The sequence below is a fragment of the Saccopteryx bilineata genome, chromosome 2, assembly GCF_036850765.1.
Source record: "Saccopteryx bilineata isolate mSacBil1 chromosome 2, mSacBil1_pri_phased_curated, whole genome shotgun sequence".
Lineage (NCBI taxonomy): Eukaryota > Metazoa > Chordata > Mammalia > Chiroptera > Emballonuridae > Saccopteryx > Saccopteryx bilineata.
In genome coordinates this window covers 173,767,494-173,911,672 of record NC_089491.1, presented here as the reverse complement: position 1 = coordinate 173,911,672, position 144,179 = coordinate 173,767,494, and the positions used below count along the sequence as shown (strand labels likewise).

Sequence of the window (144,179 nt, the reverse complement as noted above, 5' to 3'; positions counted from 1 at the left end):
CACACAAATTAAAAATAGAAAAGGGGGATATGTTGTGGACTGTAAATGGCAAAAAGCCTTTGTAGACTCGAGGCTTAGCAAAAGGCTGAGTTCTCCCCCCTCCACCTCCATATTGGCTATGATGCTGAGTATTTGCACCCACTTCACTTGCTTCCTTGGCTGGAAGCAATTTACATGCCCTTCCTCTGACTCTTTGTTTTCAGATGTTGGTAGATTTCACTAATGAATACTGTTTTATGCCTTGGGAGAGTTCCTGCTTTAACCTCAGATGTGTAACTTTGTATCAAGGACTTCCTTGATTTGCATATGGCTATATAATAAAGCAAACTGGGGCTATGGGGCACTCAGATATTGCCATCAGCATTTGAAGAGTCCTACTGGTCCCATTTTTTCTTAATAAGTGTGTTTCCTTAATTCCACACCATTATTAGGAGCTGTGGTGGTCCGCGGCAGGATCCAAACCCCACACGAGGCCTTCCAGCCTAAGCTTTTAGTGTCAGATAGAGAAGTCTTCATAACTTCTGGCTGTAAAAACCAGCAGAAATAGTGGCTAAGTGTTCGAGGCAGTTCATCTTAAAGGCCCCACACATGGACTTATTCAGACTCACTCTCTCTGAGCTCCAGTGCTGAGGCAGCAGCTCCAAAGGAATCAAGGACATACAGGGAAAAACTGAATGGTCTTGCATCAGAGCAAGTGCTGGGGGGCAGCTTTCTGCCAGACAAATGTACTGGCAGAGGCCCTTGTTCCTTTTCTGAGACACTCCCCCCAGAGAGCTGACAGGTGGGCACCCTGAGTCTCCATCCACCTGGCTCACATGTCCACTCCACCCTGGTGATTCCGTGAGGCCTTGCTCCGCCCCACTTGCAGACCCACCCAAGCAGTTTCCAGTGGCTTTCCCATGGAAATAGCCTGTCTGGGCTCATGCTTCAGGCTTTCCTAAAATCTCTTAAACAAGCAGTACCCCATACTTTTTGCTAAGTGGCCCTATAACCATGCAGAAGCTTTATTTTCTTTAACCTGGACTTTTTCCCCCTTCTGATTCAAGCAGGCATCACCTTGCCTCCCTCTCCCTTGCTGAATCAGTAAATCCTCAGGACAATGAGGTTCTGGTCAGGATCCAGTAATCTTAGAAACAAGGTCCTGTGTCTATTGACTATTGAGACAAAGTTTTCAATCAAATGAAATATAATTTCTTGGCCTCAGCTGTGTTTTAGCTCCAGATCCAAGAAATCAGGGTAATCCCACAGAACAAGTCCTTGAGAAACAGGACAGAGCAACTCCATGGCTGACATCAGGACCAAATGCAATGATCCATTACCTCCTACCTAGCACCAGCCAATCAGTAGTGACCATGACCCACACTCTATTAGTCACTGTGATTAATAATTTTTTTCTATATATAATCCATTTCCTGGAAGCCATCAAGGAACCAGGTCTTTAAGTGGCTCTGGGTGTGATGTCATCTCTTTAATAAATCCTTACTTTCTTGGCTGCAAACTTTTATTTGTGTCTTATTGGGATTTGATGGACAGAGGCAAACAGACTCCTTCAGTCCAGTAACAGCTCCAGACCTGGCACTAGTGACAGCCAGTCTTGGTTCACAGCTTGGCCTCTCCCGGGCACCTTCAAGCCCAGCACAAGTAGCAGCCATCTGCAGATCACTTAGTACCTTATGCCACATGGCCCCAGGAAGAACACAAGCAACATCTGACCTTAGCCTGCACCTCCCCTGAGGCTGCAGAGCTAGTGCATCCTGTGGATAGCTTCAGATCACATCAAAGCACCACCTAATCACCTCCACAAGAGACACAATTGAGAGGTGTACTCAGCAGGCATCAGAGTCCCACTGAAGTAAATCTTGCTCCATGGGGTGGACTCCTACCCTGCTGATCCTCCATGGGGGGTTTCAACTAGTCCTTGCAGTCAATTGCTGTAAGGGTAAATCCCTCCCATTGTCATGCCAACAACAATCAAGGCTCTACCACAGCAGAAGGGTATACATAGCCCACACTGGATGAGTGGCAAGGGTAGGGAAAGCACACCTAGAGTGCCCAGCTCAGGTGAACAGGGAGACTGTGCCACTGGATCCTGCAAGACATTATATCAGGCCACTCTACCAAGTCCAGGTGGTGTAGCAGCTCTATTTAGTTCAGAGAAACAAAGAAACAAACACGGGGAGGCTGCCAAAATGAGGAGAAACGCAAACATGTTCCAAATGAAAGAACAAAACAAAACTCCAGAAAAAGAACTAAACAAAATGGATACAAGCCATCTACTAGATGCAAAGGTCATTGGTTTTAAGGATACTCAATAAACTTAGGGGAAGAGTAAATAAACTTAGCGAGAACTTCAATAGCATAAAAAAGAACATGGAAACCATAACAAACTTTCTTTCAGTAAAGGATACACTAACTGAAAGAAAAATAATTTACAAGGAATCAACAATAAATGAAGTTGAGAAGCAAATCAACAATTAGAAATATAAGGGAGCAAGAAACACCTAATCAGAATAACAAAAGAAAAAATAATCCAAAATAATTAGGATGGTACAAAGCAGGGGTAGTCAACCTTTTTTTTTTTTTTTTTTTTCATTTTTCTGAAGCTGGAAACGGGGAGGCAGTCAGACAGACTCCCGCATGCGCCCGACCAGGATCCAACCGGCATGCCCACCAGGGGGCAATGCTTTGCCCCTCTGGGGCGTCGCTCTGTTGCATCCAGAGCCATTCTAGCACCTGAGGCAGAGGCCACAGAGCCATCCCCAGCGCCCAGGCCATCTTTGCCTCGCTGCGGGAGGGAAAGAGAGAGACAGAGAGGAAGGAGAAGGGGAGGGGTGGAGAAGCAAATGGGCGCCTCTCCTGTGTGCCCTGGCCAGGAATCGAACCCGGGACTCCTGCACACCAGGCCGACGCTCTACCACTGAGCTAACCGGCCAGGGCTAGTCAACCTTTTTACACCGACCACCCACTTTTGCATCTCTGTTAGTAGTAAAAGTTTCTAACCACCCACCGGTTCCACAGTAATGGTGATTTATAAAGTAGGGAAGTAACTTTACTTTATAAAATTTATAAAGCAGAGTTACAGCAAGTTAAAGCATATAATAATAATTACTTACCAAGTACTTTATGTTGATTTTTGCTAAGTTTGGCAGAATAAATTTTTATAAAACAACTTACTATAGTTAAATCTATCTTTTTATTTATACTTTGGTTGCTCCACTACCACCCACCATGAAAGCTGGAATGCCCACTAGTGGGCAGTAGGGACCCGGTTGACTACCACTGGTTTAAAGACACTCTGGGAAAACTTCAAGCTTACCAACATTTGCATCATAAGGCTGCCAGAAGAAAAAAGAGAGCAAAAGATTTAAAACCTATTTAAAAAAAATAATGACAGGCCTGACCAGGTGGTACCGCAGTGAATAGAGAACCAGACAGGGATGCAGAGAACCCAGTTTTGAAACCTCAAGGTAGCCAGCTTGAGCAAGGGGTCACTCGCTCTGCTGTAGCCCATCCCCCCAGTCAAGGCACATATAAGAAAGCAATCATTGAACAACTAAGGTGCCACAACGAAGAATTCATGCTTCTCATCTCACTCTCTTACTGTCTGTCTGTCACAATTTGTCCCTCTCTCTGACTCTCTGTCAAAAAGAAAAAAATGACAAAAAAAATTTCTAACATGGTGAGGAAAATAGACATACAAAACCAGTAAGTGCAGAGAGTCCCAAACAAGGTGAACTCAAAGAGGCCCACACCAAGATACTTCATGATTAAACTGCAAAATGTTAAAGACAGGAGGTCCTGGGTTCAATTCCCAGCCAGGGCACACAAGAGAAGCACCCATCTGCTTCTACACCCTTCCCCTTTTCCTTTCTCTCTATCTCTCTCCTCCTCTCCTGCAGCCAAGGCTCCATTGGAGCAAAGTTGGCCCAGGCGCTGAGGATGGCTCCATGGCCTCTGCCTCAGGTGCTAGAATAGCTCCAGTTGCAAAGGAGCAATGCACCAGATGGCCAGAGCATCGCCCCCTGGTGGGCTTGCCTGGTGGATCCCGGCCAGGCGCATGCAAGAGTCTGTCTCTCTGCCTACTCACTTCAGGGAGAAAAAAAAGTTAAAGACAGAGAGAATCTTAAGAGCAGCGAGAAAAAAACAATTAATTACCTACAAGGGAGTTACCATAGGACTGTCAACTGATTTCTCATCAGAAACTTTGTAGGCCAGAAGGGATTGGTAAGAAATATTACAATGATAAAAAGCAAAGACCTACAACCAAGATTACTCCATGTAGCAAAGCTATCATTTAGAATCGAAAGACATCTGAAGAGCTTTTCAGACAAGAAAAAGCTAAAGAAGTTCATCACCACCAAATCAGCATTACATGAAATGTTAAAGGATCTTCTTTAAGAAAAAGAAGGGAAAAAAGATTAAAAAATATGAACAAAATGGCAATACATACATATTTATCAACAATTGAATCTAAAAGACAAAATAAAAAAGGAAGCAGAACAGAAACAGACTCATGGATACAGAGAACATTCTGATGGTTGTCAGATGGAAGGGGGATTGGGGAAATAAATGAAAAACAGTGAAGGAATTAAGAACCACAAACTGGTTGTTACAGAATAGTTATGGGGATGTAAAATACAGCATAGGAAATATAGTCAATAATATTCTAAAAGCTATGTATGATGTCAGATGGGTAAGAGATTTATCTGGATGATTACTTAGTAAGTTATGTCTAATCACTGAGTTATATACCTGAACCTAATGTAATATTGTACATCAACTGTAATTGAAAAAAAATTTTTTAAAAAGGATATGAACAATTTGGAGTGTGTTCAGAAGAGAACTACCAGTAGGGACAAGGAACTCAGAACACATAGAAATAGACTTGATGAGATTGGGAGATTGGGAGATTGGCGGGAAGGGATTGGCCAAAGGGCAGTTATAATTACCCCAAATTACAGCAGTCTTATAAAAGTTTAGCCCAAGTGAAGAAAGTTAATGAACTGTAGAAAAACAAAGCCATTACAGTTGTCTTTTTCAATCTAACTTGAATAGGAAAGTATGGATAGAATGAATTTTGTTAAGGTTAGGGTTAGCTTATTTCTCAAGCAGTTCAGTCCTAATCCGATGCAGCATATCACTCAAACTGACTGTGACTGGCAGTCAGACTCTAAGGTAGCTCCCATGATCCCTGCCTCTTGGTACTCACATCCTCTGTGACCTCCTCCTCTTGAGCATGAGCAGAACCTGTAATATACTTCTTACCAATAGAACATAGCAAAGGTGACAGGATGTATGTGATTATGTGTACATAATTATGTCATATAAGACTATAACATCTGTCTTGCTGGAAGACTCCCTTGCTGGCTTGGAGGAAATAAGTAGCCATGTTGGAAAAGTGCATAAGCCGAGGAACTGAGGATGGCCCCTGGCTGACAGCCAGCAAAAAACTGAGGCCCTTAGTTTGATGACCCAAAAGGAACTAAATGCTAAAATCACCACTTGAGCTTGCAAGAGATTTTTTCCTAGCCAAGCTTCAAATGAAACTGAAACCTTGATTACACTACCTTGATTACAGCCTTGTGAGATCCTGAAGCAGAGAGTTCACCAAAGTTGTGCCTTGACTCCTAGCCCACAGAAACTTTGAGGTAATAAATGTGTGTTATTTTAAGCTAATAAATTTGTGGTATTGTTGTTACACAGCAATAGATACCTGATGCGTTGAATATATTGAATGTGGACGTCACGGAAATGGCGCCGTGAGAAGCGCGTCCGACAGCTCTCCCCTAAATCACAACAAATTTATCAACTAGAAACAGAAAAATTTATACTCGGAGCATTCCGGAGTTCCACACAAACTGAAAGCAAAAGGACTGTTATCACTTGAATCTGAGAGACGAGGGTGTGGAGGAAGCTACCGCAGCGACGCTCATTCAAGCCGCGAGGGAGTGCGCCTGCATGCTATCAGTAAGACCACCCTCAGATGCCTATAAGAAAGAGGAAATCGAATATTATGGATACAAAAGAAAGAGAGGTAACACAAATAGATGTGGAAAAATCTATGGAGAAAAGACTTAACATATTGAAAGCCTTGGAGCTAAATGACAGAGAATTTAAAATAGAAATCTTAAAAATACTCAGAGATATACAAGAAAACACAGAAAGGCAATATAGGGAGCTCAGAAAACAACTCAATGAACACAAAGAATATATTACCAAGGAAATTGAAACTATAAAAACAAATCAAACAGAAATGAAAAACTCAATTCATGAGCTGAAAAACGAGGTAACAAGCTTAGCTAACAGAACAGCCCAGATTGAAGATAGGATTAGTGAAATAGAAGACAAACAACTTGAGGCACAACAGAGAGAAGAAGAAAGAGACTCAAAAATAATAAAAAATGAGAAAGCCCTACAGGAATTGTCTGACTCCATCAGAAAGAATAACATAAGAATAATAGGTATATCAGAGGGAGAAGAGAAAGAAAATGGAATGGAGAATATACTCAAACAAATAATAGACGAGAACTTCCCAAGCCTGTGGAAGGAACTAAAGCCTCAAATTCAAGAAGCAAACAAAACACCAAGTTTTCTTAACCCCAACAAACCCACTCCAAGGCACATCATAATAAAGATGACACAAACCAATGACAAAGAAAAAATTCTCAAGGCAGCCAGGGAAAAGAAGAGTACAACATATAAAGGAAGGCCTATTAGATTATCATCAGATTTCTCAGCAGAAACTCTACAAGCTAGAAGAGAGTGGACCCCAATATTTAAAGCCCTGAAAGAGAGGAACTTTCAGCCAAGAATACTATACCCATCAAAGCTATCCTTCAAGTATGAAGGAGATATAAAAACATTCACAAATACAGAAAAGATGAGAGAATTTATCAACAGAAAGCCCCCACTCCAGGAAATACTAAGGGGGGTTTTCCAACCAGATTCAAAGAACAAAAGAAAACAACACCACAAGTAACAGCTCCACCAAGAACACAATAAAACCAAACTTAAACTGTGACAACAAAGGAAAAAAAGGGGGGAGAGGATGGAGATTAACAGTAGCAAAGGATGATGAAGTGCAGAAATACTTATAAGATAGGGTACTACAATGAATATGGTAGGTACCCTTTTCATTACTTAATGGTAACCACCCTTAAAAAAACCACCACAAAAACACTTGACTTAAAAAAGGTAGCAACAGAGGAAAGAAGTATGGAACACAAACAAACAAAAACAAATGATAGAAAAACAAAAGAGAAGAATCAAACTAGATACAAAACTAACAGAAAGCAATTTATAAAATGGCAGTAGGGAACCCACAAATGTCAATAATTACACTAAATGTAAATGGATTAAACTTACCAATAAAAAGACACAGAGTAGCAGAATGGATTAAAAAAGAAAATCCAACTATATGCTGCCTACAAGAAACACATCTAAGCAACAAGGATAAAAACAAATTCAAAGTGAAAGGCTGGAAAACAATACTCCAAGCAAACAACACCCAAAAAAAAGCAGGTGTAGCAATACTCATATCTAATAATGCTGACTACAAGACAGAAAAAGTACTCAGAGACAAAAATGGTCATTTCATAATGATTAAGGGGAAGCTGAATCAAGAAGACATAACAATCCTTAATATATATGCACCAAACCAAGGAGCACCAAAATATATAAGACAGCTACTTATTGACCTTAAAACAAAAACTAACAAAAATACAATCATACTTGGAGACCTCAATACACCGCTGACGGCTCTAGATCGGTCATCCAAACAGAGAATCAATAAAGATATAGTGGCCTTAAACGAAATACTAGAACACCTGGATATGATAGACATCTACAGGACACTTCATCCCAAAGCGACAGAGTATACATTTTTCTCTAGTGTACATGGAACATTCTCAAGAATTGACCATATGTTGGGCCACAAAGACAATATCAGCAAATTTAGAAAAATTGAAATTGTACCAAGCATATTTTCTGATCATAAAGCCTTGAAACTAGAATTCAACTGCAAAAAAGAGGGGGAAAAACCCACAAAAATGTGGAAACTAAACAACATACTTCTAAAAAATGAATGGGTCAAAGAAGAAATAAGCGCAGAAATCAAAAGATATATACAGACAAATGAAAATGAAAATACGACATATCAGAATCTCTGGGATGCAGCAAAAGCAGTAATAAGAGGAAAGTTCATATCACTTCAGGCATATATGAACAAACAAGAGAGAGCCGAAGTAAACCACTTAACTTCACACCTTAAGGAACTAGAAAAAGAAGAACAAAGACAACCCAAAACCAGCCGAAGAAAGGAGATAATAAAAATCAGAGCAGAAATAAATGAAATAGAGAACAGAAAAACTATAGAAAAAATCAATAAAACAAGGAGCTGGTTCTTTGAAAAGATCAACAAAATTGACAAACCCTTGGCAAGACTCACCAAAGAAAAAAGACACAGGATTCAAATAAATAAAATCCAAAATGAAAGAGGAGAGATCACCACAGACATCATAGAAATACAAAGAATTATTGTAGAATACTATGAAAAATTATATGCCACCAAATACAACAATCTAGAAGAAATGGATAAATTCCTAGAACAATACAACCTTCCTAGACTGAGTCATGAAGAAGCAGAAAGCCTAAACAAACCAATCAGCAGGGAGGAAATAGAAAAAACTATTAAAAATCTCCCCAAAAATAAAAGTCCAGGCCCAGACGGTTATACTAGTGAATTCTATCAAACATTCAAAGAAGACTTGGTTCCTATTCTACTCAAAGTCTTCCAAAAAATTGAAGAAGAAGCAATACTTCCAAACACATTTTATGAGGCCAACATAACCCTCATACCAAAACCTGGCAAGGATGGCACAAAGAAAGAAAACTACAGACCAATATCTCTAATGAATACAGATGCTAAAATACTAAACAAAATACTGGCAAACCGAATACAACAACATATTAAAAAAATAATACATCATGATCAAGTGGGATTCATCCCAGAATCTCAAGGATGGTTCAACATACGTAAAACGGTTAACATAATACACCATATCAACAAAACAAAGAACAAAAACCACATGATCTTATCAATAGATGCAGAAAAGGCTTTTGATAAAATACAACACAATTTTATGTTTAAGACTCTCAACAAAATGGGTATAGAAGGAAAATATCTCAACTTGATAAAGGCCATATATGATAAACCATCAGCCAACATCCTATTAAACGGCATAAAACTGAGGACTTTCTACCTTAAATCAGGAACAAGACAGGGTTGTCCACTCTCTCCACTCTTATTCAACGTGGTGCTAGAAGTTCTGGCCAGAGCAATCAGACAAGACAAAGAAATAAAAGGCATCCATATCGGAAAAGAAGAAGTAAAGCTATCACTTTTTGCTGATGATATGATCCTATACATCGAAAACCCGAAGGACTCCACAAAAAGATTATTAGAAACAATAAACCAATACAGTAAGGTCGTAGGATACAAAATTAACATACAAAAGTCCATAGCCTTTCTATATGCCAACAATGAAATATTAGAAAACGAACTCAAAAAAATAATCCCCTTCACGATTGCAACAAAAAAAATAAAATACCTAGGAATAAACATAACAAAGAACGTAAAGGACCTATATAATGAAAATTACAAAGCATTGTTAAGGGAAATCGAAAAAGATACAATGAGATGGAAAAATATTCCTTGTTCTTGGATAGGAAGAATAAATATAATCAAAATGGCCATATTACCCAAAGCAATATACAAATTTAATGCAATTCCCATCAAAATCCCTATGAGATTTTTTAAAGAAATGGAACAAAAAATCATCAGATTTATATGGAACTATAAAAAACCCCGAATAGCCAAAACAATCCTAAGGAAAAAGAATGAAGCTGGGGGCATTACAATACCTGACTTTAAACTATATTATAGGGCCACGATAATCAAAACAGCATGGTATTGGCAGAAAAATAGACACTCAGACCAATGGAACAGAATAGAAAGCCCAGAAATAAAACCACATATATATGGTCAAATAATCTTTGATAAAGGGGCCAACAACACACAATGGAGAAAAGAAAGCCTCTTCAACAAATGGTGTTGGGAAAACTGGAAAGCCACATGCAAAAGAATGAAACTCGACTACAGCCTGTCCCCGTGTACTAAAATTAATTCAAAATGGATCAAAGACCTAAATATAAGACCTGAAACAATAAAGTACATAGAAGAAGACATAGGTACTAAAATCATGGACCTGGGTTTTAAAGAACATTTTATGAACTTGACTCCAATGGCAAGAGAAGTGAAGGCAAAGATAAATGAATGGGACTACATCAGAATTAAAAGTTTTTGCTCAGCAAGAGAAACTGATATCAAAATAAACAGACAGCCAACTATATGGGAACTGATATTTTCAAACGACAGCTCAGATAAGGGCCTAATATCCAAAATTTACAAAGAACTCATAAAACTCAACAACAAACAAACAAGCAATCCAATAAAAAAATGGGAAGAGGACATGAACAGACACTTCTCCCAGGAAGAAATACAAATGGCCAACAGATATATGAAAAGATGCTCAGCTTCATTAGTTATTAGAGAAATGCAAATCAAAACTACAATGAGATACCACCTCACTCCTGTTAGATTAGCTATTATCAACAAGATGGGTAATAGCAAATGTTGGAGAGGCTGTGGAGAAAAAGGAACCCTCATTCACTGTTGGTGGGACTGTAAAGTAGTACAACCATTATGGAGGAAAGTATGGTGGTTCCTCAAAAAACTGCAAATAGAACTACCTTATGACCCAGCAATCCCTCTACTGGGTATATACCCCAAAACCTCAGAAACATTGATACGTGAAGACACATGCAGCCCCATGTTCATTGCAGCACTGTTCACAGTGGCCAAGACATGGAAACAACCAAAAAGCCCTTCAATAGAAGACTGGATAAAGAAGATGTGGCACATATACACTATGGAATACTACTCAGCCATAAGAAATGATGACATCAGATCATTTACAGCAAAATGGTGGGATCTTGATAACATTATAAGGAGTGAAATAAGTAAATCAGAAAAAAACAAGAACTACATGATTCCATACATTGGTGGAACATAAAAATGAGACTAAGAGACATGGACAAGAGTGTGGTGGTTACCAAGGGTGGGGGGGGAGGGAGGACATGGGAGGGAGGGAGGGAGAGAGTTAGGGGGAGGGGGAGGGGCACAGAGAACTAGATAGAGGGTGACGGAGGACAATCTGACTTTGGGCGAGGGGTTTGCAACATGGTTTGATGACAAAATAACCTAGACATGTTTTCTTTGAATATATGTACCCTGATTTATTAATGTCATCCCATTACCATTAATAAAAATTTATTTAAAAAAAAGAATATATTGAATGTATACACATATGTAAAGTTGTACTTGCATATTAGAGGTTTTGGAATGACTATTTTTACACATGCATAGAAATGCAAGGCAGATGCTCAAATATTTAGAAGAGGGAAAGAACATGCTGTAAGAAACTTAGAAAATGTAGTCAAGAAATGAATAATCTAGAAAAACTTGGAATTTCTCACAACAATCAATTCAAGATGGAACAAAGACTTATAACTATAGCCTTGGCCGGTTGGCTCAGTGGTAGAGCATTGGCCTGGCGTGCAAAAGTCCCGGGTTTGATTCCCGGCCAGGGCATACAGGAGAGGTGTCCATCTGCTTCTCCACCCCTCCCCCTCTCCTTCCTCTCTGTCTCTCTCTTCCCCTCCTGCAGCCAGCCAAGGCTCCATTGGAGCGAAGATGGCCCGGGCACTGGGAATGGCTCCTTGGCCTCTACCCCAGGCGCTAGAGTGGCTCTGGTCGCAACAGAGCGACGCCCCAGAGGGGTGGAGCATTGCCCCCTGATGGGCAGAGCGTTGCCCCTGGTGGGCATGCCGAGTGGATCCCGGTTGGGCGCATGCGGGAGTCTGTCTGACTGTCTCTCCCCATTTCCAGCTTAAGGGAAAAAAAAAAAAAAGATTATAACTATAAAAGTATTGAGCAAAACTGTGAGGTATTTTTATTTTCTTTTTTTTTTAAGTTATTAATTTGTTGGGTTTTTTTAATTTTTATTGTATTTATTCATTTTTTTAGAGAGGAGAGAGAGAGACAGAGAGAGAGAGAAGGGGGGAGGAGTTGGAAGCATCAACTCCCATATGTGCCTTGACCAGGCAAGCCCAGGGTTTTGAACCGGCGACCTCAGCATTTCCAGGTCGTTTTATCCACTGCACCACCACAGGTCAGGCGGTATTTTTATTTTCTTATATAAGAAAAGGTCATTCTAAGCATGTCAGAAAAATCAGGGTTATAAAATTAAAAAGGTTAAGTTTATATCATAAAATTTAATAGTTTCTGTAAAGGAAAAAATATAAATAAGGTTAAAAGGCTAACAAAGTGGTCAAAAATTTGCAGCAACACAAGACAAAGCAATAATGTCTTCAATGTACATAGCTCTTAAAAATCAAGATTCTACTTAATTTGAAACTATATAGCCACTAAAATGATAAATCTACAGTTATTGCCTTACATAAAATGTTTTCATTCAAAAAAGCAAGATAGAAAGAAGTACATAGAGTGTGACCTCATTTATGTACATATTTGTATATATGCATCCATAAATATACAGATAGTTATCCAATAGGAAATTTGGTTAAATCTTAACAGCGGTCAATTTTTTTGGTGGAGGATTTTATTTCTTCTTTTTAATACTTTTAAACCAATGTGAATGTACTATTTAAAAAACAAAACAAAACATAAAATATCTTTCTCCCCAAAAGTTTTTTAAATATTAGTGCATTTATAAAGCAAAAACCTATTTTTGGCAGAGAAGTCAGACAGCAAAATCTAGTGAAGAAAACTTCAATGTGAAAAGACTTTATAAAAATGACTTTACAGATGGGGTCAACACCAATATGTTGCAAGCATTTCTGGAGACATTATCTCTGAAGAACACTCCAGAGATAACTTCCATTGATGATCATTTACAAGCCAAAGGGAAGAAAGCAGACTAAAAATGTTTGGGAATACAGACACATACTAAAAGGTATAAAGGAAAAATAATAAAATGGTCTATTAAACATATATTCAACACATTTTTTTTTTATATAATTTTATTTTTTTAATGGGGTGACATCAATAAATCAGGATACATATATTCAAAGATAACAAGTCCAGGTTATCTTGTCGTTCAATTATGTTGCATACCCACCACCCAAAGTCAGATTGTCCTCTGTCACCTTCTATCTTGTTTTCTTTGTGCCCCTCCCACCCCCTATCCCTCTCCCATTCCCCCCTCCCCCCCCGTAACCACCACACTCTTATCAATGTCTCTTAGTTTCACTATTATGTCCCACCTACGTATGGAATAATACAGTTCCTGTTTTTTTCTGATTTACTTATTTCGCTTCGTATCATGTTATCAAGATCCCACCATTTTGCTGTAAATGTTCCGATGTCATCATTTCTTATGGCTGAGTAGTATTCCATAGTGTATATGTGCCACATCCTCTTTATCCAGTCATCTATTGATGGGCTTTTTGGTTGTTTCCATGTCCTGGCCACTGTCAACACATTTTTTTAGCTTTGAAGCTACAATTCTAAAGGTGGAACTGTATGTCTATATAGTCACCCCAACAAGATGGAGTTCACAATGAATATGACTAACATTTCGTTTGTACAGTTGGAGACGTACTGTGGAAACAAAGTGTGGTCCAAAGCTCCGTACAAGCCCTGGCCACGTAGCTCAGTTGGTTAGAGGGCGGGCCCAATAAGCCAAGGTTGCAGGTTCAATCCCTGGTCTGGGTACATACAAGAATCAACCAATGAGTGTATAAATTAGGGGAACAACAAATCAATGTTTCTCTCTCGCTCTCAAAAAAATAAATAAATAAATAAAAGAGCCACATTTTCTATCTCAAAGAACCTTGTCTTAGTAACATGAAAGTATTTTTGTAAGTGATTTCATATACATCTGAATTAATGGCTCTCATCACTGGTGGCTCCTTAGAATCATCTGGAAAGCTTTGATAAACCATTTCTGCCACTCTTGCCCCAGACTAATCGAATCAGAGTATCTCAGAGTGGAGCCCAAGCACCACCTACACCAGTACCATTCTATGTATAACCATCATTAGTATGACGAGATAATTAATTTTGGAATAACAATGGAATTTAATAGGCTATTCTATTATGTTCGCTTTATACATTTTAGTATGTGTCTCAACCTGGTTCATTATTAAAATCACTTGTAAACATTTTTAAAAATCTTCATATTTGGGCCTAGAAAAGGCAAATCTATATTCATGGCTGTTTAGGATTAAGATTGGAAACAGGGAATGACTATGAATGAGTATAAAATTTCTTTTTGGGGTAATGGAAACATCCTAAAGTTAGAAATGATGATGGTAACACAATTCTGTAAATTTACTAAAAATCATTGACTCCTACATTAAAAAGCATGAATTTCATGGTATTATACCTCAGTACAGCTGTTAAAAAGAAATGCTGTTGCTTGGGCTCCACTCTGAGATACTCTGATTCAATTAGTCTGGGGCAGCAGTGGCAAGGATGGTTTTTCAAAGCTTTCCAGATGATTCTAATGAGTCACCAGTGATGAGAACCATCAATTCAGGTATATGAAATCACTTACAAAAATATTTTCATGTTACTAAGACAAGGAAGGTTCTTTCAGATAGAAAATGCGGCTTATTTATTTATTTATTTATTGAGAGTGAGAGAAACATTGATTTGTTGTTCCCCTAATTTATACACTCATTGGTTGATTCTTGTATGTACCCAGACCAGGGATTGAACCTGCAACCTTGGCTTATTGGGCCCGCCCTCTAACCAACTGAGCTACGTGGCCAGGGCTTGTACGGAGCTTTGGACCACACTTTGTTTCCACAGTACGTCTCCAACTGTACAAACGAAATGTTAGTCATATTCATTGTGAACTCCATCTTGTTGGGGTGACTATATAGACATACAGTTCCACCTTTAGAATTGTAGCTTCAAAGCTAAAAGGATGTCCTGAATATATGTTTAAGATAGATATTAAGTTGAAGTTTGTTCAGATAAATTTGATGAGTTTGAGTTTGAAGTTACTCAAAGACATAGCACATGAAAAAGAATATTAAACCAGAAGATTGAAGATGAGTGGTAGGGAGGTAGAAATAATGGTTATGATCAAATATTGAAAATACTTGCAAATGGAAGCAGCTAAACTAATTTTTTATATTTATTTTTTAAGTGAGAAGCAGGGACACAGAGACAGACTCCCATATGCACCCCGACCAGGATCCACACAGCAAGCCTGCTATAGGGCAACACTCTGCCCATCTGAGGCCACTGCTCTATTGCTCGGCAACCAAGCTATTTTAGCACCCGAGGCAAGGCCAAAGAGCCATCCTTAGCATCTGGGCCTGGGGCCAACTTGCTCAAACCCTTTGAGCCATGGCTGTGGGAGAAGACAGAAAGAGTAGAGGGGAGGGAGAGAGGAAGGGAGGGAGGGAGGGAGGGAGGGAGAGAGAGAGAGAGAGAGAGAGAGAGAGAGAATGGGAGGGGTGAAGAACCAGATGGCTGCTTCTCCTGTGTGCCCTGATTATTGGGAATCGAACCCAGGACTTCCACACATTGGCTGAGGCTCTACTGCTGAGTCAACCAGCCAGGGCCCAGTTGAACTAATTTTTCATATCCCTGAAAGAATCAGGATTGGTGTGTGAGGCTACAGAAAGATGGGTTTCAGTTCTTTGTAAAGTTAGATCTTTATAATAACCTTGTTTAGGCATTGTGCTAGATCTGGAAATATAAATGTAGTGACTATAATACAGTCTAGTGGTTTTCACACTTGAGCATGCATCATAGTCACCTGGAGGGCTTGTTAAAATACAGGTTGTTGGCTCCACCCCAGAGATTCTGATTTAGGACATCTGGAGTAGGACCCAAGAATTTTCATTTCTAGCAAATTCTTAGGTGCTCCTGATGCTGCTAGTCCAGAGACTGTGCTTTGAGAACCATTGTACAATCTAACTTATATCAGAGCTCCATGCAAAGGCATATAAATCAAATTCTGAGTAATATAAAAGTTTGGGGGGAGAGTTTTGGGGTCAGCTGAATTTTGAATAATGAGGAGGTAGTAAGGAAAAAGTGGCCCTGGCCGGCTGGCCCAGTGGGTACAGTGCTCACCCAGTGTCTGGAAGTCCTGGATTCAATTCCCAGTCAGGGCACACAAGAGAAGTGGCCATCTGCTTCTCCAGTCCTCCCTTTCCCCTTCACTTTCTCTTTCTTCCCCTCCCACTATGGCTCAATTGGTTCGAGCAAGTTGGCCACCAGAGCTGAGGATGGCTTCGCGGCCTTCACTTTAGGTGCTAAAAAAATGGCTGGGTTACTGAGCAACCCAGCAATGGCCCCAGATGGGCAGAGCATGGCTCCCTAGTGGACTTGCCGGGTGGATTCTGGTTGGGGTGCATGTGGGAGTCTGTCTGTCTGCCTCCCTCTTCTCACTAAAATTAAAAAAAAAAGAAAAAGAAAAAGAAAGTAATGGCATGACAAGCCAAACATAGAGAATAATAAATTGAGAGGGACAACATATAGGAAAGAACAAAAGCATGGAACTTCAAGTTAGTTATTAAATGTTTACAGTATAGAGGGTATTGTCCTAGTTGCTGAGTATAGAGTTAAAAGAAACAAAGCCCCTGCCCTCATAGAACTTATAAACAAATATATCACATATTTAGTTTGTTTATTTGTTTTTAATTTTTCTGAAGTTGGAAACAGGGAGGCAGTCAGACAGACTCCCGCATGCGCCTGACCAGGATCCACCTGGCATGCCCACCAGGGGGCAATGCTCTGCCCATCTGGGGCGTTGCTCTGTTGCAACCAGAGCCATTCTAGTGCCTGAGGCAAAGGCCATAGAGCCAACCCCAGTGCCCGGGCCAACTTTGCTCCAATGGAGCCTTGGCTGCAGGAGGGGAAGAGAGAGACAGAGAGGAAGGAGAGGGGGAGGGGTGGAGAAGCAGATGGGTGCTTCTCCTGTATGCCCTGGCCAGGAATCGAACCCGGGACTCCTGCACGCCAGGCCGATGCTCTACCACTGAGCCAACCTGCCAGGGCCTATATCACATATTTAAAAGTCCCATAAGGAATAGAACAAACTATTGTGAAAGAGAACAAGAGGGATTCTAAAGAGATAGCTGATATCTCAAGAATGAGAGAGCTGGGAGAACATTCCAGAGAGAAGAGCCTAATATGTGTTAAGGAAACAAAAGTCTTATGTGTTTGCAGCACGGTGACTGATGGTGTGAGTGGAAGCAGATGAGCCTAGAAAAGTAAACGGGGCAAATACCACAGGAAAATGCAATGAACAGAGTGGCTCTTGAACTAATACACCCCAACTGGAGTAAATGAGGTAGAGATAAGAGAGATAAATCTAAAAGGATTTTGAGACACAGGAAGTGAGCAGTCAGAAAGAATATAGGATGGTTCCCAGAATTTTGGCTTGACAAGTAGCTATTCTTTTGGATAGGGAATAAAGACAGAGAAGCTGGTTTGGGGATGGAAAGGAGGAACATCTGGTTTTTGACACGAGTTTGGAATGATGAAAACAAATACAAGTGGAAATGTTTAGCAGACAGTTATTAAAGGGCAAAGAAAGCAAGCATGGGCAGGTGATATTGACTTGGGAAACATCTGAAAAGTGGCAACTGGAAGTGGACTAGGGCATCCAAGGAGGGTATACAGAAAAGAGTCCCTGATGACACCATTTTAAGGGGTAAACAGAAAAGGAGACTGATTAAAGGGCACCTAGAGAGAAGAAAATTTAAAGAAAAGTAATGGCCAAGAAGCCAATGGAGGAGTTTTTAATAGGGAGAGAACAATAGTATCAAATGCTGAAGAGTGAAGTAAGAACTGAAGTTTTCATTGAATTTAGCAGTATGTAGGCAGCTAATTAGTAAGAGTAATTTCAGTAGAATGTTGAGGACAGAATCAAGATTACAATAGACTAAAGAGTGATATGAAAGTTAAGTAGAGAGAAAAAAAAGGGGGCTGGAGTACCAGGGAAATTAGAAAGAGAGCAGGAGAGGAAAGACAGGTTCAAGGGAGAATGTTAATACAGGAGACTAGAGTATTATTTGTATGCTAAATGAGGAAGAAGGAGAAACTGAAGATAAAGAAGAGAGGGACTAACTGATGGAACAGGTTTCTAAGGACTCAAAATGAGATGAGATTCACTGACTTATTCATTCATCTATACAGTCATAGTGTTGCTCAGAGGATAGACACCCGTTCAGAGACAGATGAGGATACTGATGGTAGAAGTGACTAGGGAAGCTTAGAACTCTCCTGTCAGCTTCAATTTCCTCAGTGTTAGGAGGGGAGGCCTCTGCTGAGGGAAGAGAGGTGGTAGAATGGGGACTTGACAAGAGATGAAAGCCTGAAATAGCCTTTAAGAATAGAAGAAGTTGTTGGAGCATTGGGGCTGCTAAACTGCTTTGAGAGCCTGCCTACTTGAATCAACTTGTGATGCTACCTATCAATGGTGTGAACTCAGTAGTATCAGCAGCCCGGGAGAGCAAAGAAGGCAGGTGGCTAAAATGATCCAGGGACAAGGTTCTGCAGGAGCGGGGAAACAACAGACCATGAGTGTGTCTATGCCAAATGGAGAAGAAAAAAGGTGAAACCAGAGTGAATTGACAGATTGGAAGAAAAAGTGATTAAAGAAGTGGAGATTTCTTGAGGTCAGAGTAAATAAACTGAGAGGAAGAGATCAAAGGACATTAAAAACCAGAATAGTATGAACAAAATCTTAAAATTTAACTTTTGAGAAATAAGTTTTGACAGAGTCCAAGGTATGACCTTGAAATTGGTTGGCTAACTGGTGTGAAAATGATTGTCGAAAGTGGTGGTCCAGAAACTGTAAGGTCATTTGTGACCAATGATATGGTCCAGCATGATGGAAGACCTAGGGGTAGATATGCTCATGAACCATCAAAGTCCTCAATGAATGTAATGAGATGACAGAGTTGAGGATACATAGTACAGCTTAATAGTAGAGACCTTAAAGTGTGGCAGTAGAAATCAGAAATATAATTCACCCATTCAAACCTTGCAATAGTTAAGTGAGAAAGTGAGCACATGCCACTTGAAATAATCCTTAGGAAAATGTGGCTTAGAGCAGATTTTAGTTAACAAAAAGGTAGGAAAGTTTATTTTATAAAGCAATAAGGAAGTAAGGTCTTTAGAATGCAAAGAATTGGCAAGGAGGGCAGCAATGGGAAAGTAAATTGAAGATAGCAGGTAACAATATTGGAATATGAGGAGGCAGAAGTGATCACTGGACAGGCTTCTGTTTTAGATGGCAGCAATGAATTACAGGGTTGAGAAGCAAAGCAAATTAAACTATTCTCAGAATTCCTACTGGAACTCTGGAGTGAATTTCTATTACAAAATAAACAGAAGCACTGAGTTTTAATCAAGGCTAGATACTCAAATTGCTGTTCTAGGTTCCAAAGAGAATATTAGTGATAATCTGTTTTGGGTCTCAACAAAGTTTAATCCTAAGAGAGGATAGCAAGGTTAGTCCAGAAAGAAGACTAAAGTTGCCAGTGTCCAGGTGGCCTACCTGGCTCAGCAGGATGCATCCTAGTATGGAGAAGAAATGGGCCTATGCTCTGAGTGGGGGAAAAAGATTATGAAAGCTGAGTCAAATAAGGAGGAGGGAATGTCATAGTTTAGTTCTGTGAAAATATCTGATACTCTCACCTTACCCCCACAGAGTTCAGCACTGAATAAAATGGCAAGATGCTAGTCTTGGGGCATGTGTAAAAGTGCTTCATGAACTGCACAATTCAGACCCAAGTGAAGGCAAGCTCTCATATGAATGTTAATGACCAATACTTAAGTTATCTAAAAAGAGACATGATATTCAATATAAACTTTATGTTCCCTCCTCAGGAGTACTGAATAGATTTTTCTATCATTAAATGGGGATTTGGACTACATGTTAAAAAATCTGTTTCTCACTCTTTAAATTCTATAAAAGTTTTAATAAGAAACATCCTTAAAATTCATCATCTGTATGTTACCCTCTCACAAGGAGAATGGCTGTAACTTAAATGCCTTTGTGTACATATAAACTAACCCACAAATGGTAGCAAAATGAGACTCAAAGAAGCTAAGTAACAAACATAACATTATACAAAGAACTATATAATCCACATTACTTGATTCCTAAATCCAGGGTTCTTTACGTGACATCCTCATCTGGGCTTTTGCAGTTTTTGTTGGTTGGGTTTTTTTGTTTTAACTACAGAAAATTCTGACTTTATCCCTATGCCCCTTACAGCTCATCAGGTTCCTTAATACAAACTTCATCAACCAGCATCACTAAGCCATTCTTTTTTCCCCAGCAAGTAAAGGAAGAATTATTGGCTGTGCAGGAAGAAAGTCAGAGGAAAGGAAACCTTGGAGACAGATTCAGGGGGTTAGTCGGGGGTCAGTTGCTGCTGCCTATTGCTCCCCTGGTTGCTCCCCTGGTTAGAGCTTTGGAGAAACAGAGAGGTAAATAAAATGCCCCGAGGGGGAAGGAAAGGGGCAGAAGAAAGGAGACGGTGCAGGCATGCTCCTGGAAGGGAGAGCACAAACCAAGCCATTCTTAAAGCTTCCGTAGTGCTATTTTTCCACTGACAATATATATGACTTAGCTCCAAGGACAAGGTTAGAGAAAATCCTTGCCTAGTAATTTCACGGGACTTTACTCTATGGAAATATTAAATTCTAAAATCACTCTAAGTTTATTCACATAATATAGTATTTGACTGTATCCATTCTATTGTTCTTTAATTGTATCATATGTGACTTCCCAATTAATGGCTAACCTTTCCATAAAGAGACTCTGACTCTTCAATTTATTGATAACAACTATAGTGCCAAGGCTGCAAGAAATGCTTGATCTAAACTGGGAGGATCTCCCACAATATTTATTTATTTAGCAAGAGGAGGGTAGGCAGAGAGAAACTCCTGCATGTGCCCCCAACTGGGATCTTACCCAGTAAGCCCACTAGGGGGCGATGCTCTGCCCATATTTTTTTTCAAATTACACTTTTGGTTTTCTTCAAACATATTCCCTGAAGTGGAATTGCTGGGTCATAAGACTGTTCTATTTTTAATATTTTGAGGTAACTCCATACTGTTTTCCATAGTGGTTGTGCCAATCTGCATTCCCACCAACAGTGCATGAGGGTTTCTTTTTCTCCACATCCTTGCCAGCACTTGTTGTTTGTTGATTTTTAAAATTTATCATTTATTTATTTTTGCGGCTCATAAGAAGTTTATTGTGTCTTCAAGACACTACTTTCAATTATTTATAAAAAGTTTAACATACTTACTAAGAAAGTTACAATACACAAAAGTGTTGACTGACTTTCTGCACTATATGTAACCTTGAGTTTCTTTTAATTACTCAAATTTCCATTGTTCAGTTATTCAAATTGATTATTCCCTAGAAATACATGGCTGGTTATTTAAGCACGAGTTACATATGACAAGGATAAATGCAGATGATTGTACCACTCAACCAAGCGTTCATGAAGAAAATGATCAAAACTGTTCACATTGACCAGGACACATCAAAATCCTCTTCTCCTTGGACAAGAGCTATTTAAGAATACTGTATGAATTACTTCTTAATTAAAATGTGAGTACCTTTCTTCCTTTTCTATTTTATTTGAAACTCATATATGTATTAACTACTGTGATAGCCACTCATGTACCAAGAGATTAACATATTTCCCAAAGCATCAACACTATCAAGAGAATCTGGACATCTGGGAGCTGGTGGGAGAATTATTGGTGGTTCAAAAGGAAAAAGAGGCAGCCAGCATCATAGGAAGTCTGGCGGTGGTGGCATTAAATTTTAGACCTGGGTTTCCTGGTCCTGATCTTGGCATGGGGGGTGGTAGAAAGATAAAATAGTTCTATGGAACAGCTTTTGACTTGCTGTTATTGGCTTATTTCCAGGAGACCTGGAGTAGTTTTCACTTTCATGTTAATACACTGCTCACAAAAATTAGGGGACCAGAGAATGTGCAGATACTCCAACACTTTCAGCCCTTTTTTTGTATAGTACATTTTCACCAATGAAATAAATTTGGTTTTGCATCTCATTTCCATAATCAAACAACTTTCTTTGACTTGTCATTTGCTTTTCTGATATTCTTGTTTAATAAAAAAAAATCAAATGCTTCTATTTTTTATCACTTCATGTTCATTTTGAAATATCCCCTAATTTTTGTGAGCAGCATATTTGACTTCCATTTTCATTCTCCTGAGCATTCTGTTCTATATTATTAGCTACTTCAGATGCTGGGGAAGTAGATCAGACAGATTTTGTTCCTTTCTATGCAGTTTTATCTCTTAAAATCAATTGAAGCAATAGTACCTGGGTAAATACAGCCATCTTCTGACCAAATGATAGAACATTTGTCACCAACTTTCTACTGTTTCAAGGGAGTTGTGGTATTCTTTTTTTAGCTTTCATTCGTCTTAGCAGAATTTATTTTAGGTGTGCCTTTTTATTTGAAAATTCAGAAATGTTACTATTTTTTAGAACATGCTTAAGTGAGACCACAGCTTTATCATAAGTTTTTATCAGTGCTGTACCACCCCAACTGTCAGAATCACCACTCTGGCCTGTGCTGTGCTGGAACAGCACCAACTCCTGCTCCTGGATACCTCCACACCTCCTTTAAGCCATTGCCATGGGGAGCTGTTTGTTGTTCATTTATTGATGATAGTCATTCTGACAGGTGTGAGGTGATACCTCATTGTGGTTTTAACTTGCATTTCTATGATGATTAGTGACATTGAGCATCTTTTCATATGTCTATCGGCCATTTGTATGTCCTCTTTGAAGAAGTGTCAATTTGGCTCCTTAGCCCATTTTAAAGTGGATTGTTCATTTTTTTAGTGTTGAGTTTTCTAAGTTCTTTTTTTTTTATTGGTGTTTATTCTTCCCATACATGTCTTTTTTTTTTAATTAAATTTAATGCAGTGACATTGATAAATCAGGGTACATATGTTGAGAGAAAACATCTCCAGATTATTTTGACATTTGATTGTGCTGTATACCCCTCACCCAAAGTCAAATTGTCTTCTGTCACCTTCTATCTGGTTTTATTTGTGCCTTTCCCCTCCCACACCACCTCTCTCCTTCCTCGCCCCATACCCCCTCCCCCCAACCCCGTCCCCGTTGCCATCACATTCTTGTTTATGTCTCTGAGTCTCATTTTTATGTCCCATCTATATATGGATTCAAGTAGTTCTTAGTTTTTTCTGATTTACTTATTTCACTCCATATAATGTTATCAAGGTCCATCCATGTTATTGTAAATGATCTGATGTCATCGTTTCTTATGGCTGAGTAGTATTCCACAGTATATATGTACCAAAGCTTTTTAATCCACTCGTCCTCTGACGGACACTTGGGCTGTTTCCAGATCTTCGCTATTGTGAACAATGCCGCCACAAACATGGGGGTGCATTTCTCCTTTTGGAGCCATTCTGTGGTGTTCTTGGGGTATATTCCTAAAAGTGGGATAGCTGGGTCAAAAGGCAGTTCGATTTTCAGTTTTTTGAGGAATCTCCATACTGTTTTCCACAGTGGCTGCACCAGTCTGCATTCCCACCAGCAGTGCAGGAGGGTTCCCTTTTCTCCACATCCTCGCCAGCACTTATTCTGTGTTGTTTTGTTGATGAGCGTCATTCTGACTGGTATGAGATATCTCATTGTGGTTTTAATTTGCATTTGTCTAATGATTAGTGATGTTGAGCATTTTTTCATATGCCTATTGGCCATATGTATGTCCTCTTTGGAGAAGTGTCTATTCATTTCTTTTTCCCATTTTTGGATTGGATTGTTTGTCTTCCTGATGTTGAGATTTACAAGTTCTTTATAAATTTTGGTTATTAACCCCTTATCAGACGTATTGTCAAATACGTTCTCCCATTGTGTAGTTTATCTTTTTATTCTGTTCTTATTGTCTTTAGCTGTGCAAAAGCTTTTTAGTTTGATAAAGTCCCATTTGTTTATCCTGTCTTTTATTTCACTTGCGTGTGGAGACAAATAGGCAAATATATTGCTGCAAGAGATGTTAGAGAGCTTACTGCCTATGTTTTCTTCTAAGATGCTTATGGTTTTACGGCTTACATTTAAGTCTTTTATCCATTTTGAGTTTATTTTTGTGAGTGGTGTAAGCTGGTGATCTAGTTTCATTTTTTTTGCAGGTAGCTGTCCAATTTTCCAAACACCATTTGTTAAAGAGGCTGTCTTTACTCCATTGTATTTCCTTACCTCCTTTGTCAAATATCAGTTGTCTATAGAGCTGTGGGTTTATTTCTGGGTCCTCTGTTCTGTTCCATTGATCTATATGCCTGTTCTTATGCCAGTACCAGGCTGTTTTGAGTACAATGGCCTTGTAGTATAACTTGATATCAGGAAGTGTGATACCTCCCACTTTATTCTTCTTTTTTAAGATTGCTGAGGCTATTAGTGTTCTTTTTTGGTTCCATATAAATTTTTGTAATATGTGATCTATATCTGTAAAGTATGTCATTGGTATTTTAATTGGTATTGCGTTGAATTTATAGATTGCTTTGGGTAATATAGACATTTTAATGATGTTTATTCTTCCTAACCATGAGCACGGTATATGCTTCCACTTGTTTGTATCTTCCTTGATTTCTTTTATCAATGCTCTGTAATTTTCCGAGTACAAGTCTTTAGTCTCCTTGGTTAAGTTTACTCGTAGGTACTTTATTTTTTTGGTTGTAATAGTGAAGGGAATTGTTTCCTTAATTTCTCTTTCTGACTGTTCATTGTTGGTGTATAAAAATGCCTCTGATTTCTGAGTATTGATTTTATATCCTGCCACTTTGCTAAATTCATTTATCAGGTCCAGTAGTTTTTTGACTGAGACTTTAGGGTTTTCTATATACAATATCATATCATCTGCAAATAATGATAGTTTTACTTCTTCTTTTCCAACTTGAATGCCTTTTATTTCTTCTTCTTATCTGATTGCTGTGGCTAGGACTTCCAGGACTATGTTAAATAAGAGTGGTGAAAGGGGCACCCCTGCCTTATTCCTGATCTTAAGGGGATTGCTTTTAATTTTTGCCCATTGAGTATGATGTTGGCTGTGGGTTTCTCATAAATGGCTTTTATCATGTTGAGGTATGTTCCCTGTATTCCCACTTTGTTGAATTTTGATCATGAATGTGTGCTGGATTTTATCAAATGCTTTTTCTGCATCTATTGAAATTATTATATGGTTTTTCTCCTTCATTTTATTTATGTGATGAATCACATTGATTGATTTACAAATATTGTACCAGCCTTGCCTCCCCAGAATAAATCCCACTTGATCATGGTATATGATTTTTTCCATATATTGTTGGATCCGGTTTGCTAATATTTTGTTGAGGATTTTAGCATCAATATTCATCAGAGATATTGGCCTATAATTTTCTTTCTTTGTGTTGTCTTTGCCTGGTTTTGGAATCAGAATTATGCTTGCCTCATAAAAGGAGCTTGGAAGTCTTCCTTCCTCTTGAATTTTTTGAAATAGATTGAGAAGGATAGGAGTTAGTTCTTCTTTGAATATTTGGTAGAATTCACTTGTGAAGCCATCAGGCCCTGGACTTTTCTTTGTTGGGAGTTTTTTGATAACTGTTTCAATCTCATTTGGTGTAATCAGTCTGTTTAGGTTTTCTGATTCTTCCAGATTAATTTTTGGAAGATTGTATGTTTCAAAGAATTTGTCCATTTCATTTAGGTTGTCTAGTTTTTTGGCATACAGTTCTTCATAGTATTTTCTTACAATATTTTGTATTTCTGTTGTGTCAGTTGTAATTTCTCCACTCTCATTTCTAATTTTATTTGAGTCCTCTCTCTCTTTTTCTTGGTGATTCTAGTTAAAAGTTCATCAATCTTGTTTACCTTTTCTTTTTTTTTTTTTTTTCATTTTTCTGAAGCTGGAAACAGGGAGAGACAGTCAGACAGACTCCCGCATGCGCCCGACCGGGATCCACCCGGCACACCCACCATGGGGCGACGCTCTGCCCACCAGGGGGCGATGCTCTGCCCATCCTGGGCGTCGCCTTGTTGCGACCAGAGCCACTCTAGCGCCTGGGGCAGAGGCCACAGAGCCATCCCCAGCGCCCGGGCCATCTTTGCTCCAATGGAGCCTTGGCTGCGGGAGGGGAAGAGAGAGACAGAGAGGAAAGCGCGGTGGAGGGGTGGAGAAGCAAATGGGCGCTTCTCCTGTGTGCCCTGGCCAGGAATCGAACCCGGGTCCTCCGCACGCTAGGCCGACGCTCTACCGCTGAGCCAACCGGCCAGGGCTTGTTTACCTTTTCAAAGAACCAGCTCCTAGTTTCATTGATCCTCTGTATTGTTTCTTTAGCCTCTATGTCATTTATTTCTGCTTTGATCTTTATTATTTCCTTCCTTCTACTACATTTGGGCTTTACTTGCTGTTCTTTTTCTAGTTCTGTTAGATGCAGGGTTAGGTTGTTTATTTGAGATTTTTCTAGCTTCTGAAAGTGTGCCTGTAGTGCTATGAACTTCCCTCTCAGCACTGCATTTGCTGTGCCCCATAAATTTTGAGTTGTTGTATGCTCATTGTCATTCATTTCTAAGAATTTTTTTATTTCTTCTTTTATCTCATTCTTAATCCATTCGTTATTTAACAACCTGCTATTTAGTTTCCATGTGTTTGAGAATTTCTGAGCTTTTCTGTTGTGGTTCATTTCTAGTTTCATGCCGTTGTAATTGGAGAAAGTACTTGATAAGATTTCAATCTTCTTAGATTTGTTGAAAGCACTTTTGTGCCCTAATATGTGGTCTATCCTAGAGAATGTACCATGAGCACTTGAAAAGAATGTATATTCTGCTGCTTTAGGGTGAAAGGTTCTGAAGATTAAATCGAGTTGATCTAGTGTGTCCAATAAGTCTGCTGTTTCTTTGTTAATTTTCTTTCTTGAGGATCTACCTAGTGATGTTAGTGGGGTATTGAAATCTCCTACTATTATAGTATTGCTGTTGATTTTGCCCTTTAAATCCATCAAAGTCTGCTTTATATATTTAGGTGCTCCTATATTAGGTGCAGAGATATTTATAATTATTATATCTTCCTGTTGGATTACTCCTTTTATCATTATGTAGTGGCCTTCTTTATCTCTTACTATATCCTTTGTTTTAAAGTCCAATTTGTCTGATATAAGTATTGCTACCCCAGCTTTTTTTTCATTTCCATTTGCATGAAATATTTTCTTCCATCCTTTTATCTTAAATCTATGTGTACTTTTGTTTTAAGGTGTGTCTCTTGTAGACAGCATATGTACGGGTCCTGTTTTCTTATTCACACAGCTACCCTATGTCTTTTGATTGGGTCATTTAATCCATTTATATTTAAGGTTATTATTGATATGTAGTTGTTTATTGCCATTTTATTCTTTAAAGGTGTATTCCTTTTTTGCTATATTTTTTCCCCCTTTGATCTGTTTACAACAGGCCCCTTAACATTTCCTGCAGCATTGGTTTGGTTGTAATGAATTCCTTGAGTTGTTTTTTGTCTGGGAAGCTTTTTATTTCTCCTTTGATTTTAAACAATAGCCTTGCTGGATAAAGTAGTCTTGGTTGTAGGTTCTTGTTCTGCATTACTTTGAATATTTCTTGCCATTCCCTTCTGGCCTCAAGTGTTTCTGTTGAGAAGTCGGAAGTCATCCTTATGGGGGCTCCTTTGTAGGTGATTGCCTTTTTTTCTCTTACAGCTTTTTTTTTTTTTGTATTTTTGTATTTTTCTGAAGCTGGAAACGGGGAGAGACAGTCAGACAGACTCCCGCATGCGCCCGACCGGGATCCACCTGGCACGCCCACCAGGGGGCGACGCTCTGCCCACCAGGGGGCGATGCTCTGCCCCTCCGGGGCATCGCTCTGCCGCAACCAGAGCCACTCTAGCGCCTGGGGCAGAGGCCAAGGAGCCATCCCCAGTGCCCGGGCCATCTTTGCTCCAACGGAGCCTCCACTGTGGGAGGGGAAGAGAGAGACAGAGAGGAAGGAGGGGGGGTGGAGAAGCAAATGGGCGCTTCTCCTATGTGCCCTGGCCGGGAGTCAAACCTGGGTCCCCCGCACGCCAGGCCAACACTCTACCACTGAGCCAACCGGCCAGGGCTCTCTTGCAGCTTTTAATATTTTCTCTTTATCGCTTAGCTTTGGTATTTTAATTATGATGTGTCTTGGTGTAGGTTTCTTTGGGTTTCTCTTTAATGGAGTCCTCTGTGCTTGGACTTGTGAGAGTTTCTCCTGAATTAATTTAGGGAAGTTTTCAGCTATGATATGATTGAACAAAGTCTCTATCCCTTGTTCTTTTTATTCTTCTTCAGGAACCCCTATGATGCGGATGTTATTTCTCTTCATGTTGTCACAGAGCTCTCTAAGAGTTTCCTCAGACTTTTTGAGTCTCTTTTCTTTTTTCTTCTCTGCTTTCATGCCTTCATTCCAGTTGTCCTCCAACTCACTGATTCGATCCTCAGCTCTATCTATCCTGTTTTTAATTCCTTCCATTGTGGTCTTTATTTCTGATATTGTATTTGTCATTTCCGACTGATTCTTTTTTATACTTGCTATTTCTTTATTTAGGTGTTCATAATGACCATCCATTGTTGTTCAAAGATCCCTAAGCATCCTTACAATCATTATTTTGAACTCCGCATCTGGAAGTTTGATTATTTCCATATCACTCAGTTCATATCCTGAAGGTTTCATTTGGATTGCACTTTTTTGTCTTCTCATTATCTGTGTTTTGTTTGTAGAGTTGGTTGAGTCTAGGCTTGGTATTGTCTGCCTCCAGTTTTCAGTTGTGTTATTTCTAGGTTTTCTTTTGTTGGTATCAGCTATTATTTGTAATACACTTTCGGATTTGGGCAGCTTTGAAGTCTTGATTTGTTTGTTTTCTTAACAGGTGGTAGTCTTGTTTACTGATCTCAGCAGGGGGCTTCCTTGAAACTGTATCCAGGAATGCAGTGGGTGTAACCTGAGACTCTGAAGGCCTCTTCCACCAACTAATCTCTCTGGGGGCAGGGTGTTTTCTCAGCTTCAGTAGGGGGAGGTGTATCTCAGATCTCCCCTCCTCCCCACTTCTTGTTTTCAGCTGTGTCTTGTTGCACTGATTGGAGCTGGAGAGATATCTGGAGATCTCTGATCCGGAAGCAATTCAGTACTGTTTTGTGAGGAAGGATCAGGGTCTCCCCCAGCTATGGCCGCCTCCAGCACAGATGAGTCAGCTTTTTGTAGATCGTCTCCTGCATTCCTTAGCCCCTCACAGTCTGTCCCTCTCTCTTTCTTTTCCACTTGGGAGATAAGCTGGTCTTTTCAACACACCTCGCTCCCTGGTTGCCAGGCAAGTGGCTGTGAGTAGTATTTTCTGCTCTTTTCCCTGGGGTGAGATCCCCTCTGGGCTCTCAGCCTCACCCCCCACTCCGTTCCTATAAGCAAGGGAGATTCAGGCACTCTCTACCAGGTTTGTTGTGGCTTCTTCTTTGCTCCTTGGTTTTTGAGAGCTGTTCTTGTAGTCCAGAGTTGGTTGTTCACGCTGATTTTTCCTAAATTGATTTGTATTCCAGTTTGGTGGTGAGAGCTGGGTGTCTGTGCATCTGCCTACTCCACTGCCATCTTCAGGTCTCCCTGAGTTTTCTAAGTTCTTTATAAGGTTTGGATATTAACCCCTTATCAGATGTATCACTGGCATATGTTCTTTCATTCAGTGAATTGTCTTTTCATTTTCTTGATGGTTTCTTTTTTTTTTTTTTTTTGTATTTTTCTGAAGCTGGAAACGGGAGATAGTCAGACAGACTCCCGCATGTGCCCGACCGGGATCCACCCAGCACACCCACCGGGGCGACGCTCTGCCCACCAGGGGGCGATGCTCTGCCCCTCTGGGGCGTCGCTCTGCCGCCACCAGAGCCACTCTAGCGCCTGGGGCAGAGGCCAAGGAGCCATCCCCAGCGCCCGGGCCATCTTTTGCTCCAATGGAGCCTTGGCTGTGGGAGGGGAAGAGACAGACAGAGAGGAAGGGGGGGGAGTGAAGAAGCAAATGGGCGCTTCTCCTATGTGCCCTGGCCGGGAATCGAACCCGGGTCCCCCGCACGCCAGGCCAATGCTCTACCACTGAGCCAACCGGCCAGGGCCTTGATGGTTTCTTTTGTTGTGCAAAAACTTTTCAGTTTGATGTAGTCCCGTTTTTCTTTTGTTTCTCTTGCCCAAGGAGATATATCAGAAAAAATATTGCTATGAGAAATGTCCAAGATTTTACTGCCTAAATTTTCTTCTAATATTTTTATAGTTTTGATTTTGACATTTAAGTCTCTAATCCATTTGACTTTATTTTGTGCATAGTATAAGGTGGTCTAGTCTTTTTGGGGATTTTTTTTGCTTATATTTGTCCAATTTTTTCAGCACAATTTATTGAATAGACTATCTTTACCCTACTGTATGTTTTTGCCTCCTTTCTCAAATATTAATTGGTTATAAAGGCATAAGTTTATTTCTGTGTTTTAATCTGTTACATTGATCTATACAGTGTGTCCGTAAAGTCATGGTGCACTTTTGACTGTCACAGGAAAGCAACAAAAAACGATAGAAATGTGAAATCTGCACCAAATAAAAGGAAAACCCTTCCAGTTTCTGTAGGATGATGTGGCAGCATGTGTGCATGCACAGATAATGATGTAACACCGTGTATACAGCGGAGCAGCCCACGGCCATGCCAGTCGAGATGTGGACGGTACAGAGGAAAGTTCAGTGTGTTCTGTGGCTTGCTAAATTTGAATCCGTGATCAAAGTGCAACGTGAATATCGGCGTGTTTATAACGAAGTGCCACCACATAGGAATAGCATTACTCGGTGGGATAAACAGTTGAAGGAAAGCGGCAGTTTGGTGGAGAAACCCCATTCTGGTAGGCCATCAGTCAGGGATGAGTCTGTAGAGGCTACACGGGATAGCTACCTAAGGAGCCCTAAAAAATCTGTGCATGAGCCCACATCAAACTGCACTGAATAGGTATGAAACTGGGAGAGTTTTCCTTTTATTTGGTGCAAACTTCACATTTCTGTCATCTTTTGTTGCTTTCCTGTGACCGGTCAAAAGTGCACCATGACTTTACGGACACACTGTATATATGTTTTTATGCCAGCACCATGTTATTTTGATTACTGTGCCCTTGTTTGATATCAGGTTGTGTGAGTCCTCCAACTTTGTTCTTCTTTCTCAAGATTGTTGAGGCTATTTGGGGTCTTTTGTGGTTTCATATAAATTTTTGGAATACTTGATCTAGTTCTGTGAAATACGCCATTGCTATCTTGATAGCAATTGTATTGAATCAATAGGTTGCTTTGGGTAGTATGGACATTTTAATGATGCTAATTCTTCATATCCATGAACACAGTATATGCTCCCACTTATTTGTATCTTCTTTAATTTCTTTCTTCAGTGTCTTATGATTTTACAAGTACAGGTCTTTTACATCCTTAAATTTATTCCCAGGTGTTTGTTTTTGTTTTGTTTTAAGAGAGAGAGAGATAAAGAAAGAGAGACAGGAAGGGAGAGAAATAAGAAGCATCAACTCAAAGTGGTGGCACTTTATTTGTTCATTGATTGCTTCTCAGACTTGCCTTGACCAGGGGCTCCAGCTGAGCTAGTCAAACTTGAGTTCAAGCCAGTGACCTACAGCTTCAAGCTAGCAACCTTTAGGCTCAAACTAGCAATCATGGGATCCTGTCAATGATCCTGTGCTCAAGCCAGGGACTTTGCACTCGAGCTGGTGAGCCTGCGCTCAAGATAGATGAATCCATGCTCAAGCTGCAACCTTGGATATTGAGCCTGGGACCTCAGTGTCACAGACAACGCTCTATCCACTGCATCACCACTGGTCAGGATATTCCCAGGAATTTTACTTTTTTGAAGCAATTGTGAATAAGATTGTTTTCTTAGTTTCCCTAATAGCTCATTATTGGTATTAAAAATGTGACTGATGTCTGAGTATATATTTTGTATCCTGTTATTTTACTGAATTCATTGATCAGTTGTAGTTTTTCGGTGGAATTTTTAGGGTTCTCTATATAGAGTATTATGTCATCTGCAAATGACAGTTTTCTTTTTTTCTTCCCAATTTGGATGCCTTTTATTATTTCTTCTAGTCTGATTGCGGTGGCTAGGACTTCCAGGACCATGTTAAATAAGAGTGGTGAAGACAGACATCCATGCCTAGTTCCTGATCTTAAGGGAAATGCTTGTAGTTTTTGCCTATTGAGTATGATGTTCACTGGGGCCTTGTCATATATGGCCTTTATTATGTTTAGGTATGTTCCCTCTATTCCCACTTTGCTGAGAGTTTTTATCATAAATGGGTGCTGGATTTTATTGGATGCTTTTTCCACGTCTACTAATATGATCATGTGTTTTTATCCTTCCTTTTGTTTATGTAGTGTAACATGTTTACTGATTTGAAGAACTGTAGCAATTTCGCATCCCTAGAATAAATCCCACTTGATCATGGTGTATGCTCCTTTTAATGTATTGCTGGATCTGATTTGCTAATACTTGTTAAGGATTTTAGCATCTGTTTATCAGAGATATTGGCCTATAATTTTCTTTCTTTGTAGTGTCTTTATCTGGTTTTAGATACTGCAGGCCTCATAAAATAAGGGTGGGATTCTTCCCTTCTCTTGAATTTTTTTGGAAGTGTTTCAGAAAGACAAGTGTTAGTTCTTCGAATATTTGGTAAAATTCACCTGTGAAGTCATCTGGTCCAGGACTTTTATTGAGTTTATTGATTACTGTTTCAATTTCACTAGTTGTAAACTGTCTCTTCAGATTCTCTGATTCTTCCTTCTTCGGTTTTGGAAGATTGTATGTTTCTAGGAATTTATCCATTTCTTCCAGATTGTCCAATTTGTTGGCATATAGTTGTAATATTTTCTTACAATACTTTGTATTTCTTTGGTGCAAGGTGTTACTTCTCTTCCATTTCAGATTTTATTTATTTGGGTCTTCTTTTTTGTTTGATGAGCCTGGTTAAAAGCTTGTCAGTCTTATTTATCTTTTCAAAAAAACCCAGCTCTTAATTTCAGTGATCTATTGTATTTTTTAGACTCTATTTTATTTCTGCTCTGATGTTTATTATTTTCTTTCTTCTACTCATTGAGCTTTGTTTGTTGTTCTTTTCCAAGTTCCTTTAAGTGTAAAATTGTTTGAGATTTTTCTTGTTTCTTGAGATAGGCCTGTAATGCTATGAACTTCCCTTTTAGGACTACTTTTGCTGTGTCCCAAAGGTTTTGGGTTGTTGTGTTCTCAGTTTTGTTTCAAGGAATATTTTGATTTCTTCCTTAATCTCATTGGTAATGCATTCATCATTTAGTAATATGTAATTTAGCCTCTATGTCTGTTTTTCAGTTTTCTTGTGATTGATTTCTAGTTTTATACCATTACAGTCAGAGAAGATGCTTGATATAATTTTGATCTTTTTAAATGTCAGGGGTTTTTTTTCCCTTTGAAGTGAGAAACAGGGAGAGAGATGAGAAGCATCAATTGGTAGTTGTGGCACTTTAGTTGTTTATTGATTGCTTCTCATATGTCCCTTGACCAGGGGGCGCCAGCTGAGGTATGGCCCCTTGCTCAAGCCAGAAACCTTCAGTTCATGTATATGGTCCTATGCTCAAGCCAGCAAGCCCACACTCAAGATGGCAAGCCTGCACTTAAGCCATCAACTCCAGGGTTTCAAACCTTGAACTTCAGCATCCCAGGTTGAGGTTCTACCCACTGTGCAACCACTGGTCAGGCTTAAATTTGAATCTTGTTTTGTGTCCTAATATGTGGTATATCCTAGAAAATCTTCCATGTGCATTTGAAAAGAATGTATACTCTGCTGCTTTGGAGTAAAATGCCCTGAAGATACATAATTTTCCATCCATTCTACCTTTCCTTGTTGATTTTCTGTCTGGAAGATCTATCCATTGATGTCAATGGGGTGTTAAAATAAAACACTATGACTGTACTACTGTTGAGCTCTCCCTTTATGTCCATCAAGGCTTGCTTTACAGATTTAGGTGCTCTTATTTTGGGTGCATGTTTAAAAGGGTTATAACCTATTGTTTGACCCCTTTATCATTATGTAGTGTCCTTTGTCTGTTATGTTATAGACTGTTTTAAAGTCTATTTTGTCAGATAAAAGTATTCCCCAGCTTTTTTTTTTCCTTTCCATTTGCATGAAATATCTTTCTCCATCTTTTTCATTCTGAGGTGGGTCTTTTAGATAGCATTTTATAGGTCTTGTTTTCTTATCCATTCAGCTACCTTGTTCCTTTTCATTGGAGTATTGAAGCCAACTACATTAAAAGTGATTGTTAGATATGTATTTATTGCCACTTTATTCTTTTAATTATGCTCCGTTATTTTCTTCTTCTTCCTCTTCTTTTAGCAGATCTTTAAATTTCTTGTAATGCTAGTTTGGTGGTAATGAACTCCTTTAGATTTTCCTTGTCTGAGAAGCTCTTTCTTTTTCAATTTTAAATGATAGCCTTACTGAGTGAAGTAGTCTTGGTTGTAGGTCCTTGCTTTAAATTACTTTGAATATTTCATGGCAATCCCTTCTGGCCTGAAATGTTTCTGTTGTGAAATCAGCTAAGTCTTATGGGAGCTCCCTAGTCTAGGTAACTATCTTTCTCTTGTGGCTTTTAGGATTGTCTTTAACCTTTGCCATTTTAATTGATGTGTCTTGGTGTGGCTCTCTTTAGGTCCATCTTGTTTGAGACTCTATGTTTCCTGGACTTGTGCTTTTCCTTCACCACGTTTGGAAAAGTCAGTCATTATTTCTTTAAATAGGTCCTTGATCCCTTGCTCTCTCTCTCTTCTACTTCTGGTACCACTATGATGTAGATATATATATATATATATATGTATTTTTCTCTACCTTGTCTTACAAATCGCTGATTCAATCCTCTGCTTCATCCAACCCAATTATTCCTTCCAGTGTGCTTTTCATGTATTGTATTCTTCATTTCTGACTGGTCCTATTTATTTATTTATTTTTGTATTTTTCTGAAGTTGGAAACAGGGAGGCAGTCAGACAGACTCTTGCATGTGCCTGACCGGGATCCACCTGGCATGCCCACCAGGGGGCGATGTTCTGCCCATCTGGGGCGTTGCTCTGTTGCAACCAGAGCCATTTTAGCTCCTGAGGCAGAGGCCACAGAGCCATCCTCAGCGCCCGGGCCAACTTTGCTCCAATGGAGCCTTGGCTGCAGGAGGGGAAGAAAGAGAGAGGAAGGAGAGGGGGAGGGGTGGAGAAGCAGATAGGCACCTCTCCTGTGTGCCCTGGCCGGGAATCAAACGTGGGACTCCTGCACGCCAGGCCGACGCTCTACCACTGAGCCAACTGGCTAGGGGCTGCCTGGTCCTTTTTTATGGTTTCTGTGTTCTTTTCATGCTGTTGAGCATCCTTATAACCAATATTTTGCATCTATATTTGACAAATTGCTTGCCTCCCTTTCATTTAGCTTTTTTTTTCCTGTATATTTGTTTTTTCATTTGGGGCATATTTGTCTCCCCATTTTGGCTACCTCTTTGTTTCTATTAGATTTCTGATTCCCAGTCTTTGTAGCATGTGGCACAATGTAGTGGATGTCTTATGAGCTTCAGTTTCCTTGATCACCTGAGCTGGGTGCTCCAGGAATATCCCTGTGTGGGTTACGTGGGCCCTCCTGTTATAATTGAAACTTAGCCTGTTCATCCCTGGTACCAACCCTCAGGCTGGCCGTAAGACTCAACTTTGACCAGTGTGCAAGCTGTTGTGCAGGTATTGCCACAGGAAGCAGAATTTACCACAGCAGGTTTTGGTGCCTGCCAAGATCTTCCTTTTGATGTGCCACTTGTGAAACTTGGATCCCGCTCTGACGTTGGAAGCTGGCCACTGTGCTTTTTATGGATCTCTTGGGAGGGACTCTGGTGCAGGCCAATGTCAGATGCTGCCTACGACTGGCCCTAGGCAACCTGTTTGTAGCTACAAGGAATCCAGAACTTGTGCCTACCTCTGCAGCACCTGGGTGTTTGCAGGAAGGACCAAACTGCACACCAAAGCCAGCTTTTACCAGCACCATACCTAGGTTAGCAAAAGTCCCAAGGCACCCCAAGATCTGCCTCTACCTTCCTCCACCTGCCAGCTGCCTGTTAGGCTCAGTCACTGAAAGAGCTTCTGGCCTAACCAGGCAGTGGCACAGTGGACAGAGCGTCAGACGGGACACAGAAGACCCAGGTTTGAAACCCCAAAGTCACCAGTTTGAGCATGGGGTTGCTGGCTTGAGCGGGGGATCATAGACATGACCCCATGGTTGTTGGCTTGAGCCAGGGGTCACTGGCTTGGCTGGAGCCCCTCCCCCCCCTAGCTAAGGCATATATGAGAAACTAAGGTGCCACACAAGGAATTGATGCTTCTCATCTCTCCCTTCCTGTCTGTCCCTATCTCTCTTTCTAACACACACATGCCTCTGGCAAGCCTTGAGTTGGATAAGACAGGTTTGCAGTGAGTCACAAGGTAGGGGCAAGTGGTTGTCCTGTCAGGGAGGTGCTAATCAGGCTTCAGGAAAGTATGGCTGTGACCCTCACTTCAGAGTCACACTACTCAGTCTGTCCCAGATTTTGTCCCAAACTCCAGCAGGGTGGAGCCACTAGGAGTCAGATGGGTGGGGCCTCCAGGGCCTGGAGGGTGGTTCTAGATCTCCTGTGAGAAGAAAACACCAGTCCTATTCACAGGAAAGTGGGGGAAATAACCCCCACTCCAAAGCCTCACCAGTCATTGAACCCCAAGTCAGCCCAATCCTTGACACGGGCCAAGGGAGTTGACTCCTTAACAGGGCATTAAGCTCCACAAAGTGAGGCTAAAGGGAGCCCAAAGTGTGGAACTATGGCCTTCCAGGGGAGTGCTCCACCCGAGAGATGGCATCTGCAGTATTGGAGAATGACTAAACAAAGGAATCCTGGAAGCTGTCCCTTCAGCTGTCTCCATAGAACCACAAGCCCGATTCTCTGCATGCAACTGTAGTCCCCTCTGCTCTCTCTCTGCCAGAGCCCAGGGTGAATGGCTGCAAATAAAACTTTGTGTTGGTCCTTTAAGAGGGCAACTGTGTTGCTAGTGGACTCTTGTTTCTCCCTGACAGAAACCCCACTGCTTTTTACAGCCAGAGGTTATATGGTATGTGGGCACCCTTCCTGACTTGGGTGCTCTTGGCTGGGAAACCAAGCTTAGGGTATAGACCCACTTCTCAGGAGAACCCCCTGCAGCTGAGAAATCCCCCAGAACCTCAGCTATCAACTGTGGGAACAGGGTTAACCCTTTTCACATCTTCACCCTTCCTACCAGTCTCAATGTGGTTTCTGTAAATCCTTTATTGTAAGATTTCTGAATAACCAGCTAAGCTTCCGCTGGTTATTCAGGATGACTGTTCTATAATTTAGTTGTAATTCCAGTTTGGTCCTGGGAGGACATGAGTGTAAGCTTCCACCTGATCTGCCACTACCTTGGACTTCCCCACATAAAACTTGACTTCCCCCAAACTTTACCAATGGCTTGCTGCTGACTAAAAGCCTTATTGATAACATCAAGTTGATTAACACACTGTATTATAGGTATTATACACAGCATTCTTATAATAAAGCAAGCTAGAGAAAAGAAACTTACTGAGAATATAAAGAAAATACATTCACCATAATTAATGAAAAAAAAACCTCTATAAGTGGACCTGTAGAGTTCAAAGTTGTGTTGTTCAATGGTCAACTACTGCAAAGGAATAAACTGTTCAAAAATCAAAAGTGGGCAAATGTCTGTTGGTCATCACTGGATTCTTGCTGAAAATGGAGAGGTGAAATCTTCAGGAATCACTCCTCCCAACTTCACACTGAGAATACTATTCTCAGTAATGTAGTAGGTTTGTCACACTACTGGTCAAATTATTTGAGGCCAGTTCTTTATTTTATAGAGCAAGTACAATATAAGAAACTGCTTTGGCACAGGTTAAAAGTGGCTCTCATATACTTGTTAATTTTCCTCAGGATCACTATTAAAATATACCTTTAGCCTGACCTGCAGTGGCGCAATGGGTAAAAGCATTGACCTGGAACACTGAGGTTGCCAGTTCAAAACCTCAAGCTTTCCTGGTCATGGCACATATGGGAGTTGACGCTTTCTGCTCCTCCCTCCCTTCTCTCTCTCTCTCTCTCTCTCTCTCTCTCTCTCTCTCTCCTCTCTCTAAAATGAATAAATAAAATCTAAAAATAAATAAATAAGTAAAAATAATTTAAAATATACTTTTACTCAGTTACCATTTAGAGTTGCTACCAATGTAAATGACAAAGTAGGGAGGGGCCTGAGCACAAAGAAAAATGTTCTTTATTTTTTAGATGTAATGCAAATAACCATACCTAATATTCTTCCAGGAAAAAAAAGCAAAACATGCTAAAAAAAAAAAAAAACACCCCAAGAAATCAGGTTATACTTTTTATAAGGCACCACCAAAATTCCTGGCAAATTAGAATCCATATTTAAGTGTCTCACTAGCAGATAAAAAATATGTAAGAGAATGATCAACACAGGGTCTTTAGGTTGACAAAAGACATCCCTGTTTAAATATCTTAGAGTATTGCCAAATAAATCTTCAGAACCCCATCCTAACCTCTTCCAGTGCACATCATTCATTGCATAGTAATGACTGGATATGACCCAAGCCAAGAGAAGGCTAAAATTACAAACTATATTAACATCCATTCTTTCCTTCTCATGCTGTTAAGTACCAGCTGGCACATCCATATCCAAAAAGTAATGATACAATTTTAAAAAAGTAAAAAAAAAAAAAGTTGATCAGCAAATCAATTGACTGCTTTTTAGAATTTATACTTATGGATCTATTGCAAAAGCAACTTACTACACACTCATTCATATCTGAACCTTTATTGAGCCCGGTTATGTGGGACTCAAACAGCTTAATTTTCCCACAATTAACAATTTTAAATCCCACTCCGAATTGTCACTTTCTCTTTTAAAAAATGGCTAATCTCACCCTTTAAAAGGGTTTTCGCAATTTTTCCTTTTATCCTTCCTATTTTAAGTACTGCCTGATGTTTACATTACGACTACAGATTCAAAACACTGACAAGCAGGAAGTTTCTTCATGGGCACTGAGCTGCAACCAGAATCTAAAAATTAAGAAAATAATTTCTTAGACACTTGCTAAAGATAAAAGCAAAGAAGAACAGTAAGTAATGCACAGGGAGAAGAAAAAAAAACTATTCTAGTGTTACAAGTCTGTTAGCCTTTGCTAGGGTTTTGATTATAAAAGTATATTGTAGGGAATCAGATTTAATATTTACCTTTTCAATTATTTAAGTTGTAATATACTGTAATTTTATTGAGGCACAAATTTGAATCATGCAATGCAAAGCTGATTTGCAACTCAGTAAGGGAGCCTAGCATCTGTATATCTCAACATGACTTTTTTGGAGTAACAATCAAAGTGAAATACACATTTGTGAGAGGAAAATGCCTCTTCTTCCTCCAATAAAAAGCTTCCAACTACCAATGCTTCTAATGACCCACCCTTTGAGACTATCAAAGGCCTACCTTTTTTCCCCCCATTTTTTGTTCTATAACTTTTGCCAAAATAGTTTATAATCAAGGTAGTAAAAAATATCTTTGAAAGAATTAACATAAAAGTTAAAATAACAATGGTGAAGAATTACAACTTTGAGGAGATAGGAAGGGTAAAGAAACATTTTAAATCAAGTTTTAATATAAAATGCTACAATACTAAAGAATAGACTAAGTTATAAATAGTACCTTCCTTTAACTAAAGATGTTGTTAGAGCATCAGCATTTCTTTAAATAGATGAATCTTGGTCCATTAATTCCAAAACTGATTTGTATATGTTTTCTTTCTCTCTCTTAAAAAAAAAGGAATTTCACCTGTTCTTCTCAGTCTTGGTCTATGGTCAAGAATCAGACCAAATCCTCTGTGACTTTCAAATAACTACAGAAAACTCCACAGTTATCTATTAAATGATCTATGTAAGTTCCAAAAATGTCAGAAGAAAAGCAGGAAGCTCATGCCTGGAGATTGCCCTGCATTTTTCTCTTAAGTCTCTAGTAGGCAAATGGCACATTACAAACAAAAGGCATTCCTTATATGGACACCTACATCCGTCTACCATACTCCCAAGAAGCAAAGCACCTTAGCCATCTTTGCTCCTCCACTGATGGTTGAGTAGTTAATGGGTAATTAGGAAGGAAAAATAGAATATTTTTAATGAATTACAGACAGCCATCACTTAAAATTGCATTCAATTTTTAACCCACAAATACTTAAATATTTTTACAGAGAAGACCAAAAGACAAAAAATATTGTGCTTTCTCTACAATGTAAACCAAATAAAATTCTTATTAATCTTTATATAGTTTGGCAAAATGAAAATTTATAAAATTGGTTAGTTATCTTGCAATAGCCACTGAAATCTTAAATTACACATACACTTGAGAATCTCGAGACACATGCATAGCAACACTTATGAACCTCTTAAAAACACTCAAAATGATATATATTAAGGGAAGAATGACTGAAAAATAGGTAGTTTGTACCCTAGAGAAACCATTTACAAAAACTGGATTTTTATAGAAAAACTTTTTTTTTTAATTAAGATGCCTTTTGAGTTTAATCTCATACCCACTCAAACTGTGACTAGACAGTACATTTCACTTCTAGTTACTAGAAGACATTTCCTTCAAACAAACTGGGGCAAAATAGGAAGGAGATTAGAAGCTATTCTTTTAGGTCCACCCTGCTCCTGCCCCCTTTAAAAATAAAAACTGATGAATTTAAATCAAACAACAGATTTTTAAACCAAATTAAAGGGAAATAGGATAGCCTGACCTGTGGTGGCATAGTGGTTAAAGCGTTGAGCTGGAACACTGAGGTCGCCGGTTTGAAACCCTGGGCTTGCCCAGTCAAGGCACATGTGGGATTTGATGATTCCTGCTCCTCCCCCCTTCTCTCTCTCTCTCTTCTCTAAAATAAATAAATAAAATCTTAAAAAATAAAAACTTTAAAGGGACACAAGATAGTAAAGACAAAACACTAGTTTTAAAATGTTCTTTTTTTCTTTAAAAAAAAAAATTAGTCCCCCTCTAATAAGAGTTTCCATACAGTTTACCTGACACCTTAACAAGAATAGAGAACACAACAGGAGGGAAGAGGACACAGCATCATAGTTTCAAACATTCACATACAAAAACCCCCCAAAACACAGCCATCATAGATATTGTTAAGACCAAGTTTCCCAACAGACAGGGACAAGACCCAACAGACAAAAGAAATATAATCATTTATTTGAACAAAAACAAGATGGAAGATCTGGTTAGAGTTGGATGGAGAAGGAAGTGCTAACTCCTTGTGTTACAAGGAGGAATGGGATTTATTAAAATGCAAAAAAGATTAAGCAAGCCCCCAAATGGAGTTCTGATGCTGAAACTGTCATATGCTGCTGGTAACAGTAAATATATATATATATTATATGTATATAATATACATATATATTTTATATATATTTCTATATGTATATTAAAAAAGGAAAAATAATCTATTTATAGAACAGTCAGTAGTCAGAGACATTTAGAAAAAAGTAAAAACAAGTCCTTTTTTCTTTTTAAAAAAATGGATTTACTAAAACAACATCACCCAGAGGTCCTACAATCCCACCTCCTCTGATGAAGCCATGGTGTTATTCAATAGCATCTGCTGTGCTACTAGAAATGCCTGTATTGGAAACAGCAGACATTGGCATCAGGGCTGCAAGGCAAAAAGCTGTTACTTGCTGGTTTTGCTCATGGCCATGCCTTAGCCTAGTGGTATCTAGTATACTTGTGAATGAAGGTTTTCCCAAAAGGCATGCATCTCTGTGGCTCAGTAAAACATTAACTTTTCTTTTGCAGGAGCCTGGATGGATCCATGTACTTGCTTTTCTAAAATGTAGATCTAAGACAGAAAGACTTCTTCAAGCCAAAAAAAGCTCCTTGCCTTGAAAAAAGAAATCTCTTCTTTCCAGAATACAATCTAGTCAGATTTCTTAACTACAAAACATTGTCCTCCTTAGGAAGATAAGGTAGTCTGCCACTCATTTGAGGTTTTCTTCTTGGTACAAACATGTACAAGTAGCGGAGGTCTAGACTGTGCTACTGTCTCCTAACAGGAGTTAACTTTGGCCCTGTTACTCTACTACTTGTTATTTGCAGGGCATTCAATGCCAGACAATAGTAGGGGGAAGTGGTACACTGACTCCTCTGCAACTATCCTAAGGAGATCAAAGAAATCAGCACCTCCAGATGGTGGTGCCTCTAGGTGGCAAACCTCTAATTAATATCAACTGACCATAAGAGACAATCCTACATCCCACCCGACCACCTTGCAGCTCAATCAAAAGTCTGGCCTTAATGTAACAAACCACATTCAAAGGAGACATGAACTGAAATACTGGCTGCTATACCAAAGAAGACACCCTCTGCACAGATGTGTTGATAGAGAATGTAGATCACACAGTCCATGCAAACAGGAAGTCAGCTATGAGGACTTTTCTGAAGGTCATTCGTCTTTGGAAGCAACATTATGAGTGGATCCAAACCACTCAACTTTATGACTAATGTCTTAATGTGGTCCATTTTCCCCAAGTCTCAAACTAACTCAGCATCTGCTAACTGGTCTCCTTAAGATCCTCCATTGGTAGTTTGTAGCTCATTATGAAAGAAGGAGCCGGTGCTTGACCTGGGCTATCTGGCCCCTGCTTCTTTGCACAGTTTACACAGATGTAATCTTCATTTTCAGCCATTTCTGGAGATACACCCACACAAACTTGATGAAACCACTCATCACAGCCACCATCACACTGTACCCAGTCTACCTGTAGGAGACAAGACAGGGAAATGTTTAGGATACATAATCATCATTAAGCCTAAAATAAAAGCATACCAAAGAGCTTTCTTGGTTTAAATGATAGTAACAATTGAGATATCCAAAGATAGACAAGACTTCTTATGGGGTTCTTTTTTAAAGAAAAGAAGTTGGGAAGCTAATACCCCAAAATTATATTTTACCATTGTATGTCCACACAAGTACTCTTAGGTACTCCATTACCTTATAAATGCCTGGGACTCCTTGTGAGGCAAAAACATGCTTGAGAAAAACAACAAAAAAGGAATTTCTAATACAGCAGCCAAGTAGCTAATATTAACAATTTCTAGGCAATGCAATTATCAATCAAGAAAGGAAGAGTACAACAATGTAAAGGCAATCCTGTGTATTAGCTTTATTTCAAAGAGATAAGCCAAAGTACTAAGAGCATTAAATACCTTTTTAGAAAAGCAGTCACATAGGCCACTTTTAAAACTAATATTTTTTATTCTTCTCTTCTTCCGTTACAAATACAACTCCCTATAAAAAGTTAGCAAATATCAGAGGTCAAATCTTAAATATTAACCAATTAAAACAGTCAAAAGACACAGGTCAATAGATCACTCTGAGGTTTAAATTAAAGTCTAGATTACTGCTAGGTCAATGGCAGATGCCAGGCAAACTTTGACCCTTCAAAGAATACTGTAATTATAGGAGGCTAGAAAGGCACTGTTCATTTGGTGGACTTTAAGCATTGGGCCTAGAGTTAAAAATAAGGTGATTTTGGCTTTTATATTTGAAGGGTTATTGTGGCAGTTTTTATAGCTGATATCATGGCAGATGCAGTCCACACTACAAAAGTTGATCATTTTACTGGCATTGTAGGAAGCCACTTAATACAATGAGCTTTGTCAAATGTCAGAGCAAAGTAAGGAGTACGAAGGGATTAAATAAGTATCTCAGTAGAGCTAATGAGAAAGAACAGAGGAAGGAGGGTTTTGGCTAGGTAAATGTGTTTCAAGGAAAGTGAGTAGTTTTCAAAATTAGTTTCCATGTACTATAAAAAATGATCAAAAAATGATCATGTTAGTAGTTTTAGGGTTGTAATAAAGGGTGGGAGAAATCATTTGTCAAAATAATCTTTCTGCTTTCATTGTTTCTATTCTAGAGCTCTAGAGATTAAGAAACAATGTTGTATAGTATAAAGATTTATACTAAATTCAGGCAGGAAGTTTCTGAGTTCTGATGCGTTTTGTTTGAGGCAAGTCATTTAATCTCATTAAAGCTCAATTTCCTCATCTGTAAAATGGAGATATCTTCTTTACTAACAGATTTAGAGGATTAAATGAAATAATATATGGCAAAACACCTGTTACTGCTTGGGATACTGAAGAGGCACAATGAATAAAAAGAGAGGGAGAGGGAGAGGGAGAGGGAGAGGGAGAGGGAGAGGGAGAGGGAGAGGGAGAGGGAGAGGGAGAGGGAGAGGGAGAGGGAGAGGGAGAGGGAGAGGGAGAGGGAGAGGGAGAGGGAGAGGGAGAGGGAGAGGGAGAGGGAGAGGGAGAGGGAGAGGGAGAGGGAGAGGGAGAGGGAGAGGGAGAGGGAGAGGGAGAGGGAGAGGGAGAGGGAGAGGGAGAGGGAGAGGGAGAGGGAGAGGGAGAGGGAGAGGGAGAGGGAAGGGGGGAGGGGCAGGAAGCATCAACTCCCATATGTGCCTTGACCAGGCAAGCCCAGGGTTTCAAACCGGTGACCTCAGTGGTTCAGGTTGACACTTTATCCACTGTGTCACCACAGGTCAGGCCAAAAGGCACTTTTTAACATTACAGTTTCATGGCTCTACTCATTATCCTACCTTTCACAAAATGTTTGCGACTTGAAATAATTGCCTGCAGCAACACCTCTTCTCAAAAGGTGTAGACCATGTGCATGGGAATCACTTGCTGTGTTTGTTAAAAGTGTAGCTAAGACCCATCTCAAACCTACAGACTAGGAATATCTTGGGGGTATAAATCGGTTTTAATCAGTCCCCAGGTAATTCTTACATATTCTAAATGTGATCATCATAGCACTTTGTGATACTGCTTTCTATAAATTAGAGCAACTTAGTAATTTCTTTTTAAAATAAACCCTGAGTTTTCCCCCCTATAATTATCTGTATAATATTTAACTTCTGAAGTCTACAATAAAGTAATTAATCAAAATGGTCCTATTATAGTGAACTATATTAGAGAAAGAAAAGGGAGGTAATGACTTCTGTGCAACAAAATAAAAATAAGGGCCCTGAAAGCAGGTAAAAGTTTATAAAGTGCTATTTGGTAGCAGGTGAACTAAGAGTAAGTGTTTTGGCTATTAGGAACTGGTAACGAGATCTGGGAAGATAAGCTGTTTCTTTGGGTGGCCCACATTTGAGACATTATCCTGTCTATGATGCCACCCTTGAATCAATACATATCTCTGCTCCTACTTCTAATCCTCTAATCCAGTCCATTCCCACTGAGGATAATTCGTATGATAAGAAAGTTACCAATTTATCTGTATTTGCTAAGAAAAGTGGTTTCATTCAAGTCTTTTAAAAACTAGTGGCCCTGGCCGGTTGGCTCAGTGGTAGAGCGTTGGCCTGGCGTGCAGGAGTCCCGGGTTCGATTCCCGGCCAGGGCACACAGGAGAAGAGCCCATCTGCTTCTCCACCCCTCCCCCTCCTTCCTCTCTGTCTCTCTCTTCCCCTCCCACAACCAAGGCTCCACTGGAGCAAAGTTGGCCAGGCACTGAGGATATCTCTATGGCCTCTGCCTCAGGCGCTAGAATGGTTCTGGTTGTAACAGAGCAATGCCCCAAATGGGCAGAGCATCGCCCCCTGGTGGGCGTGCCGGGTGGATCCCAGTCGGGCACATGCAGGAGTCTGTCTGACTGCCTCCCTGTTTCCAACTTCAGAAAAAAAAAAACACCACAAAAAAATAAAAACTAGTTCTGCACTATAGAAACTCCCTGGCGTCCAGTTTCCCAAAATTAAGTCTATCACTGTCAAATACGTTAGACATTTTCTTTTTTGTGATTTTTGGCTAGAGGTCCCTTCTTAGACCTAGCTCTCCTACTAGATTACAAAACGATATATAACTTTTCTTAAGATATTCATTGGTGGCCCTGGGCAGCTGGCTCAGTGGGAGAGCATCGGCCTGGCATGTGAAAGTCCCAGGCTCAATTCCATGCCAGGGCACACAGGAGAAGCGCCCATCTGCTTATCATTTTGTTCTGAAGATGTGTGCCATATATGAATTTGGTCTTTTACAGAAACACATCTCTTTTCTCTCTTCCCCTCCCACAGCCAAGGCTCCACTGGAGCAAAGTTGGCCCAGGCACTGAGGATGGCTCCATGGCGTCTGCCTCAGGTGCTAGAATGGCTCTGGTTGCAACAGAGCAATGCCCCAGATGGGCAGAGCATCATTCCCTAGTGGGTTTGCTGGGTGGAACTGGTTGGGTGCATGCGGGAGTCTGTTTCTCTGCCTCCCTGCTTCTCACTTTAGAAAAATACAAAAACAAAAAACAAAAAAGAGAGAGAGAGAGAGATATTCATTGGTACATAGATTCTATCCCAGACTACAGGTTGTATGTAACAAGTTACCCTGCTAATCTAACAGGGTAAAAGGGTCCTTCTCTTACTAATATTTTACCATGTTTATCTACTAACAATCAAATTCCAGTTGTCTGAAAAGAGTCAGACATCAAACTAAAGTTTGGAATGTCAACTGAATCCACAGAAGATTTTGAAACACAGGCAACAGACTAGTAGCCTGAAAACTCAAGAACAAAGAATTTATTTAACTGCATATTAATTTCTAATAGTTATTTCCCCTTTCATTACTTCTGGGAGATGTACTTATCAAATAATATAAATAACTATTAAAACACTACGTAACTATGAGCTGTTTAAATATTAACTAATAAAGATTTAACATTTTAGAACAAATAGGTACTGGCTTTGGATTTGGGGAAAATGTATGTTTAAAAGAGAAATATATTAAATAGAGGAAATAATGTAAGTTTGACATTTCATGTTTTGCTATATGGTTTCATAGTTACTCTTAAGAAAACATATTTGGCATATTATACATATTTTGTTCACTTCTTAAAACATATTACTACAAAGGGAAACATAAAAAAGCCTGGTGGTTTAATGATATTCTTGGCTCAGTTACCCAAACAAGCTTTTGTCATTTTGGCATTTAATCTCTTTTGTACCTCTTTGCATGAGTCAGATTTGAAAATATTTAATTCACATTTTAGTAAAGTACAACATATGTTCAAAACTCTTGTATATACTTTCTGAGTGTTCTCAGCATTAAGTGACTGGGTCCTCTCATTCTGCTCAAGACTGGTGGGTTTCCCAAGATACAGAATTTTAGTGCTAAAACCAGGAAAATTTCAGGCAAATTAGAACATGATGGGAGAGACAAAGTTTTAAAAAATCTATTCTGACAATATTTTCCCTTTCTCTTAAAACATCTTGAAATAGAGGCTAGGTAACATTTAAGTAATCCTTGAAAATTTTTTCAATCTGCACATTTGGGAAGAAAAGTAATAATTACTGGTTAGAAATATGATAAATGTACATTTACCTAAATATGAGCATACCTTAAGTTATGTTTTGCTGCATATTTGAAAATAGACAGATTTCCCTAAAAATCATTCTTTTCCTATTATCATTTTGTTCTGAAGATGTGTGCCATATATGAATTTGGTCTTTTACAGAAACACAACACTTCAAATTGAGAAAGTTGTAAATTCTTTACAAAGCTTGTAAAGAATTACACCTTTTATGTAGTAAAACTGGTGTCAGGAACAAACTTGAATAACTACAAAAATCGCAAAACAGCAATGATGGGCAAAGTGTTTAAAATCTTAAATAATTTGTTTTATAAAGAAATACAATATATACTATGTTTCTTTTTATGTAACATAATGACAGGTTAAGGCACACACTGCTCATCTTTGATGTGTTGTAACAGTTTAAAACAGACATTTTTCTCTGAATGCTAAATTCTCCTTTTGCTCCATGACAATGTAGATAACTTTCTAGATTTTTTAAAAAAAATAACCTATCATGTTAGGAGCCAATCTTAGGACTCATGTTATAATAATGATCACATCTTAACACTTCACTGCATTTTTAGTTAACAAGTACCTATTCTCATAATTCTGAAAATAAGCAAGTTATTTTAAAAATTTTATAAAAGATGAGAAAAAAATTGTGTGAAATGTTTATATGCTATAGGAACATAATAGGGATAATAATAGATAAACTAAGCCATATTTAAAATGCTGAGCAGAGAGGGAAGAGATCATTAAGTGAAAAGGAGAAGAAAGAGAAGGTAAAGGTTCATGATGTATATAAACACTGTAAGGATAATAAGAAAGCTTAAAAGAGAAACATCATATTTTGTTGACAGTTCCAAAACTGCCATAAAATTAGTAAAAGGAGAAAAAAAGAGGTTCTGCCAACACTGAGCTGCTAATACCCAAAAAATAACAGTTAACCTTTCATCAGCCTCTTTAACAAACTCAGATGAGAATTCAAAATGAAACATAAAAAACAACAAACACATATACTCTATTAAAATGCTTTAAAATGTTTACAGTATATAAAAATGCTTATGAAATTAATAGATACAAAAGTGAATAGGCAGTATGGCATAACATAAACTATATGAAATACACAAAAATATTTATAGCTATTGTCATTGGAAGGTCAGATTATGGGATATATATTTTGCTATATATTCATTTTCCAAAAATGAGTGGAAAAACATTAAGTTCTGAAATGTGTTTTTATACTTACATCTCAATTAATGGTGGGGTGAGGCTATTAGCAGAGAGCCTGAGCTGTGGGGCCAGGTGACCAGGGCTCTCTCTTTTTGCTTTTGCCACTAATTAGTTCTGATTTTGGTCACATCATTTATCTTCACCGAGTCCAGGTTTCATCATTTATAAAGTGAAGAACCCTGGACAAGGTGGCCTCTTGAAGCTCTAACAATATTTGACTGAGAAGGGAAGTAAAGGAATAATGAGGCAGCTGTATTTATTCTGTTCATATATTCAAACTGAGGAGCTATTAAAATCTAAATAGCAAGTGGTATAGTGAGCATAATAAAATTAAAACTATGAATTTATTAATACTCTTGATGGGAACCATAAGAAATGCCTCCAGTGATTTTATGAACTGAGATTTTTCATTAAGTCCATTCATCTTTCTCAGAAAATCAATAACTAAAGAATGGTCATTATATATAATTATTATACTTAAAACTTAGGACTAAAATTTTTTAAACATTACCTTTAAAGGTCTTAATTATTTTTTACAAGATACTTTAAAAAGTCACATTCCACTTAGGAGAGTGCACACAGGCCTAAGTGTGGATAAGATACAGACCAAAAAGGGAAGACTTAACCCCTTAGTTTTAGGTTGTTAAAACAAACCTTAATGCAATTTACCAGAGCTCTTAGAATACTAGCCTAGGATGTTTTCAGGCCACCGTGGCTAACAAGGTGTCTCAAAGTCACCCTCTGGGGAAGGCATAAGACTATTTTGAAACTTATTATGCCACTTGCCTATGAAACACACGCCAGGGTATCTATCACATAGCTCCTCTCTGCTCTTGCCTCATTATGTTCATTAAATATGAGTTTTAAAACAAAATATTTCTTCTACTAAGCACACTGACCTAAGAGCTTCATAGAAAATATATTATGTACACTGGAAGCCCAAGTTCTGCAATCAAAAACAGACTATCATTACGTCAAACGTACGTCCCAGCCTGCTGCTCCTGGTCCTCTCCCACCTGTCTGCACCTCATTAGAACTCACCTTGTCCTTGCAGGGCCTTTGGCAGTTCTGTGCTGCACACACAGCATTCTCGTCATCAGACTCCTCTGCCCCTGACCAGTCATACTTTGAGGGGATGTCTAGCACTTTTTTTTCTCTCCTCTTCTCAGTATTCTCTTTCACAAGTTCGACTTTGGCTGCAGCAGCCTTCTCCTTCTTTTTCTTTCTCTCTTCTTCTTTTGCAAGTTTCTTGGCCAGTTTGTTTAGCTCCTTTGATTTTTCTGCACTTAATTTTAATTTCTTCTTTTTAGGTTTATCCATTTTCTTTAACTCCTTGGACTTCTGTTTTCCTTCTCCAAAAAGCTGTTCTCCTTTCTCTAGCTTCCGTTTCCGTTTCTTTTCTGAAGAGTCCTTCCCTTTTATTTTTAATGGTTTTTCTTCCACGCTGTCATCCTTCAAAAAATAAAATTAGAAACAACTTTCAAGCAAGACATTTAAGACAGCTAAGAGATTATGTGAGATATCTTGAAGAGTCAAATACATGAACATAAAGAGTGGGGGGAAAAATGGGATTTATTGTTTACTGGGTACAGAGTTCCTATTTGGTATCTTTAAAAAGTTCTGGAAATTGCTTGACCAGTGGTGAAGCACAGGGGATAGAGCATTGACCTGGAAAGCTGAGGGTGCTAGTTCGAAAACTCGAGGTTGCTGACTTGAATGCAGGCAAGATCCCAACGTAGCCTTAGGCTTGAAGCCCAAGGACACTGGCTTGAGAAAGGGGTAGCTGGCTCAGCTTGAGCCCCCTGTTCAAGGTATGTACAAGAAGCAATCAATACATAACTAAAGTGAAGCGATTACAAACTGATGCCTCTCCCTCCCCCTTCCTCTCATTAAAAATTAAAAAAAAAAAAAAAAGTTCTGGAAACAGGTGATCATTGCACAACACAGTGATGTAATTAATATAACTGAATTGTATACTTAAAAAGAATTAAAATGGTAAATTTTGTGTTGTGTACACTATATATATACCACAATAAATATTCTAAATATTATTTAGAAGACATTTTTAAGAAGAAAATATTCAATGAAGAAAATCAATAGCAGAAAATAATGGCAAGCCCTAAATATTTTTATTTATTTTATTTTATTTTTTTTCATAGAGAATCAGAGAGAGGGATAGACAGGGACAGATACACAGGAATGGAGAGAGATGAGAAGCATCAATCGTCAGTTTTTTGTGGCGACATCTTAGTTGTTCATTGATTGCTTTCTCATATGTGCCTTCACCATAGGCCTTCAGCAGACCCAGTAACCCCTTGCTCGAGCCAGCGACCTTGGGTCAGAGCTGGTGAGCTTTGCTCAAAGCAGATGAGCCCACGCTCAAGCTAGCGATCTTGGGGTCTCGAACCTGGGTCTTCCGCATCCCAGTCCGACACTCTATCCACTGCGCCACTGCCTGGTCAGGCAAGCCCTAAATATTTTATTTTTAGCTTGCTAGGGAAAAGGGCAAAAGAATTCATTGTAAGCATATATTAATATAATCTATAGCTTCTGTTTTAGATGAAAACATACACAGAAAGCTAAATGTACTAAATGCATATTAAATCATGTAATAACTTTTTGGTCTTTAATTACCACTATTATATATAGTTCTTTATTAATTCTTGGTGGTTAAGAAATCATTAGAAATGTTATCAAAACAATAAAAGTGTATCATGATCTCATTACAAAGGGTATGTAATAACTTTGGCAAGAGCTAAAAAATTGTTGATATGACAAAGCAAAAAAAAAGTTATTTTTCTTTTCAACTAGAATATTGTTGCTATTATGTGCCAATAATGTAATAAATATTAAAATTTTAATCGTAAAGGTATGTCTAGTAACAGAAAGAACAAGGGAGCAGGTAGAAAAAGAAATACTGAAGCCCTGGCTGGTTGGTTCAGTGAATACAGCATCAGCCTGGTAACACGGATGTCTAGGATCAATTCCCAGTCAGGGCACACACAGGAGAAGTGATGGACCTGCTTCTCTCCTCCTCCCTCTCCCCCTTCTCGCCCTCGCCTCCTCCCATAGGCAATGGCTTGACTGGTTCAAGCATCAAGTCAACCCTGGGCGCTGAGGATAGCTCGGTTGGGGTTGGTTGGAGAGCACTAACTAGCCTTAGGCGCTAAAAACAGATCAGTTGATTTGAGCATTTGCCCCAGATAAGGGTTGCCAGATGGATACTGGTCAGGGCACATGTGTGAATCTGTATATTTCCCCTTCTCTCACTTAAAAAAAAAAGAAACTGAAAAAAGTTTGATAATTATACACTTAGGAATTAACACTTGAGAACTTTTCCGCAAATTTATGACAGAAAAATCTTTGACAGGAACCTAAAAATCTGCATAATCCAAATAAAAACACTGAATTATACAAGTTTAAGTCTATCACATCTTGAACAAGGTATTTAACCTCTGGATACTTTATTTCCTTATATGTAAAATAAAAGGATCAGATGAGATATGAATGTGAAGAAAATGCCTGTAGACTAGAAAACATTATTTGTATTAGGCTACACCTTGGATCTGACTTCCAAACCACAAATAAAGTATAGTATTCTAAGTATATCAACTATTGGTAACATGCTACTATTCCATTACGTGGAAACAATGAAAAGAATACTAGGAATCAATGCCAGAGTTAGAAACCAGGTCTCTCTGTTTTTACTAGTGAGTGATCAGGCAAGTTTCCACCTCTCATGCAGAAGTGCTAAATACGTGCCCTATCATTTCCCCTCTCCACCCTTCAGGAATATGATAAGAATCAAATGAGATTATAAATATTACAAATTGCTATGCAAGTATAATAGACAAATGTAGACTTCCCCTCTCCACTTCTATATAACCATTTCCATAGGAAGCTTCTTTTTAAAATATTGTTTTATTCTTAGATAATTTTTTACTTTTCAATTACAGTTCATGTACAAACAATATTATATTAGTTTCAGATGTACAACCCAGCAACTTACAAAGTGATCACCCTGATAAATCTAGCACACACCTGACAACATACATAGTTATTATAATATTGACTATATTTTCTATGCTGTACTTTACATCCCCATGACTTTCCTGTAACTACCAATCTAAACTTAATCCCTTCACTATTTTCACCCCCAACTCCTCTACCATCTGGCAACTGTCAAGATGTTCTCTGTCTCTTTAAGTCTGTTTCTGTTCAGCTTGTTTATTTAATTTTTTTTAGATTACACATCAGTGGTGGGGTTCAAATAATTTAACAACCGGTTCTCTGCCCTAATGACCATTTAATTATTAAAAAACAATACACCAAAAGGCAGTTTATTATTTCATGCACTTAATTCTTAAATAAGAACAGTAAAAGAGGTATACAAAGCTAGATTATAAGAAAGTTTTAAAGTATTAATGAAATATTAATCCCTGACAAAAAACAATAAAATGTTATATTTCCATATTGCTTTTTTTGTGTGTCAGAGACAGAGAGAGTCAGAGAGAGGGACAGATAGGGACAGAGAGGAAGGGAGAGATGAGAAACATTAATTCTTCATTGTGGTTCCTTAGTTGTTCATTGATTGATTTCTCATATGTGCCTTGACCAGGGGGCTACAGCAGACAGAGTGATCCCTTGCTTGAGCCAGCGACCTTGGGTCCAAGATGGTGAGCTTTGCTCAAACCAGATGAGCCCGCACTCAAGCTGGTGACCTTGGGGTCTTGAACTTGGGTCCTCCACATTTCAGTCCGACACTCTATCCACTGTGCCACCGCCTGGTCAGGCTCCATATTGCTTCTTGATTGGCATTCTCACTTGCAATTTTTTTCATCTATGGATGGAATGAACATTACTATGGTTGCTTAGAATACGCTGTTGTGCAGATGAATGTTAAAAAAGAGTAAGGGGGAAAAAAAAGAGTAAGGAATGTAAATTTGTGGTTTCTACATTGGACAGCTGCCCAGGCTCACAGTTTAGGGAGAAGCTTGATTACAAGTGCCATTTTAACAACTGGTTTGCCCAACTCAACAAAAAACTAGGTATCAGTTCTGCCAAACCAGTGCGAACCAGCTGAATCCGACCACTGTTCCACATATAAGTGAAATCATTTGGCATTTGTCTTTTCATTTTTAAACTGTTTTTTTTTTAATTTCACATCATGAAAATAATATATTTTTCTGAAAACTGGGTGAAACTGTCCTGCTGAACATAGTTTTACACTAAGACAAAAGAATATTCAAATAGAAACATCAAAAGATTTACAGAAAAATACAACACAAAACTACTAGCTTTTAGAGCAGAGGTCACATTGTTAACCTCAGGAAAAACCTTAGAATTCAAGGTATAAGGCAAAAGTCACAATGATTATCAGGATTAGGAGTTTGGAAGTGCATATCACGTCTTGTTTGCTGGGTGCTCCCAAGTCTTTCTCTGGATTTCCATGGGCTGCAGTGCTCTTTTCTATATTATCTCCCACTTCACCGTGATCAATATGCTTGTTAGATAATGGCCCATCAAAAATTAAGAGGCCCTGGCCGGTTGGCTCAGCGGTAGAGCGTCAGCCTGGCGAGCGGGGGACCCGGGTTTGATTCCCGGCCAGGGCACATAGGAGAAGCGCCCATTTGCTTCTCCACCCCCCCCTTCCTCTCTGTCTCTCTCTTCCCCTCCCGCAGCCAAGGCTCCATTAGAGCAAAGATGGCCCGGGCGCTAGGAATGGCTCCTTGGCCTCTGCCCCACGCGCTAGAGTGGCTCTGGTCGCGGCAGAGCGATGCCCCAGAGGGGCAGAGCATCGCCCCTGGTAGGCGTGCCGGGTGGATCCCGGTCAGGTGCATGTGGGAGTCTGTCTGACTGTCTCTCCCCGTTTCCAGCTTCAGAAAAAAAAAAAAAAATTAAGGACAAGTTGCCTAACCTACCTCAGCCTGACATTTCCTCCATGTTTCTAGGCGTCACTTTCCCAAGTGGCATAGTACCTCCCCACTCTGCACAGGGGACCTGGTCCCCTCCTTTGTATTCCTATTGGGTATTTTCCATGTTATTTTTTTTTTTTTACTGCTTGTTCCTGAACCTATACTTGTTGTCTGCTCTTCCTTCTGATTCTTCTTGTGAATGTGCCACCACGACACTTGGACCTAAAGACCTGCTCCCTCTCTAGCTCTTACCCTTGGGAATCCCCTGGCTACTAGGAGCAGGAACCGAGAAGAGTGCAAGCAATTGCCGGGTGTTCAAATGGCATTTGTCTTTGTCTGACTTATTCCACTCGACACAGCACTCTCTTGGTCCATCTTTGTTGTAGCAGATGGCAAGACATCGTTCATTTCTATGGCTGAGTTATTTTCCATTGTATATATGCACCACTTCTTTATCCGTTCATCTGTTGACAGGTTGCTTCCATATCTTGGCTACTGATAATGCAGCAATTGACATACAGATGACCATGTCTTCGATTTAGTACTTTGAAGTTTTTTGAAAACCCAGAAGAGAAATGGCTGGGTCATTCTTTGTCTCATTATAACCTTTGTTTTAAAGTCTTTTTGTCTGATATAAGTATTAATTACTACCCCAGCTTTTTTCTTTGTTTCCATTTTCATGAAATCTTCTTCTATCCCTTTATTTTCCGTCTGTGTGTGTCTTTGATTTGAAGTTAGTCTCTTATAAACAGCACATATAACAGTCTTGTTTTATTATCCATTCAGCCACTCTTTGATTGGAGCATTTAATCTATTTGCATTTAAAATAATTGTTGATAAGCATTCATTGCCATTTTATTCATATTTTTTATCTTTCTCCTCCTTCTTCCTCCTCCTCTACTTTCCACCTCCCTCCCATTCTCCTCCTCTCCCCCTCTTCCTTTCCTCATTTTTCTTTTTCTTCTTCAAGAAGGCCCTTTGACATTTCATGTAATACTGGGTTTGGTGGTAATGAACTCCTTTAGCTTTTTTTTTTTCTGAGAAGCTCTTTATCTGTCCTTCAATTCTAAATGGTAGCTTTGTTGAGCAGAATAATCTCAGTTGTAGGTCTTTGCTTTTCATCACGGGAATATTTCTTGCCAATCCCTTCTGGCCTACAAAAATTCTGTTAAGAAATCAGCTGACAGGCCCTGGCCAGTTGGCTCAGTGGTAGAGCGTTGGCCTGGCGTGCAGGAGTCCCGGGTTCGATTCCCGGCCAGGGCACACAGGAGAAGCACCAATCTGCTTCTCCACCCCTCCCCTCTCCTTCCTCTCCCACAACCAAGGCTCCATTGGAGCAAAGTTGGCCCAGGTGCTAAGGATGGCTCCATGGCCTCTGCCTCAGGCGCTAGAATGGCTCTGGTGGCAACAGAGCAACGCCCAAGATGGGTAGAGCATTACCCCCTGGTGGGCATGCCAGGTGGATCCCGGTCAGGCGCATGCGGGAGTCTGTCTGACTGCCTCCCCGTTTCCAACTTCAGAAAAAAAAAAAAAAAAAAAAAAAAGAAATCAGCTGACAGTCTTATGGAAACTCCTAGTAAGTAACTAACTGCTTTTCCCTTGCTTTTTTATGATTCTCTGTCTTTAACCTTTTCCATTTTAGTTATGATGTGTCTTGGTGTGGGCCTCTTGGGTTCATCTTGTTTGGAACTCTCTGTGCTTCCTGGACTTGTACATCTATTTCATACACCAGGTTGAAGAAGTTCCCTGTTATTACTTTTTCACATAGGTTTTTTTGTTTGTTTGTTTTTTGTGGGAGAGACAGAGTCAGAGAGAGGGACAGATAGGATCAGACAGACAGGAAGGGAGAGAGATGAGAAACATCAATTTTTCATTGCAATTCTTTAGTTGTTCACTGATTGATTTCTCATATGTGCCTTGACTGAGGGGCTACAGTAGACTGAGTGACCCCTTGCTTGAGCCAGCGACCTTGGGCTCAAGCTGGTGAGCCTTGCTCAAACCAGATGAGCTCGTGCTCAAGCTGGCAACCTTGGGGTTTCGAACCTGGGTCCTCAGCATCGCAGTCTGATGCTCTATCCACTGTGCCACCACCTGGTCAGGCCTTTTTCACATAGGTTTTTAATTCCTTGCTCTCTCTTTTCCTTCTGGCAGCCTCATGATATGAATGTTGCTATGCTTGAAGCTGTCCAAGAGGCTCCCTTTTTTTTCCCCAGAGGCTCCTTAAACTATTCTCATTTTGGGGGGAATTCTTTTACCTTTTTGCTGTTTTGCTTGGGTGTTTTCTGCTTCCTTATCTTCCAATCACTACTCTACTGTGGGCTGTGTGCACCCTCCTGTTGTAGTTGAGTCTTTACTGCTGTTGGCACATCAATGGGAGCAATTTTCCCCCAAGCCAATCAGCTGTGAGGACTTTCTACAACCGCCACGGAGGACATGCTGTGCTGGGGACAGCCCTATGGAGCAGGACTCACTTAAGCAGGGCTCTGAGTCTGCCCCTTGAGAGTGTCACTTGTGGAAGTGATTAAGTGGTACTTTGGCGTGGTCGAATTATCTACTGGCTTTGGGGCCTCACAGAAGGTATAGGCCAAGGCCAACAGCTGTCTTTGCCCTGCCTGAGGCCACCTGGCATAAGCTACAAAGCAATCTGCCCAAGATAGGCCAAGCTCCAAACCACAGCTGGCTGATGCTAGTGCTGGGCCTGGGGCTACTTACCAAGAGATAGGGGGCACACTGAGGCCAGATATTTCTTGTTTGAGAGGTTTTAGGAAAGCTAGTAGCATGGGCCAAGACTTGAGAAGTTTCTTTTTTAACCACTGTATTTTACCCTAACTTTTGGGTCTTTGAATAATGGGGGTTTGGGCAAAGGAAGCTGGTTTTTTGTTTTGTTTTGTTTTTTACAGAGACAGAGAGAGAGTCAGAGAGAGGGCTAGATAAGGACAAACAGACAGGAATGAAGAGAGATGAGAAGCATCAATCATCAGTTTATCGTTGCGACACATTAGTTGTTCATTGATTGCTTTCTCATATGTGCCTTGACCGCGGGCCTTCAGCAGACCGAGTAACCCCTTGCTTGAGCCAGCGACCTTGGGACCAAGCTGGTAAGCTTTGCTCAAACCAGATGAGCCCGCACTCAAGCTGGCAACCTCGGGGTCTCGAACCTGGGTCCTCCGCATCCCAGTCCGACGCTCCATCCACTGCACCACTGCCTGGCCAGGTGAAGCTGTTTTTTGTTGTTGTTGTTTTTTTAAAGGTGAGAAGATGGAAGATAGTAAAGCAGACTCCTACATGCCCCCAGACCAAGATCCACCCAGCAATCCCATCTGGGGCCAATACTTGCAACCGAGCTATTTTTAGTGCTTGAGGCTGATGCTCAGACCAACCGAGCTGTCCTCTGTGCTGGGGCTGACCTTAAACCAGTTGAGCCACTGGCTATAGGAGGGGAAGAGGGAGAGAAGGGGGAGGAGAAGAGGGAGAGAAGCAGATAGTTATTTCTCCTGTGTGTCCTGACTGAGAATTAAACCTGGGATGTCCATATAAGCCAGTCCGACACTCTATCCACTGAGCCACTGGCCAGGGCCAAAGGAAGCTGTTCTAAATTAGTAATTTTCAGTACCCACTTTATTTTTAGCAGAAGTGACCTATATTTTTTCCTCCAAATTATGTATTGCATAAAATCTCAATAAAGAAAACCATAAAGTAGAACTACTTTGGCTTAATCACTATCCACTCAGCCATCGCCCTTTGCCAGCATTTATGGTATCTCCAAGGAACTTGGGCATTCTAAATAGTTTTACAATCACTGTTTAAGCTTTAAATCCTACCTCCATTATATGCATGAATCTGTCTTCAGAGGGTGGGTGTGTGGCCTGCAAAATCCGCCATATGTGTTGAGTCTCATCCAGAGATACTTCTAGGAGATCTCCAACCATCATCAGTTCTTCCAGCTGGGCTTTAGCTCCAGGTGACAACTCCAACACTGGAGGTTCCAAACTTCGGGGCACCAAAGGGCTCTTTCGAGGTTGTTTCCTTGGAGTACTAGAACCTTTCCAAAAATATAAGACAAAACAAAAATTAAAATTATGGAAGCCTGACCAGTGGTGGCACAGTGGATAAAGTGTCACCCCAGAATGCTGAGGTTGCTGGCTCTGAGCAGAGGCTCATCAGTGTGGGGTCACTGGCTTGAGTGGAGACACTGACACACGGTCCCAAATCTCGCCAGCCTGAGCCCAAAAATCGCTGGTATGAAAAGCCCAAGGTCACAGGCTTGAGCAAGGGGACACTGACATGCCCCAGTTGAGGTATATACAAGAAGCTCAATATACTCAAGTGACATAACTACGAGTTGATGCTTCTCATCTCTCTCCCTTCCTGTCTCTCTCTAAAGAAAAAAAAGAAAGAAGATTATCTAAGATATGCAATGTTTCTGAAGTAAGTATTTAGGAAAATGGTTCTTCCTCCCCCAATACTTTAGCCATCTAGGTTGACTACATCAGTATGAGAGTAAAAATAAAATTGAAAACAAATACCAAACAAAAAGATCTAGAATTCTAATGCTCACTCTAAAAAGCTGGTTTAGAGTAAAAAACTGACCCCTTATTATTTCTTTATCCTGTGACGGAAAGGGAAGAGGAGGAACAGGAAGGACTCCCTTAACCCACGTTCTCTCAGAGGATAGCAATAGATTAAGCATAGATGTGCTCTATGTAAGTAAGTGTTTACTTTTCTAATGAACAGACAACACAGTTGACCCTTGAACAGGCAGGCTTGAACTGCATGGGTCAATGTTCACTCATACATGAACGTGTGATTTTTAAAATCCACATATATGTGAACCCATGCAGTTCAAATCTGGGTCATTCAAGGGTCAACTGTATTTTTGATCCAAAACTGGAAATCTGTGTATACAAAGGGCCTACCTAAGATATGTCCTAATTTTAGAGTGCGTGGTGACTAAGTGCCCCTAACCCCTGCATTGTCCAAAGGTCAACTGAAATACGTTATCCAGTAAAATTCTGAATTTTACTATGATGACATGAACACCCTCCATTTTTCAGAGGTGTGACCTAAAAAAACTGACTCACTTTCACTGGGAAAAAAAGAGAGGGAACATAAAAATTATGTACCATGGAAAAAAAGAACTTTCTAACTATTAAAGCGTCCCAAAACTAGAATGAATATTCTTTAAAAGCAGGAAGTTCCTCAACAACTGGTAATAAACAAACAAAGGCTAAATAATTCCTTATCAGGCATTTTATCAAAATGAGAGATGAGACTAGATGGTCTCCAAAGTTCTTCTAATTAGGATTCAATGTTACGTGAATTTTCAGATTATTACCTAATGACAGAAAATGCAACTAGGGCCTGGCTTCTCCTAACCACAACTGCATTCTCAGGGTACAGCAGCACTTCATGGCAAAGATACATATATATTTTAGAGGAATTCAGCCTGGGGCCTGTGGTGGGTACAGTGTCAACCTGGAATGCTGGGGCCATGGGTTTGAAACCCTGGACTTGCCCAGTCAAGCCACATACAACAAGCAACTACTGCGAGTTGATGCTTCCTATTCCTCCTTCCCCCACTCCTCTAAAATAAATATATTTTATATATATATATATATATATATATATATATATATATATATATATATTCTCCCCCCCCCATTAAGAGGAGGGAAGATAATGAGACAGACTCACACATGTGCCCTGAGCAGTATCCACCCAGCAGCCCCCATTCTTGGGGCCCATGCTTGAATAATCAAGCATGTTATTTTTAACTCCTGAGGCTGACACTCTCGGAGCAACCGAGCTGTCCTCAGCACTGGGGTCAATGCTCAAACCAACTGAGCCACTGGCTGCAGGAGCGGAAGAAGGAGAGAGGAAGGAGAGGGAGTGGATGAGAAACAGATGGTTGCTTCTCCTGTGCCTTGACCAGGAATCGAACCCGGGACGTCCATACACCGGGCTAATGCTTTCTCCATTGAGCCACCAGCCAGGGCCAATAAATAAAATCTTAAAAAAAAAGTAAGAGGGATTCCTAGTATTAATTAATACAATGGGTTTTTTCTCACTGGTTTCAGGCTTATCCTCTCCATACTGTTTTAAAGGATAATACCTTGAGAACAACTCTTAGAAGCAGAAGAATAAGCATGTTCTGCACAGAATGAAGGTGCTGTCCACATGTGAGTGACCACTTCCTCAGATTTGATGGGAATCTCTTCATCACAAAAAAGATTGGGTTCCAGACTACTGGAGGACTTCACACTGGCTGTGTCCTATAGAAGGAACAAAGGAAGGGTATTCAGAATTAGAACTACAGTCGTCCCTCGCCATATCATGGTTCACTTTTTGCAGTCCCACTATATCGCAGGTTTTAAAATTGTATATATTTAATTTTGTACCGTTGGTTTTTTGCTATATTCAGGATTTTACAGTATATAGTAGGTATTTTTATATATTTATTATTTTAATTATTTTTATGATAAAATAAGCATTTTCTAGCCTAAAAAATTGAAAAGGTTTATAAGAGTGTGGAGAGGGTTTATAAAGCCTTAAAATATTTATAAGTAATAAAATAAATATAAGGTCGCTACTTCATGGAATTTCGCCTATTGCAGGGGGTTCTGGAACCTAACCTCGTGATAGACAAGGGACCTCTATCCTTAACTTATCCCATAACAAGGATCTAAATGCAGGCTTTCAGATTAAAACTTTTAACACAACAAACTAAAACTATGACTTTAAAATTAAATATATATTAAATAAGAAAATGTCCATTAAGGGGAAAAAAAGGAATGAGCCCAATTTTAAGCCAAAAGGGAAAGAGTAAAGCTAAAAAATAATCCACAAATATAATAAAGCTACAAAAATTTTACTATTACACATTTTATCTTCTAAAGTTTATAACTCATAAAAACCCCTATACCCACAAGAAGTTAAGGAACTTCAACCCTTTGGAAAAAATAAAAAGGACTTAGGAGAATGTGACATCTTAAGGACACAAATCATTTGATCTTCTCTAAAGGTTTTCAAACCTAGAAGCTTACTCAGTGCTCTTAATATAATGAAGAGCCTGATGGACAATATTCAAATTATATAATTCCGACAGCTCTGATCAGGTCTCAGATGATTCTCCCTGTGGTTAATTTCCATAAACTAACATGTACAGCTTTAATGGTCAGAGTGGAATCAAAAAGATAGAAATCATATGTATTTCAACAACGAGAATTTTTTTTAAGTGGGAAGCGGGGAGGCAGAGAGACAGACTTCTGTAAATGGTCAGACCACGATCCACCCAGCAAGCCCCCTACTGGGCGATGCTCTGCCCATCTGGGGCCATTGCTCCATTGCTCAGCAACCAAGCTATTTTAGCACCTGAGCCATCCTCAGCATCGAGGGCCAACTTGCTCCAATTGAGCCATGGCTGTAGGAGAGGAAGAGAGAAAAAGAGAAAGAAGGGGAGGGGTAGAGAAGCAGATAGTTGCTTCTCTTGTTTGCCCTGACTGGCAACTGAACCCAGGACTTTCACACGCCGGGCTGACACTCTACCACTGAGCCAACCAGCCAAGCCCTCAACAAGGAGAATTTAATAGAATGAATTGGTTAAATGTACAGGGTGGGGCAAAAGTAGGTTTACAGTTATTTGTATAAAAATAATATAATAATTAATAAATAATAATACAAGAATAAATTGTTCTGTGTACTCACAACTGTAAACTTACTTTTGCTGCACCTGTACATTAAAGGCTTGAAAAGCAAAAGAGTAACACCAAGATAACTGCAAAAAAGAGCTGTCATCCCTAGGGCTTGAGGTAACAAAGAAGTGGGGTTATTAGAACCTAAAAACTCAGAGGAGCAGCCCTGTAGAGTCAGGATCCAGATCTCTGAGGAAGAAGCATGGGCCAGTTAGTTCTGCTATCTCTAATGGAACACGATATGGTTGGTTTCTGGGATGTGAAAAAAAACAAGAAACTGGAAACAACTGCTGTTGCTAGGGTGAAATATAAAAAAGCATACAGTTTAGATGACAGGAATAGAAAATAAAATGGAAAAGATCAAGTCCTTTCTTACTGTTCAAACCATTTAATTTTCTCAAATGTCCTCTACTGGCAGAAGAGCGACAGCAGGAAAGAGACAAATGTGTAGAGCAGAAGTTAGCACATTACAACCTGTAGACCAGATCCAGCTATCAGGCTGTATTTTGTATAAAGTGTAAACTAAGAATTGTTTTCACATTTTTTTTTTTTTTTGTATTTTTCCGAAGCTGGAAACGGGGAGGCAGTCAGACAGACTCCCGCATGCGCCCTACCGGGATCCACCCGGCATGCCCACCAGGGGGCGATGCTCTGCCCATCTTGGGGCGTCGCTCTGCCGCAATCAGAGCCATTCCAGAGCCTGAGGCAGAGGCCACAGAGCCATCCCCAGCGCCTGGGCCATCTTTGCTCCAATGGAGCCTCGGCTGCGGGAGGGGAAGAGAGAGACAGAGAGGAAGGAGAGGGGGAGGAGTAGAGAAGCAGATGGGTGCTTCTCCTGTGTGCCCTGGCCGGGAATCGAACCCGGGACTCCCGCACGCCAGGCCGACGCTCTACCACTGAGCCAACCAGCCAGGGCTGTTTTCACATTTTTAAAGAGTTGTTAAAAGGGGGAGTTGGGGTGGAATATGCAATAGAAACCATATGTGGCTCTCAAAGCCTAAAATATTTACTACATGATTATTACTATATAGTAATATATATACATCATAATATATATTTATTACTTTACAGAAAAAGTCTGCAAACCGCTGGTGTAGAGTCCCACCTCCAGTAACACAGAGATTATAAAAGAATGAGTTAGGAAAAGGGAGACAAAAGCTTAATGAATAATGCAACACCTGATTCTCCCTGTAGAATGCATGAAAAGAAAACCTATTATCATGAGATTACCCTTAATTACACAGGATTCTAGAAAGCAATTTTAGGAATTAGCTCACTGAAAAATTAGGAATAGCAATTCATTGTCTCCTTCTCTATTCAAGAATTTAAGCTCCCACTTGGTATTGCCTTTTCTGACCTTGATTTTACTCATTTCATTGTAACTCAACCAGGAAGCTTTGTTCGGCTTTCAAAGGGGAAAGGATAGTGATCAGAAAATAATGAAGAAAAGCAGTAAGTAAAAAATAATAATAATAAAAAATAAATAATTGGCCCTGGTTGTCTGAGCAGTAGAGCGTTGCCCTGGCATGTGGAAGTCCTGGGTTCGATTACTGGTCAGGGCACACAGAAGTGACCATCCACTTCTCCATCCCTTCCCCTTTTCTCTCTCTCTCTCTTCTCCCGTCCCGTAGCCATGGCTCAAATGGTTGGAGCAAATGGCCCTGGGCGCTGAGGATGGCTCCATGGCATCAACTCAGGCACTGAAATGGTTCCATTCCAAGCAACTGAACAAGGGCCCCAGATGGGCAGAGCATCGTCCTCGAGTGGGCTTGCTGGGTTGATTCCAGTTGGGGCGCACGAGGGAATCTGTCTCTCTGCCTCCCTGCTTCTCATTTAATAAAAAAAAAAAAAAATTACTTCTCCAAGTGCAGTATGAAATTGGTAAGGATGCATTGTTAGCCCTAGTGGAATCACTGAGAAACAATAAAAATAAAAAGATACAATATAAAGCTAATAAAAAAATAAAGCATTTTTAAAAATGTCAACCCAAAAGAAGGCCAGAAAAGGGCAACAGAGGAACAAAAAAGCAAAAGGACTTAATAAAAAATAAATGGCAAGATGGTCAACTTAAACCTAATCATGTCAACAATTACACTAAAATGTAATGGACCAAACACTCTAATTAAAAGACAGATCATATTACTTTAAAAAAAAAAAACAAGATTCAACTATATAATATGCAGAATAGAGACAAGGATCCTACTATATGTTATCTCAAGAGACACATTTTAAATATAAAGACATAGATAGGTTGAAAGTAAAAGGCTGATAAACAGCAAGCTTAAACAAATTACTCTTCCTAAGGAGGAAAATTATAGTTCAGTCTCACTAATGGCAAATATGCAGGAAAGATGGAATGGCCTGTCCAGTGACAAATGAGTTTTACATACAGATCTATTGCTCCATCTTATCAGGTATTAGGTCGAACTAAAGTCTAAGCATAAATCTACCCTATTTTCATAAAAGCTGAAGCCAGCCATGTATTAATAAAGGTGAGAAAGAAGAAAATAAAAAAAATCTAGGTGATTAGCATGGCTTTCTCTAAAATAAGCAATTACTGGGACACAGAATTTCCTGGGAAATTACTCCTGTTTTATAACCTCCTTACTGATGTGTATTTCTGCACATATATACACTTACAAAATATAAACTATAACAGGAATGGACTATTTCAGTAAACAATATGCCTTAGAATAAACACGAATTATCTGAAAGAAGGTTATTCCAAACATAATCTCAAAAGATCTGACAGACTGCTTCATTAAATATGTATTTTCCTAAGTAATAATAATTTTCTTGAACTGCTGCTATTTTAGTGATCACAGAATATTATGTACAAAATGAAATAATGCAAAGCACAAACCATCTGTTTTAAACATTTGAATGCTACAATACCTAAGATCAAACGAATGGTTTTATTTATTTATAAGAGTAATACTGCATATATACATACTCTTCTTCCTAAACCAGTAGGGGGCTCTTCCTCAAGCAAAGACATTAAATTCAAACTATCTTAAGGATGAATTAATTCATGGTTACAATCAGGGGATATCATACAAAGGGAAAAATCACCAAACCAATTGCAAGTAAATTGCAATAAAATTCTCATTACAATTAGTGCTTGCTCTATGGGAAAATACTCAAGTATAATTTTTTAAATACAAAGATATTTACATCGAGGTAAATTTTACTTTGAATTACTGTAAGTCTTGCCAACATTCTTCTATTCTTCTAAGTTGTCAAATACATGCTAACACCATAAAACCCATAATTTTATTTTCTACACTGTCATACCCCCAACCAAAGAAACTATAGGATTAGACTCCATATAAATTTTACAAAAAAGGATACTCCATACAACCAAACCAAACCATGGTTTTGATCCCTAGCCCTAAAATCATGTAATATTTGTGATGTTTTCTATTTACAGATTACCAATTATTAATGGGCTAGAAAGATAACCGAAGTATGGGAGACCTCTAAGCTATGGCAAACAGGCATTCTAGGATTAGCTAACTAACTTATAGGTGGCATGGGCTGCACTTCCTTTCAGCTGCTCCTGTTCATCCCACACAACTTTACAAAGATGGTCATTAACTTCAAGGTAAACAAGGTGCTTAGAACCTTATTTTAACAGAGTAGTTCCAGTTTCAACTTTTCTCAAGTCTTGAATTCATTTAATTAAAAATTCCCTTGTGCCTGACCAGGCAGTGGCGCAGTGGATAGAGCGTCAGACTGGGATGCAGAGAACCCAGGTTCGAGACCCCGAGGTCACCAGATTGAGTGCGGGCTCATCTGGTTTGAGCAAAGCTCACCAGCTTGGACCCAAGGTCGCTGGCGCGAGCAAGGGGTTACTCAGTCTGCTGAAGGCCCGCGGTCAAGGCACATATGAGAAAGCAATCAATGAACAACTAAGGTGTCGCAACGAAAAACTGATAATTGATGCTTCTCATCTCTCTCCATTCTTCTGTCCCTCTCTCTGACTGTCTCTATAAAAAAAAAAAATTCCCTTGTTAAAACATCTCCTTGATCCATTTTATCTTGAGGAAAATATTTTCCAGCAGGTAATTTACTAGCATCAATAATTAATGGTTTTAATTTTATATCCTGGGAATTTAATGCTGATGATATTCCTACTCTAAGAATAAGATTCCCTACCCAATTCGCATGCTGAAAAAACAAAGAAAAGATAGTTAAGGAGTATGGATAAGATTGCACCCTAGTTATTTCATACATAAAAGCACAAACTCTCTGGTTACAGCTGCAGAGTCTAAACAGATCAAAAAATACTGCTACTAGGTAAAAGACAACGACTTAAGCCTGACATGAAATAACAATAAAAAGCCAATAAAATATCACATGAAACAAACGTTAAAACTTTCGCTTCATCACCAGTGTGGTGTCATTATCAAAATAATCATATCAAGGTCAAGTAATATATTCTAACTCAATTGTAACTGCAAATTCAAATAACAGGGCCAAGTATGATCCATCTCTGACTAGACATTCAATCTAGAACCATCTAGATGAGAGACCAAAAACAAAGGACTCAAACCACAGCTACAATAGAATTCTTAAAGCCTAACTATTAAAGATGTTAACTAAAAAAAAAAATTGATATTATTAGCCATGAAAGCTTTCAGTAAATGCATAACTTTGCTAGTTTCTCTAAGCCATAAGAATTGACAAGGAAAATAAATACAGTTTAAAAATTCTACCCTTTAAAAAAATTATTTCATCAATCTATATTTTTTGGAGCTTTCAAAAAATGCTATCACCATAAACTCAACAGATTACTAGATTTTGCTTCTACTCTCTGGACTCGATCAACAGTATTAAAACCTTTTGCACAAACCCGGGGATCAAGTATGAACCCACATACTTGGCGATGTAATTACCTTCATGTCATACCCATATGTCTCCCGAATGTCTTCATCGGAATCTGTTTCTTCATCATAATCCACTGTTTGTCGAGGGGAAGAAGAGACGCTGCTAACCACCCGGTTAAAAGCAGACTGCTGGAAACTAGGTAAGTGCCCCTAAACATCAAACAATAGCAGAATGAACAGAGAGGCTCTAAATACACATAGGCAATATGTGATTATGACTAGCAAAATGTAAAGAACCTGCAAAGGGGCTGAGTTCACCAGTTAATACAGATCATATATTTGCCTGTGATACCCAGGACCACCTGGATATTTCCCAGTAATTTTTCACTAAAATGACGTAGGCATTTTTCCAAAGAAAATCCTATGAATATATGTCTACAGAAGACATTATGGACAATATAGTTGCTGGCAACTTAACTGCTGTCTTTCTGCTCAATTGATAAGATAGATGTGATTTACTATTTACACACTGACAAATATTATCTCATGCAACAGAAAAAGAAAGAAAATCCTAAACTTGCCTGTAAGTCTGGATTGGCAGCTGCTTTTTGGAGTTCTGCACTGATGATCTTTTCAGTTTTTTCTCGAGCTGCCTGCTCCACCATACGCTGGCTTAACACAGACAGTTTGGCCAGGGCAGAAGACAGTTCATCTGTGGCTAGGGCCTGCCGGGCTCTATCCTGCCAACTCATAGCACGTTCAGTCAAACACTGCAGGGCCTCTCCTTCAGGCAACCGCACAGGCAACTTCTGAAGGGATACTAGGAGTGACAGAATAGTCTCTAGCCTTGGCCTTCGAGACCTCATACATAGAGGGCAAAGGAATTTTACTTCTTTAGCCTGCCAGCTAGACCCTTTTTTCTGGGAACTTGATTTAGGCAGGGGAACACAGCTGTTATGGAACCAGTCTTTGCAGAGTTCACACTGCAGCATAAACCCGCTGGCTGTCTTCCGACAAATGCAAAATTTTACTTCTTCTATGCGGTCCACCATTGTCATCTTGGCTAAATTGGCTGCTCTGAGGGAATGCATGGCTTCAATCTCCTTTTGCTCTCGTTCTTTGAAAACCGCCACCTGTATACAACATACATTTAATAGAAAGAAATCACTGCAAAATACTCCAAAAATACCCAATCTTCAAGGCTAAGGGATCATCTCCAAGTTGTGGCTTTATGGTGACAATGCACTGTCCTTTTAAAAAAATCAGCTCTTAAAATGTGGGGCAGGGCCTGACCTGTGGTGGCGCAGTGGATAAAGCATCGACCTGGAAATGCTGAGGTCGCCGGTTCGAAACCCTGGGCTTGCCTGGTCAAGGCACATATGGGAGTTGATGCTTCCAGCTTCTCCCCCCTTCTCTCTCTCTGTCTCTCCTCTCTCTCTCTCTCTCTCTCTCTCTCTCTCCCCCTCCGCTCTAAAATGAATAAATAAATAAATAAATAAAAATGTGGGGCAGACTGACAGTTTCCATGAAAGTATTCTTTGTGAAATGTACAAAGTACTATTATATGATAATTGCATCAGTAAATAAAGTACTCTGAATTCTTCTGTAGGGTGCAGTAGACAGTAAGTCTTCAAGTCAAGCAACCTGAATGTGAAGCATGGCTCTTATATTTATATATTGTTGATCTCGGGGCAAGTTTCCTAAATCTCAATTTTCAGAAAAAATGAAAATAACACATCAGAATGTCTAACTTGGTGCCTGGCACAAGGCAACAATAAATACTAGTTCCCCATCTCTTTGTAATTAATTCATTCCCAGGACAGGGGAATGGAGTTCTATACAAATTAATTTTTATTTCTTTCTAGAAGACCTCTCCAACTTATACAGAAGCAGAATAACAAAGCCTAATGACCAATTGTAACGATTTTATGCAGCTCATTTCAAAAAAGTAAATAAAAGTAAACAAAATTTAATTATCAGAAATACTCTTTTATTTATTAACTTTTAGAGAGAGGAGAGAGGGGAGAAAGAGAGAGAGAGGAGGGAGGAGCAGGAAGCATCAACTCATTAGAGTTGCTTCCTATATGTGCCTTGACCAGGCAAGCCCAGGGTTTCAAACCAGCAACCTCAGTGTTCCAGATCGACGTTTTATCCACTGCACCACCACAGGTCAGGCGCATGAATACTTTCAGTGGATTTTGTTTATAAACTTTTGTAACTTTGAATCAATTTTGAAATAATTTCCTGTTCTACTTGTCTGGCAAGAATGACCTGTTAGGCCCAACCAGTGGTGACACAGTGGATAGAGCGTTGGACTGGGATGCAGAGGACCCAGGTTCGAGACCCCGGAGGTCGCCAGCTTGAGCGCAGGTTCATCTGGTTTGAGCAAAGCTCACTGGCTTGGAGCCAAGGCCACTAGCTCCAGCAAGGGGTTACTCGGTCTGCTGAAGGCCCACGGTCAAGACACATATGAGAAAGCAGTCAATGAACAACTAATGTGTCGCAACAAAAAACTGATGATTGTTGCTTCTCATCTCTCTCCCTTCCTGTCTGTCTGTCCCTATCTATCCCTCTCTCTGACTCTCTCTCTGTCCCTGTAAAAAAAAAAAAAAAAAAAATGACCTATTAGGTACGCTCCCTAATGAGAAAACATTTCCACTGGCATCAAAACAGGATCATTTGTCAACAATATTGTAATAACCGTGTATGATGCTAGGTGGGTACCTGAAATATAGGGGGGGATGCTTTGTAATTAGACAATTTTATAACCATTGTATACCTGTAACTAGTATAAAATAATGTTGAATGCAGGATGTGATTGGAAAAAAAAATTTTTTTTAAAGGATCATTTGTAGACAGAAACAGCCAAAAGCAACTCCTTACTATTATTACCTATTGCTCAAACTAATTTTTACTTTCTTTTTTCTCAGGCTTCTAGTAATCTTAACACATTCCTCGTATTCTCCAATAAACCCCCATAATTCTAATTAGCCCCAAATATTTTACTAATCACTGACTATACTGATGAATGCTACTAAGAGAAGGGAGCAGTTGCTATCAGAAAGCTGATATGATTTCTTTGAAAAGCATAGTATTAAACATCACAAAATGCTATTAAATTCTAATCTGGTTATACCATTCCAGAGTCAAGTGTAGAAAAATAACTTGAAAAAAGGAAAAGGCTATACAAGGAAGTTTACTTTATTAGTATCCAGAATAGTTAGCACTTAGTAACACCCAAATGTTCAGTATCAAAAAAATGTCCAGCATTTTAAAGACACTTTGATAGAGTATTAGACAACTATTAAAATAACAATAAAGAACAGATATAGAAAAGAATTATAGGAAGAGAACAGAAAAGTAAAATTTTCATATACTTTAATTTTAAATATTTAAAAATACAAAGCCAAATGAAGTATACAAAATCAGTTAACATAAAAACAGTGAATGTGCTAATATCACCACAGAACACTGTATTCACCCTGCAAAGTTAAGATGCATAACATAATTTCTTACCACCATGGCTGTGTCTCTGGTTTCCTCCAGTCCTTCCTCTAGGTCACTCAAAGGTTCAAGGTCCAGATCCTTTTCTTTTTCCTTTTCTATCAGTTCTTTTACTTTTTTCCTTCTGTTTTTACCACTCCCATATATACCAATGTCAGTTCGGGGACTTAGTACCTACAAAAATAAAACAAAATACTGAACTGTGGTTTAAAAAAGAAAAACCTTAAAACTGAAAATAATAAAAGGAACCATTTACTGACTATTTCTCAAGTCCTAGGTACTTTTTAAAGGACTTTACATAAATTATCTAATTCAATTCTCCTAACAACCCTCTGAAGTAGGCAGTATTATCTATATTTTACAAACAAGGAAAACTGAAATTCAGAAAGGAAACAACGTGCCCAAAGACACAGGGTTGGTAATGTGAGCGCAAGTCCTCAAACATAAAACTATCTTATTCCAAAGCCTATCCACTAACTACTATGTTTGAATGTTCAAGACAAAAAGGGTAATGAGTATTTAAACTTGTGCTTCTGAGAAATAAGCTCTTTTAGTGACAGTCCATTGACAATAGTGACAAGATCCAGGCTGACTGTTTTCTCTGGACATAGCATAGGATGAATCAGAAGTAAGTCTGCCATAGGCTCTAGATTTCTGGTCAGCATTTGATATTACCTAATAAGAATCACTAGTATAACCATGACCAGATAAAATAAAAAGAACCTTCACCAATAATACTGCTACCTACAGGTGTTAAATTATCAACTTCAGATGAGCATGTTGAAGTATATACACATAAAGTACACTTCTCTTTACCTGCAACAATGTATGGCTAGAATTCTTCTTAAGAAAGGTCCTTCCAGTCCGTTCTCTCCATGCACGCGCTGCTGCTACCTGTGATTCTACTTGGGGCAATGCATCAAGACGCACAGGGATGGGGCGCCCTTTAGCAGATAAGCTCTCCAGCTGCTCCAAGTAAGCATAGTTGCTGCCACTCTGAAAAAGAGAAGTATATTCTCACAAAATTTACATTCACTTACGGAGTCTGGCAATATATTGTCAGAAGTTACAAAGAGTTTAAAGTAAATTATTTTTATTTACTATTATTTTTAAAACTAAATATATCTTTTGACTTATAGAGCTACCAATGTTCTTTATAAAAAGTGTGCAAATGGCCCTGGCCGGTTGGCTCAGTGGTAGAGCGTTGGCCTGATGTGCAGAGGTCCCGGGTTCGATTCCCGGCCAGGGCACACAGGGGAAGCACCCATCTGCTTCTCCACCCCTCCCCCCTCTCCTTCCTCTCGGTCTCTCTCTTCCCCTCCCGCAGCAGAGGCTCCATTGGAGCAAAGATGGCCCAGGCACTGGGGATGGCTCCTTAGCCTCTGCCCCAGGCGCTGGAGTGGCTCTGGTCGTGGCAGAGTGACGCCCCAGAGGGGCAGAGCATCGCGCCCTGGTGGGCGTGCCGGGTGGATCCCGGTCGGGGCGCATGCGGGAGTCTGTCTGACTGTCTCTCCCCGTTTCTGGCTTCAGAAAAATACAAAAAAAAAAAAAAGTGTGCAAATACAATATACAGTTGATGTACAGAATTGTACTCTTGAAAATGATATTAACCAATGTCACCCCAACATATTTAAAAGTTTGTATAAATTCATGTTAAAAATTTTCAATTTTATTAATTAATGAGGGGACCAGTAAAGTGTAAAAACCAGTTCAAAGAACAATAAAAAGAATAGACATATATATATGCAATTAGAAATGAAGAAAGGAATTTGCTAATGGATGAAAACAGATGTTTAATACAATACAGGACAATGGAATTATCTTTTCTTCAGTGTAAAAATCAATTGTTCCAAATCCAAGGACAAATGTAATTGCTTTTCTTTTTCTTTTTTTTATTATTAAATGAGAGGTGGGGAGGCAGAGACAGACTCCCGCATGCGCCCAGACCAGCATCCACCCGACAAGCCCAGTAGGGGGTGATGCTCTACCCTTCTGGGGTGTTGCTCCATTGCTCAGCAACTGAGCTCTTCTTAGTGCCTGAGGCAGAGGCTATGAAGCCATCCTCAGCACCTGGCACCAACTTTGCTTGAACTATTCAAGCCATGGCTGCAGGAGGGAAAGAGAGAAAGGTAGGGAGGTAGTGGAGAAACAGATGGTCACCTCTCCTGTGTGCCCTCACTGGGAACTGAACCCAGGACTTCCCTGTGCCAGGACAACACTCTACTGCTGAGCAGGCCAAGGCCTGCAATTGCTTTTCTATGAACATAATTCATTTGCATCACTATCATTTTTAAATAATTCAGAGTTGTTAAATAGCTTTTTCAAAGAAAATCTAAGACATACAGTCCTAGAATTCAGTAATCGTGGAGAGTTCATTAGACAGCATCCAGTATTTCACTGGAAGAACATCCAAGTAGTCTCTTTTGCCTGTTTCAAAGTCTTTCACAATGAGTCCAACAACTACAAAGCAGTGTTTTTATCTGATAACCAACTCCGTTTTATGTTATACAAGCAGATGACAATGAGTATTTCACTTCTAAGTCAGAATGTTTCAGCATTCCTATATAATGATGTCACTGTTTTTAATAACTTATATACTACTTTAAATTCACTAAATAAATAAGTCATTACAGCAGCTTAGAGGGTTAACAAGTAATCCATTTCAGGGTCTTGACAAGAACACCTCAGGTGGGTTGGCAGCCTGTAGATACTAATTCAGAGTGGTATCTTAGATTGGATGAATCTCTCAGCAGACAAACACATTAGCATTCCTGTAAGAAACTATATATCCCCGTAACATTCACTGTTATTCAGAAGCTACAAAAGAAAGTATTATGTGCTAAATATTAACATTCCATTAAAAGTTTATTGCCAATGTATTAACTAATTTGCCTACAAGTTCATATTGAAAATTATACTGAAACGTGTTAAACAGGCAAGAAACTTTTAAAAAGAATAATAAGGTTCTTTCTAGTCCTAAGATACAATAATAGCATGATTAAATCACTATGGTATTAGAATAAAAATAGCAAATTGAAAGAAATAAGAAAGCTCAGATACATACAGGGTCAAGAAATACCATACTTACTACTAATCCTTCTTGTTCCCAACTATAGCCATTTGACTACAGAGAACCTGGCTGAGCTTAGATAGAGCCTGCTCTCAGGCTGTCAATCCTAAAGAAAAGTCTGCTTGTCAACAGAAGTTGTCCACTTAAGAGTCTACAAGTTAGTCCTCCCACTGAAAGGAAGGGCTTGGAGGAGGAAAAGTCCTTTAAAATTAGAGGAAACACAACACAGGTACCTGTATTTGCTGTCTAAGTCCTTCAATCATAAATAAAGAGCCAAACAAGGAGTATCGGACATTCAAGGACAACCAATTGCCTGAAACAAATCAAAGATGAAACAGAGGAGCTGTCCTGATTTTAAAAAAAGATAGTTTTAAAAACAGCCTAGAAAGAGAGGTCTCAGAAAAAAGACAACTAAAACGAAAGTAAAAAAGAAGTCATTCTTGGTGTAGCCATCAGTAGAAGAGTTGGTTCCCTTTTTCTTTTGGGTATAGCTCTATAATAAAGAGCATTTATATCCTGAGTACTAAAAATGCTGCTAATGGTTTTTATAACTCAGAAGAAAAAAGAAATTCTATGTATTCAAGCATACTTCCATCTCTGTCTAGCCCTTATTTCATTGTCATATTTTACAGCAAGAGTCAATAAAAACAAATAATGTTTGCATAGGTAATATTTTGAATTATAAAACTGGATAAAACAACAAGTGAACTTTAAGTACTGTAATTATTTTATTATGGTTATTCTATTCTAAAAAATTAAATGCTTAAGTGATTCATCTATGAAACGCATAAATATGGTAAGAGAATTCAAATGGCTCCTTACCTGAATAGCTTCCACTTTAGTTGTCCATTCTCGAGCCTTCTGTAAGGCTTCTTTCAAGGACAGCACATTGGGTAGAAAGGCTGGAATGTTCTTAGCTTCATTTACAATGCTTTCTAAACTTGCCACACTGTGCCGTGGTCTAAAAAACACAAAACAGGGCAGATGCATAAGGAAAAATTAAACAGCTACCAACATTTACATAACACTTTAGAACATGTAGAGAATTTTCATATACGTGATATCATTTAATTCTTACACAATCCAAAAGGGAGGCAAAATGCTATGATCATTATTTCCATCTTACAGAAAATTTAAGAATTATTTTTCCCAAAGTCATTTAATGTAGTAAATAGCATACCTGAAATACTGATATCTCAGATCCCATGCTCTTTTCTCTACATTTAGTTCCTCTATTGAGTTCTCCACAATATTTGAAATTGTTGGAGATGCCTATTAGATAGCAATGTAGAAAGCAACAGTCTAGAAACCCACTAATGTTGATCAAATATTTAATCAATTTAATTCAACTACATTCATTAACACCCAGTTACACAAAGATGAATAAAACAGAACTGTATCCTCAACTAATTAGGATTCAAGATAAGCATGTACTAGGAACTGAGAACAAATTACTACAGGAGGTATGACTAATTCTGCATAGGGAGTGAGAAAGGCTTTGAACTAGGCCTTATAAACCTGTGATTTCTGTCAAGTTAAAGATTAAAGAAAAAAAAGCTGGACCATAATGAAGAAAGGCAAAGAGATACATTTAAAAATGAGCTGGTAGTCTGGTTTAGTCATCAGGGATGATGTGAAGATTGGGGGTGGAGTAAGAGTAAGAGCAGGAAGTTGGGGATTTGACAGGAAAAAAGATGTAAACAGATTAAGAGATCTTGAGTGCCATGGATTTCACTAGATAGCAATGGGAAGTCACTGAGAATGGGAAGTTTTGTCATTATCCATGAATGCTACTATGTGCTAGGCACTGTGCTAGGGCCTGAACATCATTAACTTGCAAGAGTGACAGTGTCCCTGCCTGACCTGTGGTGGTGCAGCAGATAAAGCACCGACCTGTCATGTTGAGGTCACCAGTTTGAAACCCTGGGCTTGCCTGGTCGAGGCATATACAAGAAGCAACTATATATTATGAGTTGTTGCTTCTCGCTCCCCCCACCTAAAATCAATAAAATCTTTAAAAATAAAAGTGACAGAATCCTTGCCTTATGAAACTTTTTAACCTTGGGGAGGCAGGGATTATTAACAAGGAGTTAGCTGCACTATAAGTGCAATGATAGAGGAAAACAAAGATACTATCAGGACATATATACTAGGAGGACCTACCTGACTCGGCAGGTGAAGAAAGAATTCCTAGAAGTGAACGATAAGCTTTTATATCCTTTTTGAATAGGAGTAAGTCAGAAAAGCGGGGGCCAAAGGGAGGATAGGGGTGGTGGAGGTGAACCACAAGGATGAGCAGAGAGGATGACTTCCATAACAGAACAAAAGGTGCAAAGGTCCAGAGATAAGAAAGAACATGGCATGGGCAGCTGGGACAATCACTATGTTAGAATGCAAAAGGAAGAATGGCAAGAGATGAGGTGAGATATGCAAGCAAGGGACTAGATTTCAGCTGGCTTTATAAATCAGGTTATGGAATCTGAACTTCATTCCAAGGGGAATGAGAAATGGTGAAGGGCTTTAAGCAAGGAAGTCAAATAGTCACACCTGTATTTTAGGGAAATACTAGTTGCAATGTCAAGAATGGATTAGAAAGGAGTGAGCTCAGAAACAGGACCTGTTGTTATGATCCAGATCAGCTACGATAGCGGCCCAAAGAAAAAGAATGACACTGAGAAACTGAGAAAATAGAATCAGCATAACTTGGAAGTTAAGTGCATTTCATGGTAAGAAAACAGAAGGCAGGGGTCAGAGTTAATTTATAAAGTACTGCCTTGTTCGTATGAGTGAAAGATGGTGTAATTCAAAGAATAAATGAACAAAGGGAGAGATTATAAGAATTAAATGGTCCAATTTAGGGTATGAAAATTTGAGGGACAGCCAATGAAATGATCTAAGACAGACTGTATCTATGAAAAAAAAAATCTGTGATACATGAGAATTTGGAATTAAAATAAAGATTGTATATGGAGCCAAGAAGTTAGAATAGATTTCCAAGGAGATGTACAAAGTGAGAAAAGAAGCAGTCTAGGTCAGAATATTGAGGAAAACCATTATTCAAGAGGCAGAAAGAAAAACCCAAACTCAAAGAAAAAGAGTATCGCCTGACCAGGCGGTGGCACAGTGGATAGAGCATCAGAAGGGGATGTAGAGGACCCAGGTTCAAGACCCCGAGGTCGCCGGCTTGAGCGCGGGCTCATCTGGTTTGAGCAAAAGCTCACCGGCTTGGACCCAAGGTCACTGGCTCGAGCAAGGGGTTACTCGGTCTGCTGAAGGCCCGCGGTCAAGGCACATATGAGAAAGCAATCAATGAACAACTAAGGTGTTACAACGTGCAATGAAAAACTAATGATTGATGCTTCTCATCTCTCCGTTCCTGTCTGTCCCTGTCTATCCCTCTCTCTGACTCTGTCTCTGTAATTAAAAAAAAAAGAGTATCAAGAAAAAATGGTCAGTAGTTAACCAATACTAAGAAAGAACATGAAGAATGTATTTCAGAAAGACAACTTTGACAGGAGTTAGAAAAAAAGAGAAGACTACTTCCTACCAACCTTACTCCCCCCACTTCTTTACCAATTTTATTTTCTTCATGACACTAAATATCTGAAATACATTCATTCCTTCACTATTAAACTGTCTCTCCCCACTAGAATGCTGGCTCTATTTTAGAGCAGAGATCTCATGGGTCTTTTTCCTCCCTATCTCCAAAGCACTTAAAATTAGTGCCTGCAGGTAGTAGGTAATCTGTAAACACTGAATTGTGAAGATCAAGGAAATATACACTGCTCACAGAAATTAGGGGATCAGGGAACTTGCATATACTCCAGTACTTTCAGCCTTTTGTATATAGTACATTTTCACCAATGAAATAAAAGTTGGTTCTGCATCTCATTTGCATAATCAAAAAACTTTCTTTGACTTGTCATTTGCTTTTCTGTTCTTGTCTAATAAAAAAAAAAAATCAGAAGACAAGATGGCACTGGAGTAGACAGATGTTCCAACATCCACCTCCAAGAACCAAAGTGGATTACAAACTAATTTTAAGAACTATCATCTGGAAAAACCAACTTTGGACTAAATTAAGAGGACTCTTCAACCAAGGAACACTGAAGAAACCACACCAAGACTGGTAGGAAAAGCGGAAACGCAGAGAGGGCTGCCCAGCTCCCCAGAGCAAATGGCAGCCGGGAGAGACTCACGTGGCGGGAAGTGAGTTTAGCAGAGAGGGGAGGGTCCTGAGACCCAGGAAGAAAGCCCCAGCCTGCAGCCCCAGAGCCTAGAAGAGCCTTATGGACAGTATTTATCTGGAAAGAAGACAGGATACTGTTTGTGAGAAAGAGACTGATTTCTCAGACCCAGGATTCTTCTTAAAGGGACCGCACAGAACACCTCTCTCACAACCACTCACCCAGGGCTCTGAGGGATGGGGAGAGAGAAGAGTACCAGAGTACCAGGAAGAGTGTGTAATCTAGGAGGCACAGGAAGAAACATTTTGGGAGACAGCCACCCTAACCCCTGGGATGAGTCACTCCCCAAATCTGAAGTGAATTATTTCCCCTGGAAACAGCAATACCAGCAAAGGGAAGCAGGATACCAGCCAAACAACCTCTCCCACGGCACTCAGGGCAGAGTCGCTTAGAAGGAGGGAGCTTTTGGGACTACAGTAGTGAGTCTTAGGGTCTGAGCTGTAGCACCCCCACCTACACGGCTGAGGGATCGCGGGAGGGCGGGCGGCGGTGGGATGCGGAAGCACGGTTCTGTCGGCAAGGGCGGAAGCTGGCTGGCCACCACTGGGCCCGGGTGTGAGCTCAGTCTTCCTCCGCTGGGGAGGAGGGGGCGTGCAAAAGTGGTCAAGCCCAGATGTGGGCAGCCTGCAATCCAGCCTGTGGAAGAAGGGCAGGAATCTCGAAAGGGGTGGAGAGCAGGAGCAGGAGCACAGCCTTGTCCCACCTGTGGAACTGAGGCTTGTGGCCTGACTTGGGAGCCGGCTCCTCCAGCGGGGATGGAGCCAAAAACCTAGAACTGGCAGAGTCCCGCTCCTGAGCATGGGCACACAGTCCCACCTGGCCTGTGGAGCCAAGGCTTGCAGCCGTCCCACGAGCAGGCTCCTCCTGCAAGGGTGGGGCGAAAGCCCGGAAGCTGGTGGGGACCAGCAGCTGAGCAAAGGTGCTTGCCACTGCCATCAGGGCCGAGCATAACGCCACCCACAGGAGTGGGTCAAAGGCCAAGGCCACCAAGGCTTGTACACCCGAGCACGTGATCACAGCCACTTCCGTTAAGGAGAAGTGGAAACCTCAGCAACAGCCCCGGTGAACAGGCACTGGCAATGCCAATACCCAAATGCCCTACACAGCAACAGCAGAGGGGGTGGCGGGCCTGCAGACAGACCATTCCTAGGAAACAGAGGCCACATCTAGTGGACTCCAGTGGCCAAAACCTTCCTTTACACAGAAAAAATGAGAAGGCAGAGAAATGCAACACAAATGAATCAAGAGAAATCCCCAGAAAAGGACCTGAATGAGTCAGATATAACCAAATTACCAGATGCAGAGTTTAAAATAACGACTGTTAGGATGCTCAAAGACATTAGTACAACAATACATGGTCATTACGAACACCTAAATAAAGAGATAGCAAATATAAAAAAGGACATTGAAATAATAAAAAAGAATCAGTCAGAAGTGACAAATTCAATATTTGAAATAAAGAACACAATGGAAGGAATTAAAAGCAGGATGGATGAAGCTGATAATTGAATCAGCGAGTTAGAGGACAAGATAAAGGCACGAAAGCAGAGCAGAAAAAAGAAGAGACTCAAAAAGTCTGAGGAAACTCTAAGAGAGCTCTGTGACAACATGAAGAGAAATAACAGCCACATCATAGGGGTTCCTGAAGAAGAAGAGAAAGAACAAGGGATAGAGACTTTGTTCAAACATATCATAGCTGAAAACTTCCCTCAATTAAGGCAGGAAAACATCTCACAAGTTCAAGAAGCACAGAGAACTCCATTAAAGAGAAACCCAAGCCCTGGCCGGTTGGCTCAGCGGTAGAGCGTCGGCCTAGCGTGCGGAGGACCCGGGTTTGATTCTCGGCCAGGGCACACAGGAGAAGCGCCCATTTGCTTCTCCACCCCTCCGCCGCGCTTTCCTCTCTGTCTCTCTCTTCCCCTCCCGCAGCCAAGGCTCCATTGGAGCAAAGATGGCCCGGGCACTGGGGATGGCTCCTTGGCCGCTGCCCCAGGTGCTACAGTGGCTCTGGTCGCAACATGGCGACGCCCAGGATGGGCAGAGCATCGCCCCCTGGTGGGCAGAGCGTCGCCCCATGGTGGGCGTGCCGGGTGGATCCCGGTCGGGAGCATGCGGGAGTCTGTCTGACTGTCTCTCCCTGTTTCCAGCTTCAGAAAAATGAAAAAAAAAAAAAAAGAGAAACCCAAAGAAATCAACACCAAGACAAATCATAATTAAAATACCAAACCTAAGTGATAAAGAGAAAATATTAAAAGCTGTTAGAGAAAAAAAGACTATAACTACAAAGGAGCCCCCATAAGGATGACTTCCGACTTTTCAACAGAAACACTTGAGGCCAGAAGGGAATGGCAGGAAATATTCAAAGTAATACAAAACAAGAACCTACAACCAAGACTACTTTATCCAGCAAGGCTACCGTTTAAAATTGAAGGAGAAATAAAAAGCTTTCCAGACAAAAAAAACTCAAGGAATTCACTATAACCAAACCAAGGCTGCAAGAAATGCTAACGGGCCTGTTGTAAACAGACCAAAGGAGAAAAAGAATATAGCAAAAGAGGAATATAGTTTTAAAGAATAAAATGGCAATAAACAATTACATATCAATAATAACCTTAAATGTAAATGGATTAAATGATCCGATCAAAAGACATAGGGTAGCTGTGTGGATAAGAAAACAGGACCCATACATATGCTGTCTACAAGAGACACACCTTAAAAAAAAAGATGCACACAGACTGAAGATAAAAGGATGGAAAAAAATATTTCACGCAAATGGAAATGAAAAGAAAGCTGAGGTAGCAATACTTATACCAGACAAAATGGACTTTAAAACAAAGACTAGCCCTGGCCGGTTGGCTCAGCGGTAGAGCGTCGGCCTAGCGTGCGGAGGACCCGGGTTCGATTCCCGGCCAGGGCACACAGGAGAAGCGCCCATTTGCTTCTCCACCCCTCCGCTGCGCTTTCCTCTCTGTCTCTCTCTTCCCCTCCCGCAGCCAAGGCTCCATTGGAGCAAAGATGGCCCGGGCGCTGGGGATGGCTCTGTGGCCTCTGCCTCAGGCGCTAGAGTGGCTCTGGTCGCCAACATGGCGACGCCCTGGAGGGGCAGAGCATCGCCCCCTGGTGGGCAGAGCGTCGCCCCATGGTGGGCGTGCCGGGTGGATCCCGGTCGGGCGCATGCGGGAGTCTGTCTGACTGTCTCTCCCTGTTTCCAGCTTCAGAAAAATGAAAAAAACAAACAAAAAAAAAAAAAAAAAAAAACAAAGACTATAGTTAGAGATAAAGAAGGTCACTACATAATGATAAAGGGAGCAATCCAACAGGAAGATATAACCGTTATAAATATCTATGCACCTAATATAGGAGCACCTAAATATATAAAGCAGACTTTGATGGATTTAAAGGTGAGATCAACAGCAATACTATAATAGCAGGGGATTTCAATACCCTACTAACATCACTAGATAGATCCTGAAGAAAGAAAATTAACAAAGAAACAGAAGACTTAAAGGACATACTAGATCAACTCAATTTAATAGATATCTTCAGAACCTTTCACCCTAAAACAGCAGAATATACATTCTTTTCAAGTGCTTATGGTACATTCTCTAGAATAGACCACATGTTAGGGCACAAAAGCAGTCTCAATGAATTTAAGAAAATTGAAATCATATCGAGCACTTTCTCTGATCACAATGGCATAAAACTAGAAATCAACCACAACAGAAAAACTGAAAAATACTCAAACACTTGGAAACTAAATAGCATGTTATTAAATAACGAATGGGTAAACAATGAGATCAAAGAAGAAATTACAAAATTCCTAGAAACGAACAATAATGAGCATACATCAACTCAAAATTTATGGTACACAGCAAAAGCAGTCCTGAGAGGAAAGTTTATAGCATTACGGGCATACCTCAAGAAAATAGAAAAGGCTCAAATAAACAACTTGACCCTACATCTAAAAGAACTAGAAAAAGAACAGCAAGTAAAGCCCAGAGCTGGTAGAAGAAAGGAAATAATAAAGATCAGAGTAGAAATAAATGACATAGAGGCTAAAGAAACAATATAGAAGATCAATGAAACCAGGAGCTGGTTCTTTGAAAATGTAAACAAGATCGATGAACCTTTAACTAGACTCACCAAGAAAAAAAGAGAGAGGACTCAAATAAAATCAGAAACGAGAGTGGAAAAATTACAACTGACACAACAGAAATACAAAATATTGTAAGAAAATAGTATGAAGAACTGTATGCCAAAAAACTAGACAACCTAGATGAAATGGACAAATTCCTTGAAACATAATCTTCCAAAAATTAATCTGGAAGAATCAGAAAACCTAAACCGAACAATTACAACAAATGAGATCAAAACAGTTATCAAAAAACTCCCAAGGCCCTGGCCGGTTGACTCAGTGGTAGAGTGTCGGCCTGGCGTGCAGACACCCCGGGTTCGATTCCCGGCCAGGGCACACAGGAGAGGCGCCCATCTGCTTCTCCACCCCTCCCCCTCTCCTTTCTCTCTGTCTCTCTCTTCCCCTCCTGCAGTCGAGGCTCCACTGGAGCAGAGATGGCCCGGGTGCTGAGGATGGCTCCTCGGCCTCTGCCCCAGGCGCTAGAGTGGCTCTGGTCGCAACAGAGCGACGCCCCGGAGGGGCAGAGCATCGCCCCCTGGTGGGCAGAGCGTCGCCCCCTGGTGGGCGTGCTGGGTGGATCCCGGTCGGGCACATGCGGGAGTCTGTCTAACCGTCTCTCCCCGTTTCTGGCTTCAGAAAAATACAGAAAAAAAAAAACAAACAAAACTCCCAAAAAAGAAAAGTCCTGGGCCTGATGGCTTCACAAGTGAATTCTACCAAATATTCAAAGAAGAACTAACTCCTATCCTTCTCAAGCCATTTCAAAAAATTCAAGAGGAAGGAAGACTTCCAGGCTCCTTTTATGAGGTGAGCATAATTCTGATTCCAAAACCAGGCAAAGACAACACAAAGAAAGAAAATTATAGGCCAATATCCCTGATGAATTTAGATGCTAAAATACTCAACAAAATATTAGCAAACCAGATCCAGCAATGTATGAAAAAAAATCATACATATGATCAAGTGGGATTTATTCTTGGGAGGCACAGCTGGTACAATATTTGCAAATTAATCAATGTGATTCATCACATAAACAAAAGGAGAAAAACCACATGATAATTTCAATAGATGCATAAAAAGCATTTGATAAAATCCAGTACCCATTCATGATCAAAACTCTTAGCAAAGTGGGAATACAGGGAACATACCTCAACATGATAAAGGTTATCTATGACAACCTATGTATCTATGTGGGTATAGCTAACATCATACTCAATGGGCAAAAATTAAAAGCAATCCCCTTAAGATCAGGAACAAGGCAGAGGTGCCCCCATTCACCACTCTTATTCAACATAGTTCTGGAAGTCCTAGCCACAGCAATCAGACAAGAAAAAGAAATAAAAGGCATCCAAATTGGAAAAGAAGTAAAACTATCATTATTTGCAGATGATATGATACTGTACTTAAAAAACCCTAAAGTCGCAGTAAAAAAACTACTAGACCTGATAAATGAATTAAGCAAGGTGGCAGGATATAAAATCAGTACTCAGAAATCAGAGGCATTTTTATACACTAACAATGAACTGTCAGAAAGAGAAATTAAGGAATCAATCCCCTTTACCATTGCAACCAAAAAAATAAAGTACCTAGGAATAAATTTAACCAGGGAGATTAAAGACTTGTACTTGAAAAATTATAAAACCTTGATTAAAGAAATCAGGGAAGATACAAACAAATGGAAGCATATACCGTGCTCATGGTTAGAAAGAATAAACATCATTAAAATGTCTATATTACCCAAAGCAATTTATAAATTCAATGCAATACCAATTAAAATACCAATGACTTACTTCAAAGATATAGAACACATATTCCAAAAATTTATATGGAACCAAAAGAGAACACGAATAACCTCAGCAATCTTGAAAAGGAAGAATAAAGTGGAAGGTATCACACTTCCGGATATCAAGTTATATTATAAGGTCACTGTACTCAAAACAGCCTGGTACTGGCATAAGAACAGGCATATAGATCAATGGAACAGAACTGAGAACCCAGAAATAAACCCACACTTTTATGGACAACTGATATTTGACAAAGGAGGTAAGAGCATACATTGGAGTAAAGACAGCCTCTACAACAAATGGTATTGAGAAAATGGACAGCTACCTGCAAAAAAATGAAACTAGACCACCATCTTACACCATTCACAAAAATAAACTCAAAATGGATAAAAGACTTAAATGTAAGTTGTAAAACCATAAGCATCTTAGAAGAAAACATAGGCAATAAACTCTCTGACATCTCTCGTAGCAATATATTTGCCGATTTGTCTCCACACACAAGTGAAATAAAAGACAGGATAAACAAATGAGACTTTATCAAACTAAAAAGCTTCTGCACAACTAAAGACAATAAGAACAGAATAAAAAGACAAATTACACAATGGGAGAATATATTTGACAATGCGTCTGATAAGGGGTTAATAACCAAAATTTATAAAGAACTTGTAAATCTCAACATCAGGAAGACAAACAATCCAATCCAAAAATGGGCAAAAGAAATGAATAGACACTTCTCCAAACAGGACATACAGATGGCCAATAGGCATATGAAAAAATGCTCAACATCACTAATCATTAGAGAAATGCAAATTAAAACCACAATGAGATATCTCATACCAGTCAGAATAGCGCTCATCAACAAAACAACAGAGAATAAGTACTGGCAAGCATGTGGAAAAAAGGGAACCCTCCTGCACTGCTGGTGGGAATGCAGACTGGTGCAGCCACTGTGGAAAACAGTACGGAGATTCCTCAAGAAATTAAAAATCGATTTGCCTTTTGACCCAGCTATACCACTGTTAGGAATGTATCCCAAGAACACCATAGCACTGTTTGAAAAGAAGAAATGCACCCCCATGTTTATGGCAGCATTGTTCACAATAGCAAAGATCGGGAAGCAGCCCAAGTGTCCGTCAGTGGACGAGTGGATTAAAAAGCTTTGGTACATATATACTATGGAATACTACTCAGCCATAAGAAATGATGACATCGAATCATTTACAACAACATGGATGGACCTTGATAACATTATACTGAGTGAAATAAGTAAATCAGAAAAAACTAAGAACTGTATGATTCCATACATAGGTGGGACATAAAAATGAGACTCAGAGACATGGACAAGAGTGTGGGGGTTACAGGGTGGGGGGGAGGAGAGGGAGGGGGTTGGGGGAGGGGAAGGGCACAAAGAAAACCAGTTAGAAAGTGACGGAAGACAATTGGACTTTGGGTGATGGGAATGCAGCATAATCAAATGTCAAAATAACCTAGAGATGTTTTCTCTGAACATATGTACCCTGATTTATCAATGCCACCCCATTAAAATTTAAAAAAAAAATCAAATGCTTTTATCACTTCATATGCATTTTGAAATATCCCCTAATTTTTGTGAGCAGTATATAAGAGTACTATATCTAAGTCAGTGACAATGGAGTTGAAAGAGAAAGATATGGAAGACATTTTGAGGCAAAATCACCAAAACTTGGTAACTAATTAAATGTAAGAAAATTGGACAAAGAAAGTTTTCAAACACTACTACCAACAAATTTAGATTATGACCAGCTGCATGAGATATACCAAATCATAGATCTGCACTCCAAAGTTATTCAGTTTTTCCCATTTAATATGCTCCCAACTCCTGGAAGTGTCATGAATCTGAAGGCACAGAGTAACCTGAATGTTTTGGATAGGAAAAGCCATAAACAAATATAATCTGTATTCTCCACAGTATCTGGAAAGCAAAATATCCAATAAACATGGAGCTTTTTTTGGCTGAGCAGAACTATGGTAATTAAATCATCTAAGACTTTTCCTAATAAATCCATTCAAAATAAGTGGCCAGCAAAGTTGTTACGTAGACTTTAGAATGACATGGAAAAGGCTTTAAATTTGAGCTGTATTATTTAAAAATAATGTGATCTCCCTAAGTACGCCAGTTTTCTCATCCTCACAATAGAAATAATATAAATATTAATCTCTGCTGCTGAAAAAAGACTTTCGTAAGAACATTACAGTCAAATTAATTTATATGCAATCAAGTATGCTTTTCTTATCTTTCACATATCCACTGGCATGCCAACGCTAATGCAAACACTTGACATCTTCATGCCTGAGTTTTCTTTTACTACCTTCCTGCATAAATCCTCCAGTCAAAAAAAAGCTCACTTAATTTCTATCACACGAACACTCCCTATCAACTTTAAACTTAGCTGATGACATCTCTCTTGCCACCTTTTCCACTTCAATTCTACTCATTTTTCAAGGCTCTACCTAAGTTCTTACACTTCTCTCAGGATTCTCTTCTGACCATCCACATTAACAATGATCTCTCCTCTTCTGAATTCCTATAGTACTTTTCTGCACTCCTCAGTTAACAAATACTGCAATGAGCTTTATATGTTTTAATCCTAACTATAATATCAGTAATGCAAGGCTCTACACAAAATGCTACTTTGTATCATCTAAAGTACCTAACAAAGTACTCTGCATACAGTATACACACAATATTTCAAACTGTCTATATGTAGACTCTTTTGATAACTTGGTGACTGGTCAGGTAAGACACAAAACATTTAATTAAATATTTAACGAAAAAGACCCTTAATTTCTCCTCTCCTTCTACTATCTGACTTTTATGAAAGAGACAACAGTCACCAATATATGTGTTCACCTTGCCTGCAGGCAGACCTTAGCCTTTTCTTCCCATCGCTCAGAGACTGTAAGGAGCTCCTGTAGTTCAGCCATTGCTTTTTCCACAGCATGGTGGGGAGCCAACCCCACCCCAGAGTCTATCAATTTCTTCATGACATCCAAAGTGACTTGTTGTGGATCTGATAGAGTCAGTCTTACTTCATCCAACCATCGAGCCTGCTGTAGCTCTTGCTTTAGTCGGGCTAATTCAGGTAGCTCCACATAGAGACTAGAGCCTAGGTCTAGCAACATCTGGAGTTTAGAAGAATCTGGAGTTTCATCCAGCATGGCCTCTTGAGCACGTTCATGAAACTCTTCCACATCATCCAGCAGATTCTGAAAATGTCAAAAGAATAAAGATAAAAAATAAGTTTAAAAGATAAAAAATGAGTATGTAATACACATATTTGGTAGTCAACAGAACAGTTTTGATAGGCAAAATTATCAAATTCTAGACCTTCAAATAATCTCACCATCATAGAACCAAATAGAATAGTTAAGATAACAAATATGCTTCTCTAATTACTTATAAAGTCATACTTTTTAAAACATTACTAATTAAAAAATATGTAATAACTTCTGACTTAGAGGCAGGCACGGTTCTCAGTACACAGCATTCAACAAAACATACAAAGTCCTTGTCTTCAAAGGACATACATTTCAATATAAGTGGCTAGTCACCGAATATATGAATAAAATGTTAGAGTGTTTTTAAGTGCTATGGAAATAAAATAGAACATAATAAAGAATGAATGGAAGGGTGGCATATTACTTTGCAATGGTCGTCTGGAAGACAGATAAAAACAAAAACAAGAAGGTAGACGGAACATTGTGAAAAGCTGAAAAAAAGAACACTTCAGGCAAGACAAATAATAACTGCAAAAGGTCTTAAACAGAAATGTCTTGCTTCAAAGTGGACGATGGGGAGCAAAAGTGATGAAGAGTAAGTGTAGTTGAATAAACAGAGGTCAGATTACATAGTGTCTTATAGATTATGATTTGAATTTCTATCTAATGGCTTTGGGAAACTGCTAGAGGATTTTTTTTAACCATGGCAAAGTAATGTGATTTGATTTATATTTTAAATGCTCACTCTGGATACTAAATGAAAAATAAACCATCAGGGACCAGAGTAGAAGGGAGATCAATTAAAAGATTATGCAGCCTGCCCAGGCGGTGGCGCAGTGGGTAGAGCGTCAGACTGGGATGCCAAGAACCCAGGTTCGAGACCCTGAGGTCGCCAGTTTGAGCGTGGGCTCATCTGGCTTGAGCGAAAGCTCACCAGCTTGGACTGGAGGTCTCTGGCTCAAGCAAGGGGTTACTCGGTCTGCTGAAGGCCCACGGTCAAGGCACATATGAGAAAGCAATCAATGAACAACTAAGGTGTTGCAAAGAACAACTAATGATTGATACTTCTCATCTCTCTCCATTCCTGTCTGTCCCTATCTACCCCTCTCTCTGACTGTAAAAAAAAAAAGAGAGAGAGAGAGATTGTGCAGTTACCTAAAGGACAGATGCTAGTGGTTTAGAGCTTACTTTAAGCAATGGAGCTGATGTTAAATGGTTTACTTTGGGATACATTTAGGAGAAAACAGCAGCAATTGTTTAGAGATTGGATGTGGGAAGTAAAGGAATCAAGTATTTTAATTCATTAAAAGGCTTTTAAGATGCCTTTTTAGTCTTCCAAAGGGAAATGTAGAGTATCCAACTGGATATTCAAGTCTGTATAAAAGAATGGCAGTTAGAGCTGGAATTTTGGGAATCAATAGGATATTAGGTAATATTTAATGTCACTGGACAAATAAGAAGATATAAGGACCAAGAGACACCTAATATACTCCACAATTAGAAGTCAAACCAAGGAGAAAACAATCAACAAAAAGAAGAAAGAAAAGGAATTGTGAATGAGCTAAGAAAACCAGAGAATACAGTTTCACAGATGTTGACAGAAGAAAATCTCTCAGGAAGCAAAGTATGTTCAACTATCAAAATGCTCTTACAATCATTTTTTTTGTTAAAACAAAAACAATTGATTTCACAAGTTGATAACCTTTATAAAAACCATTTTAGATACCCTACCCATAGGTAAATCACAAAAACAAACCACAGACTATCAAAAGATTTCAAATTATGCAGACTGATATACTACTATATTTGATATACACTAATATATTTGATTTTACATATTCATTAAACCATCAGGGCCCTGGTAATGTCAGAGCTCTGTATTTTTAAAAGCTCATAAACTAATAATAACTCACTGATACATTCAGATTTTTCTAACTGATTTCTTGCATTTTAATTATATCTAAGTTAAATGGGGCTTCTGACCTAAAATTAATATAGAAAAAAAATTCTAAATGAACCTTAACTCCAAAACTTTAAAGAGGGAATTACAGGCTATGAATGAAACCAAATTTTCTTATTACCTACAAAAAAACCTTAAATGGCAGCACTTGTGTGAGACAAGAAACAGAACAGAACAAAAAATTAGACTAAACACATTATTCTGTTTACCCAAATTTGTACCCCATACTATAAAGGATATTACTCAATTTAATAATGTAATACACTACCTTTACTTGTCGAGCTTGGCTGACGACACACGGAAGACTAAAAAGTTGTTGGACAAAGGCCTTCAGTTCTTCCACTGTCAGTTTGGTCCGAGTCCTCCCACTGTCAGGGTTCTGCCTGATGTAAAATAATATTGAGACATAAGTAAGAAAACTTCATGGTCATTCTGATATCAAAGGGGCTTCTAATCTCTTTTTAACTCTCACCCAAGCAATCCCAGAATACTAGCATTAATTCTACTTGCAATGGTAACTGCTTCCAAATTAGGTTTTTAAGCTCTGTAGTTAATGGTTCAAAGATTCAACTCTCCAAGTTATACTTCCTTCAATCTTATAAGTATTAAATATTTTATTTATTTATTTATTTATACTTTATTTTAAAGTGAGAGGAGGAAAGATAGACTTCCACATGTGCCCTGTCTGGGGCCAATGCTTGAATCAGCCAAGCTATCCTCAGTACCTGAGGCCAACACTTGAACTAATCAAGCTGCTGGCTGCAAGAGAGGAAGAGAGAGAGAAGGAGGAGAAGAAGGGGAAGAGAAGCAGATGGTCCCTTCTCATGTGTGCCCTGATGGGACTGAACCTAGGACGTCTGCATGCCAAGCCAACATTCTAGCCACTGAACAAACTGACCAGAGACAAGCATTAAATATTTTAAATGTCCAGTAAATTCCTCAAAGTAAAATATTAAGTTCACTGATAAAACAGAATCCTCTATCTCAAGAAGCTTAAAATGAGGAATAAGGACATTTAACCTGGCTTAGGAGAAAATCAACCATCTGAAACTGATTCAAAATTTTGTTTCTATGTATTTAAAAAAAAAAAAAAAAAAAAAAGAGTCCCCAAAAAGTCCCTAAGCTTTGCTGATCAATGTCTCCAAGAAAAGTTTTCTAAAAAAAATGGTAGATAGGCCCTGGCCGGTTGGCTCAGCGGTAGAGCGTCGGCCTGGCATGTGGGGGACCCGGGTTCGATTCCCGGCCAGGGCACATAGGAGAAACGCCCATTTGCTTCTCCACACCTCCCCTCCCATCCTTCCTCTCTGTCTCTCTCTTCCCCTCCTGCAGCCAAGGCTCCATTGGAGCAAAGATGGCCCGGGCGCTGGGGATGGCTCCTTGGCCTCTGCCCCAGGTGCTAGAGTGGCTCTGGACGCGGCAGAGCGACGCCCCGGAGGGGCAGAGCATCGCCCCCTGGTGGGCAGAGCGTCACCCCCTGGTGGGCAGAGCGTCACCCCTGGTGGAGGTGCTGGGTGGATCCCGGTCGGGCGCATGCGGGAGTCTGTCTGACTGTCTCTCCCCGTTTCCAGCTTCAGAAAAATACAAAAAAAAAAAAAAGGTAGATAAAAAATGCACAGTTAAACGTGAATTGCTATAGAAAAATCCGTTCAGATACAAGAAATCTGTTGGACTGAGTATGAAACAATACTACAGAAAAACGAATTACATTAAATCAAGGGTGCATTCTTCTGCGCTCCTTAATAACAGGTCCCCTGCATCCATCAAGGTTACTCTTTGCTGCCCCCTACCTTCAGCCTACAGTATGATATATTGATTTACAATATGCACAACTATTATGTATCAGGTATTGTTCTAAGCACAAGAAATACAGCAATGAAAAATAAATCCCTGGCATTCTAGTCTAACATACATTCATTCTAGTGGGCTTGGGAAAGAAAGGAAATAGACAATAAGTAACTGTATTAGGATACTACGAGGTGACAAAGCCAGAAGAAAACCAAAGCAGAAAAGAAAAATAAGAAGGTTGCCAGTTTATAAAGGGCAGTCAGAGAAGACCTCTACAAGAATGTGACATCCGACCTAACCAGGTGGTGGCACAGTGGATAGAGCATTGGACTGGGATGCAGAGGACCCAGGTTTGAAACCTCAAGGTCGCCAGCTTGAGCAGGGGATCACAGATGTGACCCCATGGTCACTGGCTTGAAGTCCAAGGTCGCTGGTTTGAAACCTAAGGTCACTGGCTTGTGCAAGGGGTCACACTCACTCTGCTGTAGCCCTCTGGTGAAGGCACATGTGAGAAAGCAATCAATGAATAACTAAGGTGCCGCATGAAGAACTGATGCTTCTGATCTCTCTCCCTTTCTGTCTGTCTGTCTCTATTTGTCCCTCTCTCAGTATCTCTTGCAAAAAAATGAATGTGACATCTGAAAAACACTGGAAAGAAGTGAGGGGACAAGACACCTGGATATCAAGGAAAGAGAATTCCAAGTACAGTGAAGAACAGTGTGAAGGCAATAAGCAGAACACTTCACGTGCATGTGAATGTTACAAGAGAGTTGTAGAGTGAAACAAGAAAGAAAGGAAGTAAGCCCTGGTTGGCTCAGTGGTAGAGTGTCGGCCCGGCATGTGGATGTTCTGGGTTTGATTCCTGGCCAGGGCACACAAGAGAAGCGCCCATCTGCTTTTACACCTCTCTCCCTCTCCTTTCTATTTCTCTCTTCCCTTCCTGCAGCCAAGGCTCCATTGGAGCAAAGTTGACCCGGGCGCTGAGGATGGCTCCATGGCCTCTGCCTCAGGTGCTAGAATGGCTCCAGTTGCAACAGAGCAATGCCCCAGATGGGCAGAGGATCACCCCCTAGTGGGCTTGCTGGGAGGATCCCAGTCGGGCGCATGCTGGAGTCTGTCTGTCTCTCTGCCTCCCTGCTTCTCACTTCAGAAAAATACAAAAAAAAAAAAAAAAAAAAAAGGAAGGAAGGAAGGAAGTAGAAGATAAGATTAAGGCATTATTGGAGGAGGGAGGGACATGGACACAAGAGGTCAAAGATGATATAGGGCCTTAAAGGAAAGTTAAAATTTTGGCTTTTACTTTGGAAAAGAAAAATAAGGCCATTAAAGAATTCAACTCTTCATAGTCTTACCTGTGTTTCTGTTTTTTGCTCAGAAGCAGCTGAGCCACAGAAGCACAGGTCTCAGCTTCTTTTACAGCATCCCTGAGTTTTCTAAAGAGATCATTCTCAGGGTATTTCCTATCCTCAGCGTCTTCCAGCATTACTCGTAGTTCAATCAAATCTGTAAAAACAAATAAAAAGATATATACTATGGGCCCTGGCCGGTTGGCTCAGTGGTAGAGCGTCGGCCTGGCGTGCAGGAGTCCCGGGTTCAATTCCCGGCCAGGGCACACAGGAGAAGCGCCCTTCTGCTTCTCCACCCCTCCCCCTCTCCTTCCTCTCTGTCTCTCTCTTCCCCTCCCACAGTGAGGCTCCATTAGAGCAAGGATGGCCCGGGCGCTGGGGATGGCTCCTTGGCCTCTGCCCCAGGCGCTAGAGTGGCTCTGGTCGTCCCCTGGTGGGTGTGCCGGGTGGATCCCAGTCAGGCGCATGCGGGAGTCTGTCTGACTGTCTCTCCTCATTTCCAGCTTCAGAAAAAAATAAATAAATAAAAATAAATAAATAAAAGATATGTACTATGACCGCAGACATAAAAAGTCATTAAAAAAATCCTCATTAATCTCTCAAGTGAGTCATCAACCTATTAGCAGAAACATACTACAGGTGAAAAATCTTCAGCAATGCAATAAAAGTTTATTCCTGCCTGACCTGTGGTGGCGCAGTGGATAAAGCATTGACCTAGAACACTGAGGTCACCGGTTCAAAACCCTGGGCTTGCCTGGTCAAGGCATATATGGGAGTTGATGCTTCCTGCTCCTCCCCCCTTTCTCTCTCTCTCTCTCTCTCATTCTAACTCTCTCTCCTCTCTAAAATGAATAAATAAATAAAAATTTTAAAAAATGTTTAAAAAAAAAAGTTTATTCCTAATTCTTACAGACAATTTATCTCAGGTAAGGTAATTTTTCTTTCTCAATAAGCATTTAATGTTAGTTAACTGCTTACAATGGCTCCCCAAAATATATATCTATTGCAAGTTAATTATCTATCCCATTTTATATAGACTTTTTTCACTTAAAAAAAAAAGATTCTCAAATAGAAAATTAAGACAATCAACTAACCCATTAGTCTCAAATCTCATATGAAGTCTAGAACTTTTGCTTAATGGAGGAAAGACACTTAAAACAAGGCCTCTTTCGAAGTGACAATTTCAGTGTATGCATACAAAAGGGAGAAAACACAACCTTTCTTGTGGTTGAAGTTGGCAGATAATGCTTCTGTAACGCGACTGACCCAAGTGTCATAGGACTGTGCCCTGACTTTCACACCATATAGCAGAGAAGGGAGGTCTTCTAATGGGTAGCGATATCTAAAAATAAAACAAAACGTGTGTAAATAAAAACTTCAAAAACCAGAAACAACTGGAAAGTAAACTAAAATTTAAATACAGTCAGCTTAAGGAAAGAACAATGGACAGAGGAATGGGGTCTTGGTACATATAAAGAGAAAATTAAAGAAGCCCACAGAGTTTCAGCACAAGGAGAGATAAGGAACATGTGAAATCCCAACTGATAAACTAATTTCAGCTGCCAAGGTTAGGGCTAACCTGAAAGGATTGGTTAACCAGAGCCACTCTAGCGCCTCAAGCAGGGAGGCAGGTAGAAAGGAGTTACCAGCCAAAAAAAAAGGGAAAGGAATTACAAAGAGCGATATTAACACTTAGTTTAAAAATAAATAAATAAATAAAAGGTAATGGAAGTTTTACAACATATTTCTGTATACCTCAGACATTTCTTCTGCATGGGGCAGGAGCACAGATCTGTTGGATGGTAGAGACACACAAGCCGCTCAGAATTGCAGGAACATGTGAGAGCAGAGAGAAAACATGTGGTTCTGCATGCGGAACACTGTCGCTCATCATCAGGAACAAGTTCAAACACTTCTTCTTCTGACATCAGGACACCCTGAGACATAATTTATGTTATTAGATCAAGTCTTTCTAGTCCTTCAAGCATCAAAGAACTTACTTGTTACATTTTTTTCTAAGGGAAACCACTACTTTAAGATATAAACATGAGAGGTACAGTGATACTTTATCAAAATACTTTCTAGGCCCTGGCCAGTGGTAGAGTGCATAGAGCATTGGCCCAGCATATAGACGTCTTGGGTTTGATTCCAGGTCAGGGCACACAAGAGAAGTGACTATCTGCTTCTCTCCTCCTCTTTCTTCCCTTTCTCTCTCTCTCTTCCCCTCCCATAGACAGTGGCTTGATTGGTTCGGGCAACAGCCCTAGGTGCTGAGGATAGCTCGGTTGGTGCAAGTGTGGCAGCCTCAGGTGCTAAAATTAGTCCTGTTGATTCAAGCACTGGCCTAAGATGGGGATTGCCGCATGGATCCCAGTCAGGGTGCATGCAGGAGTCTGTCTCACTATCATCCCCTCCTTTCACGTAAAAAAACCAACTTTCTAAAAATACTCATTCGTAATTATTTTTAAAAGGGCAAGACTAAACCTTGGTATCTAAGGATTCATACTTGACTGATAAAACTACTAAAAAATGCAAGAAAGTTATTACTACAAAGGTCAAAAGAGTTAGGGAAGTTATAATTGTGAGGTACTTTTGGTGTGGCTGAAAAAGTTCTAGTTCTTTTTTTTTTTTTTTTTTTGTATTTTTCTGAAGCTGGAAACGGGGAGACACAGTCAGACAGACTCCCGCATGCACCCGACCAGGATCCACCGGGCACGCCCACCAGGGGTGACACTCTGCCCACCAGGGGGCGATGCTCTGCCCCTCCGGGGTGCCACTCTGCCGCGACCAGAGCCACTCTAGTGCCTGGGGCAGAGGCCAAGGAGCCATCCCCAGCGCCCGGGCCATCTTTTGCTCCAATGGAGCCTTGGCTGCGGAAGGGGAAGAGAGAGACAGAGAGGAAGGAGGGGGGGGGGGGGTGGAGGAGCAAATGGGTGCTTCTCCTATGTGCCCTGGCCGGGAATCGAACCCGGGTCCCCCGCACGCCAGGCCGACGCTCTACCGCTGAGCCAACCGGCCAAGGCAAAAGTTCTAGTTCTTGACTAGAGTTGTGACAACAAAAAAGTTTACCATAGAATAATTCATAAAGCCATATATTTGTTTTATGTGGTTTTATCTTCTCTTTAAAACAAGAAAAAATAATTTTTAATCCCCAGGGACAATACACCTTTGAACCAGATACATTAGTAACTATAATCTGAATATAACACTAATATATACAAACATATGCAAGGATAAAAAAGTATAAAATTACTTAAACTATGCAAAACACAATATATCTACTTCAGCAATGTAAAAAAAAAAGCTAATTAGCATGCCAGTTTAAGAAAATAAGAACATTGGAAGGCATTCCATTTAATATACAAGGGCTCCCTTTATGATTTCTACTCACTTGAGCAAGGTACTTATAAACCTAATTACACTACGAGAGCTACCTTTTTTCACTTATGGTGGGAACCTAATCACGTATTCACTGCCACGTACAATCCAGTTTCTTCAACACATTTTGTTTTGATGTTATTTACTCTTACTATACTTTCATATCTTTCCATATTCTCATATTAGCATTTAATATTTTCTCTAAAAATTATTATGAAAAAATGATTCTAAAATTCATTGCAGGTATTTATTAGATTATAAGAATCCAAACAACTAGAGAACATCTGGCAAACAGGGGTTACTAATGCATCAACCTACAAAGTCCTGACTGCTTCAAGAAATGTTACACTATTTCCAAAGTGTATTCCAAGAACCACCAGGTCCTAGAAGACATTCTGCAAAAAAATAAAGAAATAAATTTTTCTGGGGGAAATGCCACGTATTATATCCCTCCTAACTTAGTAACAATGAAAACAAGTATATTAATGGAACAGAGAAGTTTCATAGTAGAGAATCCCATTTATTTATTTATTTTTATTTTTTAGCAAGGCAGGGGAGAGATAGGCAGAGAAATGAGAAGCATCAGCTCATAGTTGCAGCACTTTATTTGTTCATTGATTGCTTCTCATACATGCCTTGATTGGAGGAGGAGGCTACAGCCAAGCCAGTGTCACCTTACTCAAACCAGTGACCTTGGGCTTCAAGCTAGCCACCTAGGAGATCAATCCAGACACCATCGGGTCATGTCTATGATCCCATTTTCAAGCTGGCAAACCTGTGCTCAAGCTAATGAGCCTATGCTCAAACCGGATGAGCTCGTGCTCAAGCTGGCAACCTCGGGGTTTTAAACCTGGGTCCTCAGTGCTCTACCCACTGTGCAACCACCTGGTCAGGCTCCATTTATTTTTTCTTTAACCCACCATTTCCCAAACTTTACCACAGAACAATTTTTCCTTACTCCTTCTGACATATCCTATAGCTTATATTAATGAGAATGCACTTTAAAAAAACCATAAATTATCAGGAAGGAATAGAGAAAAAAAAGCCAGAGATACAAACTAAAAGGTTATTTGAAATAACCTAGATGAGAAAATTAAGTAATGGAAAGAATGGTAGCAATAAAGAAAAAGAGGAGAGAGGGAAGAGCAATGAGAGACATTGCCAAAAGAAACAAACAAAAACCCCAAAAACTTAAAACCAGCTAACAGGTGACTATGACAAAGATAGATGAGTCACAAAACACGTTAAATTTTTATATCATGATCTTAGCATTTATAGAGATTGACAATTAGAAAAGGAAAGTGGTTTGTAAAAGGGTGAGGAAGAGAGGACATTCTATTTTAGAAGCTGACGACAGAAATCAAAATATAAATGTACAATAATCACGTAGAGACACATTACAAATGGATGACTGGAATATCATCTCTTTTAAAATGACAATTCTTGTGTTTGCATAAAATAGAAGGAAACATCAAGAGGTGAGAAGTAAAACCACAAGATAATAGTTGAAAGAAACTTAAAATCCAAAGAATAGCTAAGAATTCCTTGAAAAGGATCAAAGGCTAACCTCTACAAACAATGGCAGTTAAGGAAGATGAGGAAAATAATAACTACAAGTGATTTTCAAGTGTTAGGAGAGGCTGAAGAAACAAAGCCAGGGGGCCGAGAGTTCCAAACAAGATAAATCCAAAGAGGCCCACACCAAGACACGTCGTAATTAAAATGACAAAGGTTAAAGACAAAGAATCATAGAAGCTGCAAATGAAAGACACCTACAAGGGAGGACCCATAAAACTGTCAGCTGATTTCTCAATAGAAACACTTCAGGACAGAAGTGATTGGCATAAATATTCAAGTGACAAAAAGCAAGGACCTACAAACAAGACTACTGTACCCAGCAAGGCTTTTATGTTTAAAATTGAAGGTGAAATTAATAGCTTCCCAGACATGAAAACACTAAAGGGGTTTGTTACCACCAAACCAGTATTACAAGAAATGTTAAAAGTATTCCTTAAGAAGAAACAGAGGCACACAGTTATAAAGAATAAAATGGCAATAAATACATACCTATCATAATCACTTTAAATGTAAACAGCTTAAATGCTCCAAATAAAAGGCACATAAAAAAAACAAGATCCATATTTATGCTGCCTAAAAGAGACCCACCTTAGAATTAAAGATACACACAGACCAGAAATAAGAAGATGGAAAAGATATTTTACATAAATGGAAATAAAATTAAAAAAGCTGAGCCCTGGCCATTTGGCTCAGTGGATAAGAGCGTCAGCCCAGCATGTGGACATTGGGGCTTTGATCCCCAGTCAGGGCACAGATGAGAAGTGACTATCTGTTTCTCTTCCTTTTCTTTCCCCCTTCTCTCACTCTCTTCCCCTCTCGCTGTTAGTGACTCCACTGGTTTGAGCACTGAGCACTAAGGATAGCTTGGTTCGTCTCAGTGACGGCTTCACGTGCTAAGGATAGCTCAGCCGATTTGAGCATCGGCCCCAGATGGGGGTAGCCAAGTGGTTCCCAGTCAGGGCACATGCAGGAGTCTATCTCTCCTCCTCTAATTAAAAAAAAAAAGTGGCTCTGGCCAGTTGGCTCAGTGGTATAGCGTCGGCCTGGCGTGCAGGAGTCCTGAGTTCGATTCCCAGCCAGGGCACACAGGAGAAGCGTGCCCATCTGCTTCTCCACCCCTCCCCCTCTCCTTCCTCTCTGTCTCACTCTTCCCCTCCCGCAACTGAGGCTCCATTGGAGCAAAGTTGGCCTGGGTGCTGAGGATGGCTCCATGGCCTCTGCCTTAGGTGCTAAAATGGCTCTGGTTGCAACAGAGCAACGCCCCAAATGGGCAGAGCATTGCCCCCTGGTGGGCATGCCTGGTGGATCCTGGTCAGGCGCATGCGGGAGTCTGACTGCCTCCCCGTTTTCAACTTCAGAAAAATACAAAAAAAAAAAAAAAAGTAAGTAGATTAGCATCTCCCTGTAAGGAATGTGAGTGAGGTAGGATGGGGCAAGAAAGAAAGATCACAAAGGGGCATAAGGAAACTTCTCAAGGTGATTACCTTCTTTATCTGGATATCAACAAAGATTTCATGGGTATATACATAGTCAAACATAAAATTATACACTATAAAAATATGTCATTTATTGTATGCCAATTACATCTCAACAAAGCCGTTTTAAAAATGGAAACAAAGCCCTGGCAGGATGGCTCGGTTGTTAGAGCATTGTCCCGAAGCACAGAGGTTGCTGGTTTGACCCCTGGTCAGGGTACATACAGGAGCAGACTCAGGTTCCTGTCTCTATCTCTCCCTTCCTCTCTCTCTCTAAAATCAATAAAATAAACATTAAAACCTAATAAACAAAAACAATATCTAAGAAGAAAAGGTAGGCTGTGTAAAACAGAAGGAAGGAAGCATATCACAACGCCAGTGAGACTAGCTATGAAAGGTAGGATTAGGGAGAATGTGCCAAGATAAGGCTGCAGACAGATTTTCTCACATATTTCCCATTTCAATGTGATAAATGTTTACTTTATTTTAAGCATTTAAAATCCCAACCCTTGGTTATTCATTTCTTTCTACTCATTACATTACTTAGAAGGGAAAGGGGGACATGACAAATTAATTTACAAATTATATTTCTGGAAACTGACGGTTTGTAATCACCAGAAATACAACTTTCATTCAATCACAAAATTCAGAAAAGGATTTGAACTTCCTTGTTTAAAGAAATACTACTACATGTAAGAGATTTTAAAAAAATAAGTATATACTTGCCTGACTGGTGGTGGCACAGTGGATAGAGTATCACCCTGGGATGCTGAAGTCCCAGTTTCAAAACACCAACGTTGCTTTCTTGAGTGCCGGCTCACCTGGCTTGAGTGCAGGGTCGCCGGCTTGAGCATGGGATCACTAACAGGATCCCATGGTCACTGGCTTGAAGCACAAAGTTGCTGGCTTGAGCAAGGGGTCACAGGAGTGGCTGCAACCCTATCCCCACCCCCAGTCAAGGCACATATGAGAAGAAATTAGTAAACAACTAAAGTAATGCAACTACAAATTGATGCTTCTCATCTGTCTCCCTTTCTCTCTCAAAAGAAAAAAAAGAAACCTTTCCAAATTAGTGATTTGTACGTTCAACTTCTAGAGAGATCAAAGATGAAATGAATTTTTGATAGGTTCAATTTTTTGTATCCCATAAGCAATATCAAATGTAAGAAATGTGCTCAGGCCTGACCTGTGGTGGCGCAGTGGATAAACATTGACCTGGAGAACTCTGAGGTCGCCGGTTCAAAACCCTGGGCTTACCTGGTCAAGGCACATATTGAAGTTGATGCTTCCTGCTCCTCCCCACTTCTCTCTCTCTCTTTCTCTAAAAATGAATAAATAAAATCTAAAAAAAAAGAAAGAAATGTGCTTAGCACACTCACCATTTGAACTACAGACTCCCTTAACCGTGTCTCTTCTTCAGTCATCAGAGTCAATTCTTTGCACACCATGGCAGCCAGCCCCACATCTAAGCATTCTGGATCTGCTGCCATTTTGAAAATAAGTTCCTCATGTGAAAAGACACAATGGCGCCTTAGCCGTCGGTAATGACTGACACACTGACGTCCAATGGGCAACTGAAAACAGGACAAGATTCTCAAATTAAATTACTTGTTTATAGCATTTTCCAAAACAGAATCACTATTTACCCTTCAGATCCTCTCTTTTATTATAAAGAAGACAGAATAGGCCCTGGCCGGTTGGCTCCGCGGTAGAGCATCGGCCTGGCATGCGGGGGACCCAGGTTCGATTCCCGGCCAGGGCACATAGGAGAAGCGCCCATTTGCTTCTCCACACCCCCCCCCCATCCTTCCTCTCTGTCTCTCTCTTCCCCTCCCGCAGCCAAGGCTTCATTGGAGCAAAGATGGCCCGGGCGCTGGGGATGGCTCCTTGGCCTCTGCCCCAGGCGCTAGAGTGGCTCTGGTCGCAGCAAGGCGACGCCCCGGAGGGGCAAAGCATCGCCCCCTGGTGGGCAGAGCGTTGCCCCTAGTGGGCGTGCCGGGTGGATCCCGGTCGGGCGCATGCAGGAGTCTGTCTGACTGTCTCTCCCGATTTCCAGCTTCAGAAAAATACAAAAAAAAAAAAAAAAGAAGACAATAACAAACTCCATTTGAACATAAGAGGTAACTATAAATAAAATTTTATGGCCTGTAGAAGTTCTCTTTTCATAGTTTTGAGGTGCTAAGCTTCTGGCATAAGGTGCTGATTTTCTACTCACATGTACATCAAGAAGTATGAATTTCTTGATATATATATATAAATGAGCTAGCAAATTCTCTTAGACCAGTCTAACACAAAACTACCATTATGAGAAAAAAATAAAAAGAAATTGAGGCTAAAAAGGGTTAAGTGGATATACTCATCTTTGAAGTTTCCACAAAACAAAGAGAACACATATTTAAAAGTAAAAAAAAATTTTAATTTTAAAAAAAAGGAGGAAGGGAGTTAGGGAAAGGAAGTATTACTTAAGCAATTTACATTGACTGACTTAATTTTTTAAATAACCACCAATGCAAAAAATCATTTAGATTTTTGCATCCAGGAATTCTTTTAAAAACAACTAGTCTAGTCCAGAGAATTCAGTATGAAATGAGAGTATGATTATATACTTTATTTTCCCTAAGTGAAATAAATTACTAAATAATCACTCTTCATAAATCAGCAGATACACTATGTAAGATGAGTTCTAAAAATTTATTTAACCATCAAGCTTTCAACCAAATAATAATATTGCTAAATTATATACACACATACAATCTCTCTTAACTTCCTTCCCATACTCAAGTTGAAAATTTCGAGTGGCTAAAGTTTTTGTTTGTATTTTAAAACTGTAATGTAAAATAGGAAAAATAAGAAAATGGGCCTCTAAGGACCATATAGAATTCACCTCCATTTTCAGAAAGAAATCACAAGTATCACAGTACAAGAGTATAAGACTATCTCTGAATCAAGCAGTATTTTCATACTCTTCCAAAGAAACAATCTTTCTCGAGAAAATATAAATATTCAACTTATGATTAGCACAAGTATTTATCTACTAATGACATACAACTCTTTCACTTCTTCAATCTTATTTACTCTTTAAATATTTCTTATATTGCCTTACTTAGTACAAGGGCAAGAAAGAAAAAAACTGAGATTTGCAGTAATTAATTCCTAGAACATGTAAGGAAGCCACATAAAACAGCTGATTATTCATTTTTGACTAATAAAAACTAGTACTATCACTTTATATTCCAGATATAAAGCTGCTATAACTTTTCATTTATATCAAAACCTTCCTCTAAAGAATATCAAGAGCTTTCATATATATAATTTTACTTGTTTAGTTATTAACTGAACCATATCATCTTTACATACCAGGTAAAAAAAGTAGGTCCAGTGAAATTTAAAAAGCTGCCCAAGCGAGCAAATTAAAGGCAGAAACCATGTCCTACTCATCTCTGAATCATTTCCATTTTTTGCCCTACATCTAACCAAGGAGCAAGTAAATCATAAACACTCATTTTAAATGTTAGGTGAATTTTTTAAATAGAGCTAAAACCCAAGGCAAAGTCCCAAGTTTGGTCTTGCTCTTGCTGCTTCCTAAGCCTAATAAGAAAAAAGTTTAAAATTACTAGCTCAAATAAGATTGTTCGTTATTTCATTCATTAGACAAGAAAATAAAAATGGTTAATCATAAAATTTAATAAATTAAGGTATCCACAGGAAATATCATAACCAGTTAATACTAAAAAATGTCCCCCAGAATGTTAAGGAGTGACAGAAAAATATCACTAAAAAAATTTAAAGAGCGTGTTATAAATTTGCAGTCTTTCGCCAACCAACATGACATAATTATAACTGAATATTTTTTATAATTACCTTATACTGCTTGCAAAATAGCAATCACTGGCATTATCAATTACACAGAAGTACAGCTCATAGCGATGTCAACATTACAGTTACTCTTAAAAATAAATTTTTAAAAAGGAAATTTAAAAAACATAAAATGGCAATAAAATCATCAAACTGTCCATCAGAAAATAATAAAGAAGTATTTTAAAATAAAAGCAGAGCTAGACATTAGAAAATATGGTAGAATTAATTCTTGAGATCTGGTCATCTTTATAAAATTCAAAAGTGCTAGAGAAAGCAAAGACTAGAGGAAACATATTCTCTCAGAATGGACCATTTAAAACCCAAACAGAACAGGTAAAATAATGAGTGAACAAGAAGTAAAGAACTACAAAATCTATCAAATAAAAACCATAATGGAGTTTGACCAATGGTGGTACAGTGGGAAGAACATTGACCTGGGATGCTGAGGTCCCAGATTCAAAACCCCAGGGTCACCAGCTGGAGTACAGGGTCGCCAGCTTGAGCGTGGAATCATCGATATGATTTCATGATCACTGGCTTAAAACCAAGGTCACTGGCTTAAGCAAGGGATCACTGACTTGGCTGAAGTACCCCAATCAAGGCATGTATGAGGAGTAATCAGTGAACAACTAAAGTGATGCAATGACAGGTTGATGCTTCTTATCTCTCCCTTCCTGTCTGTCTCCCTCTCTTTCTCTCACTTAAAAAACCCATAAAACAAAACAAAAAAAACCCCACCAGAATGGAAACTCAACTTTCTAAATTACCATAGCCACTCCAATCTCTACTTATATATTTATTCATAACCCTACCCTGCCCCGCTAAGTAAATATGGCAACTAAGATGCATTTTCCAGGGATGTTAGTGGACGTACAACATCTACTTGCTATAGAACAGACCCAGTCAGCAGTACAGAAGTTCACAGCTTCAGCGAAGTTGTAGCCCTGATTAAATCCAGAATGATAGGCACGAGGAAATGTCACAACAAACTCGCCAGCACACTGATTGGTCCTGTACACCTAAATGAAAATTCAAGACAGTGATATAAAACAAAATAAAAACAAAAAAGGGAGACAGATTTGATCAGTTTCAAAAGCATTTTCTAAAATTAAAAACAATAAAGCACTATATACACCAGAAAAAAATATCAAGTTTCAGAAGCGGCCAGAATTCCATCTTCTTAAAATAGTCACTGATAACAAGTTATATTTCACGACAAAATTAGCAACCAAAAGAAATGCTCAAAGAAAATGTTACGCTTACTGAGCTACTTACTAGTTTCTTACCTTGATATAATTTTTACAATTAAGAGAATTTAAATCCTCTTCCTCCTACTCTTGGATTTTTGAAAATGATATAATTGATTAGCTCACAGGTAATATGGAGATGTCCCCCAAACCAGTTTCCTAAACTTCACTTCACTTTAAAATATTATGTATTTTTTTTGCCTGACCAGGCGGTGGCGCAATGGATAAGAGCATTGGTCAAGGACGTGGAGGAGCCAGGTTTGAAACCCTGAGGTCGCCAGCTTGAGCACAAGCTCACCAGCATGAGTGTGGGGTCGCTGGCTTGAGCATGGGATCATAGACATGACCCCACCATGGTCTCGCTGGCTTGAGCATGGGATCATAGACATGACCCCATCCATGGTCTCTGGCTTGAGCCCAAAGGTTGCTGGCTTGAGCAAGGGGTCACTTGCTCTGCTGTAGCCCCCAGGTCAAGGCACATATGATAAAGCAATCAATGAACAACTAAGGTGCCACAAGGAAGAATTGATGCTTCTCATCTCTCTCCATTCCGTCTGTCTACCCCTATCTGTTCCTCTCTCTGACTGTTTCTGTCAAAAATATATATATATTATGTATCTTTTTGAAAAATCCCAGATTCTAGTATAAATTCACTGTATAAAGACAAAGTAACACTCCTACTAATCTAGCTTAGATAAGGTAATGAATATTTGACTATATGTAACAAACTTATCAAATTTATACTTTATCAGGTGTTAGCTTAAATATAGTAATTTTAAAAACTGAGTTGAAAAGTAGAAAAAGTATTCGTATATGTTTACTTCATTGTCTTATATGGGGAAAAAGGCTGTAAAATCTTTATATGAAATATGATCTCCAAAATAATAAGCATTAGTTATTAGAACTACTACATAAAACACTCTGATTAAATAGGGATAATAAAGAATATACAATTTTTGTTAAAATCAAGATATAATGGCTTACTGAAAACAGATGGCTATTTTAATAGCTATACATAAAGCATTTTTTGTACTTTAACATCTCTTTTTTAACTCAATAGATACTGCTCTCTTCATAGTATAAATTCTAATTTAGATAAATGACATGACCCTTTACTTCCAGGTACAAGACAAAGCATTTGTTGCTACTCTAATCAAAGCTAAATTCAAAATACTAAAGAAAGACGCAAAAAGACTCACAGGCACACCATGCTCCATTAGCACATTGGGGTTCATGATGGTGACTAACTGATGTAGAAGATCAGGCTGGGATTCAAATAACTCAGGAGCCAGCTCCCTCATCACCTCCTCCAGTTGTTCTGCCGCATGAGATGGCACACCATACCATGTCTTTGGTTCCCCCCTAGGAAAATAAATAAATGTTTAGCTAGGTAGAATATGGTGCCAATGAGGCAGGGTCTCTGATTCAAATACATTGAATTATAATTAATTGTCTTGTTTCACAGTCACAGACTATACACCCTGAATCCCGGCAACCATCTCACAAATCTGTGCTATTGTTTGTAACAGATACATACTTTTCACTATTAAAAAGGCAATTCAAAACACGTGAACTCTTTAAAATGCATCAGTAAATAGTATCTTCAAGCAGGAAAGACGCCACATGAAAAATATACACTGCTCCAAAATATACTGATATACTTCCTTTATTCACAGTCCATTGAACATTCTAATTATCCCTGCAATGATCAATGTAAAAGTCAATATTCTCTAGAACAGTGGTCCCCAACCTTTTTTGGGCCACAGACTGGTTTAATGTCAGAAAATATTTTCACGGACCGGCCTTTAGAGTAGGACGGATAAATGTATCATGTGACCGAGACAAGCGTCAAGAGTGAATCTTAGACAGATGTAACAGAGGGAATCTGGTCATTTTTAAAAAATAAAACATCATTCAGACTTCAATATAAATAAAACAAAAATAATGTAAGTTATTCATTCTTTCTCTGCGGACCGGTACCAGTCCACGGCCCGGGGGTTGGAGACCACTGCTCTATAATACCTTTATATAACTTCACTGAATTCAATTTTACTATACAAGGAAATAAACCAAGGCTAGAAATTGTTGAAACTTTGAATAGAGTTCTATTTATAAATCCTAAAAACCAAGAATTTGGCATCATTAATGTACTAGGCTTTAGTGCACTAGAGTTCATTAATAATACCAAGTTGTACTCCTAGCAAATAGATTTATTTCCTCCTGTTATTTACAGAATACCTGAATTTCTAAGATTTTATTTACTGATTTTAAGAGAAAGGAGAGACATAGAGAGAGAGAAATGGGTGGAGGAGCAACAAGTATCAACTTATAGTAGTTGCTTCTCATATGTGCACTGACTAGGCAAACCCTGGGTTTCAACCTCAGCATTCTAGATTGATGCTGTATCCATTGTGCCACCACAGGTCAGGATGAATTTCTTACTCCTAATACAATTCATAGTTTTGTCTCTAATAGAACTCACTGTAATGATGTAAATGTTCTATATCTGTCCTGGGCCATACAGGGTCCCCTCATCTCAGGTGACTATAAAGCACTTGAAATATGGTTGGTGCAATTCAGGAAATTTTAATTTTACTTAATCTTAACTAATTTAAATAGCCACATGTGGCTAGTGGCTATAACAATACAAAGCACAGTGATAAACTAGACAATTGAAAATCACTAGAGTTTTTCACTGCATAGTGTGATCTTAGTAGTTTTCAAATGGAAAAAATATCTTTTAGTTAGGATCATAATACTAGACAAGGAACTAGGTAAGCTGTGGGTGAGATATAAAAAAAATTTAGCAAAAGAATTTAATGACTATACATGTAACTTAGACATTTTTATAGGAAATGTTATTTAAAAGAAAAAAATCATTTGAAAATTTCAAATACATATGGTTTAGTCAGATCTGAAATATATGTGAATTTTAAATATCCTCCTTTACATTTCAAAAGATATGCCAAAGTAATTTTCATGTACACCAAACATATATCATTTGATCTAAAACTCTAACTTCTGGGCATGCACATACTTTAAAAGGGAAAGTGTCTGAGATGTACTTTTAGACCACTACACTTCTCTCCTTAATATATTATCCTACTTTTGGATAAGAAATACCTTTTTTTTTTTTTTTTTTTCTGGATAGGAAATACTTTTAAATTCAGCTCTCCCTAGTATATCACCTAGTACTATTAAACCTTTAAAAAGGTTACCAAGTATATATGCTGTTATCAAAGATTGTACATACCAGTGCAAATAATTAATGGAATAACTCCAGTGATCTTCAATGTGCCAGCAAAAAGAAGAGAAGCACATTCCCACATAGAGCCATGGCACTTTCATACCAGAGATGTCTACATTAATATGTGCAAGAACAGACTGCTCTAAGACAGGCATATTATTCAAGTTCCAACCAGAAAGCGCATATTCCTATAAAGAAAAATAATGTAAATGAAGAGATCAGAATGACCAGTGCCCAACACATATCTTAAGGGAGTCTTCAAAAAAAAATAACAATTGTATATTTATAGTATGCTAGTCCATAGAATCCGTGCTCTTTGCTCTATAATACATGTAACTGATATACCTAAATAAGTCCTATTTCCTTATGTAGGTGGCATTCAGCTTTCTTTTAAATTATTTCATATATCTCTGGTTCATTCTGAAGAATATAAACAAAGTTTTTTATTACTCCCCTCAGCTTACCAGTAAAATAATGTGAGATTCATTTTAATAGGTCACTATTATAGTTCTACTTTATCCTCAGTGGCTTAACTTCCCAAAATGTCTATCACTATATTTTTAGAATTCTGCCAGATAACAAGGATATAATGAGATACATAATCCAGAATTTGTGGCAACACTGAAGACTGAGATGATGCTGAAAGTCACTACCACCCCCCCACCACAGACTCATCCAGAAATATTAGATAAAGTATAACAATAAATAATTTGTCTCATAGACGAATTCAAAAGAATTCATTAATTCTCAATTTCCAGAAACAATAAAAGGAAGCAAAACCAGAATAAAAAAGGAAAGCATTGCCTGACCAGGCAGTGGCGCAGTGGATGGAGCGTCCGACTGGGATGCCAAGGACCCAGGTTCGAGACCCCGAGGTTGCCAGCTTAAGCACGGGCTCATCTGGTTCGAGCAAAACTCACCAGCTTGGACTCAAGGTCGCTGGCTTGAACAAGGGGTTATTTGGTCTGCTGAAGGCCCACAGTCAAGGCACATATGAGAAAGCAATCAATGAGCAACTAAGGTTTTGCAACGAAAAACTGGTAACTGATGCTTCTCATCTCTCTCCGTTCCTATCTGTCCCTATCTATCCCTCTCTCTGACTCTCTGTCTCTGTAAAAAAAAAAAAAAAAAAGGCATTGTTTTCATAGAGGTTTCTAACTAAATATAAGCACTGCACAATTAATTGCAAACACCTACCCTAAAGCCATACAAGATAAAGACTTAAAGTTCGCATTATTGTGGAGAGCAGTTCTCAAATCAGTGTCTACGGAGCCCAAGACTATTTCAGGGGATCTGCAAAGTCTAACTATTTTCATATTAATTCTAAAACGTCATTTGCCTTTTCACTATCATTCTTACAGGAATATAATGTGAGTTTTCCAAAGGATATGTGACATATGATATCATAACAACCAAACATAAAAAACAGATAACAGAATCCAACTACCTCCCATTGGAAGGTTGGTAACTGTTGAACACGAATGCCAGGTACTGAAGGAGGAAGAGAAGTGCATTACCATGTTTACTTCTATACATCTGAGACTTTCTATCATATAAGGTTTTAAAATACACCCCTCAAACCTAACCAGTGGTGGTACAGTGGATAGAGCATTAACCTGGGATGCTGAGGTCCCAGGTTCTCAAAACCCCGAGGTTGCCGGCTTAAGCATGGGCTCATCCAGCTTGAGCACGGGGTCGCCAGCTTGAGTGTGGGGTCATCAACATGATCCCATGGTCTCTGGCTTGAGCCCAGAGGCCACTGGCTTGAAGTCCAAGGTCACTGGCTTGAGTAGGGGGGCAGGTATTGGCTCAGCTGGAGGCCTCCTATCAAGGCACTTATAAGAAGCAGTCAATAAAGAACTAAAAGTGCCACAACTGCCAGTTGAAGATTCTTACCATGCTCTCTAAAACAATAAAATAAAAAATAGAACTCTCAGCATTAAGAGCTTAAATAGCCAATGACAAATTTGAAGAGATAATCTATGAGCTAGACAAATTTGAGGATATCATCCATAATGTAAAACAAATGAAAACTATAAATGTGTAATGAAGAGTCACAGAGGATAAAATAAGAAGGTTCAACAAAGGTTAAACTAGGAATTCCAATAAAAAAATAATAAAGAGATAGGATTCTTACTCAAACGGCTTAAAAATAAAGAGGATTTCAAAAAATACTATTCAATACATTTTTTAGTTAGTTGATTAGCTGGGTGGCTGAAAACATAACGAATCTAGTTGAAGAAACAAGCCTACATACAAAAGTTCCAAGACAAGGCAAGATATATTAAACTCCAAATGTAGACAAAAGAATACATTTTAGCCTGACCAGGCGGTGGCGCAGTGGATAGAGCGTTGGACTGGGATGTGGAGGACCCAGGTTCGAGACCCCGAGGTCGCCAGCTTGAACGCGGGCTCATCTGGTTTGAGCAAGGCTCACCAGCTTGAGCCCAAGGTTGCTGGCTCCAGCAAGGGGTCACTCAGTCTGCTGTAGCCCCCGTGGTCAAGGCACATATGAGGAATCAGTCAATGAACAACTAAGGAACCGCAATGAAGAATTGATGTTTCTCATCTCTCTCCCTTCCTGTCTGTCTGTCCCTATCTGTCCCTCTCTGTCTCTGCCAAAAATAAAATAAAAAATAAAAAAAAGAATACATTTTACAGTTCTTCAGAGGACAACAAAATAGTAATCATCATGGGTTTGGATTGTTAAGAAAAGTTCATGAAAAATGATGAGCCTGAATAGAGCTTGAAAGTGTAGATAAGATTTGAAGGTAAATGACAGAGAGAATTCACTGGTCTGGTGGGTGAAGGGGGTACAGTAGAATAGTCATCCTCAGTCATATAAAAAATTACAACTAAAAAAGATTGGATCTTTAATCTTAATTTTCAAACTAAGAAGCTTAAGTTTCATCTTACACTCAAGAGAAATAAAACAAACACATTTACATATTTTTAAGCTTTTGATTATATAAAATTTCAATATAAACAAAAGTAGACAGGTTTAGATAATGAAAGTGCAAAGACCTATCAGACAGGTTTAGATAATGAACATGGAAAGACCTATCAATCTTAAAATTTTAAGTGAAATAAAAACATGAGAAAGAGTACAGAGAAAAGCAGTGAGCAAAAAATAGTTAACAGGCCCTGGCCAGTTGGCTCAGTGGTAGAGCGTCGGCCTGGCGTGCAGAAGTCCCGGGTTCGATTCCCGGCCAGGGCACACAGGAGAAGCACCCATCTGCTTCTCCACCCCTCCCCCTCTCCTTCCTCTCTGTCTCTCTCTTCCCCTCCCGCAGCCGAGGCTCCACTGGAGCAAAGATGGCCCAGGCGCTGGGGATGGCTCCTCGGCCTCTGCCCCAGGCGCTAGAGTGGCTCTGGTCGCAACAGAGCGACAGCCTGGAGGGGCAGAGCGTCGCCCCCTGGTAGGCGTGCCGGGTGGATCCCGGTCGGGCACATGTGGGAGTCTGTCTGACTGTCTCTCCCGGTTTCTAGCTTCGGAAAAATACAAAAAAAAAAAAAAAAAAAAGGTTAACAAAGGAGGCATAAAACTGTTATCCTTCAAAAAGCCTGCTTTAAGTTTGGCCCTTGGTTGGCATCTGGAAACTTGCAGGGTAAATGGTTCCCTACATTGATCAAGTGGCTCACAGGGCCTCGTCTGTACAATGTGGTTTATGCATACTTGTTTCCTTCCAGGAGTCTGAAATTTCGCTGTTTTAGGCAGAGGGTACCTATGTCACAGCCTCCAATAAAAACCTTGAGTACTGAGTTGCTAATGAGCTTCATGGTAGGCAACACTTCACTCACTGTCAATCTGATACTGAAGTAACTAAGTGCATCCTGTGTGACTCCATTGAGAGGATGCTAAAAGATTATTCCTGGTTTTCTCTGGACTTTGACCAGGCATCTTTTCCCTTTGCTGATTTTGCTTTTGTACTCTTTCACTGTAATAAGTCATAACCATGAGTCCCCTAGAAAATCAATGACCTGTGGTAGTGCAGTGGATAAAGCATCAACCTGGAATGCCGAGGTCGCCGGTTCAAAACCCCAGGCTTGTTCGGTCAAGGCACTTACAAGAAGCAACTACTAGGAGCTGATGTTTCCCACTCCTCCCCCTACCCTTTCTTTCTCTCTCTCTTTCCACCCCTTTCCTCCTCTCCTCTCTAAAATCAATAAATAAAATCTTAAAACAAAAAAGAAAAAAAGTAAATCACTAAGTCTGGAGATGTTCTTAGAGACCCCCAACACAAGTGACCATTCTGTAAGACCATGGCAATCATCCCAACATAATATGATAGGAACAAGACGAGGACGATAGTAGTGAGAATGAAAAAAAGGCCACTCCTACAGAAAATAATTAAAAATGGTTAACAGGATTCAGTCAGTGATTTAATATGGAACAAGGATAAGAAGAAAACAATGTTCCAAAGGTTCCAAATTCTATGCTATCTTTATTTCTCAGAAGCCCTGTTTGTAGAACACAGTGTATTCATAAGACAAATGTATTAACTTCAAAAGTACTTTTCCACTAAGTTATGATACCAAAAAAGCATGCTATCAGATACCACAAGACCAACCCAGTTCAATAAAAATGTACAATTCCTGGTGAAAACTAGTAGTTATCTATTATTCTAACAGAGTCTACTTCAGAAGACAGTAACAAACTGACATAAAATATAAGTATAAAAAGTATTAAAAATTTATACACACTTTCTAATTAATTCTTACAATCCTTTTGTGATAATTGGGTTCTCATTCCAACCTTCAACACAAAAATAGAATTCTGAGTTAAACATTATTGCTTAGAAAATAAACAGCAAATCCATGATCCAATCTAAGGGAAAAAAGCTGCACCATTCTCTACATTCTTACATGAAGGTAAATGATGCAAAAGCAGAAGTAAAGGGATATTCATACAAAATTCAAACATAAAAAAAGTTAATATTTACATTATTAATATCAGTTACTGCCTGACCTGTGGTGGCACAGTGGATAAAGCGTCAACCTGGAAACACTGAGGTTGCCGGTTCGAAACCCTGGGCTTGCCTGGTCAAGGCGCATATGGGAGTTGATGCTTCCTGCTCCTCCCCCCTTCTCTCTCTCTCTCTCCTCTCTATAATGAATAAATAAAAATCTAAAAAAAAAAAAATACATAGAAGAAGATAATTTAAAAAAAAAAAAAAATCAGTTACTTAGGGTAACTAAATCTTTAAAAACTGTGACCTTATCTCTAAAGTTAGAAGATGTAAATATCTATTCAACTTAAAAATTCAGAACAGAAGAAAATTTCATAAAAAGGTCAGAGCTGTAAAATGAAGTTTCTTCCCAATAATTAAGTAACTGTCTACCACTTGCCAACAGAAAGGTATGAAGAAATCCAGATTAGTGCAATTCTTTATACTTGTACAAACCAGATTTTATTCAGTGATACTGAACACATTCACATTCCAACACTGAACCCTTCATATAAAAACCACTCATATATAAATTATGTCCTCCACCCATTATAATTATTCTCTTTCTCCTCTAGTAAAACCCAGGGTCTATTCTCAAATCAATATTATCATAATCTGATTATCCTAAACCTGTGTTCTACCATCACAGAAGGGAAAAAAAATCAACAATGCTAAAATAATGAAAAAGCCAAAAGACACAACTTTTGATCATTAAAAAGAGAAACTACATTCAGCACATATTAAGAACTCAGATATTTCTGAATGAATGGCTAGCATAACAAAAAATGAGATGGTATCATGAATAAACTGGGCAAGTAATGCTATAAGGAACTGAGATGGAATGGACACAGCATGAAGGACCTTAAAAAATAAAAAAAAAGTTAAGCCAGGTATAGAACCAGTAAGTAGTATACTCCTAGTTTTGTTTTTAAAAAAACATGTAATTCTGTATGCATGATATGTAACTGCTTGTATGTAACTTATCTTGAAAGATACACCAAAAGATGAGACAGAATCTTCCTCTGTCAGATTGTAAATCTGGGTAAGAGGGAAACTTCTAATTGTAAAGGACTTCCAACAATGGTAATTAATATGAAAAGGTTGGGTAATTCCTCTTTATAGAAAACAAGGATAAATGTGGACAAAATAATCAAAACAACAATTTCAGGGCACTAGAAATTAACTAAAGGCAAAAAACAAATTGAAAGCATTTACTTTTTCTTTTCCCCCTTAAGTGAGAAGCAGGATGAGAGACAGACTCTCACATGCACCCTGACCCTGGTCCACCCAGGAAGCCCTCTGTAGGGTGATGCTCTGCCCAACTGGGGCCATTGCTCTGTTAGCAATTGTGCTATTTTAGCACCTGAGGCAAGGCCATGGAGCCATCCTAAGCACCCAGGGCCAACTTGCTGCACCTGAGCCATGGCTGCAGGAGAGAAAGAGAGAGAAGGGTGGAAAAGCAGACGGTTGCTTCTCCTGTGTGCCCTGACTGAGAATCGAACCTGGGATATCCACACCCTGGGCCAACGCTCTACTACTGACTCAGCTGGCCAGGGGCCTCATTTACTTTTGATAAACTAAAAGACGGCTAAATAAAGACATTCCCAGATAAGCAAAGACTGAAAGAATTCATTACTAGCAGACCTACACTACAATGAAAAGCAGTTCTCCAGGCCAAAAGAAAATGTCCCAAAATAACTTAAATGAAGAGCACCAGAAATGGTAAACATGTAAGTTAATATATATTAAAAAGTCTTTTTTTTCTCCTATGTTGTGTTTATCCACTATGTAGATACAATGTACAACAATACACAAAAGAGAAGAGGAAATGAAGAGACCAGATTTCAAATCTGCTATATTTACCAGAATTAAGTCAATATTAACATGAAATAGACTGTAATAAGTTAAAGATGTACAATGTCAAATCTGTTTCAAAAGGGAAAAAAATGCAGCGTAAAATCTTGGAATCACTAATTAACTAAAATATATATAGCCAAAAAAAACCCAGCCTGACCAGGTGGTGGCACAGTGAATAGAGCGTCGGACTGGGATGCAGAAGGACCCAGGTTCGAGACCCTGAGGTTGCCAGCTTGAACACGGGCTCATCTGGCTTGAGCCAAAAAAAGCTCACCAGCTTGGACCCAAGGTCGCTGGCTCAAGCAAGGGTTACTCGGTCTGCTGAAGGCCCGCGGTCAAGGCACATATGAGAAAGCAATCAATGAACAACTAAAGAGTTGCAACGAAAAACTGATGATTGATGCTTCTCATCTCTCTCCGTTCCTGTCTGTCTGTCCCTATCTATCCCTCTCTCTGACTCTCTCTCTGTCCCTGTAAAAAAAATAATAAATAAAAAATAAAAAAAAAACCCAAAGGACTTAAAATATTATTATGAAAAATATCTAACACCAAAAGTCATAAAGGAAGAACAGGAAAAAAAGACGAGACAGAAAATAGCAATATGGCAGACATAAATTAACCACATCAATAACTGCATTAAATGTAAATGCCTAAACACTCAAAGGTGGCATCAGACTAGATTTAAAAAGCAAGATCCAAATCATACGCTGCCTACAAGAGTCAACACTTCAGATTCCAAGATACAAACAGCCTAAAGTAGAAGAATGGAAAAAGATAATACTGTGTGAACAGCAACCATAAGAGAGCTAAAGTGGCACACTTTTCACTGTATAGTGTAGCCTTTTGCACTAAGTAACTTTTCAAAAAACTCTGTATAACTCTTTCAGAGATAAAACTTTTTTTTTTAGGATAAAACTTTTAATCACTGCCAATTATAGAGGAAAGGAAAAGTGACAAGGACCAAAGTAAAGAGAAAAATAAATAAATGATCATCTTAATTCAGTTTTACCCATAGAGGTCATCTCCTATGTGATGGGATTTTATTATATAATTAAAATGTACATTTGAAAACCTACTTGCTCAGATGTTGAAGGAAACTAAATTGTAGACCTATCAATAAAATGTAATTTTTAAAGAAATCTTAAATCACCTTCCAGATTTTCAAACAGAAAGAGCTAGGCAAAATTATTTAAATGGAGTTAAAAGTTTTAAAGTAGTTAAATTGGTTTTTAAATGCATAGTTATTTTTAAAGGTAAATTGAATGTTTTTAAAACTGAAGATTATAATGCCTAAATCTTACATACTTAGTATTTTAAATAAACACGGTCCCTTATGATTAATGAGAAAAGTAATTTTCTATTCTATGAAGACAAAAATCAGCATAGGGTGAGCAGAAGTTTAAATGCTACTATCTGCTCTGCACCTCTTCTTCTGGCAGCATCTTTCTCCGACCATCTTTTACAGGAAATCCACTTCCAAAGTCTTTTGAGGAAATATCAGCTCCATATTCTACGATAACATCTTCTTCAATGCTGCTCACCAGCCGCCAGAATTCCTTCTCTACTAGTTCTGTGGGAACCATCTATATGGAGAAAACAAAGATTATATATTTCTAATTTACTATAACCATAGCCCACTATAACACCAATGGTAAAATAAAAAACCTTCTATCCCAGAGCTAAAATGGCTAGAGTCCTAGCTTTCTCCACTGAGGACATAAGACAATGTAGATGTCCAGAAAAACACAATGAACTTGAACTACCTTTCTGCAGGCTGCTTTCTAACTAAGAAGGATAAAGAAGACCTAGGACATCAAGAAGGAAACACAAAAATCAAGGCTTAATTTTAATAGCTTTAGCAATTTCTTTTGATAGGAATTTTAAAAAGCCCAGGATCCCCTAGGGAAAAAAGCAAACCTCACATTACAAATAACTAAACAAAAGCAGCAACTGCCACATACTTCATGCTTTTCTGTAAAGGAGAGGGCTAATAACAATTCAAATATCAAAGTGTATTTTTCAACAGAACAGTGTACACTGCCACATTACAGAGTAAAAGTATTAAGAGATGCTGGACCCCTAGACTTTACATTTGGTGGTCTACTATCTTTATCATGCTGCCCGTTTTCTAAAAAATATGTTAAGTAGAAAACAAACCAAAAGCTTTGGACTTCATACCTTCCCAGACTGACCTAAAATACTCACATGGACTGGCATATTGAAATAATCAGACTTAAAATTATCTGCCATCTCTCCAAAGCTTTGAAGTGTATACTCTCGAACAGCCTGTTCAAATCCAAAGGCTTCTCGAGGTTTATTACATTCCTGGAAAGAAAAAAACATCCAAAATTAACTCACTGAAACAGAACTGAACAAAGTATTATGGCCCTCAGATGCTACCTTCTTTGACCATTTCCCTGGGAGAAGCTAATCCAGTCAACACTAGACAGCAAAACAGATATTAATTACTTGCAATATGGAATTATGAAATAATGTTCTAGAACCTCAACCGCATTCCAGTCTTCCAGTAGAAAGGTGGTAATAAGACAACTTTTAAACTTTAGAGGTGGCATTAAACTCTGGCATCATGACAAACACCTCCAGGACTACTCATTTGCAATCAAGCCTAAAAAGGCTTATCATTCTCAGTATATAAGACAATTAGCTGTGGAGAAGATGCATGTTCATGGAGGTAGGAGAGACAATGGATAAAGGTGTATTTACTGTTTTACACTATCAATCACCATGACAAATAACACAAATACTTATCGTAGAAATGCTTCTGAACCATCTAACCTTGAGAATACTAGTCCAAGTGTCATAAAAGACCTCTGAATACATCTAGATACACCCAACCAACTCCTTTCCTTCAGTATCTTTCACATTTTATTAAAATAAGTAAAAAGAGTAGGCATTCATGACAATAACATCATTTTAATCTTTCAGTAAGAACAATTTATAAAATCAAATCAAAATTTAAACAAGTAACAGATACCATAAATTTATCTGGTAGCACAAAAACTGAATGCATAATTCCTAAATTTTAAGAGTTTCATGTCTGATTTTAAGTTTTTTAATTAAAAAATACAAATAAACTACAGTTTTTACTGTTTTCCAGGAATATGAACATTCTAAGCAAAAGTCTCATTCATCTGCAGCAAAAAGCTGAACTGTCAAACAATAGTCAGAAAAGAAACCTTGAAAGGCAAGCAGTCACAGTACAATGTTGACAGTTCCATTTAATATGTTTCTTTAAAAATCCTGGAGAGTTTAAACACTGAAGAACAAAGAAGCTTTTGGGAATCTGTTTACTATATGTGTGTATGCATGTGTTATTGTTTTTGGTTTAAAAAGAATCTGTAAATTGTACCTCAGCAACACATTTAGGACACCTCCAATCTCCTTTGGGCACATCAGGTAGTGGGGGAATTAAACAAAATGTATGATAGCTGTCATCACATCCATCACACAAAAGCAATTTATCTTCGTTATTTCCCCGACCACAAAACATACAAACATAGAGATCAACCTGTTAAAAAACAATAAAATAAAGTCTATTTTCTATAATAAGTAATATTAAATTCTTACCAGGAATTCCTTAATTGAAACCAGATAATGTGCACTAAAAAGTAAACACATCTTAAATCCTGAATATCTATTTTAAATAATTATACTTAAACAGCTTTTGATAAAACTTCCTAAATTTCCTCAGAGCTTTTATATGCAAGTTAATGCACACCAAGTTATTAGAATAAAGAAAGACTACAAATCTATGGTACTTAAAAGTCAATATATAGAGATAAAATATACCATGTCATAGTTGCTATACACACTATTCTGTTAGAGAATGAATACTGTACACGGCCTACAATACAGCTCAAGGATTTACAGATTCATATTCATTCTCTCAGTTACTTACAAGGTCTATGACTTAAGGCAGGGGTCGGGAACCTTTTTGGCTGAGCAAGCCATGAACGCCACATATTTTAAAATGTAATTCTGTGAGAGCCATACAACGACCTGTGTACGTTAGGCATTATCCAATAAAAATGTGGTGTTGTCCCGGAGGACAGCTATGATTGGCTCCAGCCACCCACAACCATGAACATGAGCAGTAGAAAATGAATAGACTGTAATACATGAGAACGTTTTATATTTTTAACATTATTTTTTTTATTAAAGATCTGTCTGTGAGCCAGATGCAGCCATCAAAAAAGCCACATCTGGCTCACGAGCCATAGGTTCCCGACCCCTGACTTAAGGGGACAAACAGTCTATGTACACGGGACAAAGCAAGGTTAACATTACATAACCCAAACTTGCAACTTCAGATTCACCATTAAGTATTATGACCAAATGAATTAACTAAATGCCATACCAAGATACCAAAGCAAGATAAAAAGTGCAAAACTAAATAAAAATAAATCCTTTCCCTCCTGGCACATCTCAGAACACTTACAAAGTTAACAGAGAGAGTTCCTTTCCGTTGTCTCATTTGCATGTTAAATGCGTCTGACCTGTTGGTAACTTTTCGTCTTCGGGAGACCTCATCTTAAAATAAAAATAGTTATATAATAATAGTAAAAACTAATGTTGAGAGCTTACTCTGGACCAGACACTATTTTAAATTATTTAACTTAGTCAAAATCTCACAATACTATAAGAAAACTATTATCCCCATTGAAGATAAAGAATCTGAAGTATCGAGAAGTTAGATAAGTTACTCAAAGATCACAGTCAGTGGCAGATATGGGATTTTAATCCAGACAATCAAGTTCCAGAGAGCTTAACTACTAATTCTATACTGACTGCATGTAGTACTTACTAGGGATTAATTTGAGATTAGTTTTATGGTCACTGACAGCCAATACAATAATTACAAGAATGAAGAAGGTAAAGTGCTTAATTCTTCGAGGGGTAATAATAAACATCATAATGTATTTAGTAAGTCCTATCACAGTGAATGTTTTGAGAGTGACAGAAAAATATTATCTGATCTTGTAGAGTTCAGTCCACAATTTAAATTATGAGTTAATTACTAATATCATAAAATGTATATAGTTAATATGACTTTAGATTGTAGCATTTCATTAAATTCTTACACAGTAAAAACATATCCAACTCATCTTTGTTGAGTTTTAAAATCGAGATGAACAACAGCAAAAAGTGGAACTTGGGATTTTTGCATTAGTAGTCTTAAAAAGTTTCAAACATGCTAACCTGAGAATTCCTCACACAGAGTTTATTTAAATAAAGTAATATATCACGGTAATTATAGAAAAATATCAAAATTATAGTTAGAACATAGGTCAAAAGCTCTCCCCACCATCTTCTGATACTAAAGACCAGAGAATCCTCTATTTCTCTTTGAATTTAAAGGTTACAAGCATTAGATCACCAGGTGAGTACCACTAATTTCACCATTCATAAACTAGCCTTTAGGAACTACAATAAATTTGTGTCACATACTAGACATGAAGGAATAAAATTTCTACCAAAATATTATAAAAATTCAACCTAATACAGCTCCTCAAAGCTTAAATGTAAGACTATCTAACATAAAAAAAAGGTGACCTGTCTAGGAACCAGGCTGCAAGTTTTACAAGTCTTAGAAAAATCCCAAGGCAGACTGCAATTCAAGTATCATGTGAATTTTGCTATGACCATATTATACCTTATTTCTTTTCATGACCAAAAAACAGATTTTACCTTCTTTATCTTTTGCTCCCATTGCCAGGCCCACGACCTTAGGCCCAGCCCCAAAAATTCGAAGTTTCTTCAGTTCTGTGTTTCTATTCACGTCTCCAGAATTTGACTAAAAAATATAATGAAACTCACATTAGTCTAATTCATACATTTATTTCTTACGAAAGAAAAGTTTCAAAGTCCTCTTCAAAATAAAGGAAAAAATTATTTGATTTCTTCTCTAATTCCACTTGCTACCTTATTACAACAGTTGAGCACACATCATCAAAGCACTATGTAACACCCAGATTCCTTCCCACAAAAGAAAATCTATCTTTCATAAAAGTGCAGTTGTCAATTAGGTCTGTCCATAGACAAGTGCTACTGGTAATAACTGGTGTGTGTGTGTATAATTTATATATATATATGTAATAACTCAATAGAAAGCCCCACTTCTAACTTGCTAATGGACGCCAACTTTGATTAGAGAACAATATGCCCATCCTAAGAAATGAATAAGATTGTCCTAAATTAATGCCAATTCTCTTTGTTGGAGATTACCTAGCCAGGGATGGGAATAAGTAAGGAAGGTCTACTGGAACCCTCTGGGAAAGATTTTAATCATGTAATAAAAGAGAAAGTTTCTCAAAGAGTAAGCCCTTTTACCCCAACTTCCTTTCCTACTGCTATGAGACTAAATCTGGTGAAAGCATGGGGCTAAACTGTATAGTAGCTACACTACAATTGGGAGATACCGTATATCACCCACCCACACACTGAAGAAAGCAAGGCAGAAGGATGGAAAGCCTGGACCCTTGGTAACAATGTGCAGTTGCTGTATCAATCCTAGAACTACCTATGTATCTCTGAAAATCTTATGTGAAAAATGTGTCCTTATGTGAAAACTGTGTTGTTAATGTTTAAGCTACTATCACTTGGTATCCAGTAAAGATGAGCACTGTTACACCTTGAATTTAGATAAACTATAACCTCTGAATGGAGATTCAGTAATCAAAATTTATTTAAAATATATTTAGTTAATAAGAATAAAAATAAACCAGGATAAAGTACAGACTATTTTATAAATCTATGGCTACACAATAGCCGATGTATGCAGATTAGAATAAAGATCATATAAGAATCAAACCAACCAAAAAGCATTTCAAAATTTGTTTAAACTTTAGTAAACTGATTTGGCTATACTTACCAATCTCTATAGTTATTCCGATGTTAAACACAACACACTTTTTACCCCTATTAAAAGCAAGTACATAATAAAAAAGCTAACATAGCTTTGTTATGTACCATATCAAAGTATTTTAATCAGTTAACACTAACAACTTTTATCAACAGTCAATACAGTTCCAAAACATAGAAATAATAAAACATTCCTAGTCTTACTGAAATAAAACTATAAATAACAAAATAAAAAATCAGAAGGCCTTGCTACGTAGTATTTTTAAACTTTATAATTAAAAATGACAATAACCTGGTCAGTGGCAGCGCAGTGGACAGAGCAACGACCTGGGACACTGAGGTTCCAGCTTCAAAACCCCTGAAGTTGTCTGCTTGAGTGTGGGCTCATCCTGTTTGAGCACGAGATCGTCACCATGATCCCATGGTCATTGGCTTGAGCCCAAAGGTCACTGGCTTGAAGCCCAAGGTCGCTGGCTTGAGCAAGGGGTCACTGGCTCGGCTTAAGCCTCCTGGTCAAGGCACGTATGAGAAGCAATCAGTAAACAACTAAAGTGACACAACTACGAGCTGATGCTTCTCATCTCTCCCCCTTCCTATCTGTCTCTCTCAAAAAATAGCCCTCAGAGTCAAAAGAACATCATGAACCAGTTTTAAGTTGCTTCCATTAGCCAAATTTAGAACAATTTGATTATCAAAAAGGAATAAAAGGTTTTAAGGTATAAACCAGTTATCAGTATGTATGTACACTTAAGATACAAACATTTTTCTACATGAAAAATATAAAAAATATAGCTCAAGAAAAACTATGGGTTGTTCTTTAAAGAAAAATGCTTAAACACATATGAAGGAAGATGGCACAGATGAGGCAGAAGAGAAAGACTTCACACCTGATATACTGAAATCACTGAAGAAGCCTTAAAAGACAGAAGTGGATTATCCTTGGAAAGATACACTTGGCTCAGAGATAGGCAGAGATTAAAAATGAACACTAACAGTTATGTGTATGGGGCAAGAAGTTAAGAGTTGTAGCAGAAAGCCTTTTTCTTCCTTACTGAAATAGAAAACTAGAAATGAAGCAGACTGACAATATAGGAATTAACGATAAGAATTTAAGAAATCCTTGCCTGGCCAGTGGTGGCGCAGTGGATAGAGCATCAACCTGGGATGCTGAAAACCCAGATTCAAAACCCCAAGGTCACTGGCTTTAGTATGGGCTCGTCAGGCTTGAGCGTAGGCTCACCAGCTTGAGGATGGTGTTGCCAACATGAGCATGTGATCATCAACATAAACCCAAGGGTCACTGGCTTGAAGCCCAAGGTCACTGGCTTGAGCAAGGCGTCACTGGAGCCCCCCCACCATCAAGACACATATGAGAAGCAATCAATGAACAACTAAGGTGCCACAACTATAAGCTGATGCTTCTCATCTCTCTCCTTTCTGCTTTTCCCTAAAAGAAAAGAAATTCTTGCCTGACTGGTGGTGGTGCAGTGGATAGGGCGCTGACCTGGGACACTAAGGACCTAGGTTTGAAACCCTGAGGTTGCTGCCTTGAGTGCAGGCTCATGCAGCATGAGCACAAGCTAGCAAGCTTGAGCACTAGGTTATTGGCTTAAGTGTAGGATCAGCCACATGATCCCATGATTGCTGGCTTGAGCAAGGGGTAATGGCTCAGCTTGAGTTCCCCCCCAGCAAGGCACATATGAGAAGCAATCAATGAACTACTAAAGTGACAAAACTATGAGTTAATGTATCTCATCTCCCTCCCTTCCCGACTCTCTCAGAAAAAAAAAAATCTTAATTGCAAATCCTGAAAAGGTTCTAGTTTCTACCTGATGAGAACCAATCTGACTCCAGTGACAATTATTACAATGGGTAAAAGAGCCTGACCAGGCAATGGTGCAGTACACCGAGATCGCTGGCTTGAGTGCAGGGTCGCTGGCTCGAGTGTGGAATCATAGACATGACCCCATGGTCACTGGCTTGGGCCCAAAAGTCATTGGCTTGAAGCCCAAGGAGGCTAGCTTGAGCCCAAGGTCACTGGCTTGAGCAAGGGGTCACTTGTTCTGCTGTAGTCCCCCCTCCACAGGTCAAGGCACATATGAGAAAGCAATCAATGAACTAAGGTGCCACAAGAAAGAACTGATGCTTCTCATCTCTCTCCATTCCTGTCTGTCTGTCCCTTTCTCTGTCACAATAAAAAAAAAGTATTCTATGTACCTAATCTTTCATCAAGAAAGGCAATTAAAAATAAGCAAATCTTTTTCATGGTTTTAGAAGAAATACCAAAAGTGATTTCTCACAAACTGACAATTGATTAGGTGAGCAGGCGCACCCAGAGCAACTTTTCAGAGTTGAGTCACTATGTCAAAGGACTACTCTTTGTTTTAGGTCTTGAACTAGAATCATGACCCAAAAGTGATCAGAACTTCTAATATCAATGATAATAATAAAATCACTTAATGACTAAGCCAGAGTTTAGTAATTTATAGTGGGCTATCACTTGCCAATGAATTTCCATTAAATACATATTCCTCATTCAAGACACCTATCTTTCTGCTTTTCAAGCACCTAAGAAGCTAAATTATTAAATCAGGAGGTTATTTAATAAGCATAAACTCAGAACAACAGAAGGAGACATAGCCTGAAAGAGAGATATCCCCTAGGCGCTAAACAAGCAAGATAAAGTATCATAGCCTGCCTCTCCAGTAAGTACAAGATTCCTTACCACCCAAATACAGTGTCTCTTGTTGTGGACTATCTTCCTTCTGATTCCCACTTCCAGTGTAAACCACTTCCATTCTTTTAACACATTGCTTTTTTTTCTTTTTTAGATTTTTATTTTATTTATTCATTTTAGAGAGAAGAGCGAGAGAGAATGGGGGAGGACCAGGAAGCATCAAGTCCTGTATGTGCCTTGACCAGGCAAGCCCGGGGTTTCGAACCAGCAACCTCAGCGTTCCAGGTCAATGCTTTATCCACTGCACCACCACAGATAAGGCCCAAACGTTGCTTTTTAGGTACGTTAAAGTCAATAATTAGGATCCAATTAAGTTCTATTTTGATTTTTTAATTAAATTTAACTTAATTTAAATGGGCCACATCCCAGAGTTCTAAGGGTACATTGCTGTCCCAGCTTACAGAGTTCTCTTTACCAAAAACCTTAAAAAATACAACTTTGGGGACAACAAAGAAATGAGAAAAGTAAAGGGAACAAAAAAATGAGGGCACTTTTCTTCTGATATATTCAATAGGCTTTGAAATTATTTTAGATTACAAGAACACTATAGAAGTTACACTGGAATGGTCCAGGCACTAAGAAACTTATGCTCTGGTTTATAAAGGATGACGAGTAAAATAAATAGCCACTTTTTCCTACTCCTCTCACTTCTGCTAACCATAAAAATAATATGCACCAGAATTCATTAGCATGTCAATAAAACTGACCCCTTATAATATTTCTAGTCACTCTCTGAATTGCCAACCCTGTCAAAAACTATCCAAAATTAACAAAAACCTTCCTAAAGCAGATCAGACTGATTTTTTTTTTCTGAGAGAGAGAAAAAGAGGGAGAGAGAAAGAAAGAAAATCAACAACTCATTGTTGCTTCACTTTAGTTGTACACTGACTGGTTCTCGTGCATGCCATCAGCAGGGATCAGACCAGCGACCTCAGGCTCAAGTCAAGCCAGTGATCTCTTCCTCAAGCTGGCAACTTTGGCTCATGTTGATGACTCTGTGCTCAAGCCAGCAACTTCAAGTTTTGAACTGGCAACCCTCAACACTCCAGGTCGATGCTTTATCCACTGCGCCACCACCAGTCAGGTAAATCAGACTGAATTTTATCATTTCTTCCCCATTCATCTCAAAAGTAATTGAAGAATAGGTCTTTTCAAATTTTAAAGAATAGCAGTATATGAATGACCTCCCATAACCAGATGCAGAGCCAATGCATGTAAAACTCCTGTTAAAAATGGCCCATAGCCCTGGCCGGATAGCTCAGCTGGTTAGAGCATCATCCTGAACCACATCCCTGATCAGGGTATATACAGGAGGAGATCAATGTTCCTCTCTCTCTCTGTCTCTGCCTCTCCCCCACCATTACCCTTTCCACTCTCACTAAAATCAATTTTAAGAAATGGCCCAGGGAAATTGATACCTGCGACTTGACACGTCTTGTTCTCTTTGGCAGAATGTTCATTCTTGTGCCTGGCTCTGGGGAAGTTTGGACATCAGTGCCAAGAACCTCAGGCTCCACTTTTTCTTTAAGATCTAAATTAGGCATTTGTACACCCTAAAGAATCAGAGCACAGGAAGAGAGCAGACTTACTGGTAAGAGATCAGATTTGAGACTCAGGGAAAATTATAAATTTTCAGTAAATCTCTAATTCTACATGAAACCAGATGAAAATTCTCCCACCAAACTGATCAACAGATTCAAATAATCCTTATCAAAATCCTAGCTGTCTTTTGTAGAAATTGAGAAGCTGACCTTAAAATTTATGTGAAAATGCAAATTGTTCAGAAAATCTGGAAAAAAGAACAAAGTTGGAGGACTTACACTACTGGGCACTGAAACTTACTATAAAGCTCTAGTACTCAAAAAACAGTATATATAGTATTAGTGTTAAATATATGTATGGATCAAAGAACAAAACAAAGACCAGAAATAAACCCACATATTTAAAGTCAACTGATTTTCAACAAAGGTGCCAAAGTAAATCAATGGGAGAACGCTACTCTTTTAAATAAATGATGCTGCACGTGTATGACCATCAAAAACACATATATACCTTTATACTACACACATACATACTCGAAATGAATCAAAGTCCTAAACAAAAAAGCTAAAAATGTAAAACTTACAGATGAAAACAAAAAAGGAGATCTTTGCAGTCTTAGGTTAGAAAGATTTCTTAGCTATAACAACAGAAACACAATCCATAAATGGGAAGAAATAAAAATGAATAAATTAGTCTTCAAATAGACACCACTATAAAATGAAAAGATAAACCACAAACTAGTAGAAAATATTTTAAAATCATACTGACACAGAATTTGTCTCTAGAATACAGTGAACTCTTAGAACAAGTATAAGATAAAAAATCCAATAAAGAAATCTGAACAGACACTTCATAAAGGAAAATATATAAATGGTTAATATGCACATGAAAAGATGCAGAACACCATTAGTCATTAGAGAAATGAACATTAAAATCACAATGAGATACTACTACACACCCACTAGAATGGCTATAAGCAAAAAAACTGACAATATCAACTGCTAGCAAAGACGTGGAGAAACTGGAAGCCTCTACATTACTGATACAAATGTAAAATGGTTCAGCCACTTCGGAAAACAGTTTGTTATTTCCTTAAAAAGTTAAACATAAACTTACCATATAACCCAGCAATTCCACTCCTAGGTATCTACCCAAGAGAAATGAAAACATATGTCCACACAAAGACTTGTACTTGAATATTCATAGCATTATTCATAATAGCCATAAACTGGAAATAATCCAACTGTCCATCAACTAGTATATGAATAAACAAATATGGTATATCCATACAACAGAATATTATTCAGCCATAAAAAGAAATGAAGTACTAATACATACTAAACATAGATGAGCCTTAAAAATATTAGGCTAAGGAAAAGAAGCCAGACACATAATCATATTGTATGATTCCATCTAAGTGAAATTTCTAGAATAGGCAAAACTATAGAGCCAGAAAATCAATCAGCAGTTGTCTAGGTTTTGGGCTAGGAGCAGAAACCAACTACAAACACACACAAAGGAACTTTTTGACCTGGTGGAAGTGTTCTAAAATGAGACTGTAGTGTGTAATTTAATAAAGCTTACTGACTATGAGTGAACTCTACAGTATGTCAATTACACCTCAATAAAGCTGTTAAAAATACATAAAACAAAAGAAAAAATTTTCAACAAGAGTAAACAAAATGACTTATTTTAAACAAATAAGACAACATCCTTTATACTCATTAACCTTTACCTTGTAAACAAACAAAAATAGCTGATTTTTATACTACATCTTGCTTCGCCAAATTGTGGTACTTAGAGAAATCTTTTTCAACTTGCTATATGCATAAGCAACTGCTCACTTGTTATGGTGAACACAGTCTAAAGCAGGGGTCTCAAACTCGCGGCCCGCCAAACAATTTTGTGCGGCCCGCAGACTAATCCACGAAGTTCAAAATATTTTGGATAAAATTAAGTAAGCCTAGGGGCCTACTTGTATTTTTCATTTCTCTAGCATCCTAGCTAGATATTAGCTTAGTTAACAGCAGTTGTGATGCAAACTACAGTTTCTGGTCGTTTTGTGACACTGAGTAAACTGCATGTACGATTGTGCTTGTTGTACTGATTTTTTTTTTGTTTTCAACTGCAGTGAGAAAAGTGTTGCGTAACAGTTGCCTTTTGTAGACCTAGTGCGGCCCGCCGAAGGGCTGTGATCTTGCTCTGCGGCCCACATGCTGAGTTGAGTTTGAGACCCCTGGTCTAAAGTATGTACTTGGCAGACCGCATTTATCCACTCCTTAAAAAAAAATAATTCATCTCACCATAAGGCTGACACCAGATTGGAAAAGCTCGTATGGGTAGAGAATTCTTTCATAGTGTGACTTCAAAAGAGACCCAGTTCCTTTTCCTGGCAGATATCCCAAGCGGCTACCCACTTTAGACCATTTCTTTTCTTTGGTGACCATTTCAAAACCTCCTTTGCTGGCAACAATCTGAAAAGAAAGTAAAAATTATTTAGGGAAAGAAGGTAGATTCATGTATCCTGACTCTACATCTTACTTGCTATATACAAAAATTATTCTGGGCCTATATTTCAAATTTCCTTTCAATGAAAATCTGACAAAATGGAAACTTGTCAACATTTCAAAGTACGGAAGGAGACAATGATTTTTGGAAGTTTTAAACCATTATTTAATATTATTATGCCAACCTTAAATAAACCAGGCATTCAAAAACATTTAATGATTTTGCACTTTGTACATTATAGACCCTGAGAAAACTAAATATATAGGTGTTCTCCATATCTTCAAGGAACTCAAAATATAAAATAAAAATTAAATATAGACCAAAAATATGCATGAGAATAAATGTTATATAGTACAAAAAACTTAATTCCTGAAATTAGAAAATATATCAAATAACAAAATTTAATAAAAACATCAAGGAAACATGGATTCAGAGAATATGTTGCAGAAGAGGCTATAATTTTTCAAAAAAAGAAAAGTTTTACAAGGAAGATTATAAAAGAATATGGAAAGATCAGATTACAGTGTAGATTTACTGGAATGTAGCATAGAATGTATTAATGTAGAAAGTAATGAGATAAACTGGCCAATTTGGCTGAATGTTCACATCAGTCCTGGCACTGTATATAATATACATGTGTCAAGCTCCCCTATTTTCCAGAAGCTGACATTGTATAGCATTCCCACTCTAAAATAGAGGCTGTTTTCAGTATCACTGACAACAGGATAAAAAGCACCATGACATAGTTATTTGAACTCATAGTTAATTTTCCTCTTTGAATATACATTACTGTATTTGTATCAAAAGAGTTAGGAGAATATTTAAACAGAATTACCACATGATCCAGCAATTCCACATCTAGGTATATATCCAGAAGAACTGAAAGCCGGGACTCAGAGATGTTTGTATATGAATATTCACAGCAGCATTATTCACAATAACCAAAAGATGGAAACAACCTAAATGCCCAACAAGAGATTAATGGATAGGCCCTGACTGGTTGGCTCAGTGGTAGAGCACCAGCCCAGCATGTGAATGTCCTGGGTTCGATTCCTGGTCAGGGCACACAGGAGAAGCAGCCATCTGCTTCTCTATCTCTCCCCCTTCTCTCTCTCTCTCTTCCCCTCCCACAGCCATGACTCAATTGGTTCAAGCTCATCGGACCTGGGTGTTGAGGATGGCTCCATGGAGCCTCATCCTTAGATGCTAAAAAAAGCTCAGTTGCCAGTATGGCCCCAGATGGCCAAAGCATTGGCCCCAGAAAGGGGTTGCCAGGTGGATCCCCATCAGGGAGCATGCAGGAGCCTCTCTATCTCCCCTCCTCTCACATGGAAAAAGAAGGGGAAAAAGAGATTAGTGGATACACAAAATGCAATATATACATACAATGAAAATATTATGCTGAGAGGTGACAACATGGATGAACCTAAAAACGTTATACTAATTGAAATAAATCAAACACAAAAGGATGAATATTATATGATTTTACTTACATGACACATCTAGAATAAGCAAATTCATAGAAAAAGAAAGTAGAATAGAGGTTTTACCAGGGGCTACAAGGAGGGTAACATTCTGGAAATGGATAGTACATTTTGAATGTACTTAATGCCATTAAATAATACACTTAAAATGGTCAATTTTATGTTATATATATTTTATCACAATTTTTTTCATAGGCTAAGAGCATGTACTCAGAAGCCAGACTTACAAAGTTCAAATCCTAGATATGGTACTTAATAGTTGTAGGACCTTGGATAAGTTACATAATTTGTATTTCAGATTCTTTGCTATTACTTTAAAACTTGTAACAACAGTACCTACACCTCATCATTATGAAAACAGATGAAATAAATAAAATATGAAAAGCACCAGGACATAGTGCTATATCAATGTTAGCAATATTATAAATGTCTACATATGTGAGCAAGTGGGGGTGCACATGCTATAAGTAAGAGAAGGAAATGTTTTCAACTCTTATGATCTAGAATACTATTATAGACAAAGATGAACCTATAGCCAAAGCACTATGTTCTACCAGTGAAATACCTGAAAGCTTGGTAGAAACACACACATACAAGTTTATATGCACAAGAGTTGAACACATCTCTGATTCTTCAGCTTCTCCTGTCATGTACTCAAAGAAGCTCCTCTGTTAAGAGCTAACTAGGAAATGATAAAGAGAAAAAAATATATTTTTCAAATTTTGTAGTATAAAAGACAATGAGAGTAGTTTAGATAGAGGGCTGTCTGGAAGCAATGGATGAATTAAAATGCCTTTCTCTTTCTTATCTTTCCAGTGTGTCTATACTGTCAGCTACTGTTTCAGGTGGCTGAGATATGTCTGTAAATAAAACAAAAATATTTGCCTCTGTGGAGCTTATATTCTAGTGGGAGAAAACATACAATAATCATAATATATAAATTCTGAAGTGATAAATCCCGTGAAAGAAAATTTAAAAAGCAGTGAAAAGGCCTCACAAGTAGCAGAATGACAGTAAACTGAAGTATTAATTACTTACAAAAAGCCTCACTGACAAAGGTGAAATCTGAGTAAAGACATGAAAGAGTAGAGCAGCTCCTTGACAGATACACAGGAACAGCCAGAGTAAGGGCCCTAAGTTAAGAAGCATGCCTAGGGTGTTTGAGGATCAGTAAGAAAGCAAATGTGACTAAAGCAAATAGAGAGTAGTAGTAAAGGAAGCTCTCAATAATCTTTACTATCAGAAACAATTATCACTATTGAATAAACAATCTGTTTTGTATTCAAAGTACATCAAGCCAAATTTCCATTAGTAATGATACATCTGCATAGTTCCAGTCATGCTTTCCCACCCAGTTGATCATTGGCACACAACTGTGAAAATGACAACAAACAGAGTCAAGGCATGGTCAAGGAATAACACAATGCTACCTTACAAAGAAATCAAAACCACGAGTTTGGCTTCATGCATATAATAATCTAACAATTTAACTAGCCCTAATACTATAAAAACACAAAACCTTACACTTATTTTTATTCAGCTTCGAGTCAAGAATTACATATTTTTCCCTTTTTTTTTTGAGAGAGAGAGACAGGAATGAAGAGAGATAAGAAGCATCAACTTGTAATTGCACCCTTTTAGTTGTTCACTGATTGTTTCTCACACATGTCTTTGAAGGGAGGGGGCATGGAGCCAAGCTAGTGACCCCTTGCTCAAACCAGCAACCTTGGGCTTCAAGCCAGTGACCTTTGGGATCAAGTCAGTGACCATGGGATCATGCTGATGATCCCATGCTCAAGCTGCTAACCCTGTACTCAAGCTGGCAACCTCTGGGGTTTCGAACCTGGGACCTCAGTGTCCCAGGTCGACGCTCTATCCACTGTGCCACTACCAGTCAGGCAAGAATTATATAATTTCAAAATATAAACCATTTAGGCCCTGGCAGGGTGGCTCAGCAGGAGAATGCTGGACCAGCATGTGGAAGTCCCAGGTTCAATTCACAGTCAGGGCACACAGGAGAAGCAACCATCTTCTTCTCTACCCTTCCCTCTCCCTCTTCTCTCTCTCTCTTTCATTCACTCTCTTCCCCTCCCACAGCTATGGCTCGAAAGGTTTGAGTAAGTTGGCCCTGGGCACTGAGGATGGCTCTATGGCCTCACCTCAGGTGCTGAAATAGCTTGGTTGCTGAGCAACAGAGCAACAGCCCCAGATGGGTAGAGCATAACACTGTAGGGGGCTTGCCAGGTGGATCCCAAATGGCTCCCATGCAGGATGTCTGTCCCTCTGCCTCCCAGCCTCTCACTTAATAAAATTAGATAAAAAATTTTAAAAATAAATCATTTATTGCAAACATTTGCAATGCAATATATCACACCACTGTTACTAGAAAAATATCACTTAAGAACCATGCTCTATGAAAAGATAATGGCATACAATAAGTTGAACACAACAAAGAAAAGATCTTAATCAAAATCTGACCAAAGAATAATGTCAATCAAAGCCAAAATTTCAAAGTTGAAGTGACAAACTAAGTCCAGCTAACAAGAGACAATTTTAACAGACATAAAGTTGTAATAGTATTATACTTAAAAACTCCCTCTCAAAATTCCACTAAAAAGACAGTAGAGGAATACAAAGGCCTAATTCCAAGAGGACAAATAGGCCAAGAAAAAGCAGTTGTACAAGTGATAACCTAGCCAGCTAAAAAACCAAACAAAGAACAAAACGCCAAGTACCTACAACAGAAGAAACCCAAGAAGCTTTTGCAACATGGAATCAACAAAGGCTTATGAAAAGGAAGCAGTATTTTTAAAATTAGGGATGGTAATGAACACAAAACAGGATTGGCTGAAAACCTATATAAAAGCAATTAGACCACCACCAAGCAACTATCCCTCTCCAACTCTAAAAAAAGACTGGAAATTTACATGAGTTCAAATTAAAGAAGTTATTAAAAGGCCCTGGCTGGGTAGTTCACTTGGTTAGAGCATTGTCTTAATACGCCAAGGTGTTGGTTTGATCCCCACTCAGGGCACATTCAAGAATCAACCAATGAATGCACAGAAAGGTGGAACAATGAATGAATCAATCATTCTCTTTCTCTCTCCCTCCCTGCTTCATTCTAAAAATCAACTAATTTAAAAAAAAAATTGAGTAAAAATAAACACATACAAATGACCATCACTGTGAAATCTCAAACCACTAGGAATAAAGATTAGATCCTAATGTCTTTAAGAAAAAGAAAATGACATAGAAAGGAATAAGAATATAGCACCACTGTTTTCAACAGCAACACTGAATGCCAAAAGATTAAAGCTTTCAAAATACTGAAGTAAAATGATCTACAGTTTACAATTCTAAGCCCCACTGAACTACCAATAAAGTTTTAGAACATTTTTTGACAAGCAAAAAATTTATCTCATTTTCCTTCTTGCTCATTACACTAGTAGATGAAATGTTTCACCAAAATAGGAGTAAACCAAGTAAAAAAAAAGATCTGAAACAAGGAGAAGGAAATTCCCAGAATGATAATAAAGAAATGAAGTTCATATCGGATGGGTAAAAGGAAACTGAGAGATTTACTCTTTGCTGAAAAATTTGAAAATAAGTATTTGATGTTATAAACAAAACATACAGCGACCTTGGCTTGCAGGGACAATGATTTATCCATTGAACCATCTGACCAGGGCAACAATTTCTGATAAATAAAAAAAATTTGGATATTAGGCCCTTATCTGAGCTGTTGTTTGAAAATATCATTTCCCATTTAGTTGGCTTTCTGTGTATATATCCCAAAAACTCAGAAACATTGATATGTAAAGACACATGCAGCCCCATGTTTATTGCAGCATAGTTCACAGTGGCCAGGACATGGAAACAACCAAAAAGCCCATCAATAGATGACTGGATAAAGAAGATGTGGCACATATACACTATGGAATACTACTCAGCCATAAGAAATGATGACACCGGAACATTTACAGCAAAATGGTGGGATCTTGATAACATGATACGAAGCGAAATAAGTAAATCAGAAAAAAACAGGAACTGTATTATTCCATATGTAGGTGGGACATAATAGTGAAACTAAGAGACATTGATAAGAGTGTGGTGGTTATGAGGGGGGGAGGGGGGAATGGGAGAGGGAAAGGGGGTGGGGAGGGGCACAAAGAAAACAAGATAGAAGGTGACAGAGGACAATCTGACTTTGGGTGGTGGGTATGCAACATAATTGAATGACAAGATAACCTGGACTTGTTATCTTTGAATATATGTATCCTGATTTATTGATGTCACCCCATTAAAAAAATAAAATTATTATAAATAAAAAAAAAAAATTGATATAACTACACTAAAAGGGGCCAGGAGACCTGCCTGACATTTGTGAAGATTTTAATTTCTTACACTCATGCCCTATTTCTAATAATAGAAAGTCAGTATATTTAAAACTAAAAAATAAAGAAGTAGCATTATGAACATATTATTAGAAAATATAAAGATCAAAATCAGAAATAGCTAAAAGAATTGAAAGGGATTAGCTCTGAGGAGTGGGAATGGGAAGGAAAAAGTGCAAAGGGGAGAATGCTGGTTATCCAAAAGATTTTAAGGGTTAAAATGAATGTTTCTTGCTGTACTGATTATAAACAGTAATTGTTAATGTCAAATTTCATTAAATTATAGACATCCCACCTGACCAGGCAGTGGCACAGTGGATAGAGCAAGGGTCGGGAACCTTTTTGGCTGAGTGAGCCATGAATGCCACATAGTTTAAAATGTAATTCCATAAGAGCCAAATAACTACCCGTGTACGTTATGCGTTATCCAATAAAAATTTGGTGTTGTCCCGGAGGACAGCTGTGATTGGCTCCAGCCACCTGCAACCAAAAACATGAGCGGTAGGAAATGAAAAGATTGTAATACATGAGAGTGTTTTATATTTTTAACATTATATTTTTTTACTAAAGATTGGTCTGCGAGCTAGATGCAGCCATCAAAAGAGCCACATCTGGCTTGTGAGCCATAGGTTCCCGACCCCTGGGATAGAGCATCGGACTGGGATGTGGAGGACCCAGGTTCGAGACCCCAAGGTCGCCACCTTGAGTGGGGGTTCATGTGGTTTGAGAAAGGCTCACCAGCTTGAGCCCAAGGTCACTGGCTCAAGCAAGGGGTCACTTAGTCTGCTGTAGCACCCCCCATCCCGTCAAAGCACATATGAGAAATTAATCAATGAACAACTAAGGATCTACAACAAAGAATTGATGTTTCTCATCTCTCTCCCTTCCTGTCTGTCTGTCCCTATCTGACCCTCTCTCTGACTCTCTCTATCTCTGCCAGACACACACACAAAAAAAAAATTATAAACATCCTAATAACACTTATTATCAAAAATAAGGGACAATAGGCTGGCCTGTGGTGGCCCAGTGGACAGAGTGTCAACTTGGAAGGCTGAGGACACTGGTTCAAAACCCTGGGCTCACCTGGTCAAGGCACATGTGACAAGCAAGCAATGAACAACTCAAGTAAAGCAACTGTGCATTGATACCCCTCGCTCCCCACCCCCTCTATAAATCAATAAATAAAATATTTTTAAAAATTAAAATAAGGGACAATGACAAAGTGATTTAATCAAAACAGGAAACCATCACACTGACAACTTAATGACTCAGAAAACTGAAAATTTGCTTCCCATTAAAAAGTTGTTGAAATTAAAGTGTTTCAGCCTGACCAGGCAGTGGCACAGAGAGCGTCGGACTGGGATGTGGAGGACCCAGGTTCAAGACCCTGAGGTCGCCAGCTTGAGCGCGGGCTCATCTGGTTTGAGCAAGGCTCACCAGCTTAAGCCCAAGGTTGCTGGCTCGAGCAAGGGGTCACTCAGTCTGCTGTAGCCCCCCCATCAAGGCACATATGAGAAATCAATCAATGAACAACTAAGGGGCCACAACGAAGAATTGATGTTTCTCATCTCTCTCCATTCCTGTCTGTCCCTATCTGTCCCTCTCTCTGACTCTGTCTCTGCTTACACAAAAAAAGAAGAAATTAAAGTGTTTCAAAATGTCTATAACACAAGTTCAAAAGATGCTCATCAGCTGTCACCCAAAAATAATTTTTTAAAGGACACACCTAACAACCTAAAAATATCAGAACTCTCATTATTTTTTGTCGTTTTCAGCCTGAGCCTCTTGCTAGAAAGTAAAATGTCATGCTAATGAAATAGTCACCCAATGACAGCGATCAGAATAGTGGTTACTTTTAGAGAAAAGTACTGACTGGGAGGGAGACGAAGAAGCCCAGTAGTGTGCTATAAACGCTCTATATCTTGATTTGGGTGGTGATTACACAGGTGTATACATATATAAAAATGTATCTGTACATTTAAAAAAAAACTGTACATTTAAGATGTGATCATTGCACTCAACATCAAGTAAAAAAGTTCACATGGTAATAAGAGGCAGCAATCTCACTCTGGCACTTAGGAACAAAAAAAGTATTATAAACAAAACTACAAATCAAAACGTGTCTTTTATCTTTAAATTGCAGTTTTATAAGCATTTTCAAAGGTTAAGGGAAAGAGATGTCCACAGAGATGTAAAGACAAGACTCCAATAAACCTCAGGAGAAACTTAACCTTTAATCAACATATTTGCAATACAATCTCTAAGTACTTAAATAACATATACACAGTATTCTCCCTTTGCACAAAACAATTGAATTTTTCCAAGATAAAGTTAAACAGTTCAGGTGATAATCATTACAGAGAATTGTGAACTAAGTATTCAGATTATGTTAACTCCAAGTCCTTTCCTAATTTTGAAATCCTACAACTCTATAAATCCACGAATGCAACCTAATTTATCATCTAATTAAACCTGTTTACCATTTAATTGTCAAAGAGAATTCTTAAAACAAATATTTTACCCTAGTGGTTACTTACAAGATACAAACCCATCCCTCTAATTCACTATAGTTTGGACTTCAGTATCATAGGTTTTCATACAACTGCACTAGATAATTCTCAGGACAGTGCTGCTCAATTACTGACATCATTAAAAGACTGACAAAACAAACCTAGGGCTATAAATTAGCATAAGATTACACTTCCCAGAATTTTTGGTATAAAACAAAATTTTTAGAAAATTTTGACATGCATGACCAGGCAGTGGTACAATGGATAGAGCATCAACCTGGGACCCTGAGGACCCAAGTTTGATACCCCGAGGTCGCCGGCTTGAGCGTGGAATCACAGATATGACCCCAAGGTCGCAGGCTTGACTAAGGGGTCACTGGCTCAGCTGGAGCACCCCCAGTCAAAGTACATATGAAAAAATAATCAATAAACAACTAAGGTGCCCTAACTACTAGTTGATGCTTCTCATCTCTCTCCCTTCCTGTCTGTCTGTCCCTCTCTCTTGCACTCCCTCTCTCTAAAAAAAAGAAAATTCAGACCTGATACTAATTTTAAAAAGAATCATAAAAATAAATTTAAATAATTTTTTCACTTTTTTCCTCGAATAGTTAAATCTTTCAAAATTAATTCTGTAATATAAATGAGAATAAATTTTTATTTTTATTTTATTATTATTATTTTTTTTTTTTTTGTATTTTTCTGAAGTTGGAAACAGGGAGGCAGTCAGACAGACTCCCGCATGCACCCAACCGGGATCCACCAGGCATGCCTACCAGGGGGCGATCCTCTGCCCATCTGAGGCGTCGCTCTGTTGCAACCAGAACCATTCTAGCGCCTGAGGCAGAGACCACAGAGCCATCCTCAACACCCGGGCCAACTTTGCTCCAATGGAGCCTTGGCTGCAGGAGGGGAAGAGAGAGACAGAGAGGAAGGAGAGGGGGAAGGGTGGAGAAGCAGATGGGCGCTTCTCCTGTGTGCCCTGGCCGGGGACTGAACCCAGGACTCCTGCATGCCAGGCCACTCCTCATGCTCTACCACTGAGTTAACTGGCCAGGGCCTTATTTTTATTTATTTATTTTTTTTACAGAGAGAGAGAGAGAATCAGAGAGAGAGACATATAGGGACAGACAAGAACGGAGAGAGATGAGAAGCATCAATCATCAGTTTTTCGTTGCAACTCCTTAGTTGTTCATTGATTGCTTTCTCATATGTGCCTTGACTGTGGGCCTTCAGCAGACCGAGTAACCCCTTGCTCAAGCCAGTGACCTTGGGTCCAAGCTGGTGAGCTTTTTGCTCAAGCCAGATGAGCCCACGCTCAAGCTGGCGACCTCAGGGTCTCGAACCTACGTCCTCTGCATCCCAGTTTGTCGCTCTATCCACTGCGCCATGGCCTGGTCAGGCTAAATGAGAATAAATTTACCTCAAAATAGTGTTATCAGCCTGACCAGGTGGTGGCACAGTGGATAGAAGGTCAGACTGGGACACAGAGGACCCAGGTTTGAAACCCTGAGGTCGCTGGCTTGAGTGAGGGCTCAACCAGCTTGAGCACTGGGTAGCTGGCTTGAGCATGGGATCATAGACATGACCCCATGGTCACTAGCTTGAGCCCAAAGGTGGCTGGCTTGAAGCCCAAGGTTGCTGGCTTGAGCAAGGGGTCACTCACTTTGCTGCAGCCCCCTGGTCAAGGCACATACGAGAAAGCAATCAATGAACCGCAACGAAGAACTGATGCTTCTCATCTCTCTCCTTTCCTGTCTGTCTGTCCCTAACTGTTCCTCTCTGATTCGCTCTGTCTCTGTCAAAAAAAAAAAAAAAAGGTTATCAATCATAGGATATGAAAAGCCTTAGATATAAGTTGATTTGCAAATCCTCAGATAATCAAGCTGTCTTCACTCATAAGTTAGAGCAATCATAGATTTTTATTATTTTATCAACAAAACATGTTGTCAAGGTAATTATTATAAACCTTGTTGCAGGTAAATTATTTTTTTTCCCCAGTAGTTTTGTTTTCATATCAAGGAATGTAATGTTACAAAGTTAACCAGTTTAGGCAAAAATTAGTCTGAACACTTCACCCTTATATTTGCAAGCTATTAGTCATTCTACCAGTTAATGCTGTCCTCAGTTAACCATTAAAACTACTTACAGGTATTAATACAAATATGCAATATACTAAATAGCATCAATCTATTTAATATATCAAATTTACATTAGAAGTAGAAAAAAACAAGTTCAACACAGGACATTATAGACTCAACACAAGATACTATTAGTAGGTTGATGTCACTTCTTTTTCATTATCATGTATTACAGAACTTACTAATCTGAGTGAATCATTAAATATTAATCTCCTAACAACTTATAAAATAGATTTTAAAGATAATTTTTGGATCTCTCATTTCTTTTCATGCTTGCATTTCATTGTTAAACAAATCCTACATAGGAGGTGATGTTTTCAATCAAGTTTATTTGAATTTCTTAATTTCATAAATTTACTAGCCCCTGCTCCAATTTCTAAACGTAGTAAAAGCCTCACCTTGCTCAAGGCATACAGATCCAGGATTTTCCTCTCCACCACAGGGATTTTTAAAGTAGATCCTTGAAGTTCCCAAAATTTTGCTAGTTGATCCAAGAAGTCCAGTCTTACTCTGGTCATTGCCTAAGATTATTAAAGTACAGATCAGAGATAAGATCTACATTGTGGTTGAAAAGAAATGTGTGGCCCTGGCCAGATGGCTCAGTGGATAAAACAGCCCAGCAAGCAGACATTCCAGTTTCAATCCCCAGTCAAGGAACACATGAGAAGCAACCATCTGCTCCTCTTTCCTGCCCTCTCCTCCTTCTCTCTCTTTCTCTCTCGCAGCCAGTGGCTCAGCTGGTTCAAGCAGTAGACACCTTCTCCTCCTTCTCTCTCTCTCTCTCTCTCTCTCTCTCTCTCGCAGGCAGTGGATCAGTTGGTTCAAGCAGTGGACCCAGGCGCTGAGGATAGCTCAGTTCACTCGAGCACCGGCCTCAGGCGCTGAGGATAGCTCAGGTGATCTGAGCACTGGCCCCAGATGGGGGTTGCCTGGGGGATCCCAGCCAAGGTGCATGCAGGAGTCTATCTCTCCTCCTCTCAAAATAAAGGGGAAAAAAAGAAAGAAAGAAAAGAGATGTGTTTACTTAACAAAGGTACTACTTTCTCTAAAGAAATTCAGATTTTTCATTATTGCTTACTCCAACCCTGTAATTTAATAAATAAGCAAAATATTTCTAACAAAACTTTACTTATTAAAGCAAAAAAAGTTACTCTAATATATATGAACACTTCTCATATTACTGACCAAAGCCAATTTTTGGATGAAGTTGGCTTAACTTTAACCAGAAAATTTAGCAGATCAAATAATTCTGTTTCTAAGCATTCTGTCATTTCATCTTTAGATAACATGAAACTTAAGGTACACTAACTCTTTACCTGTTATTAAGGTACCTCACTACAAGAGACTAAAGGAAAAGATATATATTTAAAGCTCAGAAAATGTTTTAAGAGCATCAAGAGAAAAAAAGCCTTGGCAGGATATATTAAGCTTTAATTAAGATTTCTCTTTTGTATACTGAAACAGTTTTCTACCACACTAAAGAATCTTCTGAAAATCCGGCAGACAAAAAGTACAATATTTAAACAGAAATAATAGTATTTAAAGGAGGTCTTAATAAATCAGATTAATTTAATTTAAGATTTTAATTGAAAAAATTAATTAATTTAAAATATTCTCCTGGAAAAGTTCTATTAAAGCAAAAACAAACAAACAAAAACTAAGTTTTTTGACAGAATTTAAAAAACTATTTTCTAAATACCACAGGAGACAATCTTCCAACATTAACAACAAAAAAAAAAAAGTTAGTAAGTGCTGAAGTAACTAAACTTAAGAATTCCAGATTTCTAAAGCTAACTAAGCTGGATATTTCAAATACGAAAGATATGACTAGAGATAGTTTCTCATAATCCCAGTTAAGTGGAAAAACGTAATACTTATTTGAAACAATTTTTTTTTTTTTTTGTATTTTTCTGAAGCTGGAAACGGGGATAGACAGACAGACTCCCGCATGCGCCCGACCGGGATCCACCCAGCACGCCCACCAGGGGGCAACGCTCTGCCCACCAGGGGGCAATGCTCTGCCCCTCTGGGGGGTCGCTCTGTTACAACCAGAGCCACTCTAGCGCCTGGGGCAGAGGCCAAGGAGCCATCCCCAGCGCCCGGGCCATCTTTGCTCCAGTGGAGCCTCGGCTGCGGGAGGGAAAGAGAGAGACAGAGAGGAAGGAGAGGGGGAGGGGTGGAGAAGCAGATGGGCGCTTCTCCTGTGTGCCCTGGCCAGGAATCGAACCCGGGACTTCTGCACGCCAGGCCGACGCTCTACCACTGAGCCAACTGGCCAGGGCCTGAAACAATTTTAAATCAGGAACTTCGTCCCATTCAATTCCAACTAACATTAAGTCTAAATTCTGGTACACAAACTTTTTCAAAGTTCCCTACCAAGTTCTCTGACATAAAAAAATGAATCAGGGGACAGCAATAATGATACAACACTCACCTCAAGTTCATTCAGGCGCTGGACTCTCGGTGTGAAACGAAAGCTTTTTACTTCACAAGCAAATGGAGGTTGCCAATCCTAAATAGAAATATTTTTTAAGCTTATTGGTATATAAGCAACAAATGCATTATTCCACCCCTTAATTTATGGGGTGAGTTGTCAAAATTATGGTAAAAGAACTGACAAATCTTCTTTATTATAGAGACAGAAAGAAGAATATTTTTAGATATTACTTATCTCCAATTACTTATTTCTAATGTTCTTAGTATTAAAATTATTTTATCTATAAAACATCAAATATCACAAGTACCATTATTTACATCCTACAATTATGCTTTCCCCAATAACTCAAGTAAAATGAAGTGGGCTCATGTATCTCAATATAATGTTTAATAAACACCCAAGTTTACAAATTAAAAAGAAAACAGAATTTTTTTTAAAAGGGTACAATTAAAGATTAAAAAGTAAATTTTTAAAGTACTTATATGATTGGTTGTTTTTTCATTCACGTGTAATGTGACACAAGACTTTACCCTCAATGTTATATAAATGTTTTGTTCAAAGCCCAGCTTCTGGGCGTCCAAATATTTTTAAAAAACAAAACACAAAACAATAAGCAAACCTACAAAGCAAGGACAATTTCCAGATTGGCAATGTACTATAACTAAATAAGATAGCACATTGCAAGGGTTCTAGAGAACATAGTTTGATTTGACCTAAATAACAGTAAATCTACTTAAAAACCTGAGTAATCAAAAAGCTGCATCTTACCTTGGAAATTAAAGAAATTCACCAATATTAAAAGTAGTTAACATTAAATTTTCAATAATGTGATATATAAGAAGAAGGTATATCATTTCAACCTTTTTCTAAATACTAAAACACCTTTGTTTTTTTACCAACAGGACTCTTGAATAGAATTTCTAATTCATAAAAGCAATAGTGTAAATGAAAATATGGTTTAGGAAAAACTGCAGTGCTCAAGGTTTTGTCAATATTAGGTAATTTGGGTAGAAGGAGAATTAAGTGAAGCTTCTGAAGGATGGCAATACAGCATCACTCATCATAGCAATTATTTGTTAATGCTTTGTTTGCAACTGATAGTCTATCATCTTAATCAAGTTCATTTAGCATAAGGGGAGTAGCATATCTGGATTTTAGAATAAGACAGGTGGATCTAGGTTCAAAATGTACTTTGTCACTTGCCCAATATCATACATAAGTTATTTAACTTTTCCATACTTGCCTCCGCTGTAAAATGAGACTTTACTTACCTACTAGGGCCTCAAAGGAATATTAATTGAAATAAACTGTAGGTGCTAAATTAGCACCCCTCTCCTCCTCCATCTAAACTTTTTTCATTCACTGTGCTGCACATCGCTACGGTAGTCTATGGTGAGAGCGGGTGTTTTTTAAAACGCAACATGGGTGACGGTACTACTTACATTTTATTTGACAGTAGGCAGAACATAAAGCAAGGTGACCTTTTAAGAAGCACTAAGACAATGGTTCACAAACTTTAATGTGCATTAAGAATCACCTGCAAGTACACGCTAGAAATTTTAGCCTGGGAAATGAGGCCTAGGGATCTGCTTTTTAACAAGCATCCAGTGATCCTGGTGCAAGTGCACCAGGAACAACATTTGAAAAGCACTGGTCTGCTGAACGAGTAAAGAATCTTTTGACCCTGAACAAATCACTCAGCGTATTGGGGCAGTAATTCCCCCAAACAAGGGGTAGTATCTGCTTTCTTTACAGTCAAGATTGAGGTAATTCACCTATAAGCAAACCAAGTTATTTGCAATAATTGCAATCGCTAAATCTTTGATCCACCATTTTTTATCTCAAAAGATTTCAACGTTTTCGTCCACGTCTATCACTGACAAATTCTTCCTAAACCTCTGTTTTTTATGAGTTTATTTGAGCAAAACTGATTACATATGCTGGGGAGCAAGATCGCAAATGCTCCTCCCTAAACCTGGACGCTTGAAAAATAAACGCTGCTCTTTCTCTGCCCCCGGGGAAGGCTTTTTCATTGCAGCAGAAATCAGTCTGAGGTCCCTGGTTCGGTGATACCATCCTAGGGGACAACCAGAGCTCAGGTTACTGTTTCAGAAACCTTAGCCCAGAGATGAGCCCTACAAAATATTCAATAAATTAAGTATTACTAAGGCTGGATAAAGAAATAGCCGACGGAGAGCAGTTTTCACTATCATACCCTAATGAGGACTGTACATGAATGGAGGACGTGTCATGCCACAAGACTTCAAACACCTCAACGGGCAACGAAAGGCCTAAAGCCTTTGGTTACCCCTGCCCACAATTTAAGAAGTACCGGTTCCCAAGTTGTGCGCAGAAAGGCCCCAGGGACACCACTCTCGCGTTCAGACAAGCGTAGGTAAAGCCGCAAAAGAAACCATGATTAAAAATAATAATAATCCAGAAACTTAGCTTCTAGTTGTTGAGAAAAAGAAAGGAGAGTACTAGGAAAAGACAAAAGGACCGGAAAAGTATAACCAAATCAAGAGTATCGGCTCCCCCACTCTCGTCTTCGCCCCTCTCCTCAGACGCCGGTACCTTGGGCGGTCGGATTTTGCAGATGCCGGTTTTCTCCGCCAGAGGCCGGATGCGACCGATAAAGCTGAGCGGGTCTGTGAACTCCTCCCAGCTGGGCTCAAAGACTGGGCACTCCGGCGGAGGCACGAACTCCGTCGTGTAGCCCCCCGACCCCACGCCCGCCATGACAATACCCAGGGGGCCCCCGTGGAGGAAACAGGTGGAGAAAGGCTGGCTAAAGCCCACCGAACTCTCTCACGTCCCCTGACAGGGACAGAAGCTCATCTTCTCGGACAAAAACTGCTCAACACAGGAACCGTGCAATCGCTTCCTCCTTTCGTTTGTTATTGTTTCCTTCGGGGATTTTCCTCACAGGGCCAGCACTTATCCGGAAGTGAACATACAGTCAAATCCCTCCGCCGGCCCAAAACAGAATCCCTCCGCAACATCACGACGCCTCATCGTACAACTTCCCTTCTCCCTCCCTTTCCGGAACCCAATGTTGTTCCTTGTCCATGAAAGCTCCGCGCAGTCCGACGACTTCAACCGGCACACCTTGGAAACTCCATAATCTCTTTTGGAAAAGTTTGCAGGGGGAGCACACCGATGTGAGACAACCCGCGCTCTTCCGGCGCGGAGGAATGTGTAATGCTCCAGGGGCAAAGGTTCTGCTTCCGGTGGAAAGGAGAGAAAGCCAGCTTTTCTTTGTGTTTAAATGGACAGAAAAACAATCTAAGCCCAAGTTCCGCCGCCTTACCTCGCTCCCGGTTTATGGCGAGTTGTTTTACATTGCCTGTGTTTCTGCAGGATACTAACCCTTTTAGATTCTCTTATTCTTAGTCCTTTGACTCTTTGTAACTCTTATAAGAATCTCGGGCACTTTATATCTGCCCCATTTCCGTAGCAAGTTGGGGTGGAACCCACGTCCCAAACCCAGCCGGCTGACAGAATTGCTTTTTGAGCACAGAAGAAACGACTC

General features: G+C 39.1%; 1 protein-coding gene, 1 non-coding gene and 1 pseudogene across 2 annotated transcripts; 1 reads left to right on the top strand and 2 right to left on the bottom strand.

Moving 5' to 3' along the window:
• Positions 1–21,791: 21,791 nt before the first annotated feature.
• On the bottom strand, positions 21,792–36,260 carry LOC136322381 (survival motor neuron protein pseudogene; annotated as a pseudogene).
• Positions 36,261–40,581: 4,321 nt separating this feature from the next.
• Positions 40,582–143,778, bottom strand: KDM5A (lysine demethylase 5A). Its single transcript, XM_066258644.1, has 28 exons — positions 143,222–143,778; positions 140,645–140,722; positions 138,609–138,731; positions 127,480–127,650; positions 125,053–125,187; positions 119,725–119,830; positions 118,475–118,566; positions 117,386–117,544; positions 116,221–116,340; positions 115,440–115,598; positions 107,216–107,397; positions 105,162–105,324; positions 103,615–103,734; positions 100,237–100,431; positions 94,182–94,363; positions 93,644–93,768; positions 92,433–92,583; positions 89,564–89,678; positions 86,968–87,323; positions 74,734–74,872; positions 71,658–71,837; positions 70,854–71,015; positions 67,919–68,470; positions 67,407–67,547; positions 60,930–61,089; positions 58,639–58,859; positions 49,944–50,354; positions 40,582–43,095 (listed from the first exon to the last, which is right to left on the bottom strand). The coding sequence occupies exons 1-28, from the start codon at positions 143,384–143,386 to the stop codon at positions 42,889–42,891; spliced, it is 5,070 nt and encodes a 1,689-aa protein (XP_066114741.1). The 5' UTR covers positions 143,387–143,778; the 3' UTR covers positions 40,582–42,888.
• On the top strand, positions 72,016–72,091 carry TRNAI-GAU (transfer RNA isoleucine (anticodon GAU)). The gene has a single exon. It is a non-coding gene; the product is annotated as a tRNA-Ile (tRNA).
• Positions 143,779–144,179: the final 401 nt, after the last annotated feature.

What these genes read in the sequence shown, in the direction of transcription:
- KDM5A (XM_066258644.1), bottom strand. Translation starts at nt 143,386, where the DNA reads ATGGCGGGCGTGGGGTCGGGGGGCTACACGACGGAGTTCGTGCCTCCG. An exon ending in CAAGACGTGTCAAGTCGCAG is followed by an intron (nt 119,831 to 125,052) that starts GTATCAATTTCC and finishes TATATTTTTTAG; the next exon opens with TCAAATTCTGGAGACGTGAA. An exon ending in GGGAGCAAAAGATAAAGAAG is followed by an intron (nt 118,567 to 119,724) that starts GTAAAATCTGTT and finishes TTTTATTTTAAG; the next exon opens with ATGAGGTCTCCCGAAGACGA.